Source organism: Thamnophis sirtalis, unplaced genomic scaffold (assembly GCF_051295495.1).
Source record: "Thamnophis sirtalis isolate CommonGarterSnake01/CBP01778 unplaced genomic scaffold, rThaSir2_p1.2 scaffold_5, whole genome shotgun sequence".
Lineage (NCBI taxonomy): Eukaryota > Metazoa > Chordata > Lepidosauria > Squamata > Natricidae > Thamnophis > Thamnophis sirtalis.
The window spans coordinates 58,633,560-58,774,575 of NW_028261385.1; the positions used below are offsets into that span (position 1 = coordinate 58,633,560).

Consider the following 141,016-nt stretch of genomic DNA (forward strand, 5'->3'; position numbering starts at 1 on the left):
TACCCCACTGTGTTATTTAAACTCTACTGCATAAGCCTTGAAGGCTTGTAAATAAGGTCTCAATGCTTTTTAACATATTTACATATGCCCGACTATCTAAGATTTGTATATGAAACATTAAACTTATAACAGTTTTGACAGCAACTTTACTATTTCTTAATTTAGTTATTATTTAGCAAACTTCACTAAATAAAACACTTTGAAGCACAATTGTAAGATACATTTTGGATAAGCTCTTTGTTAGTACAGAAGAAGTGTGGCATTAGAGCCTTTAATGAGTTAAGTAATAATGAATATTAACAATTCAAATTGAGATTTTTTTCTGAATGAAATGATTTTTCTTTACTTTCAAAAATGGATGTGCTCTATTTATGCAAGATGAACTTCCTTAAAAAAATCTCACTTGAATTTTACATGGCGTATTTGTTTTCAAGGTTTTCTAGAAACTAGAAGTGCTTCTGTTTCTAATTTGAGAAGACATATGATATGCTTTCCTAAAGTAGCAAGCAAAATTCAAGCAGACAAAATTTCTTCTGTTATTTTTTCATAAATTTTGATGTGTGATGTAAATATTAACTTAAATAGTAACTTAAAATGTAAAGTCTAGCCTTTTATAGACCATTAGATAGAATAATTACTGACCAAGTTGAGAAAATTATAAAATTATCTGTGGTTTTTAAAAACAATCTTCCAAACTCTGGCACTATATTGCCACTATTCAGAACCGTGGATTGGTCCCTAGGAAATTATTATTGTCCATCATGCCTGGATTCACATGTCATGCCAGATTATAATATGATATCTGGTATGTGAATTCAATCACCATGAATTGCAAAGCATGGTGTATGTGTATGAGTCAGACCAAAGTAGCTTGTTCCACAAAACATGGTTTAAAGAAATGATAGTTTTGAGAGATATGGGAAACCATATGTGATCTATTCTCATGAATTTAGACATGAGGTATAGGTGAGACTAGTACATTTCTAAGATGAAGCCTGTAACTCATCTTGCTTTTGGCTTTATCTATGGGATATACATTGTCTTTTAAATTTAAATAGCCTGAAATGCTGTAAGTTACCTCAGCTGGTGCATACTGATTGGAAAGGCAGCACAGCTATTGCTATATAAATAAAATAATTCCTACACCTGATTAGTCTTTCACATTGTTTGTGACACTGGAGAGGGGGACCCTGCTTCCAAGTCAGTGTTGACTCCTGGCAACTGCCTGGATGAGTCCTTGAAGTTTTCTTGGCAAGGTTTTTCAAAAGTGATTTGTCATTGCCATCTTCCTCCAGCTAAGAGAGAGTGACTGGGTCAAGATGCTCAGGGCAGGTCTAGAACTCACATTCTCCAGTACTTTTTAAATATATTCATTTTTTTTCTTTCAGGATAACAATCAATAATGGAAAACAAAAAGCCAAACCCCAAAAGAAAAATATATGCATTGTGAAAAGACACATATAGAAAGTGCTTTTAAAGGAAATAAAAAGATGAATATATCATTTTAGCCATTTTATATACAATTTACTCACACAAAATTCTACATATAGTTTTCTAACACAATTATTCAAGTATGTGTTAATAATAATAATAATAATAATAATAATAATAATAATAATAATAATAATAATAATAATAATAATAATATTCACATACTCAGCTGCTGTAAAAAAATCGCGCAGACTGATTATAAATTGCGGCACAATTCAGTAGCACAAATGATCCATTGGAATTTGTGCAAAAATTATAATATTAAAACAGCAACAAACTGGTGGGAACATCAGCCTGAAAAAGTCACCGAAAATCAGATGGTCAAGATCTTGTGGGATTTCCGTATACAAACCGACAAAATACTGGCGCATAATACACCAGACATCACACTGGTTGAGAAAAATAAGGTCACCATTATAGACATCGCAATACCAGGTGATAGCAGGGTCGCCGAGAAGGAACATGAAAAAATCGCAAGATACCAGGACTTAAAAATCGAAATTCAACGACTATGGCACAAACCAGCAGTGATAATTCCAGTGGTAATTGGCACACTGGGTGCTATTCCAAAAGCACTGGAATTACATTTAAAACAGTTAAAAATTGACAAAATCACCATCAGTCAAATGCAAAAAGCCGCACTGCTTGGATCTGCATGCATATTACGAAAATACGTTACGACGTCCTAGGCCCCTGGGTGGGGCCCGACTAGTAACCAATGCCAAATCCAGCGAAACAACTGGCCGCTGTGATACAATTGTATAATAATAATATCAGCAATTTTGATCAGACCAACGGCGTTTTTATCAAAGTCTTAATGTGAATGGTGACACCAAAAGTGAAAAACCAGAAAAACAGGCCACAGTTGAATTCTGGAAAGAATTGTGGGGAAATGCAAAGGACTACAACAAGGAAGCAAAGTGGATACATGACTTTGAGAAAAGCATTGGCAACAAACAAATGCAAGTATTAGAAATAACAACTGAGATGGTCAAAAATCGAGTTAAAAAGGTAAAGAATTGGACATCACCTGGAAAGGACCAATTACATGGTTTCTGGCTCAAATTTCTGACCAGTTTACATGCAATATTGGCCAGGCAACTGAATGAAATTTTACATAAGGGCCAAATTGACGAATGGTTGACAACTGGAAAAACATACTTGATTCAGAAAGATGCAACTAAAGGAACAACACCTGAAAACTACAGACCAATAACATGCTTGCCAACAACCTTCAAATTACTTACAGGCATTATTGCACATAACATGATGGATTATTTGGAAACAAACAACATCTTGCCAGTAGAGCGAAAAGGCAACAAAAGAAGGAGCAGGGGCACAAAAGATCAGCTCCTAATTGATAAAATGATATTTGAAAATTGTAAGAACAAAAAAACGAACTTGAATATGGTCTGGATTGATTACAAAAAGGCATTTGACTCACTGCCACATAGTTGGATCATAAAATGCTTAGAAACAACTGGCATTAGCAAAAATATTACATCCTTTACTGAAAAGGTGATGAAACAATGGAGAACTGAGTTGGCAGTAGGGAATGAGATCTACGGAATGGTTAATATCAAGCAAGGAATTTTTCAGGGTGATTCACTTTCACCTCTTCTTTTCATCATCGCAATGATCCCACTATCAGTAATCTTAAAAAAAAAAATGAAATTAGGCTACCAAACAGCCAAAGAAGCTGAAAAAAATTCGCATTTACTATATATGGATGATTTGAAACTCTATGGAAAGTCAGAAATAGAAATCCAATCATTGACAAACACAGTCCGAGTATTCAGCACCGATATTTCAATGCAGTTTGGCATGGAAAAATGCGCCACTGTATCCATAAAAAGGGGCAAAATCACTGCATGTGAGGGAATTGAAATGCCCAATGGCCAATTAATTAAATGCAAAGAAAATGAAGCCTACAAATACTTAGGCATTCTGCAGTTGGATAACATCAAGCATGGAGAAGTAAAAACTATTGTCAGGCGAAAGTATACCAACAGAGTTAGGAAAATTTTGAAATCTAAATTGAATGGTGGAAATACAATCAAGGCCATAAATACCTGGGCAATACCAGTTATGAGATACACAGCTGGTATAGTTAACTGGACACAGGCTGATTTGGACCTTTTGGACTGAAAAACCAGGAAACTAATGACAATGCACTACAGTTTACATCCACGTGGTGATACTGATAGACTATATCTGCCCCGAAAATCAGGTGGCAGAGGATTATTACAAGCGAAGCAAACAGTTGAAGAAGAAAAACATGGACTGGCTGATTATTTAAAAGAAAGTCAAGAACATCTATTAATTGAAGTAAAGAACAAAAATCTACTGAAGGCCCAACAGACGAAACAAGAATACAGAAAAGATGTGATAAAATCAAGAATGGAGAGTTGGCAGAACAAAGCACTGCATGGCCAATTTCTGGAAAAAATAAAAGATAAAGTGGACAGTGAACAAACTTGGTTATGGTTAACAACAGGTACATTAAAGAAAGAAACAGAGTCACTAATCCTGGCTGCGCAAGAACAAGCTATCCGCACAAATGCCATTAAGGCCAAAATAGAAAAATCCTCTGATGATGCCAAATGCAGACTTTGCAAAGAAGCTGATGAAACTGTTGATCACATACTCAGCTGCTGTAAAAAAATCGCGCAGGCTGATTATAAATTGCGGCACAATTCAGTAGCACAAATGATCCATTGGAATTTGTGCAAAAATTATAATATCAAAACAGCAAAAAACTGGTGGGAACATCAGCCTGAAAAAGTCACTGAAAATCAGATGGTCAAGATCTTGTGGGATTTCCGTATACAAACCGACAAAATACTGGCGCATAATATACCAGACATCACACTGGTTGAGAAAAATAAGGTCACAATCATAGACATCGCAATACCAGGTGATAGCAGGGTCGCCGAGAAGGCACATGAAAAAATCGCAAGATACCAGGACTTCAAAATCGAAATTCAACGACTATGGCAAAACCAGCAGTGATAATTCCAGTGGTAATTGGCACACTGGGTGCTATTCCAAAAGCACTGGAATTACATTTAAAACAGTTAAAAATTGACAAAATCACCATCAGTCAAATGCAAAAAGCCGCACTGCTTGGATCTGCACGCATATTATGAAAATACGTTACGATGTCCTAGGCCCCTGGGTGGGGCCCGACTAGTAACCAATGCCAAATCCGGCGAAACAACTGGCCGCTTTGATACAATTGTATAATAATAATAATAATAATATGAATGTATTTTGATGAGTCCCATATTTCATTTTATTGCCCATATAAAATGTACATCCACAGTATAGGCATTATGCTCGTTGTTGGCAAGTGCAATCAGGTCTTCAACCCATTGAATGAAAGGGGCCACACATTTATTATTCAATGCTAGAAGAAAATATTATCATCTGAAAAAACGTAGCTATGGTTGTACAATTATATTTATATAATCCAGTACTTTTCCCCGCCAAAAAACAAAGGTAAGATGTTTTTAAAACATGTGATTGAAAGAAGCATTATAACCCAAAGCCTTAACCACTACACAAACTGGCTCTGTGTGTGTCACATTTAGTAACTCCTTAAATTTTTTCTAATCTTGTGATCAAAGATTTGCTTGGCTTGCAGAGTTATCACAAATTTCACTGATTTGTAAATGCTTAAATTTGCAGCTAACAAGGTTTCTATCTGTCAACCTATTTCACCCTAGCATTCTATGGAAATAATCTGCATTGAATATGGTATGAACAGTTACCCACCCCAACTATAGTAAAAGGCCAGAGGGACACTATTGCAATTATATTTGGACACAGTTTCTGATGGAAGATGTATCTGTGGACAACACTATGATTTGAAAGGCGGCTGCCAAAATTTCTTGAAGGAGCGTTGTCTGAAATATGTTCGCACATGCCTTTCAATACCTTTAGTAGCTCTGGAAACAGCCTGCAATAGTTTAAAATCACCAAAGAATAATTTCCTGTAGGGCATGTATGGACCAGCTCAAATTCAGAGTTTGGTGTTATCAACAACACATTCTACCTTAGCTGCTTTTTCAAAAGCACATTAAGGTACAGAAAGCAAGCAGCTTAGTTGATTAAACATGTAGCAAAGTTACACATGAGGTCATTATCATCTTTAGAAAGCTTTCAGCTGGAAATGTGGAGCTTAGTCCCCCTGCTCAGTTCACACAAAGCGCGTTAAAAACACTCCTGCTTTTGTTGTGAACTTCAGATAGATTATCTCTCAATGTATGTTTTGTTTATATATGAAGCTTTTTAACAAGTATTTGCAAGCTATGGTAAAAATCAAGATTGGGATCATGTCATATCCATGCTTAAATATTGACAGAAGTCTCACTCTTTTTAATACAGGCTTACAGTGCAATTCTATTCTGGCCAGATTCTTCAGAAATGTATTTAATTGATTTTAGTGGCTCTGACTTTTTTGGGATGCAAATTTAGATGAGAGCTTTATGAAGATTAGCAAAGTTGTCATATTTTTTTCAAATATTTTTAAAACTTTTTTATCTCCATGATTCCTGTTGCTGTAAAACTTTTAAAAAATTGCTCATCTTTTTCTAAAGTTATGAACATAAGCATACATTGAATTATCAGGTGTGATAATCATACAAATTACTATTGTGTTATGGCTCTTAAGAAAGCAACATTCTTCTTTTAATCTCACACTTTATTTGCAAAAGTATAGTTTGCTTGCTTTAAAAGATCAAAGTTTGAATACCATCAGAGGAAATGTGTTATGGTAATTTTTCATTAATGATTGATTATTGTTAAAAATTGCTGTGTTTGATATAAATCTTTTTTGAATATTTTAAGTTCATTGAAAATAGAGATCAAAAGCTAACTTTTAAGCAATATAGTTCCACACTGTGAATATACTTTTTAAATTAGAAACAAGATTGTTTAAATATCAACTTCTTTATACTTATTATTTTGATAACTATTAATGAGAAAATGCTTTTTTTTCTCTTTTAAATTTAAACAGTTATATTTGCCTTGAGAGTCAGTTTTTTAAATATTAAGTTAACAAAAAAGTTATCTCCTTCCTTCTTTCCTGATGCATACAACTTTATTGAGGTTTCACTAAGGTCAACGTTGGGCAAGAAATCAATATACCACCCAATTTTATTAATTAAAGGTTAATCTACATACCTATGGGTTATCAAGCCTCGCAAGTTTGCATAGGCAGACATTAAGGCCTAGAGTGAAGCTTGACACCAATCATGTTTTGTGTGTGCAAGCATTAGTTTTGTAAAAAAATGTTATGCCCTTCCACTTATGCCCTTCCTGCTTCATGTTCAAAAATTTGAAAATCTGAATTGTTGGACTGAGGACGTCCAGGCTATGATCTATCCAAACCCAAGGGAATTCATGTGGTCTATTCACTCTCTCTCATCCTATTGGGCAGGTTTATTTAAGGAAAAATATTGGAAGAGCGAGCACAGTGTATCTTGTCTTTAGCTCCTGGAGGGAAAAATGAGATAGAAATTGATTCTAATAACAAAATATCAACTGCTGTATTAAACCAGTCAGGATGTGGTGAAAGCTTGCTTCTGAATCCTGATGTTTTCCTGAATAAAACATCTTCACTTTGTTACAGTTTTGTTGCATTTCTAAAGGTATATACTGAGTGGCCTGTGGGATTTTTTTGTTTTACTAAATCTAAATAGAGCTGGTATAGTACTGGAGAAACTGGCCTATATCTGAAAAGAAAGAGACATATCAAAATAAAGAAGAGGCCCCCTGTCCAGGCCAGGACAAAAACCTAATATGTATTAGAATGTGCATATGTACACTGCAGCATTTATTATTTTGAAATATGCTATAGATAAATGGCAAATATATAAGATTTTCTAATACATATTGAGTTCATGGTATTATTAGAAGTTTAGTATAGAGCTACTTTGGTGTAGCAATTAAGGCACCAAGCTAGAAACCAGGAGACTGGAAGTTCTTTGGCAGGAAAGCCAACAGGGTGACCTGAACCAGTCATGGTCTCTCAGCCCAACCAACTCAGAGTGTTTGTTGTGAGGAAATTAAGAGGAGAAAGGAAGATTAAGTATGTTTGCTGCCTTCAGTTATTTATAAAGTTATTCAAGATGGAATAAATATGTGTCAGACCATGTATCAAAACACTAAGGCAGAATGACTGCCCAGTTCTGCAAGTTTAACTTTTCTTTCATATTTACATTTATTCCACATACATTTACTTATGTAATCATGGAAAATTTTCATTTTCCTGGAAACAATATATAATATGAACCTAACAACAATGTTCTTTGCATATTTCATATGTAAAGAAGTACACATTTTAGAAGTTAATGCTTATAGAAGACTATGGACATCAACATTTATGGTGAATTTTTAATCTATAAAAGGTATATCTGCAGGAAAGATTATGTTGCATTTATAAGTACAGTTAGTCTTAGTGGCCATTTAAAGTTTACAGTGGCACTGGAAAATGTGACATGATAGTTTTCCTCAGTTACAACCTTTGCAGCAGCCCCTTGATCTTCTGATTGAAATTCAGATGCTTGGCAACTAGTTCATATTTATGACCAATGCTGTGTCCCAAGGTTATATGATCACCTTTTGCAACCTTCTGACAAGCAAAGTTAATTTGGAAGCCAGATTCAATTAACAGCCAAATTACTAACGTATCAATTACAGTGATTCACTTAACAAATGTGGCAAGAAAGGTTATAAAATGGGACCAAACTCAACCAATGTCTCACTTAACAGAAAAATTAGGCTCAATTGTGGTTGTTAAATTGAGGTCTACCCGTATACGTCTGAGAGAGACAAAATATTCCAGAATTCCTTTTGAGAAAATCGGATTTGTGCAAGCATGACAGGTAAAAGCATACCTCACAGCACCTTTGGGAAAGCACGAATTAGCAAGTATTTTTGCTAATAAGACAATCTTTATAGTCATTTTTTTTCTGTGGGACTCTGGCACACATTAAAAATGAAATTCTGTTGCCTGCTCTGAAAGCGTACACATAACGTGTATATATAGAGATATGCTATATACATACATATGTATATAGCTACACCCTAACATATACATATTATTATTAATCATTGTCCATCTTGAATACATAGCGCAAAGCTTGAGAGTTCACAAGGTTGATACTGTTTGGAACAAAACTTATGGCTATAAGTGTAAATTCTGCTTCGGATTCACAATTCATCTTCCATTCCCGTTCAGTATCACGGGACGTTGCTTCGGTCTTTGGATTTTTTGTGCCGGACCACGCCAGACCGGGACTGCGTCCACTATTCTCCCTCCAATACTTACCTGCACCTCAAGCCCTCAGACCTTCCCACGGAAGAAGAAAGGGGGGGGGGGGAGAAATAAGAGGTATGTAAATTAGAAATGCCAGAGCAGCCAATCAAGAGTGAGCGGCAGGAGTTTGGGGAGCCCGCTCGTTCTCTTTTGAGTCCTCCTCCGCCCACTTCCCACCCAGGGAGAGCTCCTCGCCTTTAGCCCACCGTCCACTGCCGGGATTGGGTGTGTGTATGTGTGTGTTTGTGCGCGTGCGGGGTGCCACCACCTCTCCGCTGTTGCTGCTGCTGCTGCCGCCACTGCTCCGCGTGGCCGTCCCTCCCTCCCTCCTTCGCTCCCTCCCTCCTTCTCTCTGCCTGTCCGCTCCGCGGCCGGCTTCTCCACCAAAGCAAGTTGTGCCTTCTCCTTCTCGCACGGTTCTTTGGGTTTCCTTCAGCCAGTCTGCCCTCTTCTGTTGACCTCTGCTGGCATGGCTGCCGCCTGACTCGGCCCCCTGAGGTGGCTTCCCTTGTCGGGGCTTCAGCTTTCACTCTGCTCGGGAACCGGAGCAGAGAGGCTCGGGGTTGGTGCCACTGCTGAGCTACTCTTGCTGTTGCTCCTGCTCCTGCTGCTGCTAAGAGGCTTGCCGAGCCCGCTATTTTCTCTGCTCTCCTCCCACAAACTGAAGGAAGGAGGGAGTCTTTGCAGGCTCGGCGTCTTGCGCGAGCAGCTTTTTCCTCGGTTTTTGCAAGGTTCCTCAAAGAAAAGCGCCGGAAGAGAAAAGGGGGTACTTTGGTCGCTCCCCCTGCCTACCTCCGCGGCTTGGATGGAGGCGAAAAGGGAAAGACGGCTGAGCCACCTTTGCTGCATCTTTTATCAGCTGTGCTTCCTGTCAGATCGGATCACTTCAGGTGAGTCCCAGTACTTCATGTTTGCTCAATAATCGGAACCACTTTCTTTTCTTCGGAGATTTCTGGCCCCGGATGATGGCCAAGAGCCTTGCCCAAGGTAATAAGGAACCACAGTGACACAAAGAGGTCTCGCAGATATGTATCATTATTGGTAGTTTCTAGGAGTAGAAGATCTTAAATATACATTTTGGTGCACTGTTATTGAACGGTATGAATCTATCCATCTATCAAATACTTCCACACTGCTAGGGAAGGATATAATTTATAAGACACCCTGCACACACTCAGAAATAATTTGCCCGCAGCTTGAGAATGCTGCTCTGATATTGAACAGTAAACTTAGATTTAACTTTTTTTCTTCAAGTGATTGCCAAAGTATTCTCTAGGATCAAACAACATTCAGCAGCAACTTGGCAGGACATGCTTACAAGGATATGTTTCTCCAGAGTGTAGTCAGGTGGAGTATCTTCTTATTCCATTAGGATGAGCTACTTGATTCACATCTGCATGAGAATGTTTATGAAGTTTTAGTTCTCATACACCCCAAATTATTTATTTATTTGATAAATAACTAAAAGTGGCAAAAATTGCCCATTAAAGATTAAATACACCCCAAAAGCCTGTAACATTTGAAATATATAGGATCTGTACTTTGATATATTGATGGATTAATTTCTTTCTGTTTGCCAATCTTATTTGCCTTAGAAGCAAAACTAAGTCTTATTTGCCTTTGCTGCAGAAACAGATCTTATATTCTTTTGAGGCAATATTATCTGATTTAAAATATAGAATAACTAAGTCAAATGTTAATAAACTGTATTATTTCTTGAGGACTGTTCCAATACCAGCAAGAGAATAATTTTTTTACCTTATATTAATAATACCTTATTATTTCAGATTTTTTTTATTTCTTAAGCACTTCAAATATTAAACCTCAAAGATTTCCACATAGAACAATTTTCTTTTTGTGCACAAATCCACAATTTACAGAAGTTTCAATTCACTAAATATATTTGTATGGAATGTACAACAAATTAATGTTTTGAATTATAAATTTATAACTATATTTACACATATGATGCTTCAGAATTTCTACTGTCATTTGTATTCTTACTGAATTCTTATTGGCTAAACAGTGAAATACTTTAATTTAGGAATGGGATATACAACAAAAGATTATAGGTTTTTTACACATTTTTTTACCCGTAATCCTAATCTATGTAGGATGCTTATTTTGGTGAAACAAATAAAAGTTTGAGTAAATCAATTTCCCCTTCCCTCTTACTCCTTTCTCTGCCATCAGGTGGCATCTTAACTTTTTATTAGCCCTAAAGCTCACATAGATGCTTGGCAAATATTTTTGTAGTCTCTGCCTTTTAATTACAAATTTGTGCAAATTTGTTCCTACTTGATATTGTAGGAAACATTCCTGGGTATTCAGCCACTTAAACCTATAACAACTATCCTTATGCTGGAGATGCTTAGATTGAAAGAGAGGCTACTTCTGATGATACTGGAGAGATTTTGACTGACTACTTAGTTGGGACTTCTAACAGCCTTTCCCAGTCTAGTATGGATGGTGGTCTGTAAATCTCAGCCAGCAACATAGTTTAGGGGACATCACATTGGGAAAGGCTACTACTGTTCCTTACCACATTATTTGACTACAATTGTTCAAATGGATAAAATGAGATGACTATCTTTTAATTCAATTAGAAGCTGTGGATACTCTTCAAGCTTTATTTACAAATTTCAAAAAATATCCTTTTATATTGAAACAGGGATACATTGTAGAAATAAATAAATAAATAAATAAATAAATCTTTAACACAATATTGACTGTATGTGTGTATATGTATGTACATGCATACCTACACACGCATATATACATACAAAGAGAGAAAAAATAAGGGAAAAGCATTAGTCTTCAGCAGATATTTTGTAGATATCTGTGCACACCTTTAGTTATGTGTGTGTGTGTGTGTGTGTGTGTGTGTGTGTGTGTGTGTGTATATATATATATATATATATATATATATATATATATATATATATATATATATATATATATATATATATATATATATATACACACACACACACACATACATACATACATACATACATACATACATACATACATAGTCACTCATCTCACCAATTCTACTCTGGGCAGCTAACAAAAACTAAAATATAAATGCAACATATATGTAAAAATAGCATTTTCAGCCAACTAATATAAAGAGGCTCCCCAAACACATTATTTTTTCTTACAATGAGTACAAAGGAAAACTGATTTTCTATTGGTAATAGCAGTATGGATCAATGCTGTTAAGTCATTTGGATGTATTAAAATTATGCTGATGAGTCCTAAATCTGGCGTTCATTTATGGCAACTTTTAGAGTTGGGGGCAATTCAGAGTGTGTAAATTTCAGTCTATGTGAATTTTTGCAGGTCTACAACCTCTGGGAGATTTTGAAGAGTGGGAGATTGTTTACCCAGCCCTGTGGAGTAGAAGCCAACAGGAATCCACTGGAGGGAGTGGTGCAGGAGGCAGCTGCAGTCTTGATGGTAACTGTGGGAATAGCAGCAGCAATATCAATGCTACCTCTGCATCCACTCAGGGAGTGGGCAGTTCTCGTGAGATCCGCTCAGTTTCTTCCTCATCTGACCACCAGCACCAGCAACTGCCAGTTCGGGAAACTTCAGAGGATGAATATGAATCTCAGGATTTCTATCACTGGTCTCTACTTCCTCAGGGATCTAATGGTACTTCTCAGCAACCATCTTATCTATATGTATCTCCTTCAGAAGATGAGGATGAGATGTTGCTGAGAATACCAGCTTTTGCTCAGGAGCTCTATCTGCTGCTTAAGAGGGACAGTCGCTTCTTAGCACCAGGTTTTGCAGTGGAGGAACGACTATTGAATGAAAAGAGTACCCCAAATTTGATCCACACACAAACAGAGAGAGCCTGTTACTATAGTGGGTCTGTGCTGCATTATCCTGGATCCTTTGCTTCCTTTAGCACTTGTGGTGGTTTGGTGAGTATTTTTTTCCTCTTCACCTATATTTCATCTGCTCTTTGCAGTAAAATTTACTTCCCACTGTTATTGTTCCATCTCTGTTCTTTTTCATAATACTTCCATGTTACTCCAATTATTATTTAATTTTTCTTTGCCATTTTCTTTTTCAGTGTTCGAAGTTCTATAACCACCAAAATAAGGAAAGCACTTCATCCTAATTTTAAATTTAAGACATGGTTTTGTAATTGTTAATTTCATCTGCACTATTATAACCATACAGAAGTTCTTGATTTGCACCTCATCCATTTTAATGTTAAATCCATTGGACAAGCGATATCAAATAAACATTTGTTTGTTTTGTGCCTTTGAATTAATGCTGTCTCCTAGTGACTACTTGGACAAGTTCGTGCAATTTTCTTGCCAATGTTTTCAGAAGTTGTTTGCCATTGATAGCTTATTAAGGCTAGCTTACTAGAAAAAAAAATGCCTGGCTCAGAATCCCCCAGGTGGTTTTGTGCCTAAGGTGGGGCTAAAACCCAGTTTCTAGCCTCATGCTCTAAGTACTACACAAAGTGCCTCTCATTAAGTAAACAAAGATAGTAGCTATTCCTATTACACATCTGTAGCTGTTTATGTTCATATACTTTTTACGCTCATGTTTGTTGTCACTTTATTGATATACTTTAATGATTATTTAATTATACAACATGAAGATCTTATTTATTTTCCATTAGTTCCATCACTGTAAAAAAATTGGACCTTTAGCTTGAACCTATGCTTTAGGATATTTGAAGTTTTCTGATCAAACTTTCTGGAACAACCTTCCTCAATCTGCTTCTTTCCAGGTCTATAATTATCATAACTGTATCACCCATAGGATGAGAACATCTATTCCAGTTCATTACATTTCTAGGTGTATTTTGAAGCACTCAATCAGGGCATAAAGCGGGATGACTAGTTCCTTTAGTTTGTATCTGGTATCTGATGTTCAAACTCAGCCTTATAGATCTTCCAGTGACTTCCACAATATAGCATAGATTAGCTTGTTTTCAACATGTTGGCATGGTTACAATTGCTTAGAACTATGTTGCAAGGAATTTACAGAAAATTGCTTCTTTTTCTAGTAGTTGGATTATAGAAAATGGCTTGTTGTCCTAGTAGTTGGATTTTAGAAAATCACATCCCATTGTATTGCACATCTAAAAGAGTTAGATCAGATATTAGCAGATATTAGCTACATGGATATAAATGTGCATATCAGTTTTCCCCAAGTTCGTGTCTTTCATCCTTGTTAAACTGCAGTAAAGCTATGGGGACTACAGGAGCCATAATTTAATACTTGTGGAGAACACAAGGGTTGGGGAAACTGATTTGTATGAATGTGACCTCAGAAAACCCATGCTAAAAAGTTATTTGCATGAGAACCAGTTAATATGGGTAATTCTGATTTCCCCCCCTGAAGGCAGGGAAATACACTGCTTAAGTTTCATTAAGTTTCTCTTTATTTTTTAAATTGTATCCATTATTGAGGAGTACTGACACTCTTCTTTATTTGTATAACTGCTTAAATGCAGGAATCACAATGATCCTAGTGCTCTATTTCTCTGTTACTTTTCTTTTATTCCAGATTACCTTTTCAGTACATGTCATAAACTAATACAATGTAAAGACATTATGTTATATTAGCCAATTATTTATTAATGTTGTTCTCCTTTATATATAAAACTGAATTAGATGTGATAAATAATGTGTACCATATTCTGCCAGCTTTTATTCTTACTTCTTTTAAGGCTAGGGATACTACATTTGAAGTTAAGAATGTAGGCTGGGAATGTTTAACCTTCCATCAGCGTCTGTTTTTCACATCAAGTTTGCTCTTATGTTATTAGTACAAGGGGGGATGTCTGAGAAGGTAAGAGTTAACTGTGATTTATTGAAACCTTTAAATTAAGGTGGATGGTTTTGATTTCTTAACACTAAAATTTCTGGTCTGGATATAATAAGAAACTCTGATTAAAGCCTCCAGTCTTCTAATGATCAACCAGAGTAGGAAGCTTATCAATTTAAAGCTCTTGTACTTAACACCAAACTGTGCTTATATGTAAGGCAAGATACTGTGGGATTCTGTGACCACTTTCATGTGCTCTGAAATCCTGGTTTCGTAGATAGATCTTTGGTGCTGGCAGATATTTTTAATATGATTTTAGCAGATCTTAGGAAAATTATAATTAGATCCAATAACAATAGTACAGGTCCCTTGACTGCATGAAGTATAAAGGTAAGTAGATAGAAAGACTAAAATCCTAGGAACAGGAGAGATGCAAAATTATGGATTGATTTAAAAGAAAGCAGTTACTGTTTCTATTTAGGCTTATTAATGTAAATCTATATAGAATAAGGATGTTGCTGACAGTGGCTTTGAGCCTGAAGTGAGCCAATGGTATTTAAAATGAACATTTCCTGCTGCTTGTGGTTTGCTGGATGTAATCTGTAGAATAAAGCTACAGCTATGAAGACATCATTGGCTTGTATTTCAGAGTTAGGTTTCTCCCGAAGAACATTGAATATAGCTTGCCAATGTTTTGTGGGAACTGAGTTATTTCGATTTATTTTTACTAAGTCTTGTGGAATTGCCAGATTTGATAAAGTTTATAAAGAGAATTAGATAAAATGTAGACCTGTGGTTTAGTTTTGTTGTTTAGATTCATACTATTTAGTTTGGGGAAAAAGATATACTAATATTCAGATTTGAATCTGTGGAATGCAGTTCATAATTTGAGAGCATTTTTACATGGGGCCTTTAAAAAAAAGCTTTTCTAGAATATGGATACAATGCTATACAAGACCAAAATACCTTATGCTTTGTTCTAGTTATCTACAAAAGTTTATAAGTTTAAGCTTCCTTCCATTCAAATTGGATGGCCTGAGCCCTTTTAGAATGGATAACAAATGGTCAGTTTCACTTGACTTGAGAGATTTTAAATGTAGGGAGGGTTGTGCTGGCTTCATAGAATTATTTCACTAAGTTGAAAAATACACCACTGAGAAATTATCATTTTGTTGCTAAATTACATCAAGATGATCTTGAGTTGCTGGAGGGGCTGCAATTGCCCCACAAATTGCAGTTTTCCCACATGTGTTAAAGAAGTAATAGATTGGACGATTTTTATATACTATCATATTTGTTGGTGTTGCTTATGACAATAGAGATCCACATGGGAAGTTGTTGTATTTATAGAATTTTACAAAATATTCCCTGATCTAATTTAATGTCTTGATTTTGCTTCTATCAAGGTTTTTTTCCTCCTGCAGATGAGATGGATACATTTCAAGTTCTCTTAAATACGTTGAGGTATAGCACATGTTATTATAGATTGTGTCTATAGATGATCAGAACATATGTACCTTGACATTCTAATCTCAACTAGTTTAAAAATACATTTTCTATTAAAATAAAGAACATAAAATTGATCAAAAGAACTGAACAAACATCATTTGGCTATAAAAGAGGATTAAATAAATATGTAAGATCCAGGGATTATTAAAAGATTATCCAGGGATAATCCATTAAAAGTATTATCCAGGGATTATAAAAAGATAAAATTGTTTCTCTGTCCAACATTAGTAATTCTTTAGAGGGACTGTTTTTTCTTAGAATAGTAAATATTGGCATATAACTTTTATGAAAACGTCTGCAGTTGTAAAAATTCCAAGGCAAAACTTTGTTCATGAGGGCATGGAAATTGAATGAGGTATCTTTTTCTACTGAAAGGCCACAGAGTTCAAAAGGCTTTTTCTTTGTTTACTTTAATTTATCACTTGTTTAAGTTCAGATAGATATGTTTAGACAGGCACTACTAGATTTACCTCAAAAAGGTTAGGTATATGGACTTCAGTAGAAATATCAAATGAAAACAGAAACAGATTTATCTTGCCTGTAAATTCAGGGAATAACTTTGAGGATCTAAAGTGACACAGATGTAAACGTTATTGCTTACTGAGAGTTGAATTGATTTAACATAACTTCTAGCATCATCATTAAATATATAAAACACATAAACTCATATTTCCATTTGTCATCATTAGTTTCAGCTTACATATCAGTAACAGATAATTACATAAAACTAGTTTTTAAGTACAATGACTCAGGAAGTAGGCAATGCAAATTAAACAAATTTACAAGATTGCAATAAAAAAGAGGAACATAATGAAAGGACACAAGAAGAAAAGAAATCAAAATTGGCTGGAAACGATTTGATAAAAATTAGCAAGTGTTCATTTAACATTTAGGCACATTATGAGAATTAGCTGTAAAAGTGTCTACTGTAGATCAAAAAGCATAGACTAGGGGGGATCGTTCAGAGAGAAAGCAAGAGCAGAAGCCAAAATGCATATATTTAAAAAATAGGAAAAGATCTATGAAATATATGAGAATAAAGTGTCACTTTGAATTATAAGCCATGAAAACATATTGAATACCTTTTGTAAAGCACAAAAAGTACTGTTCCTTGCTTTAGTTGTGAGCTATTGGCATACACCTTAAAAGGGAAAGTATGGGAAAAATTTTGGAACAAGATATGTATGTACAGTTGTCTCTCTCTCTCCCTATGTGTGTGTGTGTGTGTGTGTATGTGTATGTGTGTGTGTGTGTGTGTATGTATCTATGTATGTATGTAAGTATGTATGTATGTATTTATGTATGTATGTATATGGGAGGAGTCAGTGATAACTAAAGGAGAAATAGGAAAGACTTAGCCAAAGCAAGAGGTAAGATAAATGAAATAAGAAGCAACTTAGAAATGAGGTTGTACATTGGAACAAAAAAAAAATACAATAGAATAATCAAGAGTGGACTTCCTGTGGTGACGTCACCGTGCTTAGAGCAGAGGAAAGGGAGCTCTCCTAACCTCTAACTATAACTTCTTCTTTTGGGCTCATTTTTGAGTGCTGTTGATCCTGAAGGGGCCAGCAGATTAAAGGGGATACTCTGTAGATGCTGGGCTGATGCAAATCCCCCAGTGGATAGGAGAAGCCCCCTAAATGGACGAGGAACTATCCTGCCATTTAGTTAGGACCAGAACAATGGCGACTGCATAAGAAGGAAGGAAACAGAGAGAGAAGCAGTTGAAATTGGATACTTGTTACTATTACTAACAACCCAAAGAGAAGGGCAACGCGAAATTGGCAGAGAGGGTGACCTGGAAAGAAGAAGGCGCCGGGAAGGAGGCTGTTCAATTTTGCCGAAAAGAAGTGGAGCAGAGACGCAGAGACGCTGAGTTGGAAGGGACAGCAGGAATAAGTTAAAGGAATTAGCCACAGTGAGAATGAAAACCCAACATGGACAACAGGAGTGGAAAATAATATTTGCCGAAAAGGTTTGGAAAGTTCAGAGAAGAGATGGTTTAACAGTTGGGTTGGTATACTGAGTTCCTTTTTTTTCTGCTCACTCTTCCTTCTGCTGCTTTGTTGAACTTATAAGCACTTTATATTTATTTGCCTCGGAGCCTGGAACAGTGTCAGAGACAATAGACAGAGGACTGTCTTGGAAGGAGACCTTTGCTTTGTGGATACTAACAGTGACACTGAGGAGAGGGTGACACCTAGTGGACTGTAAATCTGAACTGTGAAGTCTGATGCAAGAAAACTAACGGTGACATAAGCTGATACATATATATACATAGAGGGACTAATTACTAGAATTGAATACTTGTATAATTGATAAAATTGAGAGACATTTATTGGTATAAGATAATAGTGTGATATATAAATCTATGAGATATATTAATTAAAGACCAAAAATCAAATAAATGGGATAGAATACTATAGGAATGTTTAGGTATTGAAATGTGATATTAAGGAAGGTTAATTATTGTTGAATATTGAAATATACAATTATTTACATCATTGATATTACTGATAAAGTAGAAGTAAAAGTAAACTTATATGCAATTGAGGGCAAGGATAAATGGGATAAAAATGGCAACTTCAGTAAAATTAGTGAAAAAAACTACATCCAATGTGATCTCAGCAACAACCCCCCCTCCTCAAATCAAATCAAAGATCAATTGAGAGTGCATTGGGGTTGGAGAAAGGTGAAAAGATGGCAGAAACAGCAGGACCAGCTCCAACAATGCAGAGTATGCAATCGATGCTCCAGATGATACAAGAGACATTGGTGAAAAGCCAAGAAGTGACAACTACTAATCATGAAGAGACAAGGAGGAATTATGAAGAAATGAAAAATGAAATGGGAGAATTGAAAGGAACTATCAAGAATGTAGATGATAAAATTGAAAAGATACAGAATGCCTTAGCAATCAATGAACAGAAAATCCAGTGTATGGAAGAAAAAAATAGATCAATCAGATCAGAAGATGGGAAAAATGGAATTGGAATATAAACAACTTAATAAAGAATTAGAACTATCAATAATCTGACTTGAAAATGAAAGAGCTGCATTCTACATAAGATTCCAAAACCTACCGGAAGAGAAGGAGGAAGACCTGAAAGGAAAAATGATTAAAATCCTCACTGAATCTCTTCAAAAAAAAGAACAAGCGTTGAGAGGAGACAACAATGAAGCTTATCGGGTGCATACTAATTATACCAGAAGATATAGACTCCTGAGAGAAGTGCATGCAAGATTTGCTAAAAAAACGAGAGGTGAAGTGTACAAAAAAACCAGAGAAGAGACGATTACACTACAGGGAAAAGAGTTGATCACGCTTAAACAGATTCCACGGAGAATTTAGGAACAACGTAGGCAGTACCAATTTTTAACAAACCAGTTAAATAAAACAATAATGTACAGATTGTTGGTATTAGAAGGGGTTCTGGTATCTTGGCAAGGAAAAAGATATAAGATAGAGAATGTAGAAGAAGCACAGAAATTCTATGAAGAATACTGCAAGAGGGAAGTAGAACAAGGAAGCAAAGAGGAATTAGAAATTAGAGGTCAAGAGGAGGAAACATCAGAAGACAACGAAAGAAACAGGAGAGAAGAACAGGCAAGAAAAAAAGAGCAGAGAAGGAAGGCGTGAGAGGGAAAAGTCAGATACAAACTAGAAGTAAAAAAAACAACCCCAGCTAAAGATGGATCAAGAAATAACAATTATCTCGATAAACTTGAATGGACTGAATGCACCCCAAAAAAGAGCCTAGATGTTTAATAAAATAAGAGGGTTAAGAATGGTGAAATCTATTTAGGACGATAGTTGGCATATAGACTGTAGAACGAAAGAGAAAAAAGGAAATGATATGAAACTATATGGATTTGTGGAAATACCATCCCCAGAAAACATAAATTGAGATTTGAAAGAGACACCTATAACAATAGAAAAAGAAAGGGAGGGAAGAAGGAAGGAGAGGAGAGGAGGAAGGAAGTAGAGAAAGGAGGGAAGAAGGAAGGGAAAGGAGAGGAGGGTGGAAGGGAGAGAAAGAGGAGAGATAGTAGGAAAGGAAGAGGAAGAGTGGAGGAGAGGTAAGGGAAGAAGAAAGAGGTAATGAGAGGAGAAAGAAAGGAAGTAGAGAAGGAAGGGAGGGAGAAAAGAAAAGAAAAGAAAGAGAAAATAAGGGTGTTACAACAGGCGCTAGGGATGGTAAACAAAGCAATCCAAACTGTACCTTATAACCTTTTAAATGGAATAACAATAGTATAAGAATGGCAAAGAAAAAGAATATGTGAATGTATACCTATAATTGTATGTAAGATAATAAATGACAGTAAGAATAAAAAGCACAATATAGGTAAACAATATTTGGTTATAAATAGCTAAGTATAAATAAATATAGAATTGTACATAAAAATGGATAACGAATAAGGAGACCATGAATGCAAGATAGAAATGTATAGAAGGGAAAACACTAACTGCAAAGAAACCAATACGGAACTGCTGTATGATATACGATGGAACTTCTTGTTCCTATGTTGTTTTAAATCATGTGTTTGTTTTTGTTGATGTGTTTATGTGTTTAAAATAAAAATTTATAAAAAAATTAAAAAAAGAATAATCAAGAGTAAATATTAGAGACAACTAGGTATTTTCAAGATGAGCAATGTTTTATAGAGTGTAGAAAAAATAAAAAGTTCACTTGGTGACTGTTTGAAATTACAACTGCACTAAAAAAAGTGACTTGTGGCAGTTTTAACACTTATAACCATTGCGGCATCCCTCTGGTCACATGAGCAAAATTTATACACTTGGCAACTGACTCACATTTATGAGGGTTGCAGTAACCTAGGGCCATGTGATCATCTTTTGCCACTGTCTGATAAGCAAAGTCAATAAGGAAGCAAGATTCACTTAACAACCATGTTACTAACTTAACAACTGCAATGATTCACTTAACTACTGTGGCAAGAAAGGACATAAAATGGGTCAAAACTCACTTAACAACTGTCTCGCTTAGCAGCAGAAATGGTCTTAATTGTGATTGTAATTCAAGGACTAGCTGTATTCCTAAGGTAAAATGTTAAATATTATTTACCTTTGAGGGAAATGTATAATGGATATGAACACATAATATATTTGGTTGAAGTTGGAATTTTTTAAAAATCTTTGTATGAGTGTAGGGGATTTTATTCACACTTATTTGTTAATTTAATATCTCCCATTTATTCTAGAACTTATGCTATACTTTTATTGTGCCTCTTCAGGTGCAATATTGTTAAGTATTCATAAGTTCATGAATATGTATGAGCCATGCAAATGGCCTCACTGTTCTTGTATTTCAGCACCTTTGTGCTGGCCAGCAACAGCCTCCTGCGTCTGGATTGGATAGGACGCGAGGGAGGCTGTTGCCGGCTGAATGTTTGTTTCTGATTGGTTGAAGCCCGTGTATATAAGGTTTTGGCGGGCTGGTTATGAGTTGAATCGCTGTTATACTTAGCTTGGAATAAAGCCTGTTCTGTTGTTCACCCTGTGGTCGCGTCCCTCATTCCGAACCTCTAAACTGGCGACGAAGGTGGGATCAGCGATTCCGCGACACTAGGTGAAAAGAGAGAGACAGACAGTTAGCTGCCGTTTCCAGACCGGCAACGAACGCTGCCTGAAGAGAAAAAAAAAAAAAAAAATTTTTTTTTGTGGCCTCTTGATATCTCTCCCTCAGGATGACATCTGCTTTGCCTCCATTCGCCCCTTTTGGTTCCGCCGGGGAATCATGGGAGGGGTTTATGGAAAGGTTCGAATGTTACCTGATCGCTTCCAAAAATCAGGCTCAAACCGAAGAGGAAAAATGCAGTTTTTTCCTCTCATGCTGCGAGCCATCTATGTTCGCCTCAGCAAGAGCCTTGGCAGCCCCACGGCCAGCATACAAGCTTGGGTGGGACGAACTCATGGCCAGATTGAAGAACCACTATGCACCCACCCCGTCAGTCATCGCCCGCCGTTTCGCCTTCCGCAGACGAGTCCAAAAACAGAATGAATCAATCAGCCAATTTTTGGAGGCTCTGCGGATGGTGGCTGCCCAGTGCGAGTTCTCCAACCTTGAAGAAAATTTGGTGGAACAGTTTGTGTGCGGGGTCCGCGATGTCAACCTGCGGAGCCGCATGTTCCGAAATCACCGAATTACACTACTGCAGGCCGTGGAAACTGCCCGAGCCGCTGAACTGTCGGAGCAGTCCACGGCCGACATTGAACGATTGCAGATTGCCACACCAGAGCGAGCCTCGTCGGACGCATCTCCACAAGCCCACATGGTCGAGGACGACATGGCTTATGAGGATCCAGAAGAAGAAGTGGTGGCCCAAATGAGGACTGTGCCTAAGAGAAAGCCAAAGCCGCAACCTGCAGCCCAACAGGCGTCCGCAGCGCCCTGCCGGGGTTGCGGAGGCCGTCATAAGCGCCAGGCTTGCCCATTTTTAAATGCCATCTGTAACCGGTGCAAGGGCGAAGGCCATCTGGCCAAGGTCTGCAGGGCCCTATTGCCGGCACCCTCGTTTCTTCAATCGCCCAGCCGTCCCCAGGCGCAACCGCGCCGCCAGCAGCAGCGGCCACCGAAGAGAGCGGAAGATTGCTACCAGTCCACCAGCCAACCAGCTAATTTTGACAGTACGGCGAGCCACGCCGTTGCAGGGGCCCGGAAGGTCTCGACCTCCGTCCAGCTGGAAGGTCAGCCGTGCCGGATGGAGGTGGACTCTGGCTCTTCCCGGTCCCTCCTGCCCTGGTCACTTTTTGCCAAGCTATGCCCTAAAGTGCCCCAGAAACGCCTAAAGCAATCTGAGGTCTCCCTAAGGGATTACCAGGGGAGGTTGATCCCTACGCTAGGATCCTTCCCTATCTCTGTATCTTATGGCCACTTCCAGGGGAAGCTACCCATCCTCATAGTCAGGGATGACCTGCCGGCCCTCCTGGGCCTGGACTGGTTCCCAGCCCTGGGATTATCCATTGGGGGGGTCCACCGGGTGGTTCCTAGCACACTCGAGGACACGTTAAGGGAATTTTCGGACGTTTTCGACGGCCAGCTGGGCTGTTATAAGGGGACCCCCATATCTTTAAGTTTAGACCCTCAGGTTGCTCCCATTAGGCTGAAAGCCCGCAGGGTGCCTTTTGCCTTAAGGGCCAAGGTTGACGCCGAACTTGACAAGTTGTTGGCGCAGGGAGTCATCGAGCCCGTAGACCACTCCCCTTGGGAGACCCCCATTGTTCTCCCAATCAAACCTGACGGGTCGGTGAGGATCTGCGCCGACTACAAGTCGACGATCAACTTGGCCCTTCAGGCAAACCCCTATCCAGTCCCTGTAGTGCAACACCTGCTCCATTCCCTGGGGCAGGGTTGCACATTTGCCAAACTGGATATGGCGCAGGCCTATCAACAGCTCCCGGTGGATGACGATGCGGCGGCTGCCCAGACCATCGTCACCCATCGTGGGGCTTTCCGTTGTCGCCGCCTGCAATTTGGCGTTTCCGTGGCCCCGGGGATCTTCCAAAGCCTGATGGAGCGGCTGCTCCACGGGCTGCCGGGCGTAGTTCCGTATTTCGATGACGTCCTGATCGCTGCTTCCAGCCGCTCAGAACTCATCGAAGTACTGCGGAAGGTCCTCAGTCGTTTCAGGGGCGCGGGCTTAAAACTGAAACGCAGCAAATGTTCATTTGCTGTTCCGAGGGTGGAATTCTTGGGCTTCATGATTGACGCCCAAGGCATCCACCCCACACCTTCTAAAGTCGCTGCCATTAGGAACGCCCCTGCACCCACCTCCAAGGCGGAGCTGCAGGCGTTCCTAGGGCTCCTGAATTTTTACGCCCCTTTTATTCCGCACAAGGCGTCACTAGCCGAGCCGCTGCATCGGTTGCTCGACCGATCTGCGGCCTGGCGCTGGGGGAGCCGCGAAGCGCATGCGTTCGCGGCTGTCAAAGAAGCTCTGACGTCAGCGGCAGTCCTGGTCCAGTACAATGACAGGATGCCACTGACGTTAGCTTGTGACGCCTCCCCCTATGGAGTCGGGGCCGTTCTAAGCCATGTCCTCCCAAATGGCTTAGAGGCCCCTGTGGCCTATTACTCCCGGACACTCTCCTCGGCGGAGCGTAATTACAGCCAGATAGACAAGGAGGCTCTGGCTGCAGTGTCCGGGATTAAGAGGTTCCACGACTACCTCTATGGTCGGCCTTTCACCCTTGTCACTGACCACAAGCCTCTCCTTGGGCTTCTGGCAGGTGACAAGCCGACCCCCCCCATCCTCTCCCCCCGAATGACTAGATGGACGGAGTTCCTGGCTGCGTATTCTTATACGCTACAGTACCGTCCAGGCAAGCAGCTGGGGCATGCCGATGCCTTAAGCCGCTGCCCGTTACCGGAGACCGACACCGCCCTAGTGCCCTGTCTCTCAGTCCTGTCTATCGCGTCTTCCGGTTTCCCGATTTCGGCCGCGGATGTCGCGGCCTGCACCAAGGCCGATCCGATCCTCTCCCAGGTCGCTTCCTGGGTCTCGAGGGGATGGCCAATGGACAAAGTGGCAGAGGGCTTCAAGCCCTTTAAAACCCGGCAGGCGGAGCTCTCCCTCCACGGGGGGTGCCTTATTTGGGGGGATCGAGTGGTGATCCCCACCGCGCTGCGGCCACAAGTCCTGTCCCTGCTCCATAAGGATCATCCGGGCATAGCACGAATGAAGGCATTAGCCCGTAGCTATGTTTGGTGGCCCTTACTGGACTCAGAGATAGCGGCCTATGTTGGCCGCTGCCACCCCTGTCAGCAATCTAGGCCCAATCCCCCAGCCGGGCCAGCTCGTGAGTGGGAGGCTCCGAGAGGCCCATGGTCGCGCCTCCACCTAGATTTCGCCGGTCCCTTTCACGGCCAGAACTTCTTGGTAGTGGTGGACGCTTACTCCCGCTGGGTGGAGCTGGTCCTCATGGGCTCCACCACAGCTGAGAGTACGGTCCGGGCCTTGAGAAGGCTGTTCGCGACCCATGGGTTGCCGGACCTGATTGTTTCTGATAATGGGCCCCAATTTATGTCCACCACGTTCCAGGAGTTCCTGGCCATGCAAGGGATTCGACATGCGCCCATAGCCCCGTACCACCCGGCCAGCAATGGCCGGGCGGAGCGGGCGGTCCGCTCAGCAAAGGAGGCACTGGGCCGCATGGACCGGGGCGACTGGCAGGAGAAAGTGGCGGCTTACCTGCTAAGCCAACATTCCACTCCCTGCCCAACGACCAACCGAAGCCCCGCGGAGCTCTTGATGGGCAGGCGCCTGCGGACTCCCCTGGACCGGCTACATCCGTTGTATGCAGGGGATCAGCCGAGCAACCTGGGGGTTATCCCTTCCCGTTCATTTAAATTAGGGGACGCGGTATGGGCCCGGGCATTTTCGGGGCCTACGAGATGGGTGCCAGCCACTGTGACTGCCCTGACTGGCCCGTGTTCTTTTAGAGTCGGACTGGCTGACGGATCCCAATGGAGGCGTCACCTGGATCAATTGAGGAGACGCCTCCCACCGCCAGCCGGCAGCCCAGGCCCAACCGAAGCCGGCACCGACTGCCCGGAATCCCAGCGTGAGGCCTTCGCCGCTCCAGGCCTCTCCTGCCAACAACCGAGAGCTCAATCCGGAGAGAACACACCACGGGCCTTCGCCACACCAGGCCCAACCTGCCCGAGCGCCCCGTGCCGGGAACGCCCACAATCAGCTCAAGCCGCCGCAGAACAATTCTCACCTAGGCCTTGGTTCCTCCCTCCCGACACGCCTCCTAAACACAACACTATCACAGTGGACACGCCACCTCGCCCCTACTCACCAGGACAGTTGAGCCCTCCTTCTGGGCCATCCCAAGAAGGCGTGCCTTGGAGCTACACCCCCTTCCGGGAGGAGCTACCACAAGGAGGTCCTCCTCCGCCGACGACTAGTGGAGAACTGCGTAGATCAGGGCGGGTCCGGCACCGCCCCGCCTACCTGCAAGACTACGCATGCTCCACCCGCGGAGCATGCGCAGAACTGGGGGGAAGGGGTGTTAAGTATTCATAAGTTCATGAATATGTATGAGCCATGCAAATGGCCTCACTGTTCTTGTATTTCAGCACCTTTGTGCTGGCCAGCAACAGCCTCCTGCGTCTGGATTGGATAGGACGCGAGGGAGGCTGTTGCCGGCTGAATGTTTGTTTCTGATTGGTTGAAGCCCGTGTATATAAGGTTTTGGCGGGCTGGTTATGAGTTGAATCGCTGTTATACTTAGCTTGGAATAAAGCCTGTTCTGTTGTTCACCCTGTGGTCGCGTCCCTCATTCCGAACCTCTAAAAATATAGTATAAAAATATACTATACTTTTATTGTGCTTGAAAATTATGCCATCAAACTTTGGCAATATGGCAAAGGAGAGTTCAGGAGATTATAAAAATGAGGTCTCGAAGCTTGTGGTTGTTGACCATTAGGAAAAGAGAGGCTTCTATATTTGGGGGGGCAGGGATACTTAACTTAATTTTTAGTTCTTGGGAAAAATGGAATATAATGTTTAGAATTCATACTAATTTCATGTTTTTTATTTTAATTATTTATATATGTGCTCAGATGGTGGCAGCATTTCTCCAATATTTTGAAAGGCTATTAAAATAGGTTAACATTTTATTTTTTTATATCATCACATCCAAATTATACCTACATAATTTTGTGTAAATTATTCTGATTGTCTTTTTTTCTTTTTTAAATAAATTATTGTCCAAATTATATAAAAATCTATGCTTTTTCCACAACTAATTTATAAAACAAAATAATATTTAAGTTGTTAGCTGTTTATTTTATAATAAATTAAATACAGAATTGACTAATGATTTAATCTAAATGGCTTGAAAATGTTTTGATAAATAAGAAACCTACGTATTTAATGAACAATGCACATTTTCAGAGCTCTTGGAGTTGTATGTTGGGATTAGGCTCTTAGAACCCTTTACCACCACCAAATTGCAATCTTTGATATGAAGGTTTGGTAAATTACTCCTTACATATGTTATACAATATATATTCACCTCATCCCTATGGGATAGGCCCATCCCACCTCACTGGTAGAAGAGGCATACTGCAGATCTTGTCAGTCAAGGAATTTCGGCTGATAGAGTCAAGAAAAGCCTTATCTGCCATGAATCTTGCCCTTTGGAACATCTCTCCTCAGGGTGAGATCTGCTCCAACCCCTTTAAACTTTTTTAAGGGCCTGCAAACCTGGCTCTGCCAGTTGGCTTGGGAGCCATGTGGTAAATTGTCACGCTGGGGGTGATGATGGATTAATAGCAGATCGCACCTCACAACCTGCACATCTTGTTACTTCCTTTCCCATTTTTTTGCAATAATTTATAATTTAATTATTACTATGTACTTGTGTGTGTACATACATACATATAGATACACACATACATATTTTGTAGATGTATTGCTTTTAATCTTGTAAACTGCCCGGTCACCTGGTGGCTAGATGGGTGGCAAATAAATTTAATAAACAAAAATGTAATAAATATATAAATATATCTATATATAGTTTTTTAACAAATTAAATTTAAATTTAAATCAAATTTCGATTTAATCTTCATTAAGATTAAAATAATCTTAATTTATCTCCCTGCTTATATTTATTATTATTTTTGAATATGTAGCCTGTGAGAGGCCACTCAAAAACTCAAATGCACAGGCTGAAGTCTTGCATCTTTACATCTGATTATTTCATATTTTGCATATCCACATAACAAATTCAAAGTTTGTTGTGACTTTTCACTTCAAGTGAAAAGTGTCTATAATATTTTTATTTAGCATTTGTTCTGATGCTTTCCTTCAGGAGGAAATCTTTTATATATTGCTTAGCAACTAAGCATTCTCAATTAAAATAACTGTAGAAAAGCAGCCTTTTTTACTTAACAAAATTGTTGATTGAAGATCTTTTTCATAATAGCTATTCTTTGGTTTTAATTGGCTGATTCCTTGTCTCTTTAAATATAGTTTGAAATAAATAAATGTTTGGTCACTTTTTGGGAGGTTCACCCAATCCTTAAATCACAATTTGTATGCATCTAATATTTAGAACATTAGAAGTGTGCCCTGAGCAACTTCATAAGTTACTTCATTTTTAAAATGTGATGGTCTTCCAACAGTTTGTTTAATTACCTCAGCTGTGCTTCTTTGGATTCTTACCAGATCTTCAACCTAAAATTAGGTCAAGTCAGGCTAAAACTGCTTGAGTGAAACCAAGAGTTGGACTACAGATAGTCAGCAAATGGCTCTTTGTAAGTTGAAATGGAGGAACAAGTGGGCTTGTTTCTAATGTTGAACATTCATGTGTTAATTATTCCTTGTGCGATTTGTCATTTGTTATTGCCACCACATAAAATTGGCATTTTTGTGACAAGTTTATAATTTAACTGACTTTTGGGACATTGGTGTAATCACTACAGAACTGCCAGTTATCTAATTTTTTTGCCTCAGGAAATTTTACAAGTGAAACAATTCTTTTGACAAAAACAGCTGTCAGGCAGCTGTCTTCTTTATTTTGGTGTTGGCTTTTTGAGCTGTTTTCGGAGCTTTTTTTTTTTTTTTTTTGCTACTCAGTCATCATATAGGATTTATTCCCTCTAGTCAAAGGTTTGCATGGTTGTATATTCAGACCTGACAAATACATGTTTTATCTTCTTTCCATTGAGGCAAAATTCTCTACTTCTAAATAGGTTTTGGCTGAATTACTTTTAGTTCTGCTAGAATGCATCCTATTCATGTGAATGGAGCTGATCCCCAGTAGAACAATTATATCGACATGTTGAGTTTGAAAATCCATTATTTTAACAAAATACAGAGGCATATGCCAGAAAAATATTGTGTATACTAAAGATAACTTCCTTAGCCATATCCAGCTACTTCATCTCTTTTTTCTTTGCCCAATTGGCATGAAAGGTAAAAAAAAGAAGAAGCATTCTCTTATGAATTTTGAAGGCAAGAATGTCATTTTAAAGTTGCAAGTTGGTATGAAAAGCAATGGCTGGAAACTAATCAAGGAGAGAAGCATCTTAGAACTGAGGAGAAATTTCCTGACAGTTAGAACAATTAAGCAAACAACTTGCCTCCAGAAATTGTGAATGCTCCAACACTGGAAATTTTTAAGATGATGTTAGATGACCATTTGTCTGAAGTGTTGTAGGGTTTTCTGCCTAGGCAGGAGGTTGGACTAGAAGACCTCCAAGGTCCCTTCCAACTCTGTTTAATTTTATTCTAAAACTGGTTACTTCATTAGAAACAAAAGAGATATCATATAGCGAATCCATGTAAAGGAAAACATAATTTATACATACAAAAACACCTCTATTTTATCTCTAGATAAAAAATCATATGTGTAACATAAATAGGAAGGCATATATCCCCCCCCCCAACTGTATAAGGAAATGTTTGTAATAAACTAACACACTCCATTCCATTGATGATGATAGGATACATCTCCAAATTACAAAACATTATAAAAAGAGAGGCCAGGAACTGTTCTGTATGACAGCCCATCCAAAGCAATTTAACAACTTTAGATGAATAAATATTATACTGTATATTTGACGTTTATTGATTGTCTGGTGTGTTTTACTCCCAGCTTGTAAACAAACCAAGGGGGAAGAAAAAGTTTAATCCTCCTGATAGCACATTCTACCTGGGGCTGCCCTTGAAGACCACCAGGTAATTTCAACCAGTCCATAATGCAGCAGTCCACACAATAATGAGGCCCCATAAATTTTCCCATTTGTTGCATGAACTGCACTGGTTTCCAATTTCTTTCCAGATGTAATTTGAGGTGCTTGTCATCACCTTTCAAGTCATATGTGGCACACCTTTCCAATAGATGGTCTCATAGGTCAGATAAGGTGGGCACATTCCTAGTTCCTTCCCTAGCTTTTGCACTCTAAAGGGAGCTAGGAAGCTTGCCTTTTTCATTGCTAACCTCTGCCCTATGAAACACTCTGCCCTCTAATGTTTGGCAGTGCTCTATCCTCTTAGGCTTCCATAAAGATTTGAAGACCTGCCACCTCTCACAAGTGCTGGATAAGATTGGATTATTGAACATTAGAAACTTGATTTAGCACTTTGTTGTTTTTAATATTTTAAAGTTTTAATCTGTGTAGTTTTATAGTGTTAATATATTTTATATATTATTTTAATTTTTAATTGGAAGCTGCCCAGAGTTGGCTAGAAGATGAGCTGCTATATAATATCAATTCATAGTTATTATTAGTTTTGGTTTGCATCATACAGTTATTTCAGTATAGTCTTTAATATTGGAATGCCGCTTAATATATAGTGCAGATAGTCAGTGACATGGCCAGTTACTATAGAACAGAGGCAAAATTGGATGAGTTGTGACAAGCCAGTCAGCTCAGAAGGAAGTGTCATGAGAAGCCCCCATAAGGGGAAAGTCAGTAGTTGGTCTCCACTTTAGTGGGATAGGTTAAACATTGGATTGTAAACAGAGCTGATAAGAAGCTGCCTTGCCTTAAAAGCTTTTTTTTTTGCAGAAAACTATCCTAATAGTAAATATATGCAGCAAGTGACTGTGTTGTTTGGTAATATCTCCACTCAAGGAGTTGTTTTAGTGATAAGAACCTTAGCCAATGGAATGGCTTAATTTGTAAATATCCCTATCAACAGATATCTTGGCTTCAATGAGTACCTTAAAGATTTGTGATAGAATATCTAACAAAAGGGAATAGGAATAGGAAACAGGGATATTGAAAAAAGACACCTTAACCCAAAGAAGGAGGAAAGCATGAGAATGAAATTCAAAATAGTTCTGCCTTAATTATGGTAGATATAATTTGAATGGAAAAAATGCTTTGACAAGCTTTCAAGATTCTGTTACATTGCTCATCCAGCAATAAATACCCAGAAATCAAAGTGCTTCTTGTTTTTTAGTTTCCAACAACGAGGAAATAAAAGAAATATCTAAAAACATTAATAACAATAAAGACAATAGTACAATGATGCAATTCAATTAACATTTTAAAAATAGCTATTTTGACATTATTCTCTCTTAAAAAATATATATTACTTATCTATTGCATTAAAGTAGACCATATGGAAATAATATTCTTCATTTGTTCATAATTGTTCTGAGTGGCATGTTTTTTTTCTTCCTCAGCTTGAAAATTATGTCTAGTGTTATCTCCTTTTGTGATTACTGTGGTTAGTTTAAACTATAGCCTAAACTAAACTACCAGTTGATGCACTGCCAAGCCACAGTTACAGGGTGATTTTATAAATTGTATGAATATTCATTTTCTTTGGTAGACAAGTGGAAAACAATAGCTGTTTCCTGTCAGACCATAATTTTGGAAATTTCTCCCCCAAATATGCAAAGGTAACACAAGGATTTTAAAAAGCTCAACCGATTCTATCATATATTTCAGTTATGGATTGTATGCAACTTTTGAAAGATGAAAAACTTTTAAATCATTAAATAACAAAGGAAGCAAATATTCAAATATCCGAAGCTGAATTGACAATATCAGGTTAGTTAGGAAAAGTATGTATGAAGAATTTTGAGACAATATTATAAAATAGAGATTGCTAAAATACTTGCTTCATCTTCAGTGTATGACACAATAGAAAAGGGATTAAGATTAATCAGAGTACTATGAACTTTAAATGACATCAAAATAAATAATCATTTTCAAATAATTTTGTCCATTAAAATGCATATTTACATCTCCCTACTATATGTGTCTGTGATCAGTCTGTTTCCTCCTAGTATTATAGGCACAATTAACTGATGAAGAACAAGGAATAACACTAAAATATAAACTAGAGTAAGTGAATGTGAACAAAGCTGAAAGAAGGTTCAATTTACTGAGAAGAAAATTATATTATAAGTTATTTCACATACAGTAAAAGTTTGATTCAGTGGATTGCCTTAACCCTAACCTCAATGAACAAAATTTTATATTGAAGAATAAAGTCAATTGTTCCTGAAGTATTCTGGAGAATTAATTTGATTTATGTCATTTGTGACAATTTAGGTCATTTAAATGATTAAATAATTTTTTGATCATTTTCATCAATTTTCATCATTTGTATAATTATAGAGCAATAGCGATGAAATAATTTGATATAGATGATGTAATTTAACAGATGACATAAAAACATCAGTTATGTAATTACATGAATGACATAAATTAGGTCAATGAAATACATTTGAATTAAATGGACATCCCTTTCTTCTAAATGGAGTTTTATGGTATAATATATAAAAGATGTAATTTGAGAGATTCATAATATAGAATAGCAGATGTATCTGAATACTATTTTTGCTTGATTTCATTCATTTATACTTCCTGACTCGTAAAACTAAATTGGAGTATATTTACATATTAAAATCCTCTTTTCTTACAGTTTTGTAACCCACTTTGCAGCTTAAAAAAGATGTGAATGTTAGAAGAAAGTTTAGACAGAAATGAACAGACTGTCCTGGTTCTAGAAGAATTGGCTGAATAGACTACATATGTTCTTGTATTTATGATGGCCTCATTTAATATGAACTTTGGGATGGATTGAATTTATTGTGTGTAGTCAGTGGAAAATTTCCCAGTCTTTTAAGGAGGGAGTTAATATGGATAAGATACAATGCATTGTCTTTATTCAAGAATAAGAGAAAAGACATGATCAGATGGACAGAACATTTGCAAATGCAATACAGCCAGTACTTCCGGAAGAATAGTTAATGAAATACAGAGGTACTGATTGCCATTTATATGTAGATTCTTTAATCTTCTCAAATGTTACAGAGCAGCGTTATTGCTTTTATTATATTATCTGAGGAAAGTTGGCTGAATCTCGACTATTTGATTAGAGTGTATGGTTTGTGTTCACTCTATATCTTCTGGGTGCTTTGTTTGGAATGATTTAGAGAAACATGAATGCCTGTTTTGCTGCTGCCATAACATTATGAATGGAGATAGGTAGGTAGAAAGATAAATGTTGATCTTAAATGTGATTTTACTGGGTTTTTTAAAGAACATCTGGGGAAACATAGCATCAACCATGACTATGTTAACACAGTTAAATTTTACAGTTCATCTTTTTCTTCATTGGTAGTTTGCCATATATAACGTTTCCTTAAGACAATAAAAGCAATTTTTTCTCCTTTAAATAAAAACAAGAAGTAAAAACAAGAAGTAAAAACAAGAAGACATCTTTTTGTCTATAACATGTATTTTATCTTTATTATTTATAATGTTAAAGCATTCTTTACTTTCCAGTGATTCCATCAGACACTGAGACTGAGATCAAGTGATTTGTCAGAGACTATCCAGTGAGTTTTGAACAGGAATTTGAACCTGAATCTTGCTTGTGCAAACTCAGCTATACCAAATGCAATACCAGTTGGATTATAGAAAATGTCCAGCTAAAAGAACCAAAAGCATTAATAGTCAGGAGAATCTTCTACGAGTAGAAAGAGTAAAACATGTTAAGTTTCTTTTAATTCATAAAAAGGAAGACATAAACTGTATAATGTGAAGAAAATGGATACAGAGCTTTTTCTCTCTCTTACATTTATTGAAGATTGTCAAATAAATGGTTAGTAGAAAATTCAAAACACAACCATCTTCAAATATTTAAATAACACATAGTATTTGCTACTACAAGAGTTGGTAATGGCCATATAGTAGTTTACATACTTTTTAAAAAGATTTTGTTTAAAATCATAAAGTAGGAGTTTATACCTCTGATCATCAAAGATTAGGGAAATGACAAGGGAGCAATTCCCTGCATGTCCTGTTAGTGACCTTACTGGGGCCATTTCTCTAATAGGTGTTGATACTAAGATACTACAATGGGCTATATTTACATATGATCCAGCAGTAAAGTTTGCAACATTATAAAAATTATTACTGGAAATGAGTGTGTGTGTGTATGTGTATATATACAGTATATATTGTATATATATCAGATTTTTATGTAAAATGTATTCTACAATTGCATGTTTTGCCTTAAATATGCAAAATATACATATATTGAGTTAGCTTAAAAACCCAATAAGATACTTCCCCCCATTGTTTGGGCGTGCATAGGTGCTATATTCGCAGAAACGTTATCTAATTCTATAACCATGCAATTATTTTGATATCAGGAGCTCAGTGCATTTCAGGTTACAAACTATGGTGTACAAACTACTTTCTTTTTACCATCAGTAGAGAAATTTCAAGTTTAGAATCCCATATAAACAAATTAAATGTAATTAAGGTTTACAGAAATTTGCTTGCACTGAGTTTCCTCATATAAAGATTATTTCTATATGGAAAATATCATTTGAGGCAGGTTCTCTTTCTCTCTCACCCTCCCTCCCTCTGTGTATCTATGTGTGTGTATATACATATAGCTATGGGCATCTAATCTAATCACACTCTAATCCAGACATTGGAGGTGTGTTACTCTTTAGAAAAATGTTGGGCTGCTTTCTTAATTGATTTCTTTTTCAAAACATCAAACACGTTTAACACATAACACATTTCTTGAGAAAGAAGTGAAACTCTTTAGTGTTTTGAAATGAAGGAGTTAATATTTTTATATTTTCCTAAAAGCTATGGCAACCTATTTTGCTGGATCAGCTCATAAAACAGAACAATCACAACATAGTGTCATTTGGTATAGCTTAAAACAAAATTTTAAATATTTTATTTTTCTATATATAACAAATACATGACAAAATCTTGTTAATCTGTTGTTTTTGGTTTTCCTGCAGATTGGTTTTTTGCAGATGAATGACGACTTTATATTTATTGAGCCGTTCAATCATAGTTTGGCTGTGATAGGTCAAGCGCATCGGGTATGCAGACGTAAAAGATCCATACGTGAAAGACCTTCTGAAAAATCCACCTCTCATAGTCAATACTGCAGTGTTTTTTCTGGTAATGTAATTTCTATTAATATATTTTAATTTAATATGTACTTTATGTAATTTTTTATACCTCACTGTTCTGTTTGCCTGACTCCTTTTACGGGAGTTTTCTATTACCTTCCCCTAAAACCAGTCTTCTCCAGCTTGGTGCCTTCCATAAGTGATGGACTTTGTTGCAGCCTCGTAAGTCCTCAGACTTATGAATGATAGCTCGACAGCAGCCAGGCGCGTCTTAGCCAATCAGACGCGCCTGCCGGTTGCCGGGCTGTCATACGCGAGGCTATTGGTTAAACCGTTTGACAGCCGGGTATAAAAGGCTGTCAAACATCGGAGACTTGCCGGTCTACTTACTGTTGTTGTTGTTACATGTTCTTGCTTGAATAAAAGGTTACAGTTACCTCAGACGCCTCCGTTACTTCCTACTGCCGATCTAACACTGGCGACGAGTGGTGAGGAACCGGCTCTGAGCACAACCTGCAACCGAGAGCAAGCAACGACTTAATAGGCGCTTAGACCGGATGTTTACCGCGCCTAATTCTCCTCAGCTGCATCCATCAATTCGCCTCAGACAATTCCTGATGGCCAGCATGCCAGCTTTTGCTCCTTTCGGAGTCGGCGGAGAATCTTGGGAAGCCTTTTTAGAAAGGTTTGAGTGCTTCCTGATTGCAAATAACAGACAGGGCTATTCTCAAGCCAGAAAATGCGGTTTTTTCCTCACCGCTTGTGGCTCTGAGATGTTTGCTACTGCCAGATCATTTGCTGCCCCTAGGGCCGTTTACGATTTGACCTGGCAAGAACTGACAGTCGGGCTACAAGCCTATTATGCTCCAACGCCGTCACAAATTGCTCGTCGCTTCGCATACCGCAGGCGGGTGCAGAAGCCTTCAGAAACTGTCAACCAATTTCTACAGGCTCTGCGAGTCGCCGCGGCTCAGTGTGATTTTCCAGACCTTGAAGACAACCTCGCAGAACAATTTGTGTGTGGCCTTAAAGACATTTTTCTGAGGCGCTGGCTATTAGGCAAACCAAAAGTTACCCTAGTCTACGCTATAGATGAAGCTCGAGCCGCTGAGCTAGCAGACCTTTCTTCATCTGAAATTGACCGTTACCTAGCTCAAATGGCCGTTACTGTCGGTTTACCTGTCTCGCCGGTCTCACCTGCCTTGCCTGCACTACCAGCTCCTGAGCCACCACCGCCTCAACAATCAACCTATATCACTAATTTGATAGACGAATTAGCTCCACTACCCGAGCACCTCCGACACGCTCAAGTGGACCGCCTGAGGGCTACCCCTCATCGTCAGCCACCTCAGCAAGTCCAAGCGCTTATCCGATCTCCTGCCGCTTCTTCCATTTGCCTAGGCTGTGGAGGTGCGCATCCCCGGTCTACTTGCCCTTTCAAAGCAGCGGTCTGCCACCGTTGCGGTAAAAAGGGCCATCTAGTTCAAGTCTGCCGAGCCTCCTTGCCGCCTCTGTCTTCTAATGAACCTGCTGCTACCTTCGGACCACCTCCACCGCCTAAGAACCCGCAATCCCGCAGACCAGCGCAACGCCAGGACAAGTGCTACAATCTCTCGGAGGCCATTCCTATGCTCCCCGAAGTAGCTGTCAACCTGGCTTCCGAGGGTACGACGAAGATCAACATAACTATATCCATTGAGGTGCAACCTTGCCTAATGGAGGTTGATTCCGGTTCCTCCCGATCCCTCCTTTCTTGGGCCATTTTCTCTAAGCTTTGCCCTAAAGTCAAACAGTCCCAACTGTCACCACCGGACGCTATTCTAAGAGACTATCAAGGGTCTCAAATCCTCACCCTGGGGTGTTATGCACCAAGAGTCTCTTATGGGACTCACGCTGCTGTCCTGTCAGCACTAATTGTCCTTAAGCCCCTGCCCTCCATCTTAGGGTTAGATTGGTTCTTTCCCCTAGGGCTATCCCTTAATGGAGTCCATAGTACAGCGGACACGCCCCCTTCTGATGTAGCAGCAGTCTTATCGGACTATGCTAACATCTTTGATGGACAACTAGGCCAGTACAAGGGCAATCCCATCTCCCTTAACTTGGATGCCCAGGTTGCTCCAATCAGGCTGAAGGCCTGCAGGGTGCCTTTTGCCTTGAGGCCAAAGGTGGACGCCGAACTTGATAAGCTTGTGGCGCAGGGCGTACTGGAGCCAGTCGACCATTCACGCTGGGAAACCCCCATAGTAATTCCTGTGAAGTCCGACGGTTCCATTAGGATCTGCACCAACTACAAGTCGACAATCAACCTTGGCCTCCAGGCAAACCCCTATCCAGTCCCTGTAGTGCAGCACCTGCTCCACTCCTTGGGGCAGGGCTGCATTTTCTCCAAACTGGATATGGCGCAGGCCTACCAGCAGCTTCCTGTGGATGACGATGCGGCGGCTGCCCAAACCTCATCAAAGTTCTTCAGAAGGTCCTCAACTGTTTCAGGGGCGCGGGCTTAAAATTGAAGCACAGCAAATGTTTCTTTGCTGTGCCACAGGTGGAATTCCTGGGCTTCTTAATAGATGCCCAGGGAATTCACCCCACCCTTCTAAAATAGCTGCCATCAGGAACGCTCTCCCCCAACCTCAAAGGCGCACCTGCAAGCGTTCCTTGGTCTTTTAAATTTCTACGCGCCATTTATTCCCCACAAGGCATCACTAGCCGAGCTGCTTCATCGGTTGCTCGACTGATCCGCGGCCTGGTGCTGGGGCAGCCGCGAAGCGCATGCGTTCGCGGCTGTCAAATCCCTGCTGACGTCAGAGGCAGTCTTAGTCCAATATAGTGACAAGATGCCCCTGACTTTGGCTTGTGATGCCTTTCCCATGGGTTTGGGGGCAGTTCTGAGCCATGTCCTTCCCAACGGCTCAGAAGCTCCCATAGCTTTTTACTGCCGGACACTTTCCTCCGCCAAGAGGAACTACAGCTAGATTGACAAGGAGGCTCTGGCTGCAGTGTCCGGGGTTAAAAAGTTCCACGATTATCTATATGGGCGGCATTTTACCCTCTACACCGACCACAAGCCACTCCTTGGGCTTCTGGCCAGTGATAGGCCGACCCCACCCATTCTTTCCCCTAGGATGACCCGCTGGATGGAGTTCTTGGCGGCGTACTCCTATACCCTATGCTGCCGTCCAGGCAAGCACCTACGGCATGCAGATGCCCTCAGTCACTGCCCACTTCCTGGCGAGGACATCCAGTTGGTTCCTTGCCGTTCTGTCCTATCTATTGCTCAACTGGACTTACCCCTTACATCTACCGATGTGGCCTCCCACTCGCGGTCTGACCCTGTCCTATCCCAAATAATGACTTGGGTCCTGAGAGGCTGGCCTACAGCATCCGCACCACCAGACTGCAGGCCCTTTAAGTCCTGCCAACTAGAATTATCCCTACATTCTGGTTGTCTTCTTTGGGGCGACCGCGTGGTCATCCCATCAGTCCTCCGGCATCAAGTGCTACAGCGGCTTCACGCCGATCATCTGGGAATAGCGCGCATGAAGGCACTAGCCCAAAGTTACGTTTGGTGGCCAGGCCTAGATTCCGAAATTAAGGCCTGGGTCTCCAAATGCGTAACTTGTCAACAGTCCTGGCCATTTCCCCCCTCTTCCCCCTCCCGGAAGTGGGAGATACCCCGAGGACCGTGGTCCCGTATTCACATTGATTTTGCGGGCCCCTTCCACGGCCAGGTATTCTTGGTGGTTGTAGATGCATACTCTCGCTGGGTGGAACTGTTGCTTATGCACTCCACCACAGCCGAGAGTACTGTGCGGGCCTTGCGATGGTTGTTCACAACCCATGGGTTGCCGGACACAGTAGTGTCCGACAACAGCCTACAATTTTCATCTACGACCTTCCAAACATTCCTGGCCGCCCAAGGAGTCCGCCATGCGCCGGTTGCCCCTTACCATCCGGCCAGCAATGGCCGGGTGGAGAGGGCGGTTCGATCAGCCAAGGAGGCTTTGGGACGATTGAACCGTGGCGACTGGCAGGCAAGGGTGGATGCGTACTTAATGGCCCAGCACTCCACTCCTTGCCCCCTGACTCGGAAAAGCCCCGCGGAGCTGCTGATGGGCAGGCGCCTGTGGACCACCCTGGATAGACTGCACCCTCTCTATTCAGGGGTTCAGCCTGGCAACCTGGGGTCTCCCTCCCACTCTTTCCTTCTTGGGGACTTGGTCTGGGCTAGGAACTATGGGGGGGATACTCGATGGGTGCCTGCCACCATCATCGAAGTAACAGGACCCGTCTCCTACAGGGCCAGCCCCGGTTCCGCAACTTCGCTCCAATATTACAAACCATCCAGCCTTTCCTGATGCAGGCCAGCCTAACAATCCACCGGGCATACACCTTCTGCTGTCAGTCCAGCACACTCTCAAGCCAAGCCTGCAATACACCAGCCATCATTATTAGGCCACTCTGGGTCTAGCCCTCCCCTCTCACAGGCTGCCTACCGGCCTAATTTCAATCCATCGCCATCCTCGGCCACGCCCCCATCGCCCAGCCTACCTTATCCATTCCGTTCTCCAGTACCAGCAGGAGGGTCTTCTGACGTCACCTGGAGCTCCACTCCCCGAAGGGAGGAGCTCTTACAGGGGCATCTCTTGTCAGCTCTGCCTGCAGTCCAACTGCGGCGGTCGGGGAGTGTCCGCCGCTTGCCTGCGTATCTCAACGACTACACGTGCGCAGTTTCTCACGCATGCGCATCGCTGGGGGGGAAGGAGTGTTGCAGCCTCATAAGTCCTCAGACTTACGAATGATAGCTTGGCAGCAGCCAGGCACGTCTTAGCCAATCAGACGCGCCTGCCGGTTGCCGGGCTGTCATACGTGAGGCTATTGGTTAAACCGTTTGACAGCCGGGTATAAAAGGCTGTCAAACATCGGAGACTTGCCGGTCTACTTACTGTTGTTGTTGTTACACGTTCTTGCTTGAATAAAAGGTTACAGTTACCTCAGACGCCTCCGTTACTTCCTACTGCCGATCTAATAGACTTTAACTTTCAAGATTGCAAATAAGCATATTTACCATTAATTCTGAGAATATTTGATGAATACCAGGCTGAAAATTCTGGTCTACTGGTAGAAAGTTAAACAAATTTTCATCTATTTCATTAATGGTGGTTTGTATCTGTTTTGTTAAACATATTGAAGTAAAGAGATTTCCCACTACCATACATCATCTGCCTCCATTTATAAACAAAGGATAAAACTTATTTTACTTGGAATTAAAGTGAATTGAACATAGTAAGACAACCAAGCAATGTTGTACCAGGATTTTAATAAAATGAATAATTTGCTAACTCCCTGTTGGGATGGGTCCACTCTCTTTTCTGATTTTACAACTTTTTTCTGGTCAAGATGATTTTTCTTGCGGTTTTAAAGTTGTGTTTATCAGTTAAAATAAATGCTCACAACCTGAATAGGACTTGCGGTATCTAATTGTAGTTCTTTGAAAGCTAGCTTTACTAGTCTTATATTTTGCAATTTGTTTACAGATCTGTACCACTATGTAAAGCTATGTTGATTACTTAACTCAGATATGTCCTGTAAGTAGGCTATCTAAGATAAACAAAATAAAAAAATAAAATGTTCGCATTCTATTATATCACTCCAATCTACCACTTACATTTCTGTTGACATTTGTACCATTACCAGCAGTTGAGAAAACTTCTGATCCAAAATCTAAAAGAGTTGTTACTGAATAATACATTAGTAATTGGCTCTATATTACATTTTTTGTATGGAATTCAAAGTTGCTCCATTTTAAAAATACTTCATTTGAGAAAGCTTGGTTCTGAGCCAATATAATTTAAAACAAGGGCGTTAATTTCAAAGCCTGGGGACTTGCGGGGTTCTTAAATCTGGCCTGTGGGGCTGCCCTGGAAACAGCAAAGGACCGGCCCTGGTCTGGCTGCGTGCGTCCCTCCGAGCTCTGTTTTTGCTGGCAGAGGGTTGCAGGAGCCCGTTGCAGCTGAAAATGGAGCTTGGGAGCCTGTTTTCTCTGACAGAGCGCTCAGGCCCCCAACGGCGCCCCCAACACAAGTGACATAGATCTGGCAACACCCATCCCAGTCATGCCCACCCCAGCCCCCAAAATCAAACAGAACTCTGATGCGGCCCTCAGTGAAATTGTGTTTGACACCCCTGATTTAAAATAACATAATATTCCATGCTTAAATGTAATTTTAAACTTGGGCCTCTGGGTTTTATTCCACTATTCGAGCTACTAATTCTATTGTTTCTATTGCAGAGAAAAGAAGAGTCCGAAGTCAAAAAGGCACAGAAAATGGACGAGGAAAGAGATATTCCTATAAATTACCTCAAGACTATAACGTGGAGACTGTAGTGGTTGCAGATCCAGCAATGGTTTCCTATCATGGAGCAGATGCTGCTAGGAGATTTATTTTAACTATTTTAAATATGGTAAGAAAATGTAGGTCTTTTCAGCAAAATAATACTTTAAAGTTTAAATATAACTTACTTAAAATGAAGAATATAGCCTAATAATGAGCTTGTAATAGAAAAGACGGGAAATCATAGCTAATAATTTTACATTGGCACTAAGACAAGATCCAGCACAAAGTCATCTCATAAAGTCCACTGTTAGTTTGGAATGTATAGATCATAAAAAATAGCCAGTTTTTTCTCCTACTATCCAGACTTATTATTATTGCCATATGTATTAAGAAAAAAATTGAATCCAGTATCTTATTCTACTATTGCAAATATAAAATTCTATATATTGTTTGATAAGAATATAATGAAACTGAACTGAGATGACGATGATGCTAATGTCTCACTGAGTATATGAAGAAAATATTACAAACATAAACTATACATGTTTTGTGTAGAATCCTGAATAGATTGTCATGTTGTAATTATTTGGGAAAACATTGAAAACAACTCGGCATTCCAGAGTTTCAAGAAGCTGCCTCAAACAATCTGTGATTTGTCATATTATTAATTTTTACATTACTGTATTTCTTTTGTTTTCAGGTATTTAATCTTTTCCAGCACAAGAGCCTTGGAGTCCAAATGAACCTTCGGGTGACTAAGCTTGTTCTGCTTCATGAGACTCCAGTAAGAAAGTACTGTATTTATCTCTTCCATGTACACTAAAAAAGGCAAACATTGATACAAGAACTTGCAATTGTCAATGGCCTAAAGTAAAAGTGAAACCAAAGGGAAAATCTGACCTTTCCTAAAGAATAAAATGACCTTACTTAAAGAATAAAAATATTGCCTTTAAGCAATTTGAGACAGGGTCAAAAGGGGGGAAATTTCATAGCATGGCTGCATTTCCCAATACCTGATATAGTTGAAAAGTAACCTTTACATCACTGTTTGACCCATCTTTCATATACAGTGATTTAAACCAGTCAATTCTCATTTTGAGTTAGCTTTTTTTGTTTGTTCTCATTGATGGAATAATATATCAACAGCTGTACCATTCAATTTAGCGGATGTTCTTTCCTAGGAGATATATATATATATATATATATATATATATATATATATATATATATATATATATATATATATATATATATATATATATATATATATATATATATATATATATATATATATATATATATATATATATATATATATATATATATATATATATCTATTAGATTTTTTAAAACGGATAAGCGGATAAGAGCCTGTGGCCTAATGGCTAAGATCTTTGCCTAGTATGCCTAGTGTGCAATATAGCCCAGGTTCAAATCCCAGTAAGGGTATGGCTAGCTGATGAGAGCTAAATAGCTTGAAATAGATCTATACTAGTCTCCCTTTATTTATTTATCAGCACAAATATAACATATATATATATATATATATATATATATATATATATATATATATATATATATATATATATATATATATATATATATATTCAGGGATATGGACTTTTTGCCTCCCCCCCTTTTTATTTTTGCGAGTCTTCCTTTTTATTTTATCTCTAGGGAAACTTTGTACAAGATAGGGTTAAGTCTCAGACTAATTCCACTGCTGGACTATGCAGACATGGGTGGGGTGGGTGTGGGTAGAAAAGGTTGTTTGCATAAGGAGAAAATATGTTTCTTTCTTGAAGTTTTATCTTGATGCTTTGCAGATGGCAGCAACCTGAAGTTGGACTGTGACTCTGTCACTAGTTGCTAGGAAGAAAAATTAGAAATGATTTCAATGAAAGCTCTGAAGAGATTTCTTGCAGCTATATTGAACAAAGTAAATGCAGAAAAAGAGGCTTGATGGAGAACTTTCGACCCTTTCAACCATTCAAAATGCCCCAGTCACGCAATCTAATGCTTAGATATGTTAAACTGTTTTTTATTTTTTATAATACTAAATGGAAGGACTATTCCATTTTAAATGTATTTGAGCATTCTATTATGACATAACACTTTTGTTTGGATAGACATCTCAGTAATACATAAATAGGTGATATTATTAGTTTCCTACATGCTGAAACAAACACAAATTATTTTGAACTTCAAACAAATACACTTGAATCTATTATATATAATATAATATAAAAGCAAGTTGTCTATGGGGATTCTTCAGTCATCCAGATCATGGTTGTCCCAAAGGTGCTTTTTCAAGAGGCAACTGGGCTTTCCGGTTTTTCTTTGAAGACATTTCACTTTTCATCCAAGAAATTTCTTAAGCTCTGACTGGATGGTGGGGAATCTATAAATCCTTCCATTCCCCACCATCTAGTCAGAGCTGAAAAAGCTTCTTGAATGAGAAACAAAACCTCTTCAAAGAAAAACCAGAAAGTCCAGTTGCCTTTTGAAAAAGCACCTTTGGTATAAAAGCCAATTTGATATAGTGGTTGCTTGACTAAAAACCAGGAGTCTGTTCCTTCCTTAAGCAAGATGCTAGATGAGCAACTTTGGGGCCAATCATTCTATTTAGGCCAGACAACTTCATGGGATTGTCTTTGTGGTGTAAATAGGAGTGGGCATAATGCCACTCAACAATAACCCAACAACGTCTTGGGTTTACAAAATAAATATAATTAATATATTTAGGTTAAACAGTCTTCTAAATAGTTTGATTTTGTTGATCAAGATATGTTCAGTAAATCAAAATAATAGAAACTTTAAACACTTAGTGTTTATATTTATCTAACTTTATATCAATATTCTTGGGTCTTCTGACTCTTGGAATTTTCTACCAGAATTCTGAGAATTTTCAGAACTCCCAAACATCTAAAGGACACTATATAGTAAAAGATTGGAGAAGAAAATAGTGTTGTGAATGCAATATAGTAATATTGTTTCTGGAACTTTGTTCCAAACCTTTTTGGAAGTTTTGTTGAAAAAATAATTTCATTTAAGGGATATTATCTTAAACTATTTATTAAAATTTTCAGGCAGAGATGTATATTGGACATCATGGTGAAAAAATGCTGGAGAGCTTTTGCAAATGGCAACATGAAGAATTTGGTAAAAAAAATGACATACATTTAGAAATGTCAACAAGCTGGAATGAAAATGTATCACCAGTGGATGCAGCTGTATTAATCACCAGGTACATTGCAATTTTTCTACTTCTATGTTAGTGATTCTAAAGCTCATGCCATGATTTTAGGCACTCTGTTGCAGTGAAATCTTGCTACAGACAAAACTGCTGTTAGATTAGGGAGGGATAATTATAGAGGGATGAACACCTAGGACCACTACAGTCCAAAGGCTTTCTGAAAAATAGAACCATGCTTACAGAATGTTAACCTGGGGACTGAATCCCCCTCAAGGGAGAGATAGTTCCATAAAATGCTAGAGTCTTGGCAGCTAACTCAATCAAAAATAATTCTGCCATGAAAAATTCTCACAGTTTTCCCTAACATGATGTATTGAGATGAAAAGGATTACAAGATTTTCAGCAGCTGAATTATTTTAGTTTAGAACTAATATATACTCCAATATCGTACTTTATTTCTTTGCAATAGTTTTTTTTTTTTTGAGCCAGCAGAAAGACAGGTTATTTTACTGATAAAGAAAAGGTGTACAAGTAAGGTGTTTAAAACTGCTTCTTAAAACATTGATCACTACTTGGCCATGACTTGCAGTAAAGAGCTTTTATTTTCAGTCTCTCCTCTACACCATCTGCCTATATCAAGACCATTGTTGTAATGATTTCCCTTCATCTCAAGGAAATCCATATCTTGTATGTATAAGTAATGATTGGTTTAATTGGATACTTCTAATTCTTGAGGTCAGATCAGAGCTGAATCCACAAGTAGCTATTCTTGCACACATTCCATTATCAGAACCATCTCTTGGTCATAAGCACTTGCCACATAACACCCGAGATCTAACAAGATGTACAAAAAAAATCTGTATAGTGGATAGGGTAATACCTGAAACAGCAGAATAGAAGGGGAAAAAATTGAGAAAAATCACAAAATATAATGACCTGCAAATAGATGTAGACTGATTGTGGCAAAAGAAAACAAAGATAGCACCAATAGTAATAGGTGCCTTAGGTGCAATCCGAAAACATCTGGAGTTACCACTTGAACACCAACAGCATTGACAAAATCACTATCACTCAAATGGAAAAGGCAACTTTCATCCTAAAATAATATTTTTAACACACTCAAACAACATCTGCCTATCTCAAGTTCTTGGGAAGGATGTGATAGGTAGACAGAAATGCCAAATTCAGTCTGAACATCTGGCTGATAAACAATAATAAAAATATGTATGATGCCTGGATAATCATAAATTCAGTCTTAGTCATTGATAAATAATCTAACAGTCTCAAAGACCTGAAACTTTTACTAGTTAGCTGAAATGTATTTACACATGCAAGCTTTTTAAATTGTCAGTAAAGCATTATACCTGACCTGATTTTAAGTTAGTAAGACAGATGATACTAGAATGTTTAAGACTAACAATAACAGAGATTGATTTAAAGTATAATTATTATTTTAAATTTTATCTTAAATTTAAGTTACTTAATGATTTATGGCCTGCCCAGAATCCTTGTTAATTGGAACAGGCTATAAATATAACAAATAAATGAGTAAATAAATATTTAAAAGTATTGTTATTAAAATAGAATTTAACCTTAATAAGTAGCTGAGTTTAGTGCAATTGAAATTCATTGAAAAGTTTTCTTTTGCAATTTCCTTGTTATTAAAATAGAATTTAATCTTAATAAGTAGCTGAGTTTAGTGCAATTGAAATTCATTGAAAAGTTTTCTTTTGCAATTTCCTTATGCTGTACTTTGTTATCATATGTTATAGATACCCCCATTCCCCTTTTATGCATTTTTATGTATCTGACTGCCTTTTTACTTATTTCTTTGAAGAGATTCATATATAATTATAGGTTTTATCTTTAGGAGCTGAATATTCAATTTTTGCATTGCCTGAAGGACCTCTTGAAGTACTGTACTTAATAGGTTTAAATCTTTATGAACAAGGTATAATTTATGGTAATGAGTGTAGTTGCCCGTTCTTGCCTGACATACTTTTCTTTCATTAGTTAAGCTTTAGAAAACAATCATAAATCTTTTTAAAGCTTTACTATATTCCCCTTGAATAAAGGTCTGTTAAATCTTTGGTAACCTTGATAAAACAAGGGACGTGGTGACTCAGTGGCTAAGACCCTGAGCTTGTCGATCAGAAAGGTCAAAAGTTCGGCATTTTGAATCCCTAGCACAGTGTAACAGAGTGAGCTCCCATTACTTGTCCTAGCTTCTGCCAACCTAGTAGTTCGAAGGCATGCAAAAATACAAGTAGAAAAATAAAAACCACCTTTGGTGGGAAGGTAACAGTGTTCTGTGTGTTTAGTCATGCCAGCCACATGACCATGGAGACATCTTTGGACAGCGCTGGCTCTTCGGCTTTGAAACGGAAATGAGCACCGCCCCCTAGAGTCGAGAATGACTAGCACATATGTGCGAGGGGAACCTTTACTTTTAACCTTGATAAAGTACTTGCAAAATAGACCAGCTTCTTTGATAGTATAACATATATGAACAGTGTTGTATCAATGCTTCCATTTTCATATATGAGATTATTCCACATGTTAGTTATTTAATTTTCACAAAGAGTACAATAATGTCCAAGTTTGAAGTTAGACTCACAGAATCAGAAAGGATCAGGAAAGGACTGTCTCAGAAGTTACAAATTTAAAACAATGTATGTCACTTGAGAGCACCTTGGAATATAGTCATGCTGGCCACATGATCACAGAAGCATCTTTGAACAATGCTGGTTCCCTCAGCTAGAAAACAGAGATGAGCACTGCCCCCTAGAGTTGGATATGACTGGACAGGGGAAATCTTTACATTTGATCTTTCCTCATTATTATATCGCTGCTCTGTTTTCACAATGAGAAAAAGCAAAAAATGAAGCAATACTGTTGAGGGCTTCAACAAAGTTTCACAAGGAAATGACAATAACACATAGCAAAACCGAAATCTGTGCATCCGCAAGAAAGGAGAAAGTTCGAAATGAAGTGCTCAGTGAAGTTTGAACCTACAGTAATTAGAAGTGCATTATTTAGTCACAAAGCCTAAAAGACAGGTTTTCCCAGATAATGTGTACTGTAGTCTAAGAGTAGCATATCTATATAAAATTCAAAGAAAGCCTATCCACTGAATCATTATTTTCTTTTATTATTACAAAACAACCTTTTAATATAAAAACAAATGCTTATATTTGCATATAAAGTGCATATATATGTATTGTAGGATTGCAATCCTTTAATCTTATTGGTGAAGAATATTAAGAGTTTGCCTTTTTTTTCATCCCAATTTTAGGAAGGATTTCTGTGTGCACAAAGATGAGCCTTGTGATACAGTGGGTAAGTGAAGTTAAAAAAAGCTCTTCAAAAGTATCATTTTAAGACTTGGACATATATGAGGTAAAGAAATGGAGAACATTACTTTGGATACAAACGACTTCAGTTCTTGTGGAATGGAAAAGTTTGACTTTCCAGCAGGGTTTTTGGTAGTGGTCAGCAAGCACTAGATATAGTCATTGAAATAAAAAAAGTCATCTTATGGGAAAGATTATGATAAAAAGCATATATTTTATGAATTTACAGATTCAGAAGACTTAAAATATATTCCCTATATTTGAAAATGGGTGTAGCTATCACTATGAACCTTGCTGCTCTGGAAGTAAAATTGTTTTTGCTTCTCTCAGTAAATAGTTTTTTGAGGAGAGTTTTGAAATTGAATTCTGACAATCAGTGAAATCTATTGTTCTTTTACCTTACTAGATTGCCCAAGTAAATAAACTAGTTTATCAATGTGATCATATATATTGAGGCTTATTCAATAAATATTCATCAAATTTCAGACATTGTGGAGAATTTTTTCTTTTCTTTTTGACCTTTTGAGCAGAGTCATTTTTAAAGGGAATGTTTGCATTCTACTAATAAACTCTTAAAATATTAATAATCATGGTGTGTATTACATTCATTAATATTTATGACAGCTTTTCTTACTTGATGAATATGCATAATACTGTAAGTATTCTACAGCAGGTGTTTCAAAAAGAACATGGAAGCATATGAATTTAACTTGTTAAAGATGTAATTAAATAAATTGAAATAAATTTCTTCAAGTTATGTTAGAGTGCTTTTTTTTATGATATAGTTCCTGTATATTGGAGAATTGCCAGCTAGGCTGGAAGAGGGAGTCAAGCGAAGGCCTAGCTTGGGGTCCTTGCATAGCTGTAAACAGCGTAAACATGACTTCCTTTGAAATCCATGAAGCCATATTTAGTCATTCCCAGGGGAAGGCAAGCAATCTGATGAGATTCTTGTAACATAGCTGATGAAAGATAAAGTTACAATCTAAAGCTATTCACAAGTAGATGTTATTGATTGTGCCTGACATTAATTTTACTAGGCTCATTTTTCACACCCCTCTGTAAAAGAAAATACACCAGAACCCACAGGCAACTGTTGGATTGCCCTAGGACAGTGATGGCTAACAGCGCCCCCATACCCATAATGCATGGGTACGCAAGCCCCCCATGTGCTCCCCATGCATGTGCATGAAACCCCCTGCGCATGCATGCATGACCCCTTGCACTCCCCCATGCATGCGCCCCGCCTCCCCTTGCCTATTTTTTGCTTCCAGTTTGGTGCAGGAGGATTTCCATGCCCAAAACGGAGCACCCCTGTATCCCATTTCTTATGGCATATGGGGGGTGCCCAGTTTTGCACCTGGAAGGCTACCTGCACCAAGCCAAAATGGGGTGCAGGGGGACGTGCATGCCCCCATGCCCTATTTTGGGCCTAGAAGGCTTCCTGCATCAACCTGAAAGCCAAAATGTGAGGGCACAGTGTGAGGCCCCCAAATGCATGTGCATCTCCCCCTCATAGGCCCTTCCCCCATGCATGTGTGGCAGAGACCTGAAGACCAGCTGGCTGGGGGGAGGCCCACACATGTGTGGTGGAGTTAGGCTGGGGCGATGGCTGCCATGCCCGCAGAGAGGGCTCTGCGTGCTACCTATGGCATGCATGCCATAGGTTTGCCATCACTGCTCTAAAAGATAGTGGAACCGTGCTTACATCAACAGAAGACAGAGATAAGGAATTGGAAGGCAACAGTGCTTCAATTATTTCAACATCCTCTGGTCCCTACCTCTGGCAATTCCAGTCCTGCAGCCTGCCTTGTTGCATTCCCATAAGGGTTTACCAAAGAACTTTGGGGAGGTCATGCTTATGCTGTTTGTGGCTATGCAACAACTAGTTCCTCGCTTGTTCCTTCCTCCCCCAGGCTAATTCTCTGAGAATTCCTCAACACTGCATGCTGTTGGTTTCGGTTCCACCACAAATCCGCGAAGCCCTTATCCGCGGAGACATAAGCGTGAAGACTAATTCGCGCCATTCGAAGCGCTAAGGAAAAACGCGACCCTACCGCGATGACATAATCACGGAGGGCAAATCCGTGCATTCCCAAGCACTCAGTACCCTTAATCTAACCCTAAACCTAACCCTAAACCTAACCCTAAACCTAACCCTAAACCTAACCCTAAACCTAACCCTAAAAGAAACCCCTAAACCTAATCCTAACCCTTACCGTAATTGAAATCGGCTTTCTGCCGCGGCGCCATTTTAAAGCGCCCTTCTGTTGCCGCGCTGTTGTCGCAGCGGTGATGCTGCGCAGTGATGACGTTGCGGCTTTAGCGACACACTTATGTCTCCGCGGATAAGGGCTTCGCGGTTTTGTCGTGCCACGGTTGGTTTCTGTATGTCCAAGAATTCTGGTCAAAATTCTGATACGGTATACATCAGAATTGTGCTTTGCCATTTAAGGTTATTTCTTATGAAAAATCTTAATGTAAAGTAAAAGTTGAATTTGATTTGGTTTAGCAAGGAGTAAACAACAAATAAATATAAAGAAGATCAAACTGATGCAACTAATGAAAGTGCTGGAATGTAATTAGTTCAATTTTAGGGGCAATGATCACTTTATTCCTTTTTCCATTTTAATATTATTTGTGGACTTGTTTGTTATATTGTAATTTGATATAATGGTCTTTAATTTTTAATTGTAATCAGAACATAATTTCTTTGATCATTTTGGGGAAACTTTTTATGTGATAAGACTGCTGACAAGAGCTGTATCTTTTTCAATAATGAGCACCTAGTGATTGTGAATTATCTTAGGTATCCATTATAGCAGGGGCATCAAATTCAAGGCCCGGGGGTCAGATCTAGTCCGCGGGGTGCTTAGATGTGGCCCGTGGAGCTGCCTTGGAAACAGCGAAGGACTGGCCTGTGGTGCCTTTGCCAGAGTTGGCTACTGCCCTGTGCCTACGTGTCCAATGTGTCCCACAGAGCTTGCAAGGGCTGCGTGCAACCCTCACGGGTTCCATTTTTGCTGGCAGAGTGTTGCAGGAGGCTGCTCCTGTAGCTCGGGAGCCCATTTTTGCTGGCAGAGTGCTCAGGCCACCAAAGGCATCCCCAACATGAGCGACATTGAGCTGGCCATGTCCACCCTTGGCACCCTGAGGTCAAACACAAACCTGATGCAGCCCTCAATGAAATCGATTTGACATCCCTACCTTATAGAGCCAAATAGCATTTTATGTGTGCATAGTTGAGTGTATCAAACAACAAACAAAATCATAATGAGTTATAAATTAGAGCCATGGTTCACAAACTGATTACTATGGAGCACTAGGTTTCTACAGGAAACTCAATAAGTATGCAAATGGGTATTTAAGTTTTTTGAGAGAAATACAGCAATTTTTGACATCTGTTGAACATCACATGATCTAGGGGCACCATGAAAAAGTTACTGAGACAATGACACTGAATTGAGAAAATCTGAGAATTTCTGAAGTAGAAACCAACAAAAAGTAAAATATTTGTACCACATCCTCTATAAATACTGTATTTGAGGTTCAAATCATGTATTGTGTAGGAATAAACTTCATTACACAGTGAGAATTATTTCCAAGTATAAAATGAATAGGAGTGTTCTAAGAGGAAAATTAAACATGGATTTTTTAAGCAACCCACAGGACAGCAAAATTTCAGTATATAATGTATAGTTTTATACTCTTTAAGCAACATACATGTAAAACAATGTTATTCTCCCTTCTTTTTTCTCTGATAAAAAACATTTGGTATAAGGAAAGAAAATGAAATAGTTTCTTTTCAGAAACAGAACTGCAAGCTTAATTTCCCCCAACTCATGCTTTGAAGTATGTGTATCTGAGAAACACTTGTGTTTATTAATAACAGAAAAAAACAACTTAGAAACATAGGAATAATATATATCACATTTGCTATTTCAAATATGACTTAGCTTTTTTCAAATGCATTTGGGTGAAAATTATGAAAGTTGAAGCCTTATAAATGTACCATTCAAATACGTTAGGATTTATTAGTGCTGCTTATCGGTTTTCTGCATGAAAGCACAATCCTAAAGAGTGATGGTTTGTGTTTTAAATATGGTAGGTATTTATTACATAAGATTACTTCAGATTGTGTAAAATGCCAGTTTCTGTATGAATTATTTCTAAAGTCTGTTGTCTTTTTCTTTTTGCACTAATAACTTGACTTCAATTTCCCAAAGCTCAAGTCAGCCTTCTCAATAGCCATGGATTATGAAAATCATAGACCAAAGCTTCTAAAGCATGATCACGTTTACAGGCTGGATCATGATGTATTGCAATGTTTTTTGCCTTTGCTGAGTCAGAGTGGGTATGGCTGCACATCACATATCCAGCCCACAGCCCGCCAGTTTGACAGGTTTTTTTCTAGAGGTTGTATAACTTTGTACTTTAGTATCCTTCTTTACTCTATCAAGTATCAGTTTCTTTTCATCAGTGTGTTCTGACCAGTAATTTTCATGACCAGTAAATATCAGGTTTTTTCTTCATTTTTTTTTTTTTTAGCATTTTCTTCATCTTGTCTATTTGTTTTTATTTATTTTCCTTTAATTGGTCCATAATGTTAGTGGTGAGATGGTTGACATATAGATTTTGAAAATAAATCAATAACATTTCATTTCTACTTGTGGCCCTTCATTTCTTCTTAAGACTATTCTTCTGATTCATACAAAAGATCTCACTTTTTGGAACTAATTTCTTAAATATGGCCGTTTTTTTTTAATTGTCGCAGTGGACTTCATTTCTGTCTATCAATAACTGCATCTTTGTGTTGGTATAAGCTCATATTTGTGGACATCAGTGATAGTATTCAATCACCTTGTCTTTTCATGCATCAGGATTTTTTCTATTGATTCTTGCCTTAGCATTAAGTGTCCAAAACATTTAAGCTTTATGTGTGAGCCCTATTTCACTTTGCAAAGGCTATCTGCAATATGTTATAATGGATGCTTTAAGATACTAATAAAGAAAAAAGAAACATCTTAGGGACTTACCTTTTTATTATCTGTTAGATGTAACAATATGATCTCAGGTACCTGTATTTTTTGAATCTAGCTTGTAAATTTGGTTGTTTCATTCCATCTATTCTTGAACTCTCAAAAGGGCAAAAATCAGATTGTAATTTTAATAGTAAATGAGATAAATCAATTGTTGGATAGTTCTCCTGATTACAGAAAGCATTTCTATCATTAAGTAACAATTTGGGGATAAAAAAAATTCTTCTTTTGTGTGATCTAGCCACTGAAGCTGTCAGTTCTTTCTACAATAATGTAAGATTTATGGAAATCCTTTATGAAAGTCCTCATTTCAGCTTCAATAGAGCTAGTATAACTGGATTGCAAAAATATGGGTACCCTCTTGGCTGCCACCTAGTTATCATCTGCAATTTGTAGTCAAGATGTGACCATAGAAGATTTTCATGTTTTCAAATTTTCTTTTCTTTCTCTCTATCCACAGACTTTTTCCAAGTCTTAATAGCAATAGCACTTAGATTTATATAGCGCTTCACAGTGCTTTACAACTCTTTCTAAGTGGTTTATACAGATTGCCCCCAACAATCTGGGTCCTCATTTTACCAACCTCAGAAGCATGGAAGGCTGAGTCAACCTTGATCCTGGTGAGATTTGAATTGCCAAATTGCAGGCAGGCAGCAGTTAGAAGAAGTAGTACTGCATTTTAACCATTACGCCACCATGGCTCATTCGTTTATATTTCTGTCTGCCTTCCTGTTCTCCTCTTTGCTGTTATTTTGTTGCTTTATGCTTTGCATATGAGGACAACATATTTCAGGAAAGTATTCCAAATAATTTAGATTAAATTTTATATAATAGCTCTTAATTTTGGTTTCTTCTACTCTTAAGTGTTGGAATCCAGTTTGGTTGTTGAAAAATGTTTAAAATCAATAGAAATATAAAACCATATTTACATAATTTTCAAAAGAGACAATAAAAAACCAAGAAGGAACCAAGAAGGAAACATCCTCTCCAGCAACCAACACCCTGATAAGCAGAAATTAACACTAGGCAAACAAGCAGAAAACAATTCCCTTCTCTTTGACTATCAAAAAGAAAATTACATCGCCACCAAAATTGGCAGGGCAATCTACTATATATAAACAAGGAGCAAACCTCACCTTATTCACACTGATTATGTTACCAACTACATAATGAAACAACTGAAAGCAAACAATCAAGCCAGAGAACAAGGATTCTACTGCTTGCAGATGCAAGAGATCCAGGACTGACCACTTCTAAGCTTCATTGAACCTTATCTATTTGTTCCCAAGAGAGGGCAAGGAGTTGGGAGATTCCTGTATAATAGGCAAAATATAATAAAGTAGTTAGTTTTCTACTTTAGTTTAAACATGTGGATCTGGTTGCTTGCACCAGACATAGGATTATAGGATTACAGGACTGCTGGGATTGGCATCGCTAAGCAATGCTGCCCCTTTATTATCACATCACTTAGTGACAGTAATCCTGGTCCCTATTTCCATCGTAAACTGAGGGCTACTTATGACTTCATTATTTATGGATTAATACATTTATTCAAGGGTGGGCTTCAAAAATTTTAGCAACGACTTCTCTGCTCGGTTGCTGGATGGGTATGGCCATGGTAGGCGTGGCCTGGTCAGCCTCCTGCACCACGGTGGGGGTGGTAATTTTTGCCCTCCCTAAAAAAAAGGAGGCTTGGGTTGAGCCTCCGGGAGGATGAAAACGGTCTCTCCCAGGCTCCAGAGGCTGGAAATGGGCTCATTTCTGGCCTTCCAGGATGCCTGTTTTTTGTCCTCTCCAAGCCTCCATGCTGGCTGTGTACCTATATGGCATCCCAAACGGGCCATTTGGGGACCCCTGGGAGGGGAGGGGTGGGTCAGGGTGGGCGTGACCAGCCGTGGGTGGAATTTGTGGGTTCTCTGAACTAGGCAGATTTTTAGCCAGAGGTTCTCCTGAAACTGTGTGAACCTGCAGCAACCTACCCCTGCATCTATTCATTTAGCAACCACTTCACCTTATCACATCAGTAAATATTAAGAACAAAGTCTGTCCTAGATCAGACAAAAATGTTTTAGAGCAAAATGTTAAAATACCTTTAGATTAGATTACCCCCCCCCCCCCAAAAAAAAAGCTTTTGAGTCTTTTCTAGTCTTTCCAAAGTGAAAGCTACCAGTCTGGAGGGATTTCTATGAAATAGGTATAGAACTATAAAGTTGCTAGTTTGAACTCTACTCGTGGGTCTTGCTTGTTTGTGCCTGACATATATTGATCACATGACAAAGGATATATAAAAGGAAAAACAGTTATGAATTAACAAACTTGTCTATTTTATTGTTCTGCATATTTGTGCTTTTAAAAATTTAATTGAATACAACTATCAATTCTACTTATTTTTGAAAATATGATTCAACATAGAATTAGCAATTTATGTGTACTTATTTGATTTTAGTTGAATTTATTGGAATTTACTTTTGAATAACTTTGTATGGGATCTGACTTAACTCTATTTATTCATATTCTAGCATGTAGAAACCATAGGTTCTTTAAACTTAATTGTTATAAAATTATAATGTTCCTTCAAGCAATGATACTTGAAAAGCAAAGTGTATCAAGTTTCAGTTTTTAGGTAAGTTTTTAAGCAATCCCTAAGATCGACTGTTAAAGGCTTAACTATTACAAGAGATCAATTGTACTCTCTCTGTGGATTTTAATCTTGGAACCATTCCAGCTGTGCTTAATAAGAAGCCACAGGAAAAAGGAAAGTAGGGACATTCTCTCTCTCTCCCTCCCTCCCTCTCTCCCGCACTCCTCCCCCCCTCTCACACACAGAAGAAAATCTTTCTCTTACCTAATGCTGTGATGGTTAAACAGGAGCAGCTGTTCTCTTGAATCTAGTTTTTGTTTCCTAATACATGGAATTAATAGCGAAAGAAAACACTTGAAACCACTTTGCAAAAAAAAAAAAATGAATTCAGTTGCTAATGTTTTATAGAAGTTTCATGCTCAACTACAACACTGTTTATTAAGAAATAAAATGAATAAAACACATTTCATTGCATCTAGATTCTAAAGTAGTAAACTTCTTTAAATGGGCAAGGGCATTTTTACATTATCTCAACTATTACAGGCATAGAAGATTATCAGTCATAGCAGTGGCAGAATTAAGAAAAAAATCTATAGCATGGGTAGTGCTCAACTTATGGTAATTAGTTTAGTGATCATTTGAAGTTACAATGATGCTAGAAAAAATGGACTTACTACCTGTGCCTGAGGTTCTGGCTATTGTAGTGCCCTAGAGTCACTTGATTAAAATTCAGGTGCTTAGTAACTCATCTGCACTTACAACTGCAAGGACATTTCAATTTCTCCTACCTGCCTATCTCCTCCCACCCAATCTATGTCCTTTTGACTTCTCTGTAACTTATTTGCAATGCTGCAAACATCCCAGAACCTCACAGCTCTGGGGCTGCTTGCCACAACCCAGAAAGCCTCAATTGTGCTAGCAGCCACTCATTTGCCCAGCTGCCTTGTCTCCCAGGTCCTATGTGATCCCTAGCTTGGTTTAGCAAGTACCATCAACTATTCAGCCTGCCCTAGTAAGCATCAGCAAGCATTCATTCACCCAGCTACTTGGAATGGGACAACTTGCCACAACCAGCTCATTGCAGCCAACTCACCACAGCCAACTTGCCATGGTCGTCTTGCTGCGGGATAACTCACTGAAGGACAATTTAAAAATTCAATTTAATTATTCAAAGTAAATAAAATATTTTAATTTTTGTCATTCACATTTCATTCAGTCCCTCCTTTGACATCCTTTCTTTAATGATTCTATTCTATTCTTTGATATTAGGGTAACTGTTGTCCCATAGCGAGTTGGTCATGGCAAGTGGGCAGTGGCGAGTTGGCCATGGTGAATTGTCATAGACCCCAACTGCTTTTTCTCCCAGTTTCCTGTGCCAGATTTCTCTCTTTTTTTGGACTCAGCTTTTCCAGCAAATGTTTCCTACTTTCCTGCTTTTTTCCTTCTTTTTGAAGATAGCACTTGAAAAGCTCTGCTGTCTTTGTAAAGTGGTACTGTTTTTTTTTCCAAAGATAGTGCAGCTTTCCAAGGGAAACTCATCTACCAAAAGGAATTCTAGATGAGTATATAATTTTAATGGGATGTAGAAAATGAATAGTAAAATAAAATTAAATGAGACAATTGTGTGGTGATATCTGTCTGAAAATAATGTTTTTCATAACACTAATTTGTCAAAAATCAGAAAGCGACAATCAAAATACAGGTAGTCTTTGACTTATGACCACAATTGAGACTAGAATTTTAATTGCAAAGCAAGGCAGTTGATAAGTGAATTGCATGTAGTTTTGCAACCATTTTTTGTTATGGTTGTTAACTGCATTCATTGCAGTTAACTGAATTGTTAAGTAATCAAGCTTCCCCCACTGAGTTTGCTTGTTAGATGCCTTCTGGGAAAGTTGCTAATGGAGGTCATGTAATCTTGGGACACTGCAACCATTGTAAATAGTTGTTGGTTGCCAAGTGCCCAAATTTTAATCATGTGATTCTGGGGATACTGCAATGGTCATAAGCATTAGGATTGGTCATAAGTCACTTTTTTTCCAGTGCCATTGTAACTTTGAACAGTTTCTAGACAAGTGGTTATGAGTCAAAGACTATTTATAATTCTAGCTTTTTTTGCCCAAGTCTATTGCTTTGTGTAAGGGATGTGGTGGCTCAGTGGCTAAGATCTGAACTTGTCAATCAGAAAGGTTGACAGTTCAGCGGTTTGAAGCCCTAGCATCGCATAATGGAGTGAGCTTATGTTACTTGTCCCAGCTTCTGCCAGCCAAGCAGTTTGAAAGCATATAAAAATGCAAGTAGAAAAACAGGAACCACCTTTGGTGGGGAGGTAACAGCATTCTGTGTGCCTTTAGTGTTTGGTAATGTCCGCCACATGACCACGGAAACGTCTTTAGACAGCATTGGCTCTTTAGCTTTGTAATGGAGATGGGCACTATCCCCTAGAGTCGGGAGTGACTAGCACATATGTGCGAGGGGAACCTTTGCCTTTACCTATTGCTTTGTGTAAGAATCTCAGGGTTCTTAAAAAAATCTGTACATAATTTATTATAATTCTGGTCACAATTCTAGTAGGTGTTCCATTCTTTTTGAGAGCTCTTTTGCTCACCAGAACTGAAATGTTGTTAGCTAATACTAGACACTAAAATGCCGTATCCAAAAGTATTCCAGTAAAAAAAACCTGCTGGTTACATTTCCAGTTCTTAATTTGTCTTGTCAGTAAGAAAAACTAGAGGCTCTCTGCTCATAAGAAGAAGAGAGGGAAGAGAAGTAGGGTGGGGAATGTCTCCTTCGGTGCCAGTAAATGCCAAGAACCATGGGTATTCTGCTTTCAGTTCTTCAAGCCCATGAAATAAACCCCTCTGTGCAATCCTGACATTAAGAATCAATCAATCAATCTTTATTATGGCCTCAGACAAGCAAATACCATTAAGAGAGATATTACCTGCTACTTCTATTACAGCAAGAGAAACTGGGATAGAGAAGGGACCAGGTCCCTCAATGTTTCTCCCTATTTTTCTTGCCAAGAAAGAGGGAGGCAAACAGAAAGAGAAAGAATAGGAAATGGCTCTTCTGTTGACAGTTTTCAATCCTGTCATGGGCTTCTTTCTCCCACTCCTTCAGTACCTCTCCCTTCTACTGCCACTAGAGGAGACAAATTGTAGGGCAGTGTTTTTCAACCACTGTGCCGCGGCACACTAGTGTGCCGTGACATAGTGTAAGGTGTGCCATGGGAAAAACACCCGCCTATAGTCAATATAGGCACAGAGTTAAAAAAATTTAACATTTTCTAATGGTGGTGTGCCTCGTAATTTTTTTCATGAAAAAAGTGTGCCTTTGCACAAAAAAGGTTGAAAAACACTGTTGTAGGGAGCAGAAGTGACCCATTATTCCCTTGCTTCTCTTGCCATGGATAGGCAGAGCAGGGAAAGAAGGAGGAAAAGTAGTTTATATCTCCCTTTACTGGGGCTGCTGGCTGAAAAAAAGAAGAGGAAGCAAAGAAAGTGACTCTGGCTACTGATCAAAAGAAGTAGGTCACTTTCCTAAGCTACCCCTTCTGCTCTCCTACTTTGTCTGCCCAGGAGGAGGAGAACCCTGAGTCTTCCCTTGTCAAAAAGGCAAATAGTTGCCAGACACCAGAGGGAAGAGCCATATCTGCTGCAAACTGGAGTAGTTAACACACATCTTATCTATCAGTGAAAAGGGAAAAAGGACACAAGTTCAACTTTTCTTCTCAAAAGGTTAGGGACGAGTTTAATGTAACATCCTCTGTTCATGTGTTCCCCATCAGTTTGCTGAGGTATCTTCAGTATGTACTTAGCTTAGACCTGGGGTGTCAAACTTGATTTCATTGAGGGCTGCATCAGGGTTGTGTTTGATCTCAGGATGCTGGAGAGGTTCATGACCAGGTGAGATGACCAGGCTCCATTTTCAACAGCAATGGCCTCCTGCAGCTCTCTGCCAGTGAAAAGACAGTGGTGGGCTCTCAGGACCTCGTGTTTCACTGGCTGAGGGCTTCCAGAGGCTGTTGCAGCCAAAAACGGAGCCCAGATGGGCCTTACGTGGCCTCCCAGAGCTCCATTTTCGCTGGCAGAGGCACCATGGGCCTTCGCTGTTTCAAGGGTGGCCCTGCGGCCCAGATCTGAGCACCCCTTGGGCCAGATCTGGCCCTTGGGCCTTGGGTTTGACACCCCTGGCTTAGACTAAAGCCTTGAGGGATCAGGACAAAATTGGAAGTCTGTTCATACGCCACCCATTCTGCTACACAATAATCTTATTTTCATGAATCGGTCATAATAATATTGGGATTTATGCCTATCTTCCAACTTTCTGCGTGTGAGATTTCACCACATAGACTGTCATGACGGGTATTTCACAATTTTGTAAAAAGAATGGATATCTGGGTTTATTTTTTCAATAAGGAACATTCTGGATATACTTATTTGTATGAAGTGAAATAGCCATTTAGGTATGGAGAAGCTTTTTGGCAAGATCCAATCTAGATCATTCACCAGGACCAGAGGTTTACTCTTCGGAATTTTTTGGGACTCATGCTGAAGCCCATCTTCAAGAAATTTGTCTCTACTGCTTTTGGTTATTCTTTGTTCAAGCTTTTTTCTTATTGGCAAAGGACTATTTGTTGTGATTAAGATTTATTGGGATTAATCCTCTGAAGGGCTAGAAGGCTAATTAAGATAGTCTGCCATGAATTAGATGAACTGTTTTTGGAAGGTTTTGGGAATTTTCCTGTTATCTTGGCAAATTCTCAGTTGCTTTCTGGTGTAAAGAAATGTTCTGTTATTCCCTCAAAATATTTCAGTACAGTAATGGGACTGACCTTCGGAGCAACAGATTTTTGCTTTTTTTTGTGCGATACAGTTTACACTTTTTTTAAAAAAATGGTCCTGTTCACACATCTTATTCATATTAGTTTATTTTTTACCATCCGGGCTTGATTTTGAGACAGAATGCTTTGCTTGCCTATATAGGCAATATGATCCTTTCAGTTTTGCTGGTGGCTTTTGATACTAATACATTATTATTATTATTATTATTATTATTATTATTATTATTATTATTATACAATTGTATCACAGCGGCCAGTTGTTTCGCCGGATTTGGCATTGGTTACTAGTCGGGCCCCACCCAGGGGCCTAGGACGTCGTAACGTATTTTCGCAATATGCGTGCAGATCCAAGCAGTGCGGCTTTTTGCATTTGACTGATGGTGATTTTGTCAATTTTTAACTGTTTTAAATGTAATTCCAGTGCTTTTGGAATAGCACCCAGTGTACCAATTACCACTGGAATTACCACTGCTGGTTTGTGCCATAGTCGTTGAATTTCGATTTTTAAGTCCTGGTATCTTGCAATTTTTTCATGTTCCTTCTCGGCGACCCTGCTATCACCTGGTATTGCGATGTCTATGATTGTGACCTTATTTTTCTCAACCAGTGTGATGTCTGGTGTATTATGCGCCAGTATTTTGTCGGTTTGTATACGGAAATCCCACAAGATCTTGACCATCTGATTTTCTGTGACTCTTTCAGGCTGATGTTCCCACCAGTTTGTTGCTGTTTTAATATTATAATTTTTACACAAATTCCAATGGATCATTTGTGCTACTGAATTGTGCCGCAATTTATAATCAGTCTGCGCGATTTTTTTACAGCAGCTGAGTATGTGATCAACAGTTTCGTCAGCTTCTTTGCAAAGTCTGCATTTGGCATCATCAGAGGATTTTTCTATTTTGGCCTTAATGGCATTTGTGCGGATAGCTTGTTCTTGCGCAGCCAGGATTAGTGACTCTGTTTCTTTCTTTAATGTACCTGTTTTTAACCATAACCAAGTTTGTTCCCTGTCCACTTTATCTTTTATTTTTTCCAGAAATTGACCATGCAGTGCTTTGTTCTGCCAACTCTCCATTCTTGATTTTATCACATCTTTTCTGTATTCTTGTTTTGTCTGTTGGGCCTTCAGTAGATTTTTGTTCTTTACTTCGATTAATAGATGTTCTTGACTTTCTTTTAAATAATCAGCCAGTGCATGTTTTTCTTCTTCAACTGTTTGCTTCACTTGTAATAATCCTCTGCCACCTGATTTTCAGGGCAGATATAGTCTATCAGTATCACCACGTGGATGTAAACTGTAGTGCATTGTCATTAGTTTCCTGGTTTTTCGGTCCAAAAGGTCCAAATCAGCTTGTGTCCAGTTAACTATGCCAGCTGTGTATCTTATAACTGGTATTGCCCAGGTATTTATGGCCTTGATTGTATTTCCACCATTCAATTTAGATTTCAAAATTTTCCTAACTCTGTTGGTGTACTCTCGTCTGACAATAGTTTTTACTTCTCCATGCTTGATGTTATCCAACTGCAGAATGCCTAAGTATTTGTAGGCTTCATTTTCTTTGCATTTAATTAGTTGGCCATTGGGCATTTCAATTCCCTCAGATGCAGTGATTTTGCCCCTTTTTATGGATACAGTGGCGCATTTTTCCATGCCAAACTGCATTGAAATATCGGTGCTGAATACTCGGACTGTATTTGTCAATGATTGGATTTCTATTTCTGACTTTCCATAGAGTTTCAAATCATCCATATATAGTAAATACGAAATTTTTTCAGCTTTTTTGGCTGTTTGGTAGCCTAATTTCATTTTTTTTAAGATTACTGATAGTGGGATCATTGCGATGATGAAGAGAAGAGGTGAAAGTGAATCACCCTGGAAAATTCCTCGCTTGATATTAACCATTCCGTAGCTCTCATTCCCTACTGCCAACTCAGTTCTCCATTGTTTCATTGCCTTTTCAGTAAAGGATGTAATATTTTTGCTAATGCCAGTTGTTTCTAAGCATTTTATGATCCAACTATGTGGCAGTGAGTCAAATGCCTTTTTGTAATCAATCCAGACCATATTCAAATTCGTTTTTCTGTTCTTACAATTTTCTAATATCATTTTATCAATTAGAAGCTGATCTTTTGTGCCCCTGCTCCTTCTTTTGTTGCCTTTTTGCTCTACTGGCAAGATGTTGTTTGTTTCCAAATAATCCATCATGTTATCTGCAATAATGCCTGTGAGTAATTTGAAGGTTGTTGGCAAGCATGTTATTGGTCTATAGTTTTCAGGTGTTGTTCCTTTAGTTGGATCTTTCTGAATCAAGTATGTTTTTCCAGTTGTCAACCATTCATCAATTTGGCCCTTTTGTAAAATTTCATTCAGTTGCCTGGCCAATATTGCATGTAAACTGGTCAGATATTTGAGCCAGAAACCATGTAATTGGTCCTTTCCAGGTGATGTCCAATTCTTTACCTTTTTAACTCGATTTTTGACCATCTCAGTTGTTATTTCTAATACTTGCATTTGTTTGTTGCCAATGCTTTTCTCAAAGTCATGTATCCACTTTGCTTCCTTGTTGTAGTCCTTTGCATTTTCCCACAATTCTTTCCAGAATTCAACTGTGGCCTGTTTTTCTGGTTTTTCACTTTTGGTGTCACCATTTACATTAAGACTTTGATAAAAACGCCGTTGGTCTGATCGAAATTATTATTATTATTATTATTATTATTATTATTATTATTATTATTATTATTATTATTATTATACAATTGTATCACAGCGGCCAGTTGTTTCGCCGGATTTGGCATTGGTTACTAGTCGGGCCCCACCCAGGGGCCTAGGACGTCGTAACGTATTTTCGTAATATGCGTGCAGATCCAAGCAGTGCGGCTTTTTGCATTTGACTGATGGTGATTTTGTCAATATTTAACTGTTTTAAATGTAATTCCAGTGCTTTTGGAATAGCACCCAGTGTGCCAATTACCACTGGAATTACCACTGCTGGTTTGTGCCATAGTCGTTGAATTTCGATTTTTAAGTCCTGGTATCTTGCGATTTTTTCATGTTCCTTCTCGGCGACCCTGCTATCACCTGGTATTGCGATGTCTATGATTGTGACCTTATTTTTCTCAACCAGTGTGATGTCTGGTGTATTATGCGCCAGTATTTTGTCGGTTTGTATACGGAAATCCCACAAGATCTTGACCATCTGATTTTCGGTGACTTTTTCAGGCTGATGTTCCCACCAGTTTGTTGCTGTTTTGATATTATAATTTTTGCATTATTATTATTATTATTATTATTATTATTATTATTATTATTATTATTATTATCATTATCATTATTATTATTATTATTATCTCTTTTTTTTGGAAGTTGTTGGTTGGATTTAGACTTGAAAGCACCATTTAACACTTTTTCATCCTTCCAGGAGTGTGTTGCACATCCTATTGGCTCTTGAAAAACTTTAGCTGGTCCAAAATACCAAAACTAGACTGGTAACTTAAACCAGTATATAGCAAGTAGCAGCAATTCTGATACAGTCTCCAAATAAGTATTAGAATGCATGGGAAAGCAAGTGTAACATCTATTCTATAGTATGTGTAACACGTTAAAGCAATTACGTTTCATGCAATTGCCAGAAAAAGATGTGGCTGCTTTAGCTTGACATTAACAGGTAGTAAAGTCCTATATGCTCTGACGTACCCTTTGAAAACAAAATCTGTATCACCTCACAGCTTCAACAGGAACATTTGAAAACATTTTCACACAGTCCAAATTCTGGTTGTTCTATTTATTTTTTATTTATTTCACTTGTGACTTACCTTTCTACCCTATCAAATATTCAAGGCAGCTAATAAACTTTGGAAAACAAAAGATTGAATCTAAGAAGTACTGAAGAAGTACTGAAATTAATACAAATGCTAATTAATTGCTAAAAGTTTGGTGAAATAGATGTGTATTTATAGTTTTCTAAAATCTGTGAAAGTAGAAATCTAAAAGCAACTCTCAAATTGTATTTTACTGCTAGTAAAAATGACGACTCTTGACAGCAGCCATATTTTTTAAAAAGCCTCACTTCCTAGTCTGTTTCACAATGGGAAATGTAATTTTTTAAGAAGTCAAGCCTTCTTGGAGCTTTGAAGTTTATTATAAATGCTTTAAATTGTACTCAGGAAACAATTACTAATGATTTAATTACGTACAAATCACACAGTTCCTGAATCTTGTGCCAATTAGCATCCTACCTATAATATCTGTATCTACTGCAACTTCTGGAAACTTTTCAAAGATAATTCAAGAGTTGCCAAATCTGATCAGTTTATGAAGATTACCAGCTGGTGAACTGGATCCAGTTGCATTTACTGTGTATACAGTCCTAACAAATCCAAGACAAGACTGTTTGAAAGATGGCGTTCTTTTTAGAATCTGTTCGGGTTTCGTTTAGAAACATTTTTTGGGCATTACCACCATTTTAGGCATGGTAACACACAATGAGAGAAATAAGCTTCTTATTAGGCTAGAGATATAACAGATAGGATAATCAGTATCCTATCAGTATGAAGATTATTTCATTTGGGGGAAGAAAAAATCCAGCAGTTTTCGATATTTGTAGATATTACAAGCCAGATACCTTCGCAAGTTACAGCCTGTCTTTTTAATCCATAATTCACTGGACATTATTGAAAACACTTTACCTTCTTTATACTTCTACATTTAGGTTTTGTACATGTCACTTTAATTTATATGGAAGAAGTGGTAGGGATTATTGATCTTTGACACAATAATTATTTTGTAAGATAGGATTTAGTTTTGCCCCCTTTCTGCTAATGATTTAAATTTGTTATAAAGCTACTGAGGCAGGAATGCATCACCATCTGAAGGCTGTTAATATCCAGTGATCCATTCTACTTTGAACCAAGGATTTGAAGCCAATGTACACTGGATGTTGCACAAGCGCACACACACACACACACACACACACACACACAGTGGGGTGGGGGGAGAAAAGGGAAAAGGAGTTTCTAGATATGGGTCAAGTAACAATAGAAAATGTTTGTCCAGAGAAATGTATATTTGCCTGTTCCAAACAGTTTTACATTTCCTTCTGAATGAAAAATACTCCATTTATTCCAGGTGAAAGTGGGGTTGCTCTTAGAATTGACCTGCTTGCTAGGCTAAACCTGCCAGATTGTAATTGAAGTAGAGATATGTGTACTTTAAAGATTGCTGTAATAGTTCCTTCTCTTTTTTCATTTATCCTCCCACTTTCCCTCTTCCTCTTTCTTCTTTTGTAGCAGATTTCATGTATAACATGATAATCAATGGGCAAGTTGCCTTGAGTTTCAGTAGATAAAAAGCCAACTTTTTATATATTTGAAATAAATCCTTTAGCAAGAAAGGAAAACCTAAAATATTTTTTTTATTATTTATAGCTTGTGGCTTTTCTTATACAATTTATAAGAATTCTCACTGAAAACCATGCTCAGTAAATTTCTGTATATATCTACGTTCAATGGAATGTCAGCATTAAAAGGCAAGACCGCTGTTAAGTAGCAAAATTTGAAGCACAAATGTAAACCAAATGTACATTCTTTTTGTCAATGTATCATTTAATCCTGGTTGAGACAAACAATAGAATATTTCTAGGAGAGACTTCAATGAGTGCTGATAGACAAACTAAAACATTTGGACCACATGGAGAGCTAATATTCCTATCTGTTTGGCCAATGAGTTGCTTACCTGAAATGATACGTGATATGTTTTCTATTTATCCTCTGTTGCCCAAAGAGATAAGAAATAGTCAATCCAAACCTTTAACAACTGTTTTATTGCAGTTAGTCCTCAACTCTAATTGGGCCTGGGATTTCACTGCTAAGCAAAGCGGTCAGTATATAAATTATCATGTGACTGCACCACCTAGCAAAAACTATAGTCCCAGTTGCAAGCCTTAGGCGAGGACAGCACAGTCATTAGTCAAGGACTTCATGCTTCACCTGCCCTGCCTTCTCTGCTGGTCTCTGCTTTAAGTCCTTCTGCATAAATAAGCAGTTGCCTCAGCCGCATGTGCCTTGTCAGAGGGAGAAGAAGACAATGAAGATCACTTGGGACACAGGGGTAGCCAGGGGCATTGGAGTGCAGCGGGGGGCCAAAGGGCAGAGATGGGGGGGCAGATAGGCTGGTTGGAATAGTTTAAGCACATACTGTAGTTGTAAATGTGGGAAGGCTGCCAAGCACCCAAATTTTGACTATTGTGATCAAGGCTGCTGCAATGACCATAACTTTGAGGACCAGCTGTAACTACCATTCATTCAGTGCCTTTCTAACTTCAAATAGACACTGAATGAATGGTTGGTAAATGAGGACTACCTACAATGTTCTGTTGATAGCACAAACAGTTCATTGCTTTCTTCAAGAAATTAGGCTAATTGATTGATGATGCTCATTTCTTCCTTTGTAAAGGCAAAGGGGATATGTATGTGTCTCATGATCTCCTATAGTTTCCTCTCTATATTTACTTCCTATGTTATTTATCACCACTGTATCATTTTAATTCTTTTCACATTTTCCGTCCATATGTATATGTTTATGTTACTTCTCCAAGGTTGAGGTTAATGCAGTGTGGCACAAATGCTTCAGGCTGTTATGACAGTTTTGCTCTCAGCTCTTAGATTAATTTCTAGTTACCTTTTATGATATTTCTACATTCTGTTGCATTGCTACTGTCTTGTAACTAAATAAATGTATAAGAAACTCAGTTAACCGGTTGCCTTAATTTTACAGTTTGTGTTAATGCCAAAACTAAGTCAGGGAATGTATTTGTAGTAGAAAGTATGGTTTTATCAGTGAATTCTTGCTAATTATAATATAAAAATTATGGCCAGTTTGAAAAGGTTTTCCCAAACAACATTTTGGGAACCTATGAAGCCATATATCTCTATTCTATAATTAAAGTGTTGATTAATAACATGCATTTCAAGTCCTGTTTGATAGTTTCTTAAGCTAATCTATTCCTTTTTAAAAGAATAATGTGTCCTGGATAAACTTTTGCTATGGATGGGAAAAATCCACTTTCTACTAACATGGGGTATTACTTTCAAATTAACATTGAGATGAAATCCTTATTGTTTCATCCAGAATGTTATATTACAGTTTGAATTTACATTGCAGCATGTAATCATGTTATTTTGTACATGGAGAAATCTGGCATGGAATATGTAAAAGACATGTTGAGACAGTGTTTGTTAGACTATTACACTAAATAGTAGACTAAGTATAGACTAGTAGACTATTTATTCTACCCTTTTGTACTTTTTCCTTTGTTCTTGATTTCTTCAGAGGATCTGCATTTGTTTAACCTATGCCTATGATATTACTAGAAAATGTCCACTGATTTTTTTAAAAAATGGGACAGGGGAAGCAAAAGCCTTTAGAAAGTATATAATCATAAACCAAAACATGCAATAAATCATTTAAATGCTATCTAAATTTCTTGTACATATGTACAATAAAAAATATGTAGCAGCAAAGAAGATATTCCAGCAGTGTACTAATGCCATCAGATTTGGGTTACCCCTTGTAATTTTGCATAATAAATCCCTTAATTAAACATCACACTTGAAATGTCCATTATTATATATGTTTTAGAGATGCATCCTAAGAAAGCAGTATCTATATTTTAATTACTATATTTTTGACAGAAATTAAAGAGACTTATCAGTATAATATTATTGGGGTGAGGTATTTTTGGTAAGCATATGCAAACCTTAGTAATAGCAGGAAATGAATTTACTTAGATAATATCAAATATGCTAAATAATTATGATTCTTGTATCTTTTAGGAATAGCATATTTGAATGGCATGTGTAGTGAAAAACGAAAATGTATAATTGCAGAGGACAACGGTCTGAATCTTGCATTTACTATTGCTCATGAAATGGGTCACAAGTAAGTAAATGAAATCAGCAATATCTAAATTTACAGTTGCATACAGTGGCTTAAAGAAAAAAAATAAGCCCCAATTTGAGTGAGAGGATTTGATATTTTTGCTTTTCATATGCTGCTGGGTTTTTAAATAGAATGCTTATTTTATATATTCCATATATAAATGCAAAGAAAAAATATTTCACTGGTTGGTAATATTGCAAATAATTAAATGAGAGAAATGAAGATTCTAGGAGAAGAAGAACCAGACCCTGGGAATAGAGTCAAGGGAGGATTCAGCCTAGAATTTTTCAAAAATGCTCCATGTCCAGCATCCTTTGAATTCCTTGGACTCTTCTTTAGCACCAATTCACTGCTGACAGTTAATTGACTAAATTCTAATATATAGGCTTGAGCAATAAATCTTAATTGGAACTTAATATGCAATCCTCATTCTTTGCACCTGGCAGAGACTTAGTTAGAAAGCAAGGGGAAATATACTTTAAAAAGAGAGAGTTAATTTTTGGATTTCTGGAAACCAGATGGAATATTTTCTGGACATGAAATTTCACATGAAAAAAACAGAGGAATGGTCACACCAGAAGACTACTACGATTAAATTTCCCCCCCCCAAAGTCATAGCCTCCACTTACTTTTACAACAGAATCCTGAGTCCAGGAGAATCCTCCCCCTATGCTCCTACTGTCCATAGGGAGAAAGTATCCTGCTGAAAGCCAAAATTAATACAACTCCCCACCACCACCACAATCAGCAGGTTTCTAAATGAACAGCCATCATACTTGGGTCAAGTTTCCTCCAATTTATTTCCTGATTAGCAGTGCTTACTTCCTGTTTCAGAACTTGATTGAAAAAGTGGAAATTAAAATGTCGTTCGAAAAATACACAGGTGAAACCTCAAAGGTGGGAATTGAGCATCTTTTCTCATCATATGGCCTTAATATTTATGTGGTGGGATAAACAAAGGAACAGAAATGAGAATCTATATCTTGCCTAGTTCTATCCTTTTATACTATGGAATTTATTACAGTATTGTTTTGTTGTATAAATATGGAGTCTCTCAAGGGTATTGATAGTAGTGTCTTATTTACTATTCTGTTTTACAATTTAATAAGATTTGTTTGAAAAGAAAAGCCCAAAACTTAAATTAAAAACAGACTTTGTAAAGTAATGATTCATAACTTGAGTATATTATCAAAGAGATTTTTAAAGCCTGCCATTGTTTATGCAATCATATAAAAAATGGAGCAAAGATAATTTTCAGGTGGGCTTTATAAGAAACACTTACAATAGATATTTTATTTAGACTAAAACACATTTTATAACATTTGATTTTTCAAAAGGGAATTATAAATATGAAATCCTGCAAATTATTATTGGTTATTTGGATATATCAACTGCAGAAATTTTCAGCTTGTTCTCTTAAGGGCTTATCGTACATAGAAAAAAACAACAACTTACTATCTGTCTCCCATTTTCGCAAATAAAATAAAGCTGTTAAAATGAAGTTGTCTATATTCATAGGTGAAGCACAAGGAACTTTGGTACAAGGAATTATTGTTGTTCTTCAATTCATGTACCATTTCTGATTATTCAATGGACTGAATAATCATGACCCAATGGATATTTATTTCACTGACTTCCAGTAATTGCTTCTTTGATTTTTTTTATGAGCATATACCTGCCTCATTTTAGGATTTAGGATTTATTTATGATTTATAGGTCGCCCTTTTCCCTGAGGGGACTCAGGGCGGCTTACAATACATGGGAAGGGGGGTGCAACACAAAAAACATAAGACAGTGCATAAATAAAAATAAAACAATAAAACGCAACTTTCATTCAACATTCGGGTGGGGCGAATCAGAATCTTATCCCCAGGCCTGACGGGATAGCCAGATCCTAAGGGCTGTGCGGAAGGTCTGGACGGTGGTGAGGGTGCGAATCTCCACGGGGAGGTCGTTCCAAAGGGTCGGAGCTGCTACTGAGAAGGCTCTCCTCCGCGTAGTCGCCAGTCGGCACTGACTGGTGGATGGAACTCGGAGGAGGCCTAATCTGTGCGATCTAATCGGTCGAAGGGAGGTAATCGGCAGGAGGCGGTCTCTCAAGTACTCAGATCCACTACCATGGAGAGATTTATGGATGGTAAGTAGCGTCTTGAAGCGCACCCGGAGATCAACAGGTAGCCAGCGCAGCTCGTGGAGGATAGGTGTTATGTGGGCGAACCGCGGTACGCCCACAATCACTCGCGCGGCCGCATTCTGGACTAGCTGAAGTCGCCGGATGCTCTTCAAGGGCAGCCCCATGTAGAGCACATTGCAGTATTCCAGCCTAGAGATCACGAGGGCTCGAGTGACTGTTGTGAGGGCCTCCCGGTTCAGGTAGGGTCGCAACTGGCGCACCAGGCGAACCTGGGCAAATGCCCCCCTGGTCACAGCCGACAAATGATGGTTGAAAGTCAGCTGTGGGTCCAGGAGGACTCCCAAGTTTCGAACCCTATCTGAGGGGTGTAAAATTTGACCCCCCAGCCTGAGCGATGGAACACTGGCCAAATTATTGGGAGGAAAACACAACAGCCACTCGGTCTTGTCTGGGTTGAGTACCAGTTTGTTAGCTCTCATCCAGTTCTTAACAGCCTCAAGACCCTGGTTCATCACGTCCACTCATCAATTAGACTTCTTTTTTTCTCTTAGCTTCTTTTTTCTCTTTAATTTTTGTTTGAATCAAGATTTTCTCCAGTAACTGTTGTCTTCATATTTTGTGGCCAAAATATCTAAGTTTTACTTTTATGATTAGCATTTCCAGCAAGCAGTCTGATTTCGTTTATCTTTGCATTTCATATTACCTCATCTAGCACTGCTAAATAGTCTCATTAATCTTCTCCAGCATCACTATTCAAAGGTGTCTGTTTTCTTTTGTGCAGTCTGTCTGACGGTCCAATTTTCACAGCCATATGGCAGTGGAAAGAAACCATTCCTTCTGTGATGTCTTATTTTGTGTAGTTTTGTTATAGTCAGTTAAGAAAAATCTTTTTATTGAATAATTGTGGTAATTGTCTTTTTAAGCCTAGGAAGATAATATATGTTATTACTTAAATATTTTATCTTCTATTTGTATTGGTTAGTGCTGGCTATGGACATAAACATTTTTTTAAAAAAATATTGAGATTCAGTCCAACTTTTCTATTGTGTTAACAGAATTCTTTTAATCCTCCTAGTTACTAGTGTTATCTATGGTATTATCAGCATATCTGAGACTGTTGATATTTTACCCAACCAGTTAAATTTTTAATGTTTTTCCCACCAATTAAATATTAATTAATTACATTTAATTCTATTTTTATTTGTTGTAACACAGCATTTCTTTTAATGCATTCTGCGTACAAATTAAATAGAATATACCTAAGTGCATGCCTTTGTAAGTTTTCAGCCATTTATTGCCCTATATTCTGTTCTATTGGTTGTATTCTAACCTACATACACATTTTTCAATAAATTTTATTGAAAAAGGTGGTGATGCACTCCTTTCTCAAGATGCCATCCTATGATCCAATGACAGCTACCAAGCAGTCCCCAACCTTCTCTGTGTAGAGGTTGGATTTTAGTCTGAGGTTTAGTACTAAGATAGCTTTGGTTGTGTTTGTTGTTGACTTGTGGCAGAGCCAGGACAGGGGTTTGTCCATCCTTGTGCTCCTTGATCTCTCAGTGACTTTTGATACTGTGGACCACAATATCTTTCTGAACTAATTGTGAGCAACATTTTTGTTTCTTACTCCTGGTTAATGACTGGTTCTAGTCATCATTGGTTGTGAGGGAGTGAGCACTCCCTAGACAGGGTTCTATTTTCCTTTTCAACATCTACATGAAACAGCTGGGTGACATCATTTGCCACATTGAGGTTTGGTGTCATTAGTATATTGATGATACCCAATTGTATTTCTTGACCCAAGTCCAGTCAGGGCCTGGAGGCTGTGCAGGTTTGGATGGGGAGGAACTGTCTCCAATTCAGTTGTATCAAGACCAAATATTGTAGATACTTGGGCCCCTCTATTGCTAATGGTGGAGCGAACAATATTGCAATCCAAAGTTCTTCACGTACTTACATATTAAATTAATCTAATAATACTTAGAATCCATAGAAATAAAAAGTACTGCTGAGCACAAAAATGGATTATCGCATTCATAAGGAAAAAAATGCCTATTGTGTAAAGAATGCCCAGGATTATGTACAGGGTAGTTATACGGTTGACCCATATAGCTTAGGAGAGCTTTTGAGCAATCTGTATTATTGTTTTGACTTGTATAACAAATATGAGTTGTACTCAGATTTTATTTAAGACTTAAAAGCTTATAGGTCCTTTTTACATAATGTATGTCCTTATTATTTAGTTAAAATGCAATTGTTCAAATTTGGAACCTAGAGTAAAAAATAAATGCATATCAGACATATAGGGTGGTTTAGAGGAAATGAACTGGCCTGATAAACCTAAAGGAAAGTATTGGACATTTTTTTCAATAAGTACCAAGCTGAACAGGAGAACATTATCAGGGTGGATCTGTTAGTGGCAATAGAAAATTCAGGTGGTCTTAATAAGACTGACTAGTCATTCTCTAAGGTCAAGGTAAAAGATAGTATACTTAGGAGTTCTTGACCATTTAAGAGTGAAGCAGATAGAACTAACAGGCCCTAGAAAAATTATTTATTTTACCTATTTGTTAAATCGATAAGCTGCCCATTTCACTATGGTCACAGCTCTGGATTACAAGAGATAAACATTTTATTGAAAGACACTCAAAAGCTTTAGAGAAACCATATACCAAGAAGCTGCTGAATTTGGTTTCCATTCCTCTCATTGCCTTTTCTCCTTCTGTGACCTTCAAGCTTCTGATTACAGCTTGCAACAAATGGGCCAATACTTTTGTATTTAGAAATACAAGAATAATTCCTGTGCAAAATAATTTCTTAAGAATTTTTGCCTGGCTTCTTGTACCACTTGGTTGCTTGTTGATTAATGGATAAAGCATTGGAGTCCATTTTGGATTTTTGTGGTTTTTCCCTTACAGATCTCCAAAAGCCAGAGAAAAAGAATGTGCTGTAATGGGAATATCTCTGAAACAAGCAGCTGCTAATTAAGGAAGTAAGTGAGAGTGTTTCTCAAAGATAGGAGAGTCTCTAGTCTACATCTTAGTAAGAAGAGAGAGAGGAGTGAAAATCCCAGCTCAGCCACAATCTATTCTGTGAATGATCGCAAGATCTCCTATGCTTCTAGAGAAAGATGTCATTCTCCAAGTCTCTCCCAGCACATAGAATATAATTTATTTCTGGGCATTAGTTGTCATGTCTTGGCTTGTTTCATCCTAGCACACTGAAAAGTATTTAAAGGTGGTCAGATACAAATTCAAATTTGTATCCAAAAGGAGACTACGTGAGGAAACTGTTTTCAGTATATGAGCCGTCCCCTCAGTACAAAGAGTTGACTGAAGAGAACTTCTCTGCCATTCATAATGAGACATTCCCAGAAGTGTAAAGCTCCTTCATCCCTGTCCTAAAAGTGCAAAAGGAAAAAAAATAGAAGCTTCTTTGAATTGACCAAATATAAAAGATTCACATTTAAAACCAATGGTAGTAGATTTTTTTTATTGTCACCTCTTCTTTCCTAATAAATCTCACTAATCATATTGAGTTGTTCCTTGTTTTTCATTTGCTGTAAGTTATGGACTGAAGTAATATTTTCCTGGACTGATAATTTGATTATTAGGCATATTTTAATTTAGAAGAAGGAGCTTGTGATCTTGAGTCACATTCAGCAACAAGGCTTTGTGTAATAGAATTAGTGTAACATATCTTTTCAAAATAAATATTGTGTCAGCAAGGTACTTCAAGTCACTGTAGAACTGCTTCAAATACCTCGGTAGTATTTGAAGCAGTTCTAAATTTGGCTTATGTTAATATTAATTGTCTAGCCTTGGACTCAAATTGAAATCATTGTTATTTTTGTGGTTGCATCTTTCTTAGTGGCTGCTCTATTTCTTTGGTGATCTTTTTCTAGTCTCCAGTAGAAGATCTGATTCTTCTCTGATGTGAAATGACTCATTTCAGTTCATGTCAATATCCTGATTTCCAGAATGTCAATATTTAGCCTTAATTCTTCTATTTGACAATATTTGTTAAGTTTGTCTTGGTTCATGTTTATGTTCACATCGGTACTATAATACCTTTTCAACACTGAACTTTCTTTTTATCACTGGACCCACTGACAGGTAGACATCCTCTGAACCTTAATATAGCTACATCATAAGCTTCAATGCTATCATAATTCCCCCCTGCTCATTTTATCTTCCAATATCCAGAACTCATCTTCCATGTCATACTGTGAATATCTGCTTGTGAATGTGTGTTTGGTTTATTTGGATAGAATATTTGAGTAGCTGTCATTTCCTTTCAATGGAGCTTATTAAGTCTGATCCTGCATCTATGAACTGCCCATCATGAATGACCTTCTAAAAATATGCATTTTCTGATGTACAATACCATAACTTAAATGCACAAATTCCTTCACCACAAGACAATCTACATCTTTACAAGACAACCTACCACCAGGAATGGAGAAAGGAACATAAGCATCAAATATTGTATTTATTTGCCAGATTGGGCAGCTAAGAACATTTTATTATTAATATGTTATTTATTGCATTTATTTATTTGTTATTATTTGGTTTAAATTTGTTTGATTATAGTAGGATAGTTAACTGATCATAGTTGGCCAATAATTAGAGTAGCATAAACCTTGTAAAATGAATAAATTTATAATATACCATAATTTTATTTATATGACAGCCCTTGAAACTTACAATTAGCTGAATATCATCTACCGAATTTCATGATTGAATGGGGATTTGAATGTGCATCTGTCTTACCTATTCCTACTTTTTACCCACTATACTGAGGGTTATATTTCTGTACCAGATTGATGATAGAAGATTTTTATCTCTCTGTTTTCTTTGGTTGTGTTATTATTATTATTTTCATGATTGCAAATGAAATTGATTTACAATAGTTTGTTTGGTGATCAAAGTTACAATGACACTGAAAAAAGTAACATGACCATTTTTCACGCTTACTGTTGCAGCATTCTCATGGTCTTGTGATCAAAATTCAGATGCTTGGCAACTGACTCATATTTATGACAGTTGCAAAGTCAATGGGGAAGCCAGATTCACTTAACAAGCATATTATTAACTTAATAACTGCAGTTATTCACTTAACAACTATGGTAAGAAAGGCCATAAAATGGGGCAAAGCTCACTTAATAACTGGCTTAGCAACAGTAATTTTGGGCTCAATTATGATAATAAGTTGAGGACTTCCTATAACCCACTTTTTTCTGGTAGAAACAAAACTTGTTGCAATGGCAAACAACAATGATTAACTGCAAACCTAAGACTGGTTATTTGAATTATGATGTACTCAGATACTTTTCTGAAACAAGTCAGACCATAAACAATATATGTATTAGATTGCTTAGCAAAGCGTAGACATATCTAACTAGACAAACATACATCTAAATCAATGAATATGTTCAAGTAATCATAGTCTTGTTTATTGTGATTTGTTGAATAAGCCAAGTTGACTGGATTCATTCAATGTACTAAGCAACAAATCAAGGATTATAAATAAGAATGGCTAAGTCTCAGTTTTAAATCCAAGGAATATACTGTATTAAGTTTGATTTTCCCCTGAAATTAAGAAGAAATATTAGACATGTATATCCTTATGTGTATATGTCTATCTATATGTCTATTATCAATTTAAACTTTAATTAAAGTAATTAAATTCTCTTTGCCAAATTTGTTCTTTAAAGATTGCAAGTATGTTAATTTTTATCTTGGAAATTTACATTCTGTTGTGTAAATCCTTAATTTTATATCTATGTTGGAAATGTTAGTACACATTTTTGGTTGAACATTTGAGAAGCTGCTTTTATACTCTTCTTCCCTTAAAATGTTTTCCAAACTTGTTTCAGCATGGGAATAAATCATGACAATGACCACCCATCTTGTGCAGATGGTCTCCACATCATGTCTGGAGAATGGATCAAAGGGCAAAACCTTGGGGACGTTTCATGGTCCCGCTGTAGCAGAGACGATCTAGAAAGATTTCTCAGGTAATTTATTCAAGAAGTGGATATAGTTACAATCAGACTTTTATTTTGTTTGGTTATTTTGTTTTCCTGGTGATTATAAGTTTCAGGTATGCCAAGCTTTCAATACCTTACTACAGTTTTTATATCAGATTGAAAAGAACTATTTCTGAAAATTGCTTGCTATTCTTTAGAAATATTATTACCTAATGCTTACCTTAGGCAGAAGCAGCTTTTAACAAGGCATTTCTTTAGATTTCAGCATTTTGGGGAGTAAAATAAATAAAGAATAAATGTTAGTAATAACTTAAAAATTAAAATCCAATATCATGTATATAGTGAAGGTTGACTATATATAAATATACATCTATTCTCTATTTTTTATTTTATTATATATGTATGTGTGTGTGTGTGTGTATAAAAGGCTGTATGTATGTATGTATGTATGTATGTATGTATGTTTGTTTGTTTGTTTGTTTGTTTGTTCCAGCATAACTCTGGAACGTCTCGAGCAATTTCAACCAAACTTGGTACACAGATGACTTTCTCTCTGGAGAAAAATACTGTAAGTGTAAGTGTAAGACACCCCTAACACCCCTCGGGGTGTGTGTTAAGATGCGGCCTTTAAATGGTTTCTACTGTACTGCTGTAATTCTTGAACGCCTCAAGCAATTTCAACCAAACTTGGTACTTCTTCTCCCTAATCCCATGCCCATCATCCCTGCCCTCTTCCTTTCCCCTTCCATGCGCTCTTCTGTCCCACCCTGTCTATGATCCTGGCACTTTGTCCCGAAGTGTTTGTCTGACAGGGAGCCATTGAGAGGAGCCTTTCTTCTCCCTACTCCCATGCCTATCATGCCTGCCCTCTCCCTCCCCCCTCCCATGCACTCCTCTTTCCCACCCTCCTCTTTTCCACTCTGTCTACGATCCTGGCACACACCAGGATCACACACACCAGGGTGTCTTACCCCCACAGTCTTTTTTTCCCAGAGAGTAAATCATCTGTGTACCAGATTTGGTTGAAATTATAGATGACTTATCTGGGGAGGGGGGGGAGACACCACTGATGTGTGTGTGTGTGTGTGTGTGTGTGTGTGTGTGTGTGTGTGTGTGTGTTCCAGCATTACTCTGGAATGCCTGGCCTGTTAAGGAAAGTGAGTGTGGTGTCCTAGAACAGCAATTGTTTGTGATGTCTGGAAAGCTAGCCATGATGTTCGCCCGCCAGTGGACCAATGGGGAAACGCCTAATGGATTTGGGGCAAAGTGCCAGGATCGTAGACAGGGCAGGAAAGAGAGCACATGGGAGGGAGAAGGGAGAGGGCAGATGATGGGCATGTGAGTAGAGGGAAGAAAGGCTCCTCTCAGTGGCTCCCTGTCAGACAAATGCCTATAAATACCCGAGCAACACCAGGTTACCAACTAATATACATATACATATAAGTAAGTGTTATGTCAAAGCATCTGGCATGCCCAAATATGAGAGGGAGCATACTGCTTCCTTTTGCCTTTCAGTTCCACCCTAGGAGCCTTCTAGGCACGAAACCATTTTTGTGTTGCATTTGTGCTGATAAGGGAGGAGAGCTTGTGGCTTAGTGGCTAATACAATTGCCTAACATGTAAAAACAGCCCAGGTTCAAATCCCAGTAAGGGTATGGCTAGTTGATGAGGGCTAAATAGCTTGAAATAGATCTATACTAGTCTCCCTTTATTTATTTATCAGCACAAATGCAACACACACACACACACACACACACACACACACATATTCACTAGTCACTATTCATCTAAGTAAAATGAATGTCCCAGATTGTGATAGAAGTCTAGTCACTAATTTGCCTCATCTCATTAATCTTTTGAATTTCTCATATTTTTGATACATACCTTTTGAGACAAAAAAAGAATGTCAGAATTCCTTAGCAAGGTGATAAAAGAGAGGAGAAGAGAAAGTCATGAAAGACCACGCCTGGAAGGATTATACAATGATTCTACCTGCATACCTACTTGTAATAATGAGCACTTTAGTTCTTCCTTCTTTCCTTCCTTTTAGAGAGGCATATGTCAGGAGAGAAGCAGATTAGGAAGGAAGTTGCCTTCCCAATCCCTTATCTTTGTACAATAGACTGGATCCAGGTTAGAGCACTGGGTGTTTCCTTGTAATTAGAAAATCAAAATGATTGGTTAGAAAACCTAAATGGAAGTCATTTTTTTCAGCTTTGGAAGATGCAGAGAAACAGGCTGACTGAGGTATTTACTGAATGCTTGACTAAACAAATACAACAAACGGACAATCAGAAAATACCTAAACCCTGAATTGGCAGGACCAAAAGATAACTAGTTCCAGTTAGTCCTTACTTAATGATCTTAATTGGGATTGGAACTTCCGTTATTAAGCAAAGTAGTTGTTAGGTGAAATATCATGTGATTGTGTCACTTAGCAATAGCAGTTCCAGTATACCAGTAATACTTGGTTGTTAGGTGAGGACTATGCCATTGTTAGGCAATAATTTCAGTCTTCTCCTGTCCTGAGTAAATTGTCATCTCTGCAGCCTCCTTCCCAGTTGGGCCAGATAAAATCTCTTTGGCAGAGTCAGCTGCCTATCATTCTTATCTAAGTAAAGATCACTTGTATTTTTAATTTTTTTAAATATTGCAGTACCCCTTTATTCTTGCAGTATTAGAGAAAGTGTTAGAAGTCAATTTCATGCAATATGACATGTGTATTTTGTGACAGGATTTTGAATTCCCTAGTTAGAATTATCCATAACATTTCCACAATGGGATTAAGTAGTATAGGGATTCTATACAATAAAATTAGAAACCGGATTCATGTTTGTGCCCAGATGAATCCTATATATTTTATCTTTACTTATCCAGTTCTTCTTTGTGTTTAATAGCTGTTTAATCTAAAATGGGAAATTATGGAGCAAGATGGGCTGCTTTTTTGTATTGACCTTAGATTGAGCTTTAGTGGTATTCAAAGATATTCAAAGTCATGTTGCATGACTTTGTTCCCCAGACATATTTGGACTTGTGTTCTTTCATCATCGCTTTCCCATGTAATGGTCTTGAATAATGATCAATAATGATGAATTTTCAGCTAATTCATGAGGGAGGGAGTGAATGAGGATCATGGACCTCCTCCAAGTACTACTGTTTAAAGTGGCTTTTCTACTGAAAGCTGCCTCACTTTCATGGACATATGTCATGTTATCCTCTTTTTCACTAATATAAAAACTTTCTTTATTAAATTAAGGCAAGATTGGGTTTTAAAGCTTTCATCTTAATTCTACATAAAGTATATATCTTATTTTCACCAATCTCTTATACCTTGCCAGATCAAAGGCCAGTAACTGCTTGCTGCATACAAATCCCCAGAGCCTCAATTCTGTGATTATTCCTTCAAAACTCCCCGGGATAACATACACTGCAGATGAACAGTGTCAGATTCTTTTTGGACCAACTGCATCTTTCTGCCATGAAATGCAGGTAGGAATAATAGATTACTGTCATTTATGACTTAACAATATACCCAGGTTTAAAGTTTGCTGTTTTCCTTTGTGTACTTTGTGTACATAATAAAAAGATTGAAGAAATAATAATAGCAAAGGATTAAAGGAATAAAGAAATACAGAACAATTCTGAATGTTTCCTTTATTAACTATTCAAAGCTTCTTCATATTGTTTCCACTCTGTGTTTGATTTTTCAATATTTAAATGACAGATGTCAAATCAAAACAGGCCTTTATAATGGTCATGCAACGGTATAAAACTTCTGATGTTATGTGTTGCCAAACTTTCATTCACAAGATAGCTTGGTAACTTGGATAGCTTGGAGATGAGGTGGCGCAGTGGTTAGAGTGCAGTACTGCAGACTACTTCAGCTGACTGCTAGCTGCAGTTTGGCAGTTCAGATCTCACCGGCTCAAGGTTGACTCAGCCTTCCATCCTTCCGAGGTGGGTAAAATGAGAACCCAGATTGTTGGGGGCAATATGCTGACGCTTTAAACCACTTAGCAAAGGTTGTAAAAGCACTATGAAGCAGAATATGTCTAAGTGTTATTGCTATTGCTAAGATAGAATAGATTTTTCATTTCTCGTGCACATTCAAATGTTATTAGCCTTGGAAAACAAGGTTGCCTTATTGAATTAGAATGCTTTGTTATTGGGGAGATTTTGTTGCTTTTAGATAGGGCTTGGAATAAAATGGAAGAAAGTATATTAATAGCTTTTATTTTAATTTTTATCTTAATTACACCAGGTCAAAAGGTTAAATAGTGGGCTATAAGCTAGATGTTTCCAATTCAAACAATCAGTTTTATACACCGATTACACTTTCATAATCTCTTATCAGTGAGTAGAAATATCATTTTGTTTTTCTTCTTTCTATCTTCCACTGCTTCTTCCTTCTTTTCATTCTCCAAGGCTGTTCTTCCTTTCTTTCTTTGGCGAGTAGAGAAATTTTACTTGTTTCTTTGTCAGGACTGACTTTCCTGCACATCTGTCCATGGATACAAAAATAAAATATATCCCTCAAATCATCTTCATTCCAACCAGAGAATTTGAAATGTTACTGTCAGAATGTAATCATGACTTGAAGTGTTAATACACTACTATAAGGAGTCTGCAGCTCCAACCACGGTCATCTAAATTCACCCTTTGGGATCTTCATGCAATCTTGTGATATATATAAGAAAGATAGGGGCTCAGTTGATGATGTCATTTGTTTTCAGACAGGCAAGTTTGACCCCCCCACCCCCGATATTATTGCTATTATTATGTATTAAAATATAAATGTTAAAAGATACACATACATGTCATGATTATAGGGAAATAGTTGGCTTCATTGATTTTTAAATTTACTACATTATATGCTATTTTTTCTTATAACAGTTTATAATCAAATTTGATTGCTTATTAGTAACCTATGAGTATCACTAAGTTTTATAACTTATAATTCTTGATGAATGTATTTTTTTCTTTTTTCTTTTTTTCCTTTTATGTACACTGAGAGAATTTGCACCAAAGACAAATTCCTTGTGTGTCCAATCACACTTGGCTAATAAAGAATTCTATTCTATTCTATTACAAATTAGAATTATGAAATATGAAATAACTTATGAATTCACATTAATTTCTATGAAATTGGAATATGCATATTTGAATTCATTTTGTGTATTTTAGCAACTGGTTTGGCCTTGAGGTTAAGGTGCAGGACTAGGAATTGGGAAAGCAGAGTTGTAATCCTGCCTTAGGTTTGAAAGATATCTGGGTGACTTTAGTTATTCTCTCTCAATCCTAGGATGAAGGCAATAACCAACCACTTCCAAAACTGCTGCTGTGAATAATTGCACGGACTTTTCTATGTAGTTGCCAGGAGTCAAATTAGACATGAACGGATGTAAAATACAACTTTATTTATAAACTGTGTGAAGACTAAACTGGCATCACTATCATTATAGTCTTTTATTATTCTTTAAATTTAGTGTTTCTGTAATGTAATGATTTAATCTTTCATGTTTATGTTTGTTTGTGTATGTTCATTTTTGAAGTTATGTATTAAAAATATCCTTAAAAATTCTTTTCCAGAGAAAATATACAGAAATTGTTTTCAAGAGATACATTACAATCCATAAAACTACATAAAGCCAAAGCTTTAAATTGGATAATTAATTGCCTTTACAGAGCAAATTGAAGTAGGAAAGAAAAATAGTTATCAGAAAAAGGGAATCCCAATTTTATATTTATGTAAACTAAACAAACGACTTTCTTTTTATTTTGCAGTCGGATCTACAGTATTTCTGTGTTGAAGTCATGATAGAGATTATATTCTATAGCAAAAGCATAATTTATTTACAGCTTCTTAAAATAGCATATATCTTGTGAAAGTTATGAAGAACATTTATATACAAGTTTTTACATTTGTTTTTATTTCTTTCCAGCATGTTATTTGCGCTGGGTTATGGTGTAAAGTTGAAGGTGAGAAAGAATGTAAAACTAAGTTGGATCCACCAATGGATGGAACAGATTGCGACACTGGAAAGGTGCATCATAACATCCTTAATTTTTAATAAGTGAATTTGTTTATATGTGATCTTGAATCTATATTTCATTGCACCATTTTTATTCAAAATGTGATTATTCTAAAGTGCTAATTAATTGGTTTAAATATTATACCTCCATTAATATACAAAGGATATTTTCTCAGCAGTTGCTATTGTTTAATTGAAGACACCTAGTCTTTGTAGAAAATGCGTACTAGAATTTCAAAGTTGTAACTACAAGAAATTTTTAGTGGGTTTTTTTTTTGCCTCTTATTAATTTCAAGTATTATTGTTTACTTATTATGAAGGACAATTTCAAATAATTTAAAGTAATAGTACCATATTGATTTAAAGTCAAACTGGCAAGTCATTTTCAATTCCAGTGAAACTTCTGACCTATCAGTAATAAGAGTTGAGATCCTTATTTTCAGAAGGAAAATAAAATTGGGTAAAATAAATAAGTTATTTCATTAAATGAAATCTATAATTATTTAAATCAATGGAAGTCTCATACAATCAACCAACAACCAGAAAAACTTTAATTCTAGATCATTGTAACTAATTCATAGCATTCTAGACCAAAACTTTACCCAGACTATTAGAATTCTGTCTAATGGATTTTATTTGTATGGATTTAATATAAGTATTGTAATAATTTATAATAATTAGTAATTCTCAAGTGCATGTATCAAAACTAGTTTATCCCAGGGAAATTAGTGACCTATCTTATTTAATGAAGTAAAATAACATAAAAATAAACATTTTAACAAAGAATCTTATTTTTGATGAACCTAGAAATGTTTTTTGATCATGTGCAATCATAAAATAGTGGGGATGAAGATATAGCATAGAAAAACTAGAAACAGTTTCATTGAAAATAAACGGGCAGGCAGGAAAGCATGTAACTCAACTTTGAAACAATCGATAGTAAAATTTCTATTTTATCTGAATGCTTTTCTTTGCTAGAATATATGAGATCATCTATCCATAAAAGGGACACTAAGAGAATTCAGTAATTGAGATGGCTAAAAGTAACTATATGGTCAATGTAATTCTATTTCATAAGTTCCATTGTTAATATGGTTGTTGCCAAAATTCTCAATTTTATAGCAGAAGCTTCAAATGATTATCATAAGATATCAAAGCAGGCGGAAAGCTTTTTGGGTTTTTCTCTTCATAAGCCAAAATAAATTGGCCTTCCTTTTATGTGGACATCACTTCTTGTTATTTGAGACATTATGCAAAGTTGAACCAGCTTTTTTTTTGTATGTGAGAGTCGATTCATGATGTGCTGTGATCTTTGTATATATACTTTTGATTGCAGCTATATTGCCCTAGGCAATGTATTATTTGGATTACAGATTCAAATTTTTATAGGCAGGCTAAATTATATATGGAAATAATGTAATGAGTACTGACTCTTGTATGTAACCCCTTCCAAAATATTCTAGGTTTAAATAAAGACATGATTTGGGAGCTTCATTTCCAAATCTAACTCTACAGTTTCAGGCATTTTGTGTCTTATCATTGATACAACGGTAAAAAGACAAAACGTGGACCAGCGTAGGCAATATCATCCATTTAGCAATAAGTATGCTATAAGAGGGCAGAACTAACTAAGTACTAAACATGTCTCTTTCATTCTAATTTATCCCCTAAGTAGAGAAGCTGTAATGTAAAAACTAACGGTTCTCAGTTATGCAAATATTGAATCTAATTAGAAATAGTTATCTCCTTGATTTTGCATCATTCAAGAAAATTTGTTTGAATAGATAGAGCAATAGTGAATTTATCTTAAAGGAAGATTTATTTTTCTCTCCAGCAAATAATTTGCCTTTTAAAAAATGAGTTTTCTTAAATTTACCAAGAATGCAGTAATTGGGGCAGAATTATACTTTTATTCCTCTCTACTTTGCCCTTGTATCAGATATTGTAAGTTACGTTCCTTTTGAGTTTATATAGTAAATAACTTTGCATGTACTTCATACATTTTAAACTAAAAGCTGATGTTTGTAATAGTGGTGTAAAGTTGGAGAATGTATCAGTAAAACATCTTTCGCTGGACACATGGAAGCAGAATGGAGTACCTGGAGCTCTTGTAGCAGAACTTGTAACACTGGAATTAGCAGTCGGCAACGTAGATGTGCTAGGTAAGCCACAGCTTATTTGTGTTCTGCTTGTCATATTATTTACTAAATTCCAAATTAGTTACAGACAGATGCTCTGTCTACTACTTCACAATGTGAAAAGAATATTACACAACTAGGTTCATGGTATTATATAAAATTGTAGATTGCCAGTAAACACGAATATTTCAAGTGCTGAGATAGGCACTCTCAAATATATTTCTTTATATACAATTCAGTTTAAGAAAGGAAAACTTAGTAAGTAGTGTTCGGCATGTATTTCTGATTTTAAAATAAATGGTAGAATAAGTATCTTTATATAGATCATTACTCAACTTTAGGCACCTTGGGAGTATGGGGAAGAATTCACATAAAACAAGGATAATCCAGTCCAACCTTTCCTGCTTTTTATTCAAATATATTGGGGTGCACCATTTAGAACATCTGATCATTGGTACCCAATCTGTCAGAAAACCAAGATTAGAAAAAACTGAAGAAGGAAGAGTCAAATAATTGCATGGTTTAGCCTAAATTTAGTTTGATATCATAATATTCATGGTGAATATTTTTTATAACAGTTGCTGTTAAAAAAACTATTAGATTCTCTTTACCATTTATAGGCAGGATATACATAGGTAATTTTAATTGTTTGTAAATCGGTATAGTGCTTATATATTGGACTGGGATTATGTATCCCAGTGTGTAATTTTGAAGTGAAGCTGTCTTAGAGATAAAATGAAGTGATATGAAACCACATTTCCCTCCTTAAGCTCACAGAAACAAATGTGATGGAACTAATAACAGTGTAAATCATGCAAGCCATTTCCACACAACTAATTTAATTTTATAATTTTAATTTTTATCTTTCCTAGTCCAGGTCACGAAGAAGCAGAATGCCAGGGATCAAGAATACAATATAAAATATGTAAGAATCCCTCTTGTAGTCCCGGACTGCCTGCATTCAGGGATTGGCAATGTCAGGTCTTCAGCATCAGGCTAGCTTATCAGAAACATGTACACCAATGGCAGGCTGTTATAGATAAAGGTAAAGGTAAACCCCTATCTTATATTTAATAGCTACACACTTACTGTCAAAATACATCTGCATGCACACACATACGCACACACACAAATCTGAGCATATTATACCTAATAATTATAATAGTAGGACCCATATCAGTGAAGTTGATTAATCCAATGAAAGCAATGAGAAAGTAATACAGTTATAAAACCTTATAGCAGATTACTTAAGAATTTTTTGGTGTGCTTTTTTAAAAATGAAGAATATTTTCTTGCATTTAAATAAAAATACATCCTGCAGTATATGGCAGGCACAAAATAAATGCTAGAATTATATATTTTAATTAACCATGAAGCATTTCTTTAAAATTTAATTTTATCCATACTACACATTTGCAACAAAATGAAAGAAATATGTTAACCTTACGATTAGTCATGTTATGCTGATATTGGCTTTTGTGCACTGTCGCATTAATATAGTGATAAAAGCTTGTGTTAGAATACATATTTAGCATTTAAAATACATAACATTGTTCAATTTAAAATACAAAATATAAACAATTCATAAAGTAAGAATTGTAGGTTCACACTCCTAAAAGTTGATCACTAAAAAGATGCAACTTTAATCCTGAAATGTCTCAAAAAGCAAAATAATTTATCAGCATGTATTTCTGATATTACCTTGTTTCTTTCAAATACAATCAGAATGATGCCATTTAGTATAAAGATAATGAAGTCATTCTTTGCGGTTTAGTAAGAAACTGGGTACAAATAAATATATTTTCTTTGGCCATAATTACTGGTAAATGTGAAGGTATTTATCATAGTGTATCTATTTTCAAATAATATATTAACTTAATACCAGTAATTTTTCTGGGTCTGCTTTGCTACCTCCGTGAAGAGACAAGCAAGTAAAAGTGGATTTGGGCCTCAGTTTTTTAGGCCCACTTTTGTTATTGTTATTTATGTACTATATTTGCACTTCATTGCATGTAGAATAATTCCATCACTGCATATCTATGATTTGTAAAACATTGATTTTTAAAAATGTATTGTCACAAGAATTGGGTATTACTATTATTTGAAAGTTCTTGAACTTCATTCAAAAAGAATGTTTTCTTATTTATTTCTTACAGCAAATACAATTTATATGTATGAAATTAAAAATAGTAGCTACCCTTACACACACTTTTACTTGTTGATTGAATATAATGCACATAATTATTCAAATACATTTATAAAAGGTAGTAATTTATCATAAAAAATAACTGTGCTCAAGATTGAACTGTGTTAAAGATAATTAAATTTGAGATACTTTTTTTTCAAATATAGCCACTTGTAAGACATTTGGTAAACTAGATATTTAGCAACCCACTGATCTTTACTCCAAAATATAATTTGCATTGCAATTACAGATTAAAAAATGGCAGGAGAAGCAGGCAGAAAAATGATAAAGATATATATGATCTTTTCAAAACAAAAGAAAAATATAGTTCCTATTCTTACTTTGTCAAAATATCAGTATTCTTAAGAAAAAAAAATGTCCTCTAATAGTCCTTTAGACATGTATTACAGCAACAGTCCCAAGCTTTCTAGCTCTGTGGACTGATGGCGATGGTGGGGGTGGGAGGGGATGGTTGTGCATGCTCAACCTAACCCCACACATGTGCAAATGAAGCTTCATACACTCATCCACTTTTTGCATGGCCTGATTCCCAATGGGTCACATACCAGTACCAGTCATGGTCCAGGGCAAAGTATTTTCTTTCTATACATTTTAACTCTTTTGGTTGTTATGTCAGAAAAACAAGGAATATGTTGGTGAGTAATATGTCCTTCATTAGAGGTTTTGCTGTAGGGGGGAGGAGTTAAAAGAGTGGCTAGCCTAGAATCCCTGAAGATTTGGAAACAAAGGAGATTAGACCCACCCACCCCCCACCCCCGATCTTGGAGTGCTTATCCAGTTGTTTTGTAGTGAGTGCAGTTAGTCTGGTAAAATTCTTGTAAATGGGTGAGTAGCAATAAGCTTACTGCTCTGTTCAGTCTCTCAGTATCATTCCTGACAATAATATAGCAAACTGAGAGGCAGTTCATCTAGTGATTAAGGCATCAGTCTATAAACCAGAAGACTGCCAATCACTGTTCACATTCTGGAACTGTCTCTTAACCTAATCCATGGCACGGGATTGTTGTGGAAAAAATAGGAGGAGAAAGTAGTATTAGCTATGTTCACCAACTTGAATTAATTATAAAAATAATAAAGGCAAGAAATAAAATAAATAAACAAACAAATAAACAAACAAAGTTACTTGTAGGTTTAAACATCTCTCTCTGTCTCTGAAGCCATATCTAAATTGAATTTTCTTCCAATATTGTTTAAAAGCTGATTGATTGACTATGTGCTGTCAATTAATAAATCAACACTTTAGATTTTTTCCTCCGTGAAAATCTTACAAGTTTTCCAATAGTGCACTCATTAAGTCTCTTAAAATATATGTATTTATAACCAGTACTGGATTATTTGCATTGTTCAAAACTATTTTCAAGTCACATTCTAAAAAATATATATTTATTCACATAGAAAAACCATGTGCATTATTTTGTTCTCCAAATGGAAAAGAGCAGCCAATATTGGTAACAGAGAAAGTGATGGATGGAACTTCCTGTGGCCCTCAGGATGTAGATATATGTGCAAATGGAAAATGTCAGGTAAGTCTTCCAAAATTAACTATTACTGTTTAATTATTTTGAAGAGTTTTTTTCCTTAATTCTTTTAGATTATGGATATCATCTTTAAACTTAAATTATCCTGAAATTTAAATTTAGAACACTGTAGAAGAAATGGATAAGAATGCTATATTTTTGTATATATGAAGTGGGAATTTTGAAGGAGGGCTTTGTAAAAACCAATCTTTTAAGGAAAAAGGGATAGTATTTCTGATGGGAAATAATATATTTTTAAATTCCATTTATTGTCCAGATACCCCAAAATTGTTCAGAATAGGTTATCACATTTTACTGTTAGCAATTAATATATTTCTTATACTAATTATAGTCTATTTTGATGTAGAACTATCCTTTAGCTTGGAGTGGACAATGTGCTATTCTTCCTTTTTTTACTTCAGAAATTTGGTTGTGATGGCATATTGGGTTCTTTAGCATGGGAAGATCACTGTGGTGTCTGCAATGGAAATGGAAAATCATGTAGAATTGTTAAAGGAGATTTTAATCATACTCGAGGAGCAGGTAAACTTCTTTTAACATTTATCGATTACAAAATTTGTAATGCATTTAGTACTCTGCAGGCTATAAATTGTGTAGCAGTGTACTATTTTTATGTTGTTTAAATTAAAGTACAACATTTAGAAAAGGTATTTTAGCTTAATTTTACCCAGTTTCAACCTTATTGTTAAGGAGATTAGGAACACATAAGAATAAATATGTTATAAATCCAACTCCATGTTTTTGGATACGTTTTATCCCAGATTATTTTGTGTACCTGAATAGTAAATATTGCTCTGGATTAGAATTTTATCAACACTAGAATTTTAAATAAAGGACAGAAAAATTGTTTGCCCAAAGAAAATTATTTCATTTATAGAAAAAAAAATGAATTGGTTTTCTAATATTAAATGAACAAAATAAAAATAAACACATACAGCTGCATCAATCCAATTTCACAGTTGACCAGTACAGAAATAACGGAGAGAAAGGGCCTAGAAATGATGCTAGGAAAGAATTATCATATTACTCATCATATTACTTAAAAATCTTGCTGCTTTGTAAAACAGAAAGGCTAATTCAAATGTTAAAAATATATCAGTTGCATATCAAACTTCTATTATTCTATATAATTCTTCAGGGAAGGTATGTTCACATGGCAAATTGTTTTGACCCCCCTGGCCTGTGATAAACCAGATCACAGGCGTGGCTGTTTGCCACTATTTAATTAATGAGATAACCAGTCCTTTGGCTGAAGGCCCAGGCAAACTCACGTTCAAGATAATCGGTTGGCAGCAACCCAGAAGCTCCAAGAAAGCAACTCAGATAATTCCACAAGACACAACTAGAATACAGATTTCTTCAATAAGAATTTGAACGGTTGTTTCCTACAAATACCTCCTCCCAATGCCCTTCCTTATGAACCCTCTTGGGAGGGGCCCAAGAACAACCACCTGTGCTTAATTATCATCTATGAGACTGCCTATGGAGTTGCTGTTTCCATTTCTCAGCTCTATGCTCTCTAGCATCAGGGACAAACTGCCTCTGATCTTCTCCATTGTTCTATGCCTCAGGCGCCTCCTGGTGGCCAACCAGTCTCTCTGGTCCCTGCTCTGAGTCTGAACCCTGCCCAGGGTCCTCCACATCTTCCATAGCAGACTCATATCGTTCCTCGCTATCCGAGTCCATCAGCAGCTCAACCGGATCCTGCTGGGCCACAACAGCAAATAAATAACAAAAATATCATCACAATGTTTACATGAGTTGCATAATTAAGCAATTACAGAAATAAAATAAATAGCAGCAGAAATTGTAAAAAAATAATAATTGTGCCATCTGGAATAGATTGCATCAAGTGATTTTGTCTGTTATTTTGGGTGGATGTTGACAGAGAAATGTGATCCACTGCACCTGAAGTCCACTAAATGTAATTGAGGTTTCACTTTAATTGGAAACAGAAAATATATTAATAATCAATGAATATATCAAATCAACTAATCACATTGAAATTAGATATAGATTGATGAAATTAAATTAAATTAGATTTTTTCATTATTTGGGTATTTCTGGGTAATGTAAAGAAGGAGAGTGCAAAAATATGAAGTAGATGTTTGAAGTTTTCTATCTTGAATCTATGCTTAAAATTGGAAAAATCTATATGCACCAGCATTTAATGAAACATTAAAGTTTCCTTTTAATGATAAAATGAATGCCACAATATCACAACATGAGCTCTTTCCCTTACATATGTGGATTCTATATCATAATGCAGATTTTTAAAAAGTACTTGCATAACATTGTAATGCTGTGTCGTAATTTTCCTGCCTGGACCCTCATGTAAGCCTACTCATGTTTAAACTTGAAGAGTTTGGCTATTGAAAGTATATTGTTATATCATATTATAGCATATTGTATTATATTATATTGTATTATATCATATTATGATTAGGGACTGGAGGCTAAAGCACATAAAAAACAGTTGTTGGAACTGGTATGTCTAGTCTGATGAAAAGAAGGATTAGGGGTGATTCCTAGGAACTCTTCAAGTTCCAATATCTCCGGGGCTGCCACAAAAAAGAGGGAGTCAAGCTATTCTCCAAAGCACTTGAAGGTAGGACAAGAAAAAAAGGGTGGAAACTAATCAAGGAGAGAAGCAACTTAAAACCAAGGAGAAATTTCCTGACAGAACAATTAATCAGTGGACCAACTGGCCTCCAGAAGTTGTAAATGCTCCAACACCAAGTTTTTAAAAAGAGATTGGATAACCATTTGTCTGAAGTGGTATAGGGTTTCCTGTCTAAGCAGGTGGTTTGACTAGAAGACCTTCAAGGTCCCTTCCATTATGCTATTCTATTCTATTATAGAGTTAAAATATTCTAAAAAAAGACAGAGGTAAAAAGAAATATTAAATAATTACTCAATAATATTATATAATACATTTAAATTTAATAAATACATTTACGGTTCCTGTTCTTCATTTGTCCATCATGTAATTTTTATAGAGATCGTTTTAACTTTTCAGAAATACCAAGTTAGGTACAGTACACCTTTTCTGGCAAGCTTATATATTTCTACAAAAACACTTAAAATACAGGGTTTTTTTTAGTATAGGTGAACTACTTATGAAATCATCACTTGCTTCTGGATTTTTAGGAATAGTTTGATAAACATAGCCATTTTCCTATCAGTCAATAAATTAAATTTAAAGGACTATAAATTTAGTCTATATTCCATGTCTAGGTATACTGATATAAATCTTGTTCGTTTCTTCATGAATTATGTATGGAAGCTTTCTAGAATTTGCAACCACAGTGCTTATCTGTGGTCTTAATGATTAAGTAGTATTTGTTTTTATTGAATCAGTATTGCTGCTGCGGTTTTTCCCCAAAGAAGTGTTTGAATGAATGTCTAGCTTTGTTATGATCAGCTAACTGTAGATCACTGTATTTGCGGATAGTACACATTCCTTGTATTTATTTTGGATATAGCTATTTAGAATTTGCCAAGTAATTTTGTTAGAGTTGGGAAGGAAATCTAGAAGTCCCATTTCCTTACCCCCTGCCAGAGTGGAGTAATGTAAACATGTCAAATTTACTTCTGATTTTTTTTATTAATCCAGGAATGTTGATCTGGATAGTTTACCCGATCCTATGGAATCAGTCCAAGTAAAAATTATAAAATTTGTGAATGAAATCCGTGAAAATGCTAGTAGTGAGTCTCTTTGATATTAGCCATTCACAGTTACAGAATTCACATATATTATTACCAACTAACTAGTATTCTTAAACTAACAATGGTGGGCAGCTGAACAGGTCAAACCATCTTTTGTGTTAATGTTTTGTTAAGCCATGCTTCACTCTGGATTATTCAACAGCTTTTAATACACAAGGCAGAATAACAGAGTTGGAAGAGACTTTTGAAGTCTTTTAGTACAACCCCCTAACCGTAACCCAATACCTTTTCAATTTGTATGTGTTCTTATAATTCCCCCCCCCCACACACACACGCAGTACAAATATTTATTATGAGAAGCAATGTGCAAAAGGTCAAGAATTGAATTGAATTGAATAGGTTTATTTATAGGCCGCCCTTTTCCCTGAGGGGACTCAGGGCGGCTAACAACTTATAGGGAGGGGGATACAGACAGTAACATATAACATAACACGCAATTAAAAGTAAACAACATTCATCCAACATTCGGGTGGGGGCGGATCAGATCTTTACCCCCAGGCCTGGCAGGATAGCCAGTTCTTGAGGGCTGCGCGGAAGGTCTGAAGGGTGGTGAGGGTACGAATCTCCACGGGGAGCTCGTTCCAGAGGGTCGGAGCTGCCACTGAAAAGGCCCTCCTCCGCGTAGTAGCCAGCCGGCACTGGCTGGCAGATGGCACTCAGAGGAGGCCTAATCTATGAGGGGTTTAATGTACCAAATCAGCAAGATGATAGCTATAGTGCTATGAACAAAGCCCTGCCATTTGATACGTGCATCACTGAACATTTGTATTAAGATTTTGCCCATTTTAACTGCCTCTTCAGATATCCATGATTGAAATTTTGTTGGGGATATTATTTTAATTAATTGTTTTAAACCTGAAATAACTTAATTTAATTTAACTTTCTAAATGCTTTTTTTAAAAAAAGATCACTAATTACCAAATTCCTAGAAGGTTTTGCCATATCATTCCTAATATACTTCATGCAGTCTGAAAGGAATGGAAGAAAAAATTGGACAACCATTTCTCTGAACTTGTATAGGATCTCCTGCCTAAGCAGGGGGGTTGGAGTAGAAGACCTCCAAAGTTCCTTCCATAACTCTGTTAATTCTGTTAATCTGAACAAACAGATTGTTATAGTCAAAAACAAAGAAGCAGCAACAACAGAGCATCACCATCATCTGGTGATACTGAAGGGGATATATACTGATAATTTGCTGCACTTATTTTTTTACATTTCTTATTTTTATCATTATATTTGCTTGCACACTTTCTAAGATGTATATGAAATATGGAATTACTTTTTGTATCCCAAACATTATATTACATTCCATTTAAATGATTAACGTCTTATATCTTGATTTGTTTAATGCTTCAAACAGACTTGCATATCGGACAAAGACTAGAAGTTTATGATGGGGCCCTCCCTGGCCATCTTTTTGGTCTTAAATAGGATGGTTGAAATTTTAGCAGATATAGGGTTAAAAATTTTGAATAGATGAAACCAATATACATTCAATATCAAATTATTCTAATTTAAATAAATAGATAACAATATAAATGTCAGTATATCTACTCAGGTTACGTGGAAGCCTTAGTGATACCTGCAGGAGCAAGAAGAATCAAAGTTGTGGAAGAGAAACCAGCTCACAGCTACTTGGGTAAGTTACCATCAAATCAAATCAAACAGTGTGAATGTTAGGATGGAGGATCTGTTTAACCTGGATGAAACCAAAGCAAGTAGATTCTTCCTTTTTTAAGTAGCACAATGGGAACATTCTAATTCACAATTTCAGAAAAAAGTAATAAAGGTTAAAACAACCAACTGGAATGCTAGCAATTTATTAATATAGCCTAATGTTTCATACAATTTCTGTATGTATCATACAGCTTTTCTATTTGTATCAAATGTTGCTTATTGCCACACCAATGCTGAAGAATGAGTTAATAGAATATAAACTGTTTTGAATCTTTTTCTTGTAGCTGTAGCTAACTATAACCTATTTTATCTGCAGCTCCTAAAAGTAAAAGCAGTAAATTGGTCAATAAATTCAGTAAATGTTTAAGAACTAGCTGATTTAGGGTTTTGCCAAGTGTTAGCACTTAGTTTGGCTGTTTTAGAATGATTGATTCAAAAGTTGCAAAATTCACAAATCCTTTCATGATTAAAAGTCTGTAAATGGTTTTTGTAAAACACAGAAACAAAGAAGTCTCTGTGGGACTTGCTGTCTCTTATAATTTACCATAGAATGAACTGAACACTGAAAGAGAAAAATTGGCAGAGTCTAAGTTTCTAGCTTTTTTCTAAGCACTCACATACAAAAAAAGATAAAACTGACAGCAACCAAAAGCTTATTTTGGAAAATATCCAGAGTTATGATTTCTAATGTTTGTCAGATTCAACTGATATTGCTTTTGCCTTGTTGAAATATTTAAAAGAATCCAAGTTTGCCAAACAGTAGAGTGAAAATTGAAAATTGATATAAAACGGTTACAACACATATTAGTCCAGGGGTGGCAACATTGCATCCTACTGGCTCAGGAATTCTGGATGTTGAAGCAAACAGGTCATAAAAGTTGCTATAATTGCAGACTCCTGTATTAGTCACAATGTTGCAAAAATAAATAAATGAAGAAAGAATGAATTAATGTATCCAAAAGCCTAATTAGACAGCTGTATCCATAGAATGCATTTCTCTTCCTCTCCCCCACCACCCTCCAATGCTATGTGATTTGGGAATAAACTATAGAGTGAGAACTGAATATTAGTTGGGTGTGATTTGGAGTCCCTGTTTAAATTTTAATGCGACAAAATTAGTTTTTGAACATGTTATTTTTTTCCAGTTTACAAACCATCAATCAATATTGCAAATATCACTATAAATGTCTTAAATAAAAATGAATAAAATTTGTCTGATACTTGACATGTCAGGGTTGGTTATAGTGAGACATGCTTGTGTTACAGTTTTAACTGAGAACCTCCCTTGAAACCTTTGGCCTAGAATACCATCAGTGTTGGGATGTACAGCACACACAAAAAGTTCCCATGCTACCAAAAGTGCTTTTCTGCACAATTGTAATATTATACATAAAAATGCAGCTTGATTTTAATCTTACAGTGTAGTGCTTTAAAAATTGTGTGTGTGTGTGTGTGTGTGTGTGTGTGTGTGTGTGTGTGTGTGTGTGAATGCATATTGAGTAAACTAAGATTCTCAACAGGATATATAAAATGTATACAGTATTGTTGCTGTATTGTGTGTTTTCATAGACAAGATCAGGGGTGGTTTTCACATAATGTTTAATTATTTTTTGATGATATACAAAATATTTCAGAAGAGAACAACACGATTCCTGTTCAAATCTAGAGTCCGTTTCCTAACTTTACAAATGGAATGCATTTTTTAAAACTTATCTTTCTCCAGAGCATAGTTAATTATGTTTTTATAAGGGCCCAAGAAACCTTCAAAAATATACTGCACATTTTCCTGAAACAAAATTGTTTACATGCATGTTGCATCTGTACAGATCATAAGGGAAGACCTGAAAGATTATATCAATCCACATCTGTATCTGTTTATGTGAAGATAGTATCAGCTTGTTTTCTAAGGGGAAATACGAGAATGGCAATGACAGGAATAGAAGTATTTCCCCACTTAGAAATATAAGAGGAGAAAGGGATATGCCGTATATGAAGAATATGCCATATAAAAAAGAGTAATTAAAACATATAAGCTCAATTCTTGCTTATGGGTGGAATCTGCAGTATTCACACAGTATTGCCAAAACTTCATGACAAATCACAGAGGTATCAACAGTATCCAAATTATTTCTTCTCATATAATATATAATTTTAATATATATAATGTCATTAATATGTCTGGAGTTTTCCAAACACATTTCCCTACAGTTATTTCCCCTGTATTTTTATACTTTAAATCACTTGCCACACAAGGCTGGTAATTTCCCTTAATTAATTATTATTTTCCTTTTCCCACCCAAATCTAATTGACTGCTATGCTTAGAAGACTGGTTGCATTTTCTAATTTTATTTTGTCAACTGTGGTAAGATGCACCACACTTTGGCTCCTTCCAACCAAAAGATACTACATGGATTTTCTTTTTAGATTCATAACAGTGATAAATTTTACATCCATGCAATATCAGCTAGTTGAATTGTTCTGAGTATTAACTATTCTGAGCATTAATTGGCTGTCATAAAGGCTATCATACTTGGACCATGTCATGAGAGCTGATTCGAAAAGTCAATCATGCTGGGAGGGATCAGCAGAAAATGGAGAAGAGGCTGCTCTAGTATCAATTGGCTAGGCACGGATGATATTGGAATGACTATGGCGGATCTGAAAGACGCGGTGCAAATCAGAGGGCCATGAAGAGTGTTGATACATAGAGCAGCTGAGGTTGACACAACTGAATGTCTGACAGTGACGTATTAAATTGACTTTTACAGATTTGCCCCATGTAAATGTTTCACTAAGACCTATCTAGGAAGCATTTTGTAGATATGACATTCATATTCCTGACTTGAATTCTTCGCTAGGGAACTCTATTAAAAAGACCAATGTAAAAATCCAAATAGTCACTTGAATGCAAATATTATTAAGTTCAGCTTTTAAATGGGTTGCGTAAATGAGATGCATAGGTCTGGTGGTTGAGTTTTTAACCAGAACAGGATAAAGGACTTTAGCTTCTTTATTATTTATTTGCAAATTGTTGCAACACTCCAATCCAGGATTCCACACATAAATCATTCAATATGAAATGCCACAATGATTAAGACATTATGTAGAAATTACCATTAAAATTTCTAAAAGAATCTAACACTGGAGGTAATAATGAGAGTACACCCAAGCGCAGATAGCTATATGTTATATAGAACATTATTACATCACATATAGTAACGGGGTGGGGGCATCTTAATTTGGGAGAGACAAGATGTTACATAACTTAGGGATAGTAACTGCTTTCAAACTCTACCCTCTTCCCCCTCATTGGTGAGAATTTCAGCATACCTGTTCAGCCTACATGCACACAGTTAGAAAGGACTCATGCTTTATAAGTCTTAACCAGCATTTTTAATTTTACATAGAAAGTTATTGGTTGCCCACAATGTAAGTGTTGCTCATCGTATAAAACAAGCTGTCATCCTTCAGCAATTGGACCACAACCTTTGGAATCAACTTCAGTTTCCAATTAGGCTTTAGTAAAGGTAAAGGTTCCCCTGGCACATATGTGCTAGTCGTTCCTGACTCTAGGAGGTAGTGCTCATCTCTGTTTCAAAGCCAAAGAGCAGCGCTGTCCAAAGACATCTCCGTGGTCATGTGGCCAGCATGACTAAATGCCGAAGGCGCACAGAATATTGTTACATTCCCACCAAAGGTGGTTCCTATTTTTCTACTTGCATTTCTACATGCTTTCGAACTGCTAGGTTGGCAGAAGCTGGGACAAGTAACGAGAGCTCACTCCATTACGTGGCGCTAGGGATTTGAACTGCTGAACGGCCGACCTTTCTGATCAACAAGTTCAGCGTCTTAGTCAATGAACCACCGTGTTCCTTAATTAGGCTTTAAGGACAACCTAAATAGAATATATTGCAGCGTTCAAATATGACTCAGTGAAGGGCATCATTAACTATGCAAGGGTATGTTGCTTTAAAGGAAGCTGTATCTGGCATACCATCTGGCTGTCCTGGCTCATGACCTCCGCACAAGGTTACTAGTTCTTATATACTTTTTAAAAACATGGATGTTTTTCTCAGCATGACATATGTTGCAACTGGAACTCTTGTGTGGAAATGCCAGTTGCAATACATCTAAGCATCAGAAAGCAGATGGTGAGTACAGGTTCTCTTTTCCTGTGCTTTGGCTTCTATCCCATAGTTTGGAGAAGGTAATTCCTTTGTCTTCTCTGGTGCAGTAGGTCTTATTTTACTTTCATTTGTTTTTTGTAGTTGCTGCATATGGTACTATTTGAGATAACAGCTAAATTAGGAAGGCAACATTGCGTACTGTGTATTGAGTACATATTGTGGATAGGCTTAAACAAGCAGAAGTCAGAGTAAGATAATGACTAGAGATAGAATGATGGTATAGCATTGTGATGGTAAACCTATGGTATGTGTGCTGCAAATGGCACGCAGAGCCATCCCTCCGGGCACGCAGCCGTTGCCTGTTGCTCTTCCGGATTCCTGCTCTGTGTGTGCAGGAGCACCGAAAACCAGAAAAGCAGCTCCCTGGTATGCAGGAACATGCTGGGAAGCTGAACTTCTGGTTTCTGGTCTGCGTATGCAGCTAGTCTTCGCACACACATGCGTGCCAGAAACTGGAAGACCAGGTGGCCTGCGCGTATGTGTGCACAGAAACCGGAAGCTCAGCTTCTCGATGTACACATGCGCAGGCTGGGAAGCTGCTCTTCCAGTTTCTGGTGCGGCCCCCCCGTGTGCCCACTCCCATTTCAGCACTCAGTCCTGAAAAGGTTCTCCAACACTTGTATACCATATTGTGGAAAAGTTCACATATTCTTGAGAAATCACACTCACATCTAGAATTTTACATGATAAATGTATTACTTAAATGTGTTCTGTCTTGGGTAGAAGGTGTTCCTCCACTAACAATTGTACTAGAAAAAAACATTAACAATTTTGATAGTACTATGGTTTCCATTGTTTTCCAGTGTGGGCCTTTTCATTTTATTTTATTAAATATAATACTGTAAATGTCATGAGTGTGAAAGGGAAAAGTTCTTTTAAGAGCCAAGGTGGCGCAGTGGCGCAGGCTACTGCTAGATCAGCAGATCAGCGGTTCAAATCTCACCGGCTCAGGGTTGACTCAGCCTTCCATCCTTCCGAGGTGGGTAAAATGAGGACCCAGATTGTTGGGGGCAATATGCTGACTCTCTGTAAACCGCTTAGAGAGGCCTGAAAGGCCTATGAAGCAGTATATAAGTCTACTGCTATTGCTATTGCTATTATTGCTATTACTGCTGCATTATTGAATACTGCAAATATTGCAGAACATTTCACACTTATTTGTATTTCTTTTGCTCTCCTTTAATGGCCAAAATGGATAATGTAATTGTATCTTTGTGGTGTTCTTGCCATTGTTTCCTATAGAAACAATACAAAACAGTACAAATATGGGTGGGAGTTGATTGCCAGAGATGACTCACACAAACATACAACTTTACGAAGAAGTTGGGGGCAAGGGTCAAGTAATTGAAGCACTTTCACATAATAAATGCCAAATTTACAACTTCAATGAGAAAGTACACTTTAGAGCCACCTTTTCTCAAGGACATCAAGTCTATTTGATTCTATATTTCTGAGTCTGAACCATCACAATTCACATTACAGGAAGAACAGTGAAAGATTATGAATCAGTACTAACAGTTCCTCATAATCTATATAAGTTGACATTAAATGTGTGGCTTCATAAGCTGTGGAAAGGAAACAGCCAAAAAGCATTATTTCTGTCAGGATAGATCAAAGATAGGATAGGTCTCATTTCAAAAGTCACTTACAAATATCCAGAATATATACAACTATAGGAAGTTTAAGTCAAGAGTTTGCCTTAAATTATGTATTTGCAGAAATTGCAATCAATAGGTTACATAGTCAAAATAAATTCTTAGTTTTATATAAGCACTTGTATCCCACAAGCCATTCATCAATATGCTTGTTTGTTTGTTTGTGTATGAGGGAGAGAAGAGGGAGGAAGGGAGGAGGAAAGGTGGGAATTTAAAAGTTAACAAATAGAAAGCAAATATTTTGAACTTCATATCCCAAAAGTCTAAATCAGCATGGTCAATAGTAAGATTATAGGATTTCTACTTCTAGAAAATTTGAACCAATTTTCTTATACCAGTTCTATTATTTCCATCAATAGTGTTTTTAAGTCATAAGAACAATGATATATCATATTTAAAGTACCATAATAATGTTACATAATGTTTCATATATATTCTTTCACTGTGTTTTAAAGTTAAAAAAATAATTAATAATTTGTAGAACCCATATCATAATGGTGAACTAATTTTATAAGCTTTTCATATATTGAAATGTGTATGGAATGTTGAGACTATTCTGAAAGCATGCATAATGTTTGTACAGTTGCTTTCTTACTGGAATTTTATTATTAAACTTATAAAATTTAAATTGTTTTACATTTTTGATTCATTGGCTCTTTTAGCAAAATAAATTAAAAAAAAACATGAACCACTTAATTTTGCACTGTTTTCTAATGTATCCTCAGCACTCCGAGATGCCAGCAAACAATCTATTAATAGTGATTGGAAGATAGAACATTCTGGAACATTCAACATTGCTGGTACCATTGTCCATTATGTTAGGAGAGGTCTGTGGGAAAAAATTTCTGCCAAAGGTCCAACTACATCACCTTTACATTTATTGGTATAGTAGCATAGATAATTTATTTAAATGTATTCTAAGCTATGAGGTGAAATGTTTGTGCCTAAATATATGTATTGTTTTGTAAGCAGTATGGTAACCAACTTAGAATAACATAAGAACACAAAACTAGTTATGCCAGATCAGACAACAGACTCATTTAGTCTAAAACATTATTGGTTCACATCAAGAAAGTGGCTAGCTATTTCCTAATGAGAATTTGCAACATAATAGGATCCCATTAGTAATTCATATTAGTATCAGAAGACCTACATTCTTCAGAAGACCTACATTCTTGAAGATGCATATCATGATGTCAAATAGGATTTGACATCATGATATGCTTCTTCTCTATGAAAAGTATCTCCTTGATTACAATAATGTGTGCTAAAAAAATTAGGAGAAAAGGAGATGTATACATAATCTGAACAATATGCTAATGATAAATTAAACTATACTTAAAATTATTAAAATAATGGATCTTTTAATTTCTCCATAATCTCAAATGTGTTTAAACCCTGGAAGTGATAATTCTCATTACTATTCAGACTAGGGGTGTCAAACATGCAGCCCGTGGAGTGGATGCATCATATGCTGACCTCGCCCCTGCCCGATTTAGCGAAGGGGAAAAAAGTCCCGATATGTCATGTGACAACATCATGACGATGCAAGTTTGACACCCCTGATTCAGACTGTATGGGAAAGTCCTAGTTGTGCACAGAGCATGGATATGTGAAAGTGCAGAACTTCAAATTCTTAATTCATTTCAGTGGAAAGAACCAATCTATGCAAATAAGCTTCTATAAGTAAATGTAAATCAACATAATGAGAGAGTTTTGTATTTGTACTTATGTATATATACATGAAGTACATTGAATAATCATGAATAAGATGATGGAGACAAAAATAAAGTCTGGCTTTGATGAGTAGACCTACAATTGCAGGTCGTCCTTGATTTATAACCACAATTGAGCCCAAAAGTTCCACTGCTAAGCAAGACAGTGGTTAAGTGAGTTTTGGCCCATTTTATGACTATACTTACCATAGTTAAGTGAATCACTACAGTTATTAAATTAGTAAAATAGTTGTTAAGTGAATCTGGATTCCCCATTGACTTTGCTTGTGAGAAGATCGCAAAAGGTGATCACATGACCTCAGGACATTGCAATTATCATAAATATAAGTCAGTTGCCAAGCATATAAATTTTGATCATGTTACCACAGGGATACTGCAACAGTTGTTTGAAAAATGATCATAAGTCATTTTTTTCAGTATGATTCTAACTTCAAACGTTCACTAAATGAATGGTTGTAAGTCAAGGATTACAGTACGTGTATCAGAATTTCTAGCCAACACAATGATTCAATGGCTGGCAGAATTCTTAGGGTATGCTGACAGATCCTTCCTTCCTTCCTTCCTTTCTTCCTTCCTTCCGTATTCAGTGATAAGATGCACCAACATTTATTTCCATGCTCTTTTTTTGGTGGGGGGAGGAGTTACGTCTTATACTCCGAAGAAAAATACGGTAACTGAAAACATATTTGCTTAGCTGTTCTATATAAATGCTGGGCATTTATTTTATGGAATTTCTTTATGATTTTCTGTAGACTGGTGTTCCTTTTTTTATCATGTCTGCTGCTTTTTTGTCATATCTAGACATACATATATTAATTACATATATGTTACAGGTCCTGCTTTTTCAAGATCAGAATTATGGGCTACATTATGAATATACAATTCCTTTAGATCCAGTTATTGAGAACCAGAGCACAAAAGTATCAGAACCTCTATTTATGTGGACACACTCAGGTTGGGAAGACTGTAATGCTGTATGTGGAGGAGGTAATGATTATACATTTGTGGTATAGCTACGTATGTATTGCTGTAATACTTAAAAGTTTGATGCTGCTTTCACTATATTAATTTTGTCATTAAGGCTACTAAATCAAGCCAATTGCAGTGAAAAAGCAGAATTGTTCAAATATTTATATATTTGAGGGGTAAAATACAAAGTCAAATATCTTTAACATAGAAAAAGGCAAACCTATTTTGTTTTGTCCTGGTAAACCTCCAGCAAGATGAAAAAGGTTTCCAATTGGCCCTTTAACAGTATGCTCATAAATGTTTATTCACATAGAACATGAAATGTCTCTGTTTGATGAGTAAAAAACACCCACTTCCTTACCAGGTAATATCAGCTGATCACAGTGATTCTGTTTTGGTGTGATCACAATGCTGTAAAGTTGTCTTGCCATAATTATTTTGGTTTTTTTTCAGTACAGCATAACTACTATCAATCATTTTGGCAAACTACTATTTTGAGATCTGTCAAAACATTTTAAAATTTCCATTGTCACATTGAATATGTTATTCTAGAATTTTTCTAAATGTTTCAATATCTACAATATGAACCTTAACAATTTCTTCAATAAACTATTTTACATTGTTCCACAGACAAATATTTAGCGAAAGTGTCAATTTAGGTTTATAATTTTGACTAACATAAAACTTGCTGTTGTTCCTGTTTAGAAAACTAGATTTTTTTCATTTCTAGGGTTGGGTTTTTTTTTTTTGCAGTTTTAATTAATATCTTAAAAGTTACATATTGAAAATATGAAATCCTCAGTAATTTATTTCATCAATTTCAGGATGGAATTTGATATTTATCCCCAAATGAATATAAGATAGTAAAAAGCATTAGTTTTTTTCTAGTATAAACTGCTATTTTATTTATTAATATTTAAATAATTTTGAATAATTTTATTCAATGATAAAGCTTTTGACATCAAAGCTATCTGCAAACTTTGTTTTCCTTTTACTAGGTGAAAGAAAGACAACAGTATCCTGCACAAAAATTATGAATAAGCATATTAGTTTTGTGGATAACAAGAAATGCAAACATTTAACAAAACCTGAACCACAAATTCGAAAGTGCAATGAGCAGCCATGCCATACTAGGTGAGGTTGAGACTCCAAATGAATATTCATACAATGGATACTGAGATGGAATGAGAGGCTGTCCCTTGGGACAGTTTTGGGATATTCTCTTTGACATTGAATGGATGATGGATGCCTTGGTCTAAAGAATTAAGCAAGGAAGTGATACTTAGGAAGCGAAAATGGGGAGGGGCTACTTGTGACATTTGAATTTCCAACCTTAATGATCAGATTGTTACTATTAATCTCTTCTTTGTGTAATTTTATGGAACAAAAAGTATTACTCCCTTTGATCAATATTATCTATCTAGTTATATATATTAGAACTTCAAAAATGATCTTATTTCTAAAAGGCTGCAGTTAATCACTTAAAGTATATATTTATAATAGCAATAATTAACAAAATAGATACATTAAGATTTTTAAAGCAATTACTTTCAGCTTTCAACTTCTCCACTGTAGTTTTTTCAAAAGAAAAAATAATGTAGATTGTAAGAAATATAATTAAAATGATTTGCATCATGAGAACAAAAGGCAATCAGTGATGGTTAACATAATACTAAATTAGGGTCGTTACTAGAGATAATACTTGCATGTTTAAAATGGATAGCTTTGTAGATTTTGGAAAAGTTAGCAAATAACAAATAATTAAACAGAATGCTAGGAATTGTTCTAAGTTAAGATAATAGAAATAGAAACCTGTATTCCACATGTCAAATCAAATAGCATATAAAAGTATTTTTAGGTGCATGAACAGGCAAGGAAAAGATTAAATATATTCTTGTCATTTTATCCTGTTTCTCCCATAACTTTTATTTGATACCATAATTTCATTTCTTCCGTTATAGAACATACTTGCTTCTTTCCATTGATATAAATACTGCTAGTTTTAAGACTGTGTAAAAGCAACAAACATTACTTTAGCTTCCCTTTCCTATTCCATGTATACATAAGATTTTAATTTAAAAATAGAACCTACCTGGATAAGATATTAAATTTAAATTTCTATTTCATTTTTTAAAAAAAATTCACTTTTTTAATGAAGATAGCTGGATCATATTCAACTGGGAGATTTTAACCCTACTTCTAGCCATCTTCCTGAAAAATTCTCACTTTTGAAGTTGGCATTTCCATCCATAGATACCCCCTTTGTCATTAATAGATTATTTTCTAATAATGAAAATATCAGCTTCAAAGGAAAGATTTCAGAAGGAGAAAAATAGCTAAATTTTAAATTTTCTCCTGATACTATTTGCATGTTTAAAGTATTGCTTAAATGTAGACATGCATCATTTCATGACATATCATTGTTTAAACTACTGAAACTTACAGATTTCATTAATGTTTCTCTCGAGATAGGTTGGTGTGGGATTTTTTAGACTTAAAGAGCAATTTTTATAATAATGAAAATAAATCACTTCTACAATGTAAGAAATATCACTATGCTTTGGCTTACATTTGACAGAAATAGTGTTGTATAAAACATTCAGCACCAAATAATCAAACAAAGACATTTCACTGGTTAAAGGACTGCTACGTAGTGGTGCTTAACATGTATTTACAAAAATTGAATAACCAAGTTCAATTAGAACTTTGAACTTGATTTTAAAATCAAGGAGAATGAGAGAATATTTTGAAGATTATTTTGGCTTGAAAAATCTAGCAAAATGCCAATTCGTTATTTTCCCTTCCTTTCCTTTAGGTGGATGATGACTGAGTGGACTTCATGTTCAAGGACATGTGGGAAAGGAACGCAGAATAGGCAGGTAGCCTGTACTCAGCAACTGAGAAATGGAACCCTGATCAGAGCCCGAGAGAGAGACTGTCTTGGCCCTAAGCCCACTTCAACACAGCGCTGTGAAGGCCAGGACTGCATGACAGTGTGGGAAGCGGGCGTCTGGTCAGAGGTGCAGTATAAGCATGGATTGTTTATTTACTTATGGTACTTCTAAGCTATCGTTTATCCAATTTATTATAAGACAGCTGTCATGAACTTATAAATCATTTATTTCAATTGTATTGGAATGAAACAATATTCTGTACCAAGTGAAAGTATAACAAAATGCTTTAAATGTTAGGGCAAATATAAAAAGCTCCATGTGGTGATGAAAAAGATTCATTGCCAGTGTTAGTTGTGCATTCTTCAAAAGGGCGTTGCCTACTCAGTACATTTTATTTCAGGTAAGGTCACAACTAGCATACCAGCCAAACCTGGCAAGAGCCGACCTGATAATGTATTCTACCTATCCACTGAACAAAAGCTCTGAGTCCAGGAGGCTTCTCCAGATTTTGATCCTGCTATTTTGATGCCACAGTGTCATCAGGAATCAAGAATCCTGGAGACAGAAGGCTTTTGAATTAATCGATACTTTGTCTTATTTGGGTTGCATCAGATCCAGACATTGAAAGCCATCAGTCATTCCCCCAGTAGGCCCAGGCTGATGATTTGCAACCGGGTTTCATCAGCCAATTGATCATTCCATACCTACATTTATGGATTATTTATCCCAGAGTTTTTGTGTAAATGTTATTCAGAATTAATGTCAGGCTCAGACTAAGAATGACAGAATAATCCAGCCAAATTCCAGCTCTTTATTTTTTTATTTGTTTATTCATTCCAGTTTAAAAACTATACTGCTCTAACCCTAGCAGGTATACACTAAGACAGTGATGGTGAACCTTTTTTGGCTCATGTGTCATAAGCGGGAGGAGGGCAGGGGGGTCGTGCACGGGCATGCCACACTCATAATGCAATGTGCGACACCCCCCAATGCGCATGCGTGAATGATAGGCGCAACTCCCCATTTTTTGCATGCTTTTTTTGCCCTCCCCAGGCTCGAGAGGCTTTATAGGAGCCTGGGGAGGGTGAAAACAGTTGTCCCCCCCCCCCCCCGAGGCTTCAGCAGCTTCCCTGAAGCCTCCGGAGGGCAAAAAATGACCCTACGAGAAAACCAGAAGTCACTTCCGGATTGCTTGTAGAGCCGATTTCAGCCCTACAGAGCATTTAAGAGCCCTCAGGAGGCTTCCCTGGAGACTCTGGAGACAAAAAAATGACCCTACAAACCGTAAGTTCCCGGCTAACCTTTCTGAGACTGTAATTCAAACTATTCAGGCTTCCCGAGGCCCAGCCACTAACAGAATCTACGAATCTATGTGGCAGACTTTCATCACTTGGTGCCTTTCTCAAGATGCTACTACCTTGGAGGCCTCAGTTCCCCAGGTATTGGAGTTCTTGCAGCAGGGGCTTGTTAGAGGGCTCTCCCCTAACACACTTTGGCAGCAGATGTCGGCCCTTTCTTCAGTTCTCTCTCTTCACCGGGATAAACCTCTCTTCATGCACCCTCAAGTCTGCCGTTTCCTTAAGGGCGTGTCTAATCTCTGCCCTCCTGTCATACACTGTTTCCCCTTGTGGGATCTAGCCAAAGTACTTGACTTCCTCATTCAACCACCTTTCGAGCCTCTCAGGTCAGCCTCATTGAATCACCTTATTCTGAAGACAGTCTTTCCGGTGGCAATCAGGTCGGCACGACGGGTCTCGGAATTAGCAGCCCTTTCCATCAGATCTGCTCTGTGTGTATTTCACCCGGACCGTGTGGTCCTTTGCCTTGATCCCACTTTTGTTCCAAAGATAAATTCAACGTTTCATCAATCTCTAGACCTCACTCTTCCAAATTTTTGTCCTAATCCTTCTCACAGACTTGAGCGCAAGTGGCACAGGTTAGATGTGTTACGTGCTCTTAAGATCCATATCGCCACAATGGCCACCTTCAGTCGCACCGAAGCTCTCTTCGTGTCTTTCCATCCCACAAATAAAGGGCTAAAGGCTTCTCCATCAATGGTCGGACGCTGGATCCGCTCTGCTATTTCAAGGGTCTACTTGACGCAGCACCTTACTCCTCCATCCAACATCACGGTACATTCCACACTCAATATGGCTACGGCGGCAGCATGGACTCGGCAGGCCTCGATGGAGGAGATCTGCAAGGCGGCTACTTGGACTACTCCTACCCCCTTTATCTGCCATTATAAAGTGGATAGATATATATCGGCAGATGCGGCATTCGGGCGGTGGGTCCTCCAAGAGGTTCTTCCCTCTTCCAGCTCCTAGGCCAGCCTTTTCCCATCCGGTGTCTGGCCTAGCTTTGGTACGTCCCATGCATGAATGCTGTCTCCACAAACTTTGGAGAATGGGGTGTTAGTTCTTACCTGATATGCCTCTTCTCTGGGCAGGTGGAGACAGTGGTCATTCCCACCCTTTGCGTCGTGGCCTAGTTCGCAGGGGGAGCGGTTCTGGGAGAAATACTAAATCATCATGGGATTGAGAGCAATCGAATAGCGCACAGCAGTCTACTTATCTCTTTCGTCAAGAAAAGCAGGTGGACATTCCTCAGAGGTGATGACATCACTTTGGTAGACTCAGTTCTATTGGTTACTGGCTGAGTTAACCCATGCATTACCGCTGTCTTCACCTTCCCAGAGAAGGGGTGTATCAGGTAAGAACCAACGCCCCATACTCACTTGTTCACATGTTTATTTATTTGCTTTAAGTGCCCAAAACCAGCCATTGTTTAGGTCACTTACAGTAATTAAATGCTAAAAACAAGGCAGAAATCCGGCTGTCTATCAGCGGTGTAATGCTGATTTTGGGTGATATATGTGAAAGTTATGGGAGCTGCAGTTCCAACAGGTTGGAGATGCTGGTGTAAGCACTGGATCGTGTTTCTATCTTACTACAGTGCTCTATAAAATGTGGGAAAGGCATAAGGCATCGGACTGTAAGGTGCACCAACCCTCGGAAGAAATGTGTTTTGTCCACAAGACCCAGAGAATCAGAAGATTGTGAAGATTATTCCAAGTGTTACATCTGGAGAATGGGAGACTGGTCGAAGGTACAATATGTTTTATGAACTTGTCAGAACTAGACTTTGCCAAATATTGTGCAATGTATTTTTAGTGAACGAGAAACCCTGAACAATGAAAAATGAGAAAAAAACATAAATTTATAAAACTGATATATTCTAGTTTGGTCATGAAAATAATTTAAAATGTACTTTATACGTATACTAGAGTTATGAATGCCCTTCAGATATTTGAAAACATGGAAGAACTCTTAAATTAGCTTTTTTTCAAATAGTTTAATGAACTGTGTTTTTTTTCCAACCTTGTGCACCTGCTTCAGGAACCCAACATGTGAAGGACATGTTCCAAAGGATTTGCATAGCCCTAGCATAGATTTATTTTTTATTGATTGTGGTTGATGTAAACTTTCTCTCCATTGTGTTTTTCAATTCCTTAGTTGCCAGTTTGTTTGTTCATTACTTTTACCATTAGAATTCTGTTTGAAAACCTTGTTAGTAAAGATACAAAATTTCCTTGTGTGTCTGTGATTTCAGTTGACTGTGTCAGGATCACAATTAAGAGTTAGAAAGGATATAAAATGATCATTTTAAAAACACCTACCCAAATAGGTTCCTTATCCATTAATACATTCTTTTGTGTGCTTAAAAATTCAGTGTGGCAAAACATTATAGGAAATATTTTTTTATGTTGCCAGACTTTGGAGAAAAATTACTAAAGAAATAAATTAATCTTTGTGTGTTCAGACAGGGACAACAACTCTTAGGAGATAGAACAATATGAGTCTTACATGCTTAAAATATGTGGTGGAGTCATGGAGAACCTATAAAGCAGGGGTGTCAAACTCAAGGCTCGGAGGCCGGATCCGGCCTGTGAGGTGCTTAGATTGGCCTGCTGGCCACCCTGCAAACAGCGAAGGACCAGCACTCACTGCCTCTGCAAGTAAAAGAAAGCTTTTGCCCTCCTGAGCTCCGTTTTTGTTGGCAGAAAGTTGCAGGAGACCATCCCAGCCGAAAATGGATCTCAGGAGTCTGTTTTCACTGGCAGAGCACTCAGGCCACCACAGGTGCCCTGGCACGAGTGACATCAAGTTGGCCATGCCCACCCTGGCCACGCCTCCCCCCCCGATGTCATACGGAACCCTGATGCAGCCCTCAATGAAATCGAGTTTGATGCTCTTGCTATAAAGCAATTCTAAGTGGCATCAAACACTACTCCATGTTCTCTGTCACTACTGACAGAAAATTTACCAGTTCCTATGACTTTAGTTGAGTAGAATGACAATTACATAGCTCTTCCCTAGATCTAATTGTTATCGTAATTCTTTAAGATACAGATAGTCCTTGTTCAGCTACCACAATTGGGACTAGCAACTTGGTTGGTAAGTAAATCTGCAGCTAAATGAAACCTCGCCTGTGCTTATGATCTTATTTCACTGCTTTACAAACCTGCGAAGGTGGTAAACGCAAGAACTGATGTGAAAGTAACTTTATCATCACTGTTAAATGATCGCTAAATGAGGCGATCCCTAAATTAGGACTACTTGTACGGGCACAAGCTTATAACTCAACCTCAAGTTCATTTCACAGTACTTTGCAAAACACAACAAGAAAACAACTACAATGATTTTATTGTTAAGTTCTAAAAATATGTAGTTGTTCTGGACACAATTGCAAAAGATTTAAAAAAAAAAAATTCAGTGCTATTCTTGCTACCCCTGAATATTAAAAAATGGTTTCTAGGTTCAAAGCCTTCAGATAGGCTCCAAATATCCAAAGGTCATTTTGGAACAGCCTTTATATTTAGTAATAGTTTATAGCTATATAAGTACATCTGGTTGTATAATAGGTTTCAAGTCCTGGTTTGTATCCCAGGCTCTCTAAAGGCTAGCCAATATTGCTTGTATTTCATTTTACAAAGTATTCGGTGATTTTTTTTAAAAAAAAAGACAAAAGACTGATGGTAATAATTATATTCTGGCATAATGATCTAAGTGGAAATCATTGTATGCAATTAGTGCAGACTTGTTTTCAGTCTTACAGAAAATCTTATTAATAAAAGTTGAACATGTCATTTGGGAAACAAATATAAAAGCAGCCTCTTCCATATAAACATTAGATTTTCATTAGTGCCTCAGATGCATTTATTTTTCTTTTGCAAAATAAGTCTTAAATTATATGTAGAGTAGCATTTTTACTTTGAAAAATGAAAACATTTTAGTTACATTTCCAAGTTGTGGACTTGAAAATTTAAATATTTACCAAAAGCACCTTGTAGAGAATTGGGGAAAATGATGATTCAGAAACAGCATGTGACATAGACTAGGTGAGAGTGAGGATTGTTCGTTTCCTGTTGGAAGAAAGAAACGGTGTTAACAATATATATGTATTATGCATTCATGTAATAATAATAATAAAAAAATCCTTCCCCAAGTGAATAATAACAGTTGAATAGCCTACTTAGTATGTTTTAGGAGCCTGACAAACTACGGTAAATGTGCTTTTAAAATCTCTTCTGCTGCATAAAGCAGGTTCTTTTCTTGTTTATGTTTAACATATTTCAATAATATATAACTTTTAAGGTCCTGATCTAGTTGAGTTCAGGAGATTTCTGGTGTTCTCCAATAAGACTTTATTTTTTCCCTATGTTCTCTGGGTTTTGGAATAGGCGAATTGTAGTTTTTTTAACAAAAGCAATCATTTGTTCTTAGAACAAATTGTTCAAATCTCTATTGTTAATAATGATACAGATTTTCACTCTCAGTTGAGGCTTTTTTTTTTAAAGCTCAGCAGTGATTGAAAACTATTGTAGCTGAAGAAGACAGTTTAAAGGCTATCCTTTGGCAGGGAGGTTTTCCTTAATTTTCCCCGAGATCTGCTAGAAGAAGTATGACATTACATACTGTCCTCAGCTTTTAATCTAAGCATTCTATACTTATTTCAAAATATAGTCTTTGGAAAATTGAGCAAAGACTCAAGTAACATTGTTGAGTTGCACATTGAGACATTTCATATTATCTTTGCAATGATTATTAGTAGATGAAAACTAGAATAGGTTATATTGCTTTCTATCATCACTTTCTTTGTGGAAGATTCATTTTTGTAATCTTTGACAAGAATACTTTACTTGGATTGTTGCTTAGGTACGTTTTTAAAAGATTTAATGCTGCATGCAGAGGTGCGGAGTAAAAACTTTTATGTCTTTACTAGGTCTTTTTCCAGATAGGGTAACCCTGTCTGGAACCATTTTCCAGCCCAGATAAGGTAACCTTGTCCATATAATTTTTATTTGCTAATCAAGAGCAGTTAAAAGCAGTTCACATTATTAAGTACGTAGTTTTTACATGTGACAGTATTCTGATGGCAAATTGAATTTGAAATAATTTAATGAAATCACACCATGATACCTATTTTAAATGTACTTTAAAGAAAGATATGTTTAGGCACAAGATATGTTTACACATTATAAAAATGCCCTTTGTTATACCAAATTCTTGGCAACTTGTCTTGTAATTGACACCAACTTAAAAGGTTTGATATTTTCCAGATAATAGGAAATTGGAAAAGCCACCCAGAGGATTCTGTACATGCAATAAACCTGCATATTGCCACTACATTATATGGACTAGAGTGGCTGACAGCAGTTCTATAGTTCTTAATAAAAGAATTGAATTTAATCTGTTTGTGTAATTGATGATTTTATATCTGGATCGTATGGTATAGTGCATATGATTGTACTGTGTAGCAATGGTGGGTTCCGGATCCCGTTTCAACCATATCGGCGTCCTCCACATGAACGTGCGCAGTGCGTGCACATATGCGTGGCGCATGCGCATGCATCTTACCTTCCAGCGGCGCCTCTGCGATGCTCCAGCTGCTTGGTGGAGTGTCGCGCAGGCTCTGTAAACGCCATGCATGTGTGCAGAAGCACTGAAGGCTTTAAAGGACAGGTAAGGAGCACGGGCAAGTGAGTGGGCCCTCCGGAGCACCATACTGGAACAGTACCTGGTGCTCTGGGCAGGTTCCCGTACACCCATACCGTACTTCCTGCAACCCACCACTGCTGTGTAGTTAATGCCATAAGCTCTAAATTCATACTGAATTTAGAAAGGTTTTAAATCTTGCTTTCCCAACCTAAAATAGTTCCTCTGTAAGGGATCCCACTCCCAATATTTAAGGGATCCCACATGCTAATCAGTCCTTCTTCCTTGATAGTGAGCCTTTAGAATACGAAAGTTTTGGCACTGAAAAATTTATTTTGACATTGAAGTGACTTGCAACTGAGTGAATAAATGACAACTGCAATTCTGTGGATTTGTATTTTTGCCACCAAAGAAAAAAGTGAATCGATACACCATTTTTTATGTACACCTTTGCATAAAATTGTGTTCGGGGAAATACATCTATGACTTCTAAAGAGATAAAATAGGATCATTCCTTTTTTGAATTGTTGAACCACAACTTCATTTTAGGTGTTCAACATTCCACTTTATACTTACTTATTCCATCTATGATGGAAAAGCAGCCAAACATAATAGAAATCAAGTTATTTTTCTGATTGTTTTAAAACTGTTCTTAAGAATTTAATTGCCATTTCTTAATACCCAGTTTAAGGTAGATTAATTTTTTTTTGGGGGGGGGAGCATTTTTGCTTATGTATGTGTATCTTATATTCTTTGAAGTGTTCTATTACCTGTGGAAAAGGAATGCAATCACGAGTCATCCAGTGCATGCACAAGATCACAGGAAGGCATGGCAGTGAATGTTTCGCTTCTGAAAAGCCTGCAGCCTACAGACCTTGCCACCTGCAGCCCTGCAATGAAAAAATTAATGTGAACACAATTACATCACCTAGATTGGGTAAGTAGCTAGAAATGCCATATGAAGATGACTATTCTGGTCTTGCCTGCCATTTTCAAGTTATGTTTCTCCAGCTCCTAAGATCAAAATTCTAGATTCTTTTTACCTCAATTGTGAAAGCAACATTAAGTTTATATTCCAGATAACCCATTTGACTATAATGATCTTCAATATAATGTCTCTGTCATAAAAGTACCATATGTAAACTATTTCAGAATTATAAATGTACCATATGCTGAATCATCCATATAACAGTCTAGATTTAAGAGGCTCCTACATTGCTTTCTCCATGGTCTAGTAGGGTTAGGTGATAGGTACTTTTGGATTCAGAAGCAACAACCACATACAGTAAGTATGAGTGCCTATGGCTTATTTCAAGGTAGTATGAGAAAACAACATAAAAGCATAAGACAGCAATAAAAAATATTCAAGAATACTAAGGAATATAAGAGGAGGCTATCCCAAAGTTAAGGAATATTTATTTATACCAGGTGGCAATGAGATCATTACAAGGTTTTTAGTTGAAAATAAGAACTATCGATCCTACTGTATACATATGTCTCATGCAAAAGACAAGACAAAAGAGAGTATAACCTTTTACTGATTAACATATTTCTTGCTTAATTTTATATTACGTTCTCAACAGTTACATGGAAATATAATTTCTGTGTACTCTGCATCTAAGGAAAAGAGATGTATATCACTATTCAATTCTTCTTTAGCAAGCTTATGGTGAAACCACTATTATAACTGTTCTTTGGATGGTGGATAATATACAAAAATTCTACTAGAGAATTCTCAAAAGTGGACATCTGTTTTTTTGCAGGAAATATCTAGAAGCTACTCTAGATGGTGTTAAGTGATATTGAACCCTAATAATTTGCTTAGAAATTTAGCCTTTGTTTCTACATTTTGAAAACCATTTTTATATTTTAGTTGTGTTTCATTCTTAGTTTGTTGTTTCATAACATGTTATCTAGTACATTTAAACACTTTAAATATGTGGCATATTTTTGTCCAGCTTGTAGGAGCTACCTTCTTTGCACTTGACAGATCTCTTGGGAAGTTGCATGCTATGAAACAAAGTAGTTCTGAGACCAGATATTCTTGACAAATAAAAATATAGCTACAGTCCAATGTTGTGTTTAGAACTGTGCCCACCTTCCCAGAAAAACAAGGCTAATAACTAAGGGAGCTAAAACATCCTAGAGCAGGATGTTACGCACACATCCTTATCTGTTTTATTTAATTGATTTTATTGATCTAAATGTGGTTTTGTAATTAGACTTGCTTACCATAACAGATATTTTCTGAAAATGCCCATAATCTTCTCTTAAAATTTCAAATGTGCAAACCAACCAGAAAGGTTGGATATGCCTATGTAATATGCAGCCATAGTGATGTCTGATTTTGTTTTATTTCACAGCTGCCTTAACATTCAAGTGTCTTGGAGATCAATGGACTGTATATTGCAGAGTGATACGAGAGAAGAACCTGTGTCAGGACATGAGATGGTATCAACGTTGCTGTGAAACATGCAGGGACTTTTATGCACAGAAGATGCAGCAGAGAAGTTGACCCATAGCAGGCAGGCTCGTGGGCTCTCAGCTTTTCACAATCACATTATTTATAAATTCACACACACTTCTTCAGACCAAGTATATCAAATTACATATAATTTAATCAAAGTAATTTATTTTTGCCCGCGAAGACATTTTTTTTAAAAAAAGGTTAAATAGCTTTTGTTTGGGTTTATGATCAGAGTTTCCATAATTAAATTTTATATGAATTATTTTGGATACATTTATGAGAATTTTTCTAAAAATAATATTTTAAATGTTTATATTCAATAAGGTAAGCAACTATTTTGGCATCCTTGCTGTTCAAAAGAGAAATAAGTAGTGCAGTACTACAAATAGATAAGTTTGCTAGTTTTGGTCACTTGAAGCCAAAGGCACTTAAGCCTACTAAATTGCTTATTGCATTGGATAATAAACTATCATACTACCCAGAATTTATTTTCTATTTAGATGAATAGTTTTTCTGTACTGTATATGAAAATGAAGTCATCTTTATTTTTATTTTGTTTATATTTTGGTGCTCAGAGTCAGATTGACTCCAGAATTTTTGCAATAGGTTTTGGAACTCCATTCATACTTTATAAAGGGCCATATATAACATGAACTGTTCTTGGAAATGTATTTATGTAGCAAATGTAACACTTGACTCAGCCATCCATGAATATAGTCAGTTTCCTAGGCTACATTTTTATCTTTGTTCCACCAAAATAATCTCAAGCGTCAATTCAATTCAAGTGTGGGTAATTTTCATCAGCCTTCTGTATCATTTTATATATTTTCTGTTTGGATGGACTCTGGAGATTGTTGGAACACCTTAAGTTGATAAGAGCTCTGTGTGCCCTTAGAAATATTCTATAGGAAATTATCTACTGTAATTTATAAATTTTTATATGAAAATTAGACAAACATGGCAAAGTAGGCATTTTAATCATGTGAACATATACTTGAACACAAGTATTGAAGCAGTTAAACACTGTAAAGATTTACACTGAATCTCTGTTGCACTCTTTTATCTAATGTAGAGAAACATCTTTCTAAACCTTGGAACATCTTTTGAAAGAAGTCTGTGCTAGTTTAACATGTCATTTGCTTTTAAGTATACCAAGCAAAAGGCCGGTGGCTAACCTGCAGTGTTCACATGTAATTTCTTGGAAATTTCATTTACCAATGGAAGAAACCTAATGCTTAAGATGAATTGGGCTACATTTTCAGGCTTAAAAAACTTAGAAGATACTTCTGTGATGAATTGTTTCATTAAAATGTTATTAAAAATACACGTTTACCATTTTGTGAAATGTGAAGAAAACACTTTCCTTATGAAATTTGTACATGAATCACTTGATTTTATATTTTCAATAAATATAATTAGAAATGTATAAATATATATTTTTTATAAATTCCATTTATATACCTTTTCTTATTCCTTAACATCTGTTTTCTGTTCATAATAAAATCAGGACACGGAGATGGGGAGAGCAAACACTGAATAGCCTTATTTTGAGTGGTTCAGACACAAAATTAATTCCAGAATTAACTAGAAATAATAATTGAAGAACTATAGATAATTTTACTTTCCAGCCATGTGTATGTAAGATCTTTCTCTATTAGTTCATTAAAGTGCTATCCACTGATCTTTAAATGAACTGAAAACTAAGCAGCATGAAATTTGTCCCTCCGTTGCTGATAAATACCTTTCCTATATATGGATCTCTCATGAGTCACACCCAGTAATGCTTTCCTGGTTATGAAAGTGCAGAACCTGATACACAGACCAATGGTTGATTCTTCTAGCTACAGTGGGACCTTGGGTGCCGACTCTAATCCATTCCAGGACTTTGGTCAGCACCTGATTTGGTCATTTTCAGAAGCAAGACAAACTCTGCATGCATGCACACACAAAAAATGGCGGGGCAGGGAAAATCACCGCAGCTGTGTTTATTCAGCACCCGAGGATGTGTTTGTGACGTGACTGAAACATTTAGCAGATTTTTCGGTCAGCACCCGAATTGTTTGTCCCAGCCGAACCGAGGTCCCACTGTATGCTTTTATCCCTTTTAATCATGTCACTAACTGACAGTAAAATAAGATTCTTCCAATCACAACACTACCATAAAAATGGGGCAAATCTGATAGTAGGACTTTTATATCTTTAGATTCTTTCCCTACCCCATTTTGTAACAGCTCAAGTTGAATAAAACAAACACAAACCTATCCAAGTCATGAAAGGAGCTGAGTTACACAGCCCAGTATTCTTTAAAATATTTCCTTGCCTTTCTTTCATATTCCTTTCATATTCATAGATAACATGTGACAACTATTAGATTCCTCCATGTTCTGTTCAGTGGTTCATTTTGGAATAAGAGGTTGGTCCTATCATTTCAATATTGTACTACTTCAGGCTATTATACAATTTCAGTATTGTTTCAGCCCCCCTTGTCCAAAGTAATTGTCTTCATGTTTCATGCACTGTTATGTATGATTGTAGAAAAATAATATCAGGATGGTAAGTGCAACATTGCCTGGGGAGCCATAACACAACAGCAGGTTTTAAAAAATGGTGCATGAATAAGTCTATAACTTTCCTGAATACTGAATGCAGTTTACTGTATGTGCTCCTCTCTGTGGGAAGAAACAGACAGCATTAGGTTATCTTATATTGTGTGAAATTATTTTAATTCTGCTCCTGATTGTGAAAAAGCAGTTAGCCACACAAAAATTAAAAGAAAGGCCTAAAATAAGGAATATAACTATAAATATCAAAAAATTAAGCCATTTCCAGTTCTCACTGCAGCTGCTTTATGTTGCAACCCAATGATCAGAACAGTTTGATGCTTAGAAAAAGCATGGAAAAGGAAAGGTGACTGGCCATCTTCAAGCATATGTTGAAAGCAATATGAAAAAGGTCGCCAAATGCCTGTTATATAACTTAATCATATAAATGTTAAAACTCTGTTTTTCCAGTAGAATCTGGCAAAGGGTTGTTGCATTTAATTAGATGGTGCAGTGCATTTGTCTGATTCTTCCTCTTCTCCCAAAGCCGTATTAGTTCTAATTAGGAACTCTTTTGAGAGCTTTTTTTCGTTTCCATCTTTGGAAAGGTCATATGCCATGTCAGTTTGCAATCTGGGTTACATCAAAATCATGCTGCAAATCAAATCGTTTTCTCCTGCATGGTACAGAAAATTCATCTTTCCTACTTCAGTTGGCTGAGCTAAGTTGTCTTACATTTTTAAACTCTAAAATGCTACATGAGGGTAGTGTGCTATAGATTCAAATCATGCACAGTTACTAATAACCACATTTGATGGGCCTCTTCATAGCTTTCTCTGCAATTTATGCAGGCATTAGGAAATGAACTTGCTTGGCATTCAAGAAGGCCAGTTACAATTTCAAGTACCAGAAAAGCCCTATCTTTGTTCACTTAATTAATTATTGAAAGCAAAACTAGCTGCTGAGAAGAGTAAGTCGGTTACAATAAAAAGGTAAGGGAGAAAGATGGATTTCTCGGCATTGCCGAATAACAACCCTGATAAATTCCTTCAGCTAGAAGTGAAGTCCTTAGCAAAAACATCAGCCTTTTTACAAACCTGGTTGGCAAATTTTCCACAAGAACCTTTTCCTGAAGAACAAAAGTGGCACAATCGAGTCTATTCACAGGTAAGTAGCTTAAGTTCCAGACTTGGTCCTAATTTGATGTAATGAGACCCTCTAGTCATGGAAGCAGAGTTTCCAAACTTTTGGCAATTATTGTTCACGCTTTTTTTGCTTTCGGGCTTTTGACAAGAATCCAGTAAGAGAATATATGCAAGGCAATAGTGTCACACAACGTTTTATATTTAATCTAAGGGAAACAACTAAAAGTGAGGAAATGTTTTGTTCCTCAGTTACTACAAAATAATAATCAACTCTCTTTTTCCCCTTCCATTTTCACCCTCACAGGGTTGCTATTTTGGGTGAAGAAGTATTTTAAATTAGTAGCGGTAAAATGATAGTGAAGAAAGTCGGGCAAAAGCAGAGAGTTTTGTGGTGATGGTATTGTTTAGCTGTCTTACTTGAATTGTGTGAATCCTGAACCAAGGGCAAGAATCCTGCTTTATGTGTCCTGAACCCATAATGCTCAGGTTTGCAGCCACTATTGTGATCTTTTGTTATTTCAGTACTTGGCTCACTGCTGAATCCTGTACATAAAGCAGATGAACAAGATTTCTTGCTCTGTGCTCAGGGCTATCAAAAACAACTTTTTGTTGTTCTTACAATAAAAGATCCTCAAGTACGCATATGAAGTGACATTTTCTACTTACGTATGTAAGCATGTTGTCTTGTCTTGCCATATTTTCATAGATCTTATCCTACAGCATAGGCACAGGTTCTATTCTTTTGACTTAAGCCAACTTTTTAAAAGAGATGGACAAAGAGCTGGATGTTATTTCTTTTATGGAATCTCGAACACAAAGGACTCCAGAATTATTTGTTTCCTTGTTTTTACTCCAGCAATCCAGCTACTGTCTGAAATCTTTTCAGTATCCTGTAATCCTAATACCGTAATTGAAATTTGTTGCTATATTTTATCTCAAGATGCAGACTGAATTATTTCTTTTTTGTCTATTTTTCCTCTCGTAATGCCTCCCATCTACCTTTTGTAATATCTGATGAACAGCTCTTGAAGGTGTGCATGTTGATCATGAACTTAAGTTGGCCCATTAAAGATATTACCCTAATAATTACAAATGGAATGAAAAAAAACAGTACTAAGCACCTATACCCGTGATGGTGAACCTATGGCACGTGTGTCTGAAATGGCACGCGGAGCAATGTCGCCTGGCATGTGCGGTGTCGCCCATTCCTCTTTCAGCTTTGTGGAGCGCATGCGCACGCAATGACCAGCTGGAGTTTGTACCTGCGGCAGTGCCGGACAGACTAGCTGGCTGGTGTGCATGCGCACTTTGGAAACCAGAAGTTCATTTTTTGGTGCATGCATGCCTCTTGGGCAGCTTCTCTTCCTGGTTGCGACTCAGATGAGCATGCGCACACATGAGCGCTTCACATGCTAGCTCACTTTTCAGCACTTGGTGCTGAAAAGGTTCGGCATCACTGATTTATACTATATAAGTATCAGTCCAATAAAATAGACCAGATTAAAAAATCAATGCTATTTAAATTACTACTTTTATTGAAACAGTTATAGTTAGTGAATCTTGTAAATCTGTATATACTTCGACCACCCTCACTTTATCTTCATGTGAACTAGGGAATGATTTGTCTAAAATATTTTTTTAAGTTGTTTTCTTGGCCTGATCATTGTTTTGGTACTGACTCTTTCTCTTTTCCATCAAGGTCTGAGTCTCTTTGAGAGCGGGCGGCATACAAATTAATTAATTAAATAAATAAAGGTCAGTCCCCCTCCCCGCTACAAAACATAACTTAAGATAGAAAGATGTCCCAGAATGGATTGTAAGTAATGGGATTCATTGATTTCCGCAGGATTTACATCAAAATAAATAAACTTGGAATTTTAGCCTAAATTATTTTAAGATATTTTTACTATTAAAAATAATAATAATAATGTTGCAAGTTCTGGTATTAAACATGATGTATGCCATATGTAGGATAAATGATCAAGAATGAACCATATGCTGGTTTAAGGACAAATGAGGTTAAGGATTCATTACTACCAGTATGTTTTGTATAGAGAAGGATATGAATAATGACCCAGGTCCTGGGGCTCATTAAATCTTGAGGGTAAGCAAGAATTTCTGTCTACGAATTTGTTTTTGAAAAAAAGAGTTGTTTCTTAGAACTCAGTGCCTCATATAAATTGCATATGTGAGGCTATCAGGACGTCACAAACACTCCATTCAGATTAATATATCCATGTGTGTTTTATTTGTTTTTCATCTAGAAGTTTAGTCTATTCTCTATAGAGGTGGAAGTAAAGTATTTCTCAATCTGTTAAATAACTTCTATTGCAAACCAAAAAAATTTTACCCAATGCTTTTTTATCTTACTCTACTAATTATCAGAGAGTAAAATAAAATAATCCACAAGTAATACTAAAGTTAGCTGAGTTTTCTTCAAATGCTGTGCAAAACCATATGCATAGAAGTATTTCATCTTATCCAACTATTCTTACATAAATAGCACTTGGAAGTTGAAGCTCTAATAATACAAAAATGTTGTTAATATTATACTAATATATGGTGATTAGTTTGGAACAAGCTTATTCTTAATTATAGAGTTTCCAAAGACCTTTGAATGTTTTGGCCAAATCAATTTCCCACATTTTAAATGTAAGTAAGCCAATAAAAGAGTTATTGTTTATAACCTTGGGCCCTGAACCTTAGTTGAAATTACTCCAATGTACATTTAGATGTAAAAATAATTAAAGATTTCTCAGAACAAATGCTTTGCAGATGTTTGAGATAAAAAAAATGGCAAAGTTCTCCAGGAAATGATAACATCCTAGTTTTACTGGGCAAAATGGTGTTATTGCATTGGCTTTATACACATGCACAGTGCAACTGTTTTAGAAATACCATACCAAATATGGGCAACCGCACCGCAACGAAGTGATGAAACTAGGATCAGGAAATCACAAGTTCCAGTCCAGTCTCAGCCAGTCAAACTATTTGTCAGTCCAATCAGCCTCTTGGGTTTGTTAATGTTGCAAAAAATAAAAAGGAAACAACACTTTGTATACTGTCTTGAGTTCCTGAAAAAAGGCAAATCCAATCCATTGAATGAACAAATGAATGACAAGGCAGGTCAGTATTATTAATGAGGCTGGTAGTGTTATGAATCTAGACTTTTAGATAGGCAGGATATAAATCTAAAAAGAAAAATGATGATCATTTATTTGAATACTATTAAATTTGCCTATAAACACATATTATTTTAAAATTACACACAGACACACACAGGTGCACATATACATGTACACACACACACACACACGCACACACACACACACACAAATAGCCCAGAATTGCTTTTTGTGAGATGTGCAGCTATACAATTTTATTAATAAATAGATAAATGTTCAAATAAATATTGAGATTTCCCATTTGGTATAGTGGTTAGACCATCAAACTAGAATCTGTGAGACTTTGTTCTAGTCATTCCTTAAGCCCAAAGCCAAGTGGGTGACTTTGGGCTAGCCACTTTCTCTTAGCCTTAAGAATAAGCAAATCACTTCCAAAAATGCTACCAAGAAAACTTTAGAGACTAGTTGCACTTACTTGAACACTATCAATACAGCTTGAATCACTATCACTGAGATACAAAAGATTTTGTACAATCTGCTTCATTTGGCACTGAAATAAAGCGAAACTGATCTCCTGGGAGAAATGCATTGGCATTCCATTATTTGGCTGCTAATTCCAAGAAGATTGTCACTTCAGTCTCCGTCTTATAGTACAACTTTCAGTGAGGGGATGAAAAGTAGATATTCCTAGGCTGCGTTCAATTTGGGATTAGAGGGTATACAGAAAGAATTACAGAAAGAGCTACTAAAATACCTGGGGGCCTTGAGCAGATCCATTGTGGAACAGCTTTTTTTTTTTGTTTAGAAAAAATTGTGAGTTCAGAGATACATCATCATCATGGAGATATGGAAACACTTGATAGCATATTATGTATCAAACTATGCATGACATAGATAAATATTGGTGAATCTAAAAAGTTCATCAAACCATTTGGGCAGCCATACTGAATTCACTAGAAGGATGACTGCCCAAGCATTGCAAAATGATGAGAAATCTGCTTCTGCTAATATGCTTTGTAGAGTACTTCTTAAAATATCTACTTAGACATTGCTACTAATTGGTGCTTTGAAGTATTTGTTCTGCATCATGTCTCTAATATCAATTTTAATCTGAATACCCTGAGTGATTGTTTTATCATACACAAATCTTTCCTCTTATTAAAGAGCCATTCATATTTGTCCAATGGTTTGATCCAATTACAAGGAGAAAACAGTGGTATTGTTTTTCTCAACAGTATCTTTTCAGTGCCACCGACTGATCATTTCTCAGAAGTAATTTCTCTCAGACTACATTCTGAGCATAAGGTTGATCTTTAGGGAGCCGAATAATAGCCCTCTTTTATTGTGTGTGTTTTCTAGAGAGAAAAGAAAAACATCCAGGAGCAGCCTGTTTGGCAGCTGGCCCCGCTTCACCCAGTAATGATTGACAAAGCTCTTGGAAAGCATGTTACGCCTGTCACTTTGAAATCAACCATCAAAAGCAACCCTCTTTATGATGGGATCCTTGCCGATGATTGTTGGGAGAAAAGGAGACATAACCCATCATGGACAGTCCAAGATTATGATAGGCATTCCAACACTAGCCTGCCTTACTATATAAAGGTACAATCTACAGTAACAATAATATGGGATTTTATGCAACTGAGAATTGAAAATAAAAATATACAATAATTAATGAATAAAAGAGAAGAGCAAAGCAAAATGATTGGCTTGGGAATAGAATATACTATCCATTTGTCCTGGGGGGGGAGGTCAAAAGATTAGACAAGATTGCCTATCTTTCACATCAAAGGATCTGTCAAAGGAAATCAATAGCATTTCTCAACATGGCTTTGTAAGATGTCAGGAAGCAAAGGTCTGTTGACAAGACACTGGTTTTCATCATTAGCAACCTGAAAGTACAGTACTACTACTAACTCCTTGACAGTTTAGTTAGTATTTAGTTACAGCAGTACTTAAATTATATGTTTAATAGCAGAAAGCAGAGTTTGTGATTTCTTTTTCTCTTACTTAACATTTAGAGCCAGTTTTGTGTAATGGTTAAGGCATCAGGCTAGAAATTTAGGAGAGTGTAAGTTCCAGTTCCACCTTAGGCACAAAGGCAGCTGGGTGAACTTGGGGCAGATTGAACAGAAAAAATAACAAGAAATAATATCAATTTATTTAATTTTGATGTTAATTAAATGTAAAGAAATGGAAATGAAACGACACATACTGCTTTGTATCTTTGAATATTTTTTTTTTACTATTGTGTGATAATTTTCCCTTCTATTGTCTCACACATTATATGCTAGTGAAAATTATATGCTTTAAGAATGCAATGTTTGTATTTAAGAATGTGGAGGGAAAAATAGATTGAAACCATAGTGTGATATTTCTCCCAGTTTTTGCAAATGCTACCAAAATTGATGCAATTTTTAAAATCATGATGGGAATCCATTCAAATCACCAGATTTCTTGAAATGGAATCAACAGACAAGTAGCTTTGTTCTATACTGATGTCATCCAGCAGGAAGTTGTATGATTTGTCTAGGTACAATATTAATAGTAAACCAAATAAGTTCGTATGATTTTTTTTAATGGTACAAAAAATTAAGATCTAAGAAAATTTAAAATCTTGAAAAAAATCTAAATTATCTGGAAAAAAGTCTCTTTCTTTTCCAAGCCCAAAAAGCCCTTCAAATGTTTTGAGCCTTGGAAAGAAAAAAGACTTTTTATCAGACAGATAATTTAGATTTTTTTCAAGATTTTAAATTTCCTTAGATCTTAATTTCTTGTACCATTAAAAAGGAAACACAAGAAAAAACGAAAGGAGGAAGAATTCCTTCTGTAGAAGGAACTTTTCTATATGAAGCAAAAGCAAACAAAGAAACCTTTGCAATGTGTTTAATTCTTTTATTTTAATTGTTGTAACACATGTGGGAGCACCTAAGCTAAGACTAGGTGTTTCATTGTTTCAGGATTTTGCAGATCAATAAGAAATTAATAGAATATCAGTCCTGTACCTCTTTTAAGTGGATAAAATATTCCAATAGAAGAGAATATACATAGCACAGGATTGAATTGTCCTTTGTGCTCTCAGGGCTGGTTCTTTTTTTGCAGATGATTCATTAGCCAACTAAACAATATCATCAGTACATAAATATACTTGTTCGTTTAACTCAGGATTAGCAATCCATGTCTGATTAATTCCCTGCGTTTTCTCAGCTCTTCTTTCATTTTTGTAGCCCCCCCCCTCAATATGCATCCAGCAGAATGGGATGATTATATAACTAATTTATGATGTTATTGTGGAAAAGATACAAATTCTTCATCCACGTCAGTTGTATCATGAAATGCATATTAGTTGATCCCTTTCTCCCTATGGAAGGCCAGGCCCTCAAGGTAATGCCATCAAAATTCAGTATGATTTTTTCATTCTCTTTTTTAAACCAAAAAAAAACACCCGGTTTAATAGCTGCATTAACCTATTTACTGAAATTAAAAGAGATGTCAATGTAAAAAAGAGGGCTTACCACTGAAAGCATTGCAACGTGGACCATGGATGCGAAAAGTTAAACATAGATTATCCAAAGAGGGTAGGATACAAATACCAAAAGGTTATTCACCCACCTACCCCCATCTGAGGCAGGGAGAAAGTCTAATCTTATGCCCATGGCTAAACCCAGTTACCATATGTATTAGAAAGAGGGATGTAATTTATTGCTAAGTATGTTCAGTTATATCCAGTTATGGTCCATACATAAGAAAACTCAAATTAACTTTCTTGTAGGAAAATCCAAATGATTTACAGTACTGGATGGAAGATATTTATACTCCAGGATATGATACCTTGTTGAAAAAGAAGGAGAGAGAAGGAAAACGGTCTAGACACTGTCTTATCTTGCTCCTTGTATTGCTAGCTGGTATTGTGATGGCTGCTGTAGCAGCCTGCATCATGTTGATCTGATGAGCCAAATCTAGCTATTAAAGTTTATTGCACAATCCTTTCCTTTTTCTTTTACATTTCTTTGGCTAAATTGTTACTATTATTAAGATCAATTAAATAAGCCAGCCATGCTTTAATTTAATTCTCATGATTTCAGAAGAAACTAAATGCAACAAACTTTTTTTAATAAAATATTTTTATTTTTTGAATAAACACAAACAAAATCATCTTCCATTACAAATTGTAGAAAGTGTGTCAATTGGTTACAAAGAATTTTCGTGCATCTCTTCCACAGTCATCACCTATAATTCATATCAAGTTATATATTTTACACCACATATATTTATATATATTGCTATCATCATATCTTATCCTTCATATGACTATAGTTGTTTTAACGTCCCTTTATAACAAACATTCCAAAATTTAGAACAAAACCACATAGTTGCATTCCCTTATCTATTTTCAATAGCACCCAACCACCTTATACCTTTATAACACATTCAAAATAAAAATTAATTATGTTTAATAACAAAAATTAGACCTCTTTTCTTAATCATTGTTTACAATTTATATCCAATTTCCATTTTATCCTGACAATACAAATTATTACATTATTATCATTTTCAGTCATTTATTTAACATTAGTTTGACTAAGTTTAATTTACTTTTTCCCCTTTTTTCACCCTTTAATTTTTTTTACCAAATTTCATCTTATCAAACCAATGCATATATATACATTGTTGTCATTATCAAATATTTATCTAACTTTATCCATTAACACTACATTTTTAACATAATGCTCTAATTTTAACAACATTTTTAGACCTCTTTTCTTAATTATTGTTTACAATTTATATCTAATTTCCCTTTTATCGTGTCAATACAAATTATTACATTGTTATCATTATAGTCATTTATTTAACAATAGTTTGACTAGGTTTAACTTACTTTTCCCCCTTTTTTACCATTTAAATTTTTTACCAAATTTCCTCTTATCAAACCAATACATATGTATTGCTAATTGTTATCATTATCAATTATTTACTTAACTTTATCATTATCACTATATTTTTAACATAATGCTCTAATTTTAACTAAATTTAAGTAGTGTTTTATTATTACTTTTCATATCTCAACCAGTCTCTTTCCAATAATAGTGTAGTCCTATTTCTTTTGCCATTTGTGGTATTAGTCTTCTAGTTATTTCCTTAATCAAATTTGTTTGGACTTCTCTTCACAACTTGTTACTTTTACATATCTTGTAAAATCTCAAAACCCTCCACCAGCTTTTTTAATCAGTTTATCTTTGGTTATCAGTAGAGTTTTTGTCAAAATTTCTCTCCTTAAGTCCATCCATTCTTCTCTTTTTTTCTTCTATACTTTGAAATCTGTAGTAAAGCACCTTTCCATCTATCTTCCCTTTCCTTGTTCCACTCTTTCCATCTCCAACCACACTCAGTCCACTGTCAATATACATGGTTATCTTGCCTCTTTGTTCATTTTTCCCCTGGGTTTTTAGGACTCCAGCCTTCACTTTTTCTATTTGCTGAATATCTTCCATTTGCTGAATATCTTCCATTTTTCCATCATGTTTTACCACATTAAAGTTTATATTTTCAATATTTTCCAATCTCTTCTCAATTCTCTCTGTTGTTTCTAATAATTTTTGAATTCCAGATATAATCTGTTGTAATGTTATGGTTTCTTTTTGAGGTCGTGCAATCCTTCCAATTAATAAACACTGCCACTCTTGTTTAAAAACAAATCTTTGTTTTCACTTCTTTCCAGGTAGCAACAAGCATCCAGAGAGCACCTGCATAACCAAGTTCTTAAATGAAACAAAATAAAAAGAAAAAATCCATCCCAACCAGTATTGTAGAAATAAAGGAAAAGATTTAATCCATAGGTTAAAAAAAAGAAATAGAAGAGAATCTGAAACTTTCACTTTAAAAAGTAAAAAATATTCACAAAACTTCCATTGATAGAAAAAATAAAATAAAAAAGATAACACACTGTCCAATAATGCTTAGTTTTGCCACTTATTTCCTTTTCTTTACCATTTTAATTTAACTTCAATCTTTTTTTGGCAGTCTTTTATAAAAATAAGATTTCCTCACCAGATGGACACACTTTCTCTTTCCACTTTTCCTCCCATTGCGGAGCTGTCCCGACTTCAGCAGCTTGAGGCTGTGTTTTTTGTTGCTGGCTAGAAGAGATTCTCTTTGATCAATCAGGGACTTTGTGATGTCCCTGAGATTAGCAAGATGGACTCTTCCCTGTCACCATCTCTTTGGGATGGTTTATGTCCAGATGGAGTGTCCAGCGGCAAAAGTGTCAACTGCGATCTCGGAGCTCCAAGGTCACACATCATACCGTCGCGATATCAGCTCCTTTCTTAAATGCAACAAACTTGATCTAGGTCCAGTTTTCTAATTTGCTTTTAAACAGTGATCTATAAAATCTCCTACAGCAAAGCAATCTAAAATTAACAAGTGGTAGTGGCTATACATTTACGTTGAGGAAAACATTGGTTAATGAAACAGTGTAAAATATAGTACAAACTTTTTTAGAACTACTTTGAAATTGAAACTATACTACAAATGTAAAATGCCCATCTGTCATGTGACTCTAAAGGTATTGGTCTGATTTTCACATTGCCTTGCATCATAATGTGATACACTTTTTAAAAAATAAACCATGAATTAAAATTTACTGTGTTCTGTGAATACAAGATATAGATAACAGTTATGTTTATTTAATAATTTATTTATTTATCAGATTTATATAGCTGTCCATCTCATAAATGTGACTCTGGACAGCATAGTTAGTGAGCAGTCAATGGAAACATTTGAAATGCAACTATTATAAATAAATATAGAATGAAACATAAAAATAAAGCTGCAGGGGAGTGAACCAGCATCCTTCATACAATATAATCATTTCTCCATTTCTCTGATTCACCAAGTCTGGTAAAGAAAAGGACACACACACACACACACACACACACACACACACACACAGACAGAAAGACACACACACCAAGTTTTGAGGAGGTTTATAAATTCCAATAGTTTGGGGCCAACTTTTCCTTGGGGAGAGATGTTTCGCAGGGTGGGGACCACAGTAGAAAAGACTTACTTTTTGGATCTCAACAGATGAAGCACTTTAGCAGATGGGGCCTGTAACTTAATTTATTCCGCCTGCTGGGTCTGATGGGGTGGGTTGATATAACTAGAGAGAGAAGGGTTCCTTAAATAACCCAGTCCCATGACACATGGGCTTTTAAAGTCAAAACCAACACCTTCAATTGAACATCTGCACCTCTGCATTTTGCACCAGAATGCTTTTCTAGGACAGCTCCAAGTAGAATTTAATAAATAATTCCCAGTGCTCCCCTCTCCCTCCACTCTTCCCCCTCTTCCCCCTCTATTTGTATGTATAAGTATATGACGTAAACATACAGTATATGTGTACACACACATAAACACACACAAACCCTGTATGTATGTATTTATTTATTCATGGGCCTTAGACAGGGCCAATTTGGTTTCACATGCAAAACCTGAAAACAAGAACCCTATTACTTTCCATCTGCAACTGATAGGTTTCTTTTGTTGACATTTATAAGTTTCTTTATTATCTTAGCTGATAGCTACTGAAATAATTATGATCTTTTCTCCAACTCAATTGGAGCCACCTTGGTTGTGTTCATTGGTATCTTGTCATCCATGAATCCTAAAACTATTTACTGTATATACGAAGCAATGGTGAAATTCTTTTTTTTTTACTACTAGTTCTGTGGACGTGGCTTGATGGGCATGGCAGTTGAAGGATAGTGCAGAATCCCCATTCTCTCCCAACTCTGGAGCCAGCCAGAGCTGGTATTTGCTGGTTTGCCAAGCAAATTAGTGGGGTGGGGATGAGATTTTGCCATATCCTTCCCCTGCCACACCCACTAAACTATGCCCACCAAGCCATGCCCACAGAACTGGTAGTAAAAAAATTGAATTTCACCACTACTATGTAGGCTGAAATTGACAAAATGCATCTCCAAGAAGCCAGAAGATACTGACAACTCAATCACAAAGCAAAATCCCTTCAAAGATATGGAAATCTCCTAATCACAACACTGTTTCCTGATGCAGGATCTCTAATGTCAGACCCCTCATAAAATTCCACACCTAGAAAAGATCAACACATCTCGCAGGGCAAGAGATTACCTTTCTCACTGGACTACAACCATTCTCAGGGCAAAATCACCTCAATTAACACATCCATACAATCAAAACCCACTATTACTACAATTATGCTGTTAAGTAAACTCTGCCTATGCTCCATGCAACTTGTCCTGTGTATTCTTTATTTGACCCGGCCTGGATTTGAACCCAGAACTTTCTCCTAACAATGCAAACCATGTCAAAAAAATAAATGTAATCTAATTAGCTTCTTTTACCATGGATTATTTATTCATCTACCGTTATAGCCTAATTGCATGTATATTGGAACCACTAATACAATTCTAAATGAGTATGTTCAAATGTTAGATGTGGATTTTGAGACAAAATCATTTAGTCTGATGTATTTTGGTGAACATATGAATATGTGGAAATGAGCCCAGGACAGCAGCAATGTTTCCACCTATAAAAATTTCAGTTCTCCTGTGTTTCCACTGAGTTGGGCCAGGATTTTAGAACATAAAACCACTTTGGCGTTAAGCATTTTTTGTGGTTCTAACCTCTGACAGACTTTGTGTTGTGTGGGAACACCAAAGATTAGGCTCTTTGATTTACAAGGACACATTTTTAAAGGAAATGTTGACAAAGCCTCAAAATCTATTGTCATCAAGTCCTCCTGAGCCTTCTACTTCTTGTTTGCTATTAGATTCTGATAAATCAGAAGCAACATAGATGGAATAGAATCAGAATTTCACAGCAATTTGGAATAGATTTGAATGCTAGGAAAGTGAAAATAATTTTCAATTAATTGAAGAAAGCATGGAGACAATAATTTTCATAATGGTGCAGAAACTGGATAATAACTGAACTCTGTTAAACATTAACTTGCATTCCTACAAGTTGAACATACTCTTCACTATTATTCTGCTCCTTGCTACATTTTTAAAAAAGTGAACAACAGGAAATATTAAAAAGAAATCTATTTATGTACATAACTAAAGTTGATGGGTGGAGACCTAAAACAAAAATATTGTACTTTCCAGGAATGCAGCCAATAACGAGCCTTTCTTAACCAAGCTTTGTGTATGTGAGGGGAGAAAGAGAGGGGGAGAAGTAGGTTGTGTTTGAGTTGGGATAGTCTTTTTCACCTTTAAACTTCTAACTTGAAGTAGTTTGCATTGCTGCCATCTAGTGAAAACTGACTTTTTGGAATTGTATTTCCATGATTTGCTGCCACCTGGTGACATCATTATATTGCAATCCAGTGTAGTCTTTTGTAAAACGCTTGCGTTTTAACAGAATTACAAGGAAGACTTGGAAGAGACCCTGGAGGTCTTTCACTCCAATCCCCTGCTCAAGCAGGAAATCTTACGCCGAACCTTTTAGGGACAGAGTGCCAAAACCAAGAGCCATGCAGATGCTAGAGCGCCGGAAAGCTAACAACCTGAGGACTGAGCTGGGTGATGGCGCACGTGCCCATAGAGAGGGCCAGAGGTTCGCCATCACAACCCTATACCATTTCGGATACATGGTTGTCCAATCTCTTTTTAAAAATTTCCAGTGTTGGAGCATTCACAACTTCTGGAGGCAAGTCATCCCACTGATCAATTGTTCTTTCAGGAAATTTCTCCTTGGTTCTAGATTGCTTCTATCCTTGATTAGTTTACATCCATTGCCTCCTATCCTGCCTTCAGATGTTTTGGAAAATAGTTCTTCCTTGGGGCAGACCTTTAGATATTGAAACACTGCTATTATGTCATCCTTAGTCCTTCTGTTCACTAAACTAGACACACCCAATTCTTGCAACCAATCTTCATACATTTTATCCTCCAGTCCAGTTTTGTATATGATTAGGAATATATAACATAAATAATATAACAGATTGCAGACCATTCATTTAACAACTGCTCAAAGTTACAACAGCATTGAAAAGGTGATTTACAACTGGTCCTTGCACTGATTGTGATCCAGGCACTTGGCTACCAATTATGACAGTTGCAGTATCTTCCAGTCATATGATCACCATTTGCAACATTCCCAGCTGGCTTTCAACAAGTAAAGCCAATGGAGAAGCCAGCAGGGGAGATCACAAGTCACAATCACATGAAGAATCACGTTATGACCACGGTGGTTAGCATAATGACCATGACAAAAAAGATCATAAAATCGGGTGCAGTCATATGATGCCTCACTTACTTAACCACATTACTTAACAACACATTTTCTAGTCCTGATTGTAGTTGTAAGTCAAGGATTACTGACCACCACAGATAATAAAAGTACATGATGATTGGCTTGGATAAAACAATTAGCACACAAAACACAAAACTATATCCAAATCTAGGCTTTTGTGGGCTGTTTTAAGTATATAAAAGGCATAACATTTTAAATCAGGAACAGGAATGTTTCATGTATCTGTCTACACTTGTGACTGTGGAGCAGACTGTTGAGTGTTTTCTTTGGGTGAAAATACTACCATAAATTAGGAATTACTATTGTGACTACAATCATATTGGTTGCAACTTCTTTCTGAACTCTAGGCTCTTCAGTTAGTAAATGTGTCACTTTTCAGCACGAGACGATTGCTCAATGTGTTTTAGCTCTATGTCCTGGATTTTGCTCCTTATTGCTTCAAATTTACACCTACAAATAACATTGCTGGTGTTCAATTTATTTTGTGTGTACTTTTTATAAATTGAGCATGTGGAAGTTTTGATTCAATGTAACATTTTCTTCAGATAGTGGATAGCATCCTAAAACATTCAGCCAATTCATTTGCAGTTGTATGATATGACACTGTTGTATTCACAAATACCCCAGGGCATTCTGATCCTGTGCCTACTACCGTTAAAAAAAGTTGTGGCCACAAGTGGTTCTGCAAAGGCTATGTGACTTCTTTTCCACAACAATGCTGCCATCCCCATAGGTTAAGTGATATGGATTCTGGGTTCATTTGGACATTCCTGGCAAGCTGAACAACTCATAGCTGTTTAATTTATTGCTCAATAAACAAAACCGCAAGCTAATGCCACCATCTTTACCAATACCCTCACTTGGATAGTATGATGATTTTCAATCTGCACATAATTCAACTCTGCCAATTCTAAATTTAATATGGCAAAGGTCCAACTGCATATTCTGATTTTTTTTTCAATATAGTCTCATGACATCTGGGTTGCTATGTAGACTTGAAATAGTGTCAGATCACGTAGAGTTTCTCCTTAAATTATCTCAGATGTGACGGGAAAACTCTAAATCTCTGAAAGTATGTCAAAGGAACCCTCACCCAATAGTAATTTTTTCAGATTACTTATTCTATAGTGCTACATGAGGCAATGTGTCAGCCTCTGTTTTGCTGCTTGCTTTTTGGCTGCCATTGAAACGGGGAGGGAGGGCATGGTATTTGGGTGTGAGAAATAATCTGTACAAGAGGGCTGTTATTTGGGAGTTGTTCTCACCTTCTATTGTGCATGTGGCAAGAAAGGGAGTTTCCCGCCAAGGCCAACTGTCCGGCATACAAACCTGATGATGCTTTTTGAAGATGTCTTCCACCTGACAGCTGTGGTGAAATTGGATTGGACTATGGACTGGGGTTACCAAGGGGAGGGGAATGGGTCATGTTTTGATATCTAATGCTTTCGCGCGCTTTTGCTCAGATCCAGCTTTGCTTAGCTTCTATTTACTTATAATCAGTAAAAGTACTCTTAATTCTGCAAAATGGAGTTGAGTGGTTTCTTTCTTGGTTATTAAGTGAAGCAGTCCACATTTGATCATGTATCCTTTTGACTCTTGTTTGTACTGTGTCTTCCAGAGAATAAATCCCAATGCTGTATTCAAGCAATCAATCCCTTTCCTATAAGTACTGATTGAAATAGCAATAGCAACAGCATTTAGACTTATATACCATTTCATAGTACTTTACAACTCATTATATGCTGCCTAAGTCATTTACAGAGTCAGCATATTGCCCCCAACAATCTGGGTCCTCATTTTACTGACCTCAGAACAATGGAAGGCTGAGTCAACCATTAACCAGTCAGGATTGAAGAAATTGAACTCCTGGCAATATGAGCAGAGTTAGCCTTCAATACTGCATTATAACCACTGTGCCACCACAGCTCTTATATTTAATTCCCAGAAAGCAAGCATGTAAGTTCTATGTTTATTTGTGCATAATTCTTATTTGCAGCAGAGAAGGACTGTGATGCAGAGGTTATTAGGTACTCACTGCTGTCCTTCATAATGTGTTATGCCGTTTGTGGTGAATCAGGTTGCATGCGAGAGATTGTTAAAAGAAAATAAAGAAAGCTCTTTAATGCCATCTAGTGGTTAGATTTTTGAAGCCCAGTTTTGATCTGGACCTGAAAGTACGGTAGTACTTTCTGAAACAAAATAGCATAGACTACAGTGCAAAACAAAGAGATCAAGAAAAATATTAACATTTCCTGAAAATTAAATATTTAAATAATCTGGAATGAAGATTTAAACTGATCACTCATCTACAGTGAACATAGTCTATGTTCATGTTCTGCCCATGAACAATAGTGTTCAAATTATGAACATTGATTTAAAGAGCATTTGAAAGTATGGCAGTCCTGAATGAAGAGACTTAGGACTTGTACCCGAAGTTATGGCCTCTGCGGCCTCTGTGGCCATGTGAAAAAACCTGAATGCTTGGTAATCCACTTGTCCTTACATCCAAACGGAGGGATGTTGCTCTTACCTGCCTTTCTGTGCTCTCACCCCATCCTGTGTGTCCCTTGGGCCAACTCCACCCCAGCCATGCACCCACAAGCCTTGGCTTGCTTCCTACTCTACTGGGCTTCACCTACTTCATCATGCCTCGCTTCACTTACACTTCCAAAGATCAGCTTTCCCAAGGGAAAGCAACCAATCTTCTATCAGAGTTTGTTGCAGAAAAATCATATCCAGAAAGCACACACACATAACTGATTCAGCTGGATTCATTAACTTCTTTATATACATAATACTAATAGTAGATTCTTTCAACGTGGTAGAAGTTACAAGCAGAATGCAAGCAGGAGAGAACTGTTAGTTTCAGAGTTCAGAGCAGACAAACAAGTTTAGACTAGTTTACTTCTCAGAGCAGCAGACTCAGACCTCAGAGCTTACAGACTAGTTTCAGTTTTTATTCTCAGCTAAGTCACGGCCAGACTCCAAGTTTAAGCTTCTGTTTCCAAAACAGCCCTCATTGGCTGCACCAGTTGCCATGCCTATTGATTGGCTGATTGATTCCTGTCTATAACTATTTGTACTCTGACATCTTCCTATACAGAAGCCACGTGTAGTGCCATCCTGGAAGTGGATGCCATATTTGGGAAGTGGCTGCAATTCTCGGATTCACTATGGATCAGTTGCTTCTCCTTGTGAGCTATGGAGGTGCTGCAGTTTAGGCCTGCACCAGGCTTCCAGGGCCTCCCCAATCTCAAGATATCAATGATCCACATGGTTGCTTAATGACTGCAACAGGGGCAGCCAGGCTTGTGGTCAATAAACAAGATGATCACATGGCTCCCTTGCTTAACAACTACTACTACATACAACCATAATTGTGAGCTCAGCTATGGTCATAAGTCAAAGACTACCTATATTTAATTACCATAATTTATCTGTTAATGAGAAATCTTCAGACTGCTTCTGATTATGCATACATCTATTGTATTAATAGTTTTTAGGAGAGGCCTTTTCATATTATTATTATTTGTTCATATTACAGAAACCACAAAATAATTTGATCAGATGTTAAGCTTCGTTGTCTCTACAACAGCATTAACAATACCTGCGTTTGAGAGGCAGCTTTTCTTTTCAATTTGCGTCTAATTATTCTGCATGTTGTTCCTCTGCCATTTCTCCTAGAGAAAATTCTAGAGAACACCTTGTATTTCTAGATTTCTAGATTTTTTTCTTCAGAAAATATATTCTGGAAAATATTGTCTCAAGTCAAATGTAGGTACTATGCACTAATTAACTTCATGAAACATAGTATGGCTTCATTAACAGCTCTTCATAACCATCTTCAATTTGAGAAATGATAAAAATGTAAGGTAAAGGTTCCCCTCACACATATGTGCTAATCGTTCCTGACTCTAGGGGGCAGTGCTCATCTCTGATTCGAAGTCGAAGAGATGTCCGAAGATGTCTTGGTGATCATGTGGCTGGCATGACTAAATGCCAAAGGAACACGGAACATTGTTAGCTTCCCACCAAAGGTGGTCCCTATTTTTCTACCTGCATTTTTACGTACTTTGGCCGAAGTTGGGACAAGTAACGAGCTCACTCAGTTACATGGTGCTAGGGATTTGAACTGCTGAACTGCTGACCTTTCTGATCAACAAGCTCAGCATCTTAGCCACTGAGCCACCACATCCCTTCAGAAATGATAGTACCGGTAGTCTGTAAATCAATCTTTCATTCTAGATGACTTTCTTCTGATTTTTAAAAATTCTCTTTAGCACATTTATATAAGAGAACTGAACCTGTACCTAAAATGTTATTTCATAATACTTTGTCTGAAATTAATCCTTGGCTTAAAAGCTCATCAGCAAAATATATGTGTTATATTGCTAATGGTCAAGGTGAGACGATAGTGCAATATAATTTGAGGCAGAGAAAGTAGAGAATACTGAGTCTTTTTGCCTGTAACATTTACTGAGACCTGATGCAATACGTTGAATGAATATGAAGAGTTTAAAATGTTTGTTAATAGTAATGGAAAGTCAGAAAAAAACAGGCAAAAGAATAAACTGAGATATCAAAGTTCAAGAGTGCATTACAACAGGTGCATAAAGATAGAAGCTGTTTTTTGGCAATCTTTTTTGTTTGTTCCCCCCAAAAATTCCATTTGTATGGAATGCTTGATTCGTTTCAAATATCCTTGCCAAGGAATCTCCCAATAGGAGTTTTTAATATTATGCTAGAGAGAGATCTGTTGGAAGAATTCCCATTCCTAAGAGCTTGTTCATGTTTTCCTTAATCTGTGTTGGCTAATTTACCATTTTTTCAAGGAAACAACAAATACCAGTTAATCTCTTCAGGCACTTTAATTTAGATTTCATGTCTCACTTCATAAAACATAATAATACAAGTGCTTGAAAAGCCTTTTTCTTTTAAACTGGTTTCTGGCCTTCCTAAACAATAAGGACTGGATTATAGCACACTGGCCCATCTGCATCCAGAAAACATCTCTTGCAAACACAATGTTACTTCACAAGGTGGTGCCGTTACTCTTGATCCGTCCATTACTGTTCTGAAATCTAAAATACATACAAATGTGCAAGAAAATTTCAAGTTGCAACAAGCTTCCTGGCAGAGCTTATTGTGGTTTTTAAAGACTATCTAAGTACACTGCCCTTTGTCTTAAAATACACTTTAGCTTTACTTCTTTCAATAAATACAGAGCTAATTAAGATGGGTGGCTTGTACAAAACAAAGCATTTATCAGAGTGCACAGCTCCATCTATTCAAGTAGAGCGGTCATTTTGTTCTAACATCCAAGGTAAGCTCTTAGACTATGAATAGCTACTAGTGCTATAATCCAAATTCAAATGACATTGTTATATGCTAGGTAAACATAAACTTTGAAAGGAATGTACTGCCAGTCCATGTGACACAAGTACTTAATTGTAGCATCTGTATGATACTGTCATTGAATACATGCTATGATTTTGATATCTTTGTTATTTGTTCTGGATGTCACTGCCCCTTTATTCTATGTAATTTGTGGTTACTTAAAATGGTATAAAAATAGAATAGAATAGAATTCTTTATTGGCCAAGTGTGATTGGACACACAAGGAATTTGTCTTTGGTGCAAATACTCTCAGTGTACATAAAGAAAAATAAAATAGACTACATTCATCAGGATCATAAGATACAACCCCTAGTGATAATCATAGGTTACTAATAAGCAATTAAATTATACTAGAAAACAAATAAAACAATAAAAAATTTAAAGATACAAGCAATATGGTTATAATCATTAGTGGAAAGAGATAGGTACTAGGAAAGAGGTACTAGGAAGGAAAAGAATAGTAATTCAGTCTTAGTAGATAAAGCAATGTTATGTTTCAGAACTGACTCAGGGCCACAAAACCAGATCCCTAATCTCATGTTTGATTCAAATTAACTCTTGACAATGTACTAGTAGCCCAAGGAGCATATCAACAATAGAACTGGTTTATAACTACTATCTTTCCAATGAATCCTGATAATTAACCTTCTGCATTGAATACTGTAGTGATTGTGTTTATATCCAACCAGTACACTGAGAGTTCAAGGTAGAATAATACATGGAAACTCTCCTTTCATGGATGAGAGATGGTGACAGAACTATGACGAAATGTGCTATAAATGGGATACTTGAACTTGACTTTCCCAACCCTCTCTCAAAACCTGGACCAAAATCCTTGGGATGCCTTGGCAGTACAAATAGCATAAAATCAATATCAAGTTTCCCATTGTCTGGGTTATCATATGAATGTGCCAATAGACAATTCTAAAATTCTAATTTTCAAGTCCAATCCTTTGTTTGATTTTGCTGTTTCCAGCAATCCTCCATTCATATTTTATCGTTAGAGCTTTTCAGGCCTTTTTACTTTCTGGTAGCTTTTCAGTCTTTTCTCACTAGCACCTATCAAGAGCACAAACATATCCCAGCAACCTCTTTTCTTTTTTAAGGCTGCCCAACGTATCACCAAGTCATGATATTGTCTCATCTCTAATTCATACTGAAGGCAGCTGTAAGTAAGTCTTAGCTTCTCCAGTTTTCAAATATTGATTCTCCTTTTAAGCAAGCAATAAGCTGTTTAAAGAAATGTCCTTCTGGGTTTGGCTCCAAGTGGGGAAAAAGACACTGGAGACATGGAGGCTGCTTGGAAAGATGGTTTAATGGAGGACAGGACCACATGGCTTGAATCCTGAACAGAAAAGGTGATCACATGCTTCAATGTTGGGGAGAAGAAGAGAAGGGAGGACTGAGATGCTGAGTCCCTGGTTTTATCCCCCTCTGGCCTTTGACCTTGAGCTTGTATTCTGATTGGTTGTCAGACTACCATGGGGCAATGCAGGGGCAACTCTCTAGGCTGCATTTTGAATCCAGGTTTGGTTGAGTTCTCAGATGCCATGTGGCGAGTTGGGTAAAGGGCCAATATTATCATGCCTTAATTCCATCTCCCTGGACCTGGAGGGAAGAACTCTTTATTATGTAAAGGGCCTGGCCTTCTTAATGGCCCAGTGGGTCGGGGCAGGAAGATATTCACAGCATTAGAAAGTTGAAGACCCCTTTGCCATCTTTCGTAATTGGTCAGAGTGAATGCTGACAAAAGGCTAAACCTGCAGTACTGTTCACCCAAAACATGGGTGAAATTGAAAGCTGGGGGTGCCATGAGAAATGAAAACATTAACCTTTGGCTACAAGCCCAAATAAAAACAATTGAGCTTTGCAAAACAAATTGCTTCATTGGTTTCAGGAGGGAAGAACATTTTAGTGAAACTTGAGAAAGAGTCCCTAGAGAAGGCTTTACTATAGAATTCCAGTATTCAGAAACTGATACAAAAATTAAATGAGCAGAAGTCTCCCTTAAGCCTTGGGAAAAAAGAGATTATTAGGAAGAAGCATAGGCTAGTGTGGGCTAGGAAGAAGGCTAGGAAGAAGCATAGGCTAGATTATTAGGAAGAAGCATAGGGGTGTAAGATTGGCAGAAGATTGGCAGAAAGAAAAATCAATCAAACCTGCCAAATTCTGTTAGCTCATCTTGATTCCCAGCCCCCACTGGAGCCTGTTTTCTGATCTAAGGTAAAGATAAAGGTTCCCTTCACATACATGTGCTAGTTATTCCAGACTCTAGGCGTGTTTGTGCTCATCTCTGTTTCAAAGCCAAAGAGCCAGCGCTGTCGAAGACTTCTCCGTGTTCATGTGGCCGCATGACTAAATGCCGAAGGCACACAAAATACTGTTACCTTCCCACCCAAGGTGGTTCCTATTTTTCTACTTGCATTTTTTTACATGCTTTCGAACTGCTAGATTGGCAGAAGGTGGGACAAGTAATGGGAGCTCACTCCATTAGGCGACACTAGGGATTCAAACCACTGAACTACTGACCTTTCTGATTGACAAGCTCAGTGTCTTAGCCACTGAGCCAACGCGTCCTCAAAGGGCTAATGGGAAGGCGGTTTAACTTTCCTGCACTCTTTTACCTCTTTTGTTGCTTCAAAGGAAAATACCTTACTACTTAAGCAAGTATTTTTTCTTACTACCAGACTTGTCTCACATGCCTACATTCCATTACAATACAATTCTGCATACTTTGTAGCACTGTTTGGAAAGGGACTTAAAGATTCTCCCACACTCGAAAGTGTGATTTTGGGGAACCAAGACATAGAACAACAGGTTGGAAAGGACCTTTAAGGTCTTCTGGTCTAACCTCCTGCTAGAGCAGGAAACCCTGCATCATTCCAGAAAAACAGTTGCCCTACCTCTTCTTGAAAACCTCCCCACAACTTCTGGAGGCAAGCCATTCCACTGATTAATTGTTCTCACTGTCAGGAAATTCTAGGTTGTGCATCTTTTTAAATAAAGTTCCACCCCTTACTTCTTGTCCTGCTGTCAGTTACTTTGGATAATTGGTTGCCCCTCTTCTTCTCTGTGACAGTCTCTCAAATGGTGGAAGAGTGCTCTCCCGTCACCCCTAGTCCTGAGCCATACCCAGCTGCCATAACTGATCCCTGAATGCTTCAGCCTGCAGTTCAGCCCCATAATCATCTTTGTTGCTCTTCTCTGCACTCTTTCTAAAACTCAACATCTTTTTTTGTATCTGGGGTCAACCAGAACTGGACGCAGATAAATTAAGGGAAACCCACAGGTGCTTTTTCAGGAGGCAACTGGGCTTACCTGTTTTGTCTTTGAAGACATTTGGCTTCCCATCCAAGAAGCTTCTTCAGCTGTAATTGGATGGTGGGAAATGGACTGAGTGGAAAATCCAGCCACCATCCAGTCAGAACTGAAAGAAGTTTCTTGGATGAAAAGTAAAACATCTTCAAAGAGAAAAACAAGGAAGTCCAGTTGCCGCCTGAAAAAGCACCTAGGTGACTGAGAATCCCCGTAGACTACGTGAAGGGAAAAGTGTGAGAACAGGTCTTAAGGGACAACCATCCACGAAACTCGGGAGACGTACGTACGTACGTACGTGTGTGTGTGTGTGAGAGAGAGAGAGAGAGAAAGAGAGAGAGAGAGAGAGAGAGAGTGAGTGAGTGAGTGAGTGTAAAAATCTTCCTTCCGGGGGCTCTTCAGGCGGCGTCGGCTATTTGCCATCCTTGCATCGACGGTGCTGCTGTTACTGCAGTTATCTCCGGAGCGCGGCGCTAGGAAGCCGCGCTCGGCGGCCCCTGAAGGAGCTGGATGAGCAGCGAGCGGAGCC

General features: G+C 37.1%; 2 protein-coding genes across 3 annotated transcripts; both read left to right on the forward strand.

The window, feature by feature from the left end:
• The first annotated feature begins 9,001 nt into the window (after positions 1 to 9,001).
• Positions 9,002 to 116,095, forward strand: ADAMTS19 (ADAM metallopeptidase with thrombospondin type 1 motif 19). Of its 2 annotated transcripts, none has more exons than XM_087715880.1 (23): positions 9,002 to 9,705; positions 12,161 to 12,750; positions 34,905 to 35,070; positions 41,311 to 41,483; positions 42,057 to 42,140; positions 44,446 to 44,603; positions 47,848 to 47,891; positions 68,205 to 68,310; positions 76,326 to 76,466; positions 79,778 to 79,928; positions 82,382 to 82,483; positions 84,503 to 84,633; positions 85,482 to 85,654; positions 88,211 to 88,338; positions 88,755 to 88,875; positions 93,641 to 93,721; positions 100,328 to 100,485; positions 102,172 to 102,325; positions 103,306 to 103,441; positions 105,123 to 105,327; positions 108,157 to 108,309; positions 112,959 to 113,136; positions 114,563 to 116,095. In XM_087715880.1, the coding sequence occupies exons 1-23, from the start codon at positions 9,621 to 9,623 to the stop codon at positions 114,712 to 114,714; spliced, it is 3,570 nt and encodes a 1,189-aa protein (XP_087572006.1). In that variant the 5' UTR covers positions 9,002 to 9,620; the 3' UTR covers positions 114,715 to 116,095. The 2 variants fall into 2 exon arrangements, with proteins under 2 accessions (XP_087572006.1, XP_087572007.1); XM_087715881.1 differs by lacking the exon at positions 114,563 to 116,095 and adding an exon at positions 111,487 to 111,540 and having other exon boundaries at positions 112,959 to 113,092.
• Positions 116,096 to 118,211: 2,116 nt separating this feature from the next.
• MINAR2 (membrane integral NOTCH2 associated receptor 2) lies at positions 118,212 to 125,462 on the forward strand. The gene is made up of 3 exons (XM_087715104.1): positions 118,212 to 118,373; positions 122,836 to 123,078; positions 125,249 to 125,462. The coding sequence occupies exons 1-3, from the start codon at positions 118,212 to 118,214 to the stop codon at positions 125,423 to 125,425; spliced, it is 582 nt and encodes a 193-aa protein (XP_087571230.1). The 3' UTR covers positions 125,426 to 125,462.
• Positions 125,463 to 141,016: the final 15,554 nt, after the last annotated feature.

Bases quoted from the DNA above. Each gene is read 5' to 3' on its own strand.
- ADAMTS19 (XM_087715880.1), top strand. From the start codon at position 9,621: ATGGAGGCGAAAAGGGAAAGACGGCTGAGCCACCTTTGCTGCATCTTT. The intron at 85,655-88,210 runs GTAAAGGTAAAC...TTATTCACATAG, and splicing joins GCAGGCTGTTATAGATAAAG to AAAAACCATGTGCATTATTT. The intron at 100,486-102,171 runs GTATAGTAGCAT...TATATGTTACAG, and splicing joins CATCACCTTTACATTTATTG to GTCCTGCTTTTTCAAGATCA.
- MINAR2 (XM_087715104.1), top strand. From the start codon at position 118,212: ATGGATTTCTCGGCATTGCCGAATAACAACCCTGATAAATTCCTTCAG. The intron at 118,374-122,835 runs GTAAGTAGCTTA...TGTGTTTTCTAG, and splicing joins ACAATCGAGTCTATTCACAG to AGAGAAAAGAAAAACATCCA. The intron at 123,079-125,248 runs GTACAATCTACA...ACTTTCTTGTAG, and splicing joins GCCTGCCTTACTATATAAAG to GAAAATCCAAATGATTTACA.